The 141524-nt window shown below is 40.7% G+C and overlaps 3 protein-coding genes across 5 annotated transcripts; 2 read left to right on the plus strand and 1 right to left on the minus strand.

The window, feature by feature from the left end:
• The first annotated feature begins 7421 nt into the window (after positions 1-7421).
• MANBA (mannosidase beta) lies at positions 7422-57904 on the plus strand. Its single transcript, XM_086464083.1, has 17 exons — positions 7422-7721; positions 16569-16663; positions 17149-17254; positions 19185-19355; positions 21976-22099; positions 24514-24689; positions 28218-28328; positions 35955-36106; positions 37239-37356; positions 40200-40286; positions 40868-41035; positions 43691-43909; positions 45241-45405; positions 47178-47322; positions 53238-53380; positions 55181-55438; positions 57544-57904. Exons 1-17 carry the CDS (start codon positions 7422-7424, stop codon positions 57766-57768), a joined length of 2763 nt encoding a protein of 920 aa, XP_086320209.1. The 3' UTR covers positions 57769-57904.
• Positions 57905-61027: 3123 nt separating this feature from the next.
• On the plus strand, positions 61028-69483 carry LOC147415657 (uncharacterized). 2 transcript variants are annotated; one of them, XM_086464616.1, is made up of 5 exons: positions 61028-61190; positions 63749-63841; positions 66467-66565; positions 68268-68406; positions 68859-69483. In XM_086464616.1, exons 1-4 carry the CDS (start codon positions 61148-61150, stop codon positions 68402-68404), a joined length of 372 nt encoding a protein of 123 aa, XP_086320742.1. In that variant the 5' UTR covers positions 61028-61147; the 3' UTR covers positions 68405-68406; positions 68859-69483. The 2 variants fall into 2 exon arrangements, with proteins under 2 accessions (XP_086320742.1, XP_086320744.1); XM_086464618.1 differs by having other exon boundaries at positions 68862-69483.
• On the minus strand, positions 67029-121452 carry NFKB1 (nuclear factor kappa B subunit 1). 2 transcript variants are annotated; one of them, XM_009950871.2, is made up of 24 exons: positions 121428-121452; positions 114659-114711; positions 113420-113504; positions 105841-105881; positions 103175-103273; positions 95342-95490; positions 93656-93819; positions 92709-92867; positions 90569-90673; positions 88578-88669; positions 87862-88000; positions 85277-85399; positions 84159-84248; positions 83059-83247; positions 80296-80437; positions 76867-76981; positions 74586-74787; positions 73204-73373; positions 72248-72350; positions 71260-71384; positions 70339-70405; positions 69838-70010; positions 69523-69700; positions 67029-67926 (listed from the first exon to the last, which is right to left on the minus strand). In XM_009950871.2, the coding sequence occupies exons 1-24, from the start codon at positions 121450-121452 to the stop codon at positions 67739-67741; spliced, it is 2976 nt and encodes a 991-aa protein (XP_009949173.2). In that variant the 3' UTR covers positions 67029-67738. The 2 variants fall into 2 exon arrangements, with proteins under 2 accessions (XP_009949173.2, XP_086320741.1); XM_086464615.1 differs by lacking the exon at positions 121428-121452 and adding an exon at positions 83991-83993 and having other exon boundaries at positions 114659-114703.
• Positions 121453-141524: the final 20072 nt, after the last annotated feature.

Consider the following 141524-nt stretch of genomic DNA (forward strand, 5'->3'; position numbering starts at 1 on the left):
TAGATTAGGTGAAGATCTCTGCACTTGCTGAAACAGTTTCTGAGGATTCCAGGCAGTGATTTCTTGTGGGTTTTGGATCCTTGCTTACAGTCTGACGTTGCCTTTGTGCTTATCTGCAGTCCTAGTGCTGAGAAACAGCTCTTCCATGGAGCTGTGACACTTGCAGCAGCTATCAGATGTATAGGCAATAATTTCAGCAACAGGTTATTTGGATTGGCTGGGCTGGGAATTTAGCTGTAAACAAAATGAGTGTGAGTAGTATCTTAACGTAGCCACTCCCTGAAGAGGTTGGGGCCCTTCTTTCACCAAGGACTGAGCTGAAAAGACAAAAGTTCTTTTCAGGTTCCTGAGCCTCTTTATTATGTTTCTAGCCATAAAACTATTGCCTGCTTTCCCTGCTTCCAGTGCAAGTCTCAAAATACTAAAGTTTTGACTGGTACCAAACCAAGAAATTTTTAGTCAGTGTGAGAGTATAACAAGACACAAGGAAATGGAATGAAGCTGTGTCAGGGGAAGTTCAGATTGGGCATTAGGAAAAGGTTCTTCACTGAAAATATGATCAGTCACTGGAATAGGCTCCCTAGAGAAGTGGTCACAGCACCCAGCCTGTCAGAGTTCAAGGAGCATCTGGATGACGCTCTTAGTGATATGGTTTAGTTTTAGGTAGTCCTGCAAGGAGCAGGGAGTTGGATTTGATGATCCTCATGGGACCTTTCCAACTTCAGATACTGTGATCCTTCTAGTACTCCCTGTTCTCTTTGTTTGCTGCAGTTATCTTTCCTTTTTGTTACAATGAGAATACAACACATAATGCTTTTTTTTTTACAGATATGAAGTAGTATTTTTAGTGCTGCTTATGTACTATGTCATTTGGAGGGGCGGGGGGAAATAGAGCCCATATTAAAGTATATCTGCTTGATGAATGTGCATGAGTCAGTTTCTGCAGCTCTTACTCCTGAGACGTTTGTACAGTGCAGTGAGCAATTGGTACATAGCATCCTGGACTGCATGAGGATGTAGTTCCATTGCATAAGGGGTTTGCACTGGAATCATTCAGACAAGTGGAGATTTTTTTGTATGCAAGGCAGGCTCTTGCTGTATGCTGTTGCATAAATGGGGCTTGAGTTGATTCAGTGGGGGCTTCATTGATTAAGAATTCTGGCAATTCTTCTAGGGGCTGAAATAATCATTAATCTTTCAAGAGGGGAAAAAAGTTTCTTGACTACCAGTGGTTTTCAGTAAAGTTATTTTGAATATTCCCTGTGGCTTGCATTAGGGTCACTTTTGCAGAAATGCATGGACAGCGTTTGTCCTAGTGCTGCAGCCAGGTGCATTACCCTCACTAACGGTTTGAGAAACAGGGGTCCTGACCTGCCCCAGTGGTTTGTCTGGTGGCTGAGCTAGGAAAAGAAATGCAGCTCCCAGCTGTTTTGGCAAGTCCAAATCCACTTAAGTTTATTCATTCAATTTATCAGCTATAAATTTTTGTGGACATTCTCATATAACACTCACCTGCATGGAAGACATTCATTAAAACAGTAGCTGGCTGTATGTTTCATATGTAGCATAACGTCTTTGGTATGTCCTACGTTCAGGTGCAACGCCAAGGGAAGCACACCATGTTGGTAAGACTTGGTGAAGCCTCTCAAACTTCTGTCATGGGAGAAACTGTTACCTGTAATATCCATGTTTTGAAGGATTTAATTTTAGGTGTTTAGGGACGAGTCATACATTGCATTGTGGTCACAGATGACTGTCTAGTTTTAGACCTTTAAGAGAGGCTAAGCAAGCTGTTTTGTAATGTTCCCATATGTACTACTGGTTTTCCTGTAATCAGTCTTTATTCTAGGTATGTTTTAAGTTTTACTGTGAGTTCATGGGGAGCTTGGGCAGCATCATGCCTAGTCTTAAGACAGTGACTTTGCTGCTCATGAGACAAAGGGTAAATGACGATGGTCGGTGTTACATAATCTTATAAATAGATGAGGTTTATTTCAAAATTGTTAGTAAATGGAAGAGAATAAAAGCTATGGGAATTCCACCTTCTAAAGAACTTGTCTTTAGAAATCTGGTCATGCTGGCTTTTAAGGTCCTTGTGCTTTTTTTTTTTTTTGTCTGCGCTATGGAAGTTGGTGACTTGAAACCTAAATCCTGTGGTTTGAGCCCCTCTCAAAACAAGATGTTATGTAGAGGTATAAATACAGGCTTTTGCCCTGGCATACCTGATGAAGTTTAGGGTATACTCTGCCTGCCTTTCTGCTTATGCAATTTTGAAATTATTACCTAGTTCTTGCTTTTCCCCCTCCATACAGCATTTACATGTAGCTTCCCTTCTACATACTTATTTTCAATTACTCGTAATTGTAAGTGTTGAGTAATTTTGTTGGCTGAGGAAATACCCTTGCAATGACCTACAGACTTTACAATAATTATGGAAGAAACTTTAGGCCTACCACTTAGATTGTCATTTTGTATTTTGCTCGTGATAACCTAGTACAACGTTCTCTTCCAGTGATGTATTAATAGTGTCCTCATCTAAAAGCAATGTTTACTTACTTCCTCATTTTATTTTTAACATCCTTTTTGGATGGAATTCAAGATAAATACAGCATAATGCCTGAATTGTGTTGTTTCTGTCTGTCCTTTACAAATCCATAGCTGGAGGGCTCTGCGTACTGTATCGCCTTTACGCCAGCCCAGAGAGTTACTATTTTGCATAGCAGCTCTGTTTTGCCGAGGCACTCATGAAACAGAGGACAGGCGTTATGTTGGGGAGCTGTATGGCTTTCCTGCAGATGGGCTGTACTGTCTGAAGGCATTCACAGTCATGCAAACACCAGTCCAGTTTTACACAAGTATTTATCCAACATGTCTGCATCGATACTGCTGCATCTATGCACAACTCCCCAAAGCAGATGATCCTTCGGTTGTTTTGCATCGTTGACAAGTGGTCTGTGGTGGTGGTATCTGCAGTGGTCTATGTTTAGCAAAGGAGATTGCAAGCCCCAGCATGGGCTGGTGTGAACACAAGTCCTATTTTGCTTTGGAGGTGGTAACCTTCAAGCAGAAGAATGGTACAGGGTGGACAGGTGGGGGCAGTAATATCTTAAAGTACTGCAGCAAAATCTGAGAACCTGTTTGTTTAAAACCTTTGCATGAACTCATTGAACATGAATTTGAAAGAGAAAACGGCAGCAGCCTGTTGTGATGATAGAGATTGCATAGCAGTTGGAAACAAAAGCCTTCTGGATTAACAGAGCAGAATTTGGGCAGCTTCAATGGAACTACTCTGAATTTATTCTAAGAGAGCTGAAGGCATGGTTTTGCCTTTAGCTTTTTGTCTTAGTTCATAAAGAATATCCGCTTGCAGTATCGTAAAGTAAGAATTGTAGTAACCTCGTAAATTTGTGACACTTCAGAAAGAAACTGAAAATGGTACAGAGTAAAAGAAAGCCACACAAGATCCTGCTTTGTGTCTTAAGACTTTAAAAGATAAACCCACAGCTTTTAAGACTCCTGTATCTTTAAACAGTAAAAACGTTATTTGTTTAAAAATACCCTCAAACAAACAAAAAACAAACCCTAAAACTAGGACATGAAAATGAGACATGATTTAACTTAATTATAAGCCTTGAACAAGGAAACAGCATGTTCTCAGAATACTTAATTACAGCATTGTTTTTAGGTTGAGGGGTTTTTTTTGTGTGTGTGTTGCTCCAGTCAGTCTTCAGCAGAAAGAATAAAAGGCAAAGAAAACACGGAAGTACAGTAAACATCTTGAAATGCAGTTTCCTTCTTACTGGGAAGATACCACATGACTTGCTGAAAAAAGTTTATTTAAAAAAAAAAAAAGCCAGCTTGCAGTTGTTCTTTGGTAGCATTAAAACTTCTCTGTAAACCTGCTTCTTGAGAAATGATATCCTACAAGGTCTCTCAAGCAGCATTACAGTGTTTAAATGCTTTTAGTGTTGTATGAGTGAATTTAAGGAAAATGCACTGAACTGTTTGATTGTCCTGAAAGCATTACTCATGGGCAGATGAGGGCAGAAACAGAACAAAGCTTTCTGTTACTTAATGTACTGTGATTTTACAGTCTGCACTTTTAAAGGTGAGAAGATATATTGACTGAATTCTACAACGTGCAAAGCCGGTTGGGGTAACTCAGTCTTCTACAATGATAGTCTTTTTGTTTTGCCAGTCTCACTAAAAGATGGCTGGGAGTTGAACTGAAATGGGACTTGCATTTTAGTTAGTCAATACATTGAATGTAGGTTACTCAGTCTTAAAAATCATAGAATGGCTTAGGTTGGAAGGAACCCTAGAGATCATCTAATCCAAGCTCCCTGCCATGGGCAGGGGCACCTCTTAACTAGACCAGGTTGCTCAAGGCCTCATCTAACCTGGCCTTGAACACCTCCAGGGGAGGGGGCATCCACAACCTCTCTGGGCAACATGTTCCAGAGTCTCACCACCCTCATACTGAAGAACTTCTTCCTCAGATCTAGTCTAAACCTAATCTCCTTCAGTTTAAAACTATTTCCTTTTGTCCTGTTGCTGGACACTCTTGTAAAAAGTCCCTCACCAGCCTTCCTGTAGGTTCCCTTCAGGTATTGGAAGGCCGCTATAAGGTCTCCCCGGAGTTTTCTCTTCTCCAGGCTGAACAATCTCAGTGTCCTCAGCCTGTCCTTATAGCAGAGGTGCTCCAGCCCCTGGATCATCTTTGTGGCCCTCCTCTGGACTCGTTCCAACAGACCTACTAAAAATAAACACAGAGTAGCTGTTCTAACAGCTAAATTTCTGCACAGACTTCTGCTGCCAAACAGAATGGGTCCCAGCCATCCCTTTTTGAAGTTAGTAGCAGAGATTTTTTTTCAGAGTGACAAAAAGATCACTACTGTTTCTCTCCTTGGATCAGTATTTCTCAGAACTGTGCCTGCCCTGTGCTCTCATGGGTGAAAAAATCACCTGTGGTTATACTGTGTACTTTTTCTTTATATGGTAGATGAATGAAGGGCTGGCATTTTTATGTTGCATTGAAACGATGGTTGTCAGCTCAAAAGGATTTTGACCAAAAATATAAAGGCATGTTGACCACGTTTCAGTAATGTTTTAAAGATGTATCTAGGGTGGATTCTTATGGTGTGCTGAATTTGGTGTGTGAAAGCCAGGAGCTAAAACAAAACTCTGGTATCAGTATTCTTCTTGTCTGCAGTTCACTTTTGCATTCTGTGCTGCATACCATCAGCAGCAGCACATTTTTGTGTCAGTCACGCTTTATTCTTATGTGATTTGGTGTACGAATTGTGTACATGTTGTTAAAGTAATTAACTCTTTAGCATCCCGAGGTGCTTTATGTATTCTTTCCTCCTCTAATTTTACAATCTATAATTGTAGACAATAAGAAAACATAAGGACAGAAATGGAAAAAATGAATACAGTCCTGCAGTTAATTGGGGTTTCTTTGAGTGCTATTGGTTGGTTGCATTTCTAAGCAGAATCATGTGTATGTACCTACATGTAGTTAGTAGTTTGCTTTCTTTGTATGTACAGTGACCTGACTGTTCTGTTAAAAGAAAAAAAAAAAAATACATAGAGTAACAGGAAGATAAGTGACACTACTGGTAGCATTACTTCTTTAAAGGAATTTGCAAGATTTTCTGGGTTTTTTAAGCATATTTCACCTTCTCCCTTAAGTGTATTCCGAGATAGATAGCAAATTACTTGCTTGACCAAGATTCTGATCTGGTTTATAATGAAGTAAAAATTACACAAATCCAAATGGAACATTCATTTAATCAACTATACTTTAAGCATAAACAACAAAAAACACACCCCACCCCCAACAAAAAAATTCCCAAACCCAAAACCCACCCCAAAATACTACAAACCATAGGCTAAGGTCATGGAGTGGCTGCTGAAATGAGCATTTTCAATTTCATGTTGATTAAAGTCATTTGTATCCCAAGAAAAGCAAACCAGTGCTTTCTAATCTGCTCACAGCTGAGCAGGCATGCAGGGAATCTAGTCTTGGAAGTTCTTAGATACTCCTGTGTTCTGTGCTGTTACAACCTTCAGAAGGTACGTGGAGCTAGTCACTCTTGCAATTGCAAGTGTCTTCAAAGTCTAAGCACTTTTCTATATTGTGAAATGAGATTCAGTGGATTGCACCTGCGGTATGGCTTCAGCTGGAGGAAGAGCTCGGTGAAGTGCAACCATGCTATGGTGTGAAACCTCTCCAGTTTGTAGAGGTCATCTAGGCCCCTCTGCACCAAGGTTCAGTGGAAACGGTGCATGAAGTAGGGCAGCTGGCTACCCCTACAAGAGTAGCTTAGGCTGCTGCCCGACTTCCACTCCTTCCACTGAGCCACTTCAGAACTTGTTTTAATTACTGGTTTTGGGCTGTGAATGAAGGGGTTAAGCTAGCGAGGGCACGTGGGGAAAGCTACAGTGGGGTTTGGAAACCATACTTCAGGTGGTTTCTTGGGAGCTGCCCCTTCTGCTTCTTTGCAGATGAACATACTCAATTTTTAAAAACAAAATCCGCAGTGACAGTGCTAGCACTGCTTTATTAGAAACTGGAGTACTTTTTTTTTTTTTTTTTTTGAGATGTTCATGACGCTTGTTCCTGTTTTATACGCCTCTGCAATTTTATGAGAAAAAGGAGGTGGAAGTCCAAGGCCATATAAAATCTTATGACTTCAGGGAGCCAATACTGAAAGTACCTGTTGCAGTGTTGTCACAGCTCTTCCTCATTCCTCCCACTCCACTGCAGTTTTCTAGAGATCTAAGTAAATTTGCTACATCTGGACGATTTGTAAGGTTATACTGCTGCTATCACCCGCGTCCCCCTGTGCCGCCTCTTGGAGAAAACAAACCAAACACACTTTTTTTCTTTCTTCCTTCTGCCCTTAACGCCTCTGGCCTTCTCGACGAGCCTTCCTGTCCTCACGTTGTACCGGCTGGCTGGGACAGCCGCTTGGACTGGGGGTTGTGCAGGCGCCCATCGCCGCTTCGGCCGGGGAGGGGGCGGGGAAGCGGTCGCGACTCCCCCGCTTGCTGTCAGGGGTGCCCAACGCGGGCCGCGCTCCGACGCCCGCAGCGGGGGAAAAGCCGCTCCCCAGCTCACTGGAAATCCTCCGAGGAGCCGCGCTGGCCAGGCCTCAGCAGCGCCATCTTTCCTTCCCGCCCCTACAGCGCGATCGTTGAGCGGCCGCTGGGCCCCGAGCAGCCGTTAACGGGCGGCGGCAGAATATGCGCGCGCGCGCGCCCGCCCCGCCCCCAACGGCCGCGAACGGCCCGACGCGCCGCCCCAGCCCTCTGAGGACGTGGCTGCGTCGCCGGCGGCCGCAGGCACTGGTTGTTCCCCCCCCCCCCCCCCCCGTCTGTCCGTCCGTCGTCCCGCAGCCGCGTCTCCGCGGGCTATGGCGGCGAGGCGTCCGCGGCGCGGGGCCGCCGTTCCACCCGGGGCGCCCGCTGGCTCCTGCCGGCCGCCATGCCGGCTGCCTGAGGGGCGGGCGGGTGCCGGCGCCATGGGCCGAGCTGCGCTGCTGCTGCTGCTGGTGGCGGCTGCGGGCCGCGCCGGCGTCTCGGCCGCCGTCGGCCCGGAGGTGCACAGCCTGCGGGGGAGCTGGCGGCTGGGCAACGGGAACCGCTCGGTGGTGCTCCGAGGCGAAGTGCCGGGCTGCGTGCACACCGCCCTGCACCGCCGGGGCCTCATCCAGGTACGGTAGGCAGCCGCGCCGGCACAGCTCGCCCGCCTCCCCCTCGCCCTCGGCGGCGCCCCGGCGGCGGGGCCGTGCCTAGGGCACGGTGGGGAGAGCCAGGCAGGGTGCTGCGGTGCGCTGGCGACCGAGGAGAAGCCTCGTACCCGCCGTGCCCCTCCGAAGTGGGCAGCCCGCCACAAAGGAAAAGAAACCAGCTCCCCCCAGCCCCCCGTGCGAGATCTCCGGAAGCATGGTTAGAGGCAACCCTCTCGCCCCCCCAAAACACAGCTCTGCCCCAGGAGCTGCCTCAGCCGCTGCAGGCTCTGCTGGCGTTGCTGGCAATGTAGCCAGGCTGCGTTTCCTTAGCCCTTCCGGTGGCAAAGTGTTGGCTGGCTGCAGTATCCTCAGGTGTATAAGTGGAGGTTATCCACGGTGGAGCAGTGCTGAATTGGGCCAGGGACACAAACACAAGCCCGTGCTCTGCAGTGTGTCAAATTCTGTGGCTTTGACATGGAACCAAGGTGCTGACACCAGATAGCTACAGTATCATCACAGCATGTAAGTCATGTTTGCCTACAATATTACCTCAAAAGAACGAAAAGCTGAACCCAGCCCGTTAAAGTTTGACTTGCTGATGCAAGAAGTCTGGGTATTTCAAGCATTTCAGGCCATTAAAAATCCCTTTTAACACTTGCAGAGCACATCAGAACAGCTGACATTGTATACTCCCATACTGCCTAAGGGACGTATATTCTGAAGCATGAGTATAAAACTCTTACATTTGAAAGGCTAGTTCCTGCCTTGACACTTTTAAGAAGCTTTGCTGCTTACGTGTACTATTGCCTCATTTAGATTTATGAAAACGTAGTGACCACTTTCAGGGACAAATGATCAAAACTGCAGTTGTGGATTGGTAGCAAAGTACCCTGATAACAGCATAAACTGCTTGTCACTCAGACCTGGCAAAACATGGCACTAACTGGGTCATTGGTAAGATGCCTTTTTGAAAGGAAGTATGTGGAAAGTTGTAATATGTACCTGGAACAAGGAAAAGATACAGAACGTAGTGAAGTTAATAAAGTCATCTATAAAACTGATAAATACACTTTTGTACTAGGAAACACGAAGTATTGCCACACGTCTATCAGACATAGCTATGTATTTATTGTGGGCCCAATGTTGTATTTCTTGTACAGCATTTATTTAAAAATACATTCTGGATGCAGGTATTTTCTATTCTTTAATTTTTATTCTTTAGATTATCCTGCTCTGCTCTGACTAAAGTTATAGAGGTATAAGGAGAAAGTGACGCCACTTCAGGCAGGATAATTTTAGCATTATTCTGTGTCGGCATAGGTTGGGAATCCCAGTACTAATGATAGATTCCAAAGAGTGTCATTGCCAGATAAAAGAAATAGTCGACATTGGGAAAGTAAATACACTAAGAAGGGATAAGCTGAGCTGTGATGGTCTGTGGTTTCAACATCTGCGTGCTAAGTGATGTGAGATTTTGAACATGTACAATTAGGGTTTTAAAATGGCTTTTCTAAAGTTTTAAAAAGTGCAGTGGGCAGGTAGGCTATATATAGAGGATCAATGAAGAGAACTGTGCCAGTTTCTCCCGTGCAAAAGTTCATAAGATAAACTGAACATCTCAGATGTTCAGCTGTGCTGGGAGGTGTTGCTGTAAGAAGTGTGAATAATCATTCAGGAGAAACTGTGACCAATGCACTGACTCACGCATGCAAGATAATGACGTAATGAAAGACTCACATTTAACTACTCACATTAAGTACTCTTATGAAGTGAGAAAGTATGATTGCTAATTTAGCTGCATTGCTGTAAACTGACTTATAATTTTAGTCATTTTAAGCAGCACTATGATATTTGGAAATGAGGCTGCGATCATGAATGCTCATGTGCCTGGGCAGAATCCCAAGCCTGCACAGAGGCGTGAAAGCTTAGTCAGACTCCTGGCCAGCAACAGCCCTTCTAATAGGGTTCTAATGGGTCTTGCTAATAGGTAGATGGGTGCTTGGCTAATTAAATCGCTGACGGTTGGTAGTGGACACTTGTTTACGTGAGTACAAGTATGAACTTGATCCAAACACGTGCTGATATGGCCGGGTATGAACCCGCTGTAGTCTGGAAACTGTTGCTAATTTGGTGGTGTTAGAATTAGTGTGCTCTGTCAAGGAGCTGTTAACCAAAATACTTCACTAGTGTGGTTGCTTGACCTCTGGACAGGATCTAGCTGGCACTGGCTAGTTCTAAGCTCAGAATGAGCTAACTTGTTTCTATGTATATATGCGTTCAGGTAAATTAAGATCAATTTAAGCCCAGTTTTACTCAGTTTAGCAAAGCCCAGTTTACAGAAAGAAGCGTTCGCACAAATATTTGCACCAGGATAACTGAATTGTTTTAAAATCACATTTTTGTTTAAAAGATAGAATGGAGAGCATACCAAAATGTGTGAGCAGCCTTAGCAGCTTTCAGATCTATCATGGATAGCATTACATGTAATCAGTCCCTGCTGCCATAGTTGTAGCATTCTGCAAAGTGGCAAACCTGGGTTGTTTGGAGGGAGTCAGTGACATAATTTGTTGTTGCAATTGCGTGGCTTCATGCTGCAAAGTGTGGCTCAGCTGTTTGTCCTGAGGTTTCTTCATTGTGGTGAAAATGCTTATGACCAAATGTTTTCAAATGCAGCCGCCTAAAATGATATTCCTGTATTCCTATTTATACAAAAGCATGCACACAGCCTGAATTTGAGAGGCATAGGGCACTGGTTGTTCTGTTTCTTCAGTGCTCATTATCTCTGGAAGTCAGCCCTTTTTGGGGTTGTGTCAAGTGTAGAATTAGGAGTTTTATTATAGTTGCCTTAACACAAAAGCTTTGGTCTTGAGTGTTTTTTTCGTTTGCCCCTTTGTTCTTTGCTGAGGAGCGTAGGATTTTTATTCATCCTACTGAAAATGTCACTAGACCGGCAATCCTTACATACTGCTTGAAACCAAAAGCGAAGATTGGTCTGAAAAGCTGTACCAGGAAATAGGAGAACAAAGCTAGTGGGAATGAAATTGCTCTGGATAGCAAGACCCATATGTTCAGCGACCTAGTGCAATCTGCACGCTCTTTCTCTGTGTGATTTGCAAATGGCAAACAGCACTGCATCCTTTGCTTCTGTATCCTTGTGAATTTTTGTGGGTTAGCACCCAAACCAGAAATTTAAAACAAAATTTGAGTGGGCCTACTCCAACAATATAGCTTAGTGGGCATCTCACAAATGAGAGGAAGGAGGACAGCAAGAATAAGCTGCCAGATATGAAGCCTGCAAAATGTGGCTTAGATTGCAAGAGTAGGCTGCAAGCAACTTATCAGCGTGTGATTCATTTCAAATTTAGGTCGATGCACAAACTGGTTTTGCCCAGGGATGCTGTAGTTGATTGCATGTCTGTAGTCTTACTTTAATCTGCTGTGCAGGCCATATATTTGAATTGAAAGACATCTCTCTGATGCTGAGGCTTCGTTACTCATCTGTCTGGATCCTCTTAGCATTCGTTCTAGAGATGTCGTTACTTTTTGGCTTATAAAATATACATTGGATGAACATGTCTTTCTGAATGCACCAAATACACATATCCTAGAAAATGCTCTTGGGTAAGATACTTTTGAGTTTTCTACTGAAGTATTATTTTCATCTATGTTCAACCAGCATGGTTCAGATGCTGGCTAAAAGCTCTAAGGCCAGGAGATAGCAACAGAGTATGCGTTCAGCTGGGCTGCTTTAATATCGTTTCATTAGGACTGCGTAGCTCTTACTACTATTTAGATGTAAAATTTAAAAAAGACATGAGAAATGCACATAAACAATAGTAATAGTCACTTGAATAAAACTAGTGCAAAGCTCGGGTGTAAGTGCAGACATGTGACAAACTTACAGCGAATCTATTGCTAACCCTTCGTCTCTGGAAAAAGATGATTTTGCAGAAACCATTTTGTCTGAAGAGTTCGGTTTTAACTACTGTCAGCGTAGTATTTTCTTCCAGGCAGAGTTCTGATAAGCAATCTGTGTCAGCAGGTAACTTGTGCATTAAATCTTTGTGCTAGAAATAGTCATTCTCTAGCATGTACTGTCCAAGTACTGCATGATGCCGTTTCTCTGGCAGGTGACTCCTATAAAATTTCAGTTGGGGTGAATATGGCTATTGTAGCCGGATTTTCTCATCTGCCAGCCGTTTGCATTCGCACAGAAAGGCTGTTTTGTCTTATTAGCTGTCACTTTGATTGGTAAAGAACTATTAGGGGGGGTCTGCAACAGTGATGCTAATACAGGGGCTGGATAACACTGCAGTTTCTGCCCCGGTATACAACAAGGGCTTGCACTTGCACACAGAAGGTTAGAGTGGTGTTGGTCATACTTAGATATTAAAATATATTAGAAGAGACAGAAACTTATGTATCTCAAATGATATTTCTGCAGTTCTGTAAAGCAGTGTGTATTCCTTGTAACTTGTTCTGCATTTGTATAAAATATGCTGTTGCATATTTTCTGACACTTCATTGTAACTTAGATTTTTTCAGAGCAAGCCAGGTAACAATTGCATTGGGTATTGTATGGTTCTAACAGGTTAAATGCCACTCATTGATGAAAGGATTGATTAATAGAAATATATTATTTTCCATTAAAACATTTGTGCTCTGCTGAGTTGCGTGAACATATATGGAAGCGTTCAAAAGCCTTAGTGAAACTTAGGATGAATATTGAAGGGCACTGAAGTTTATCTTTTCAAAGCTTGTGAAGTTGAAATAGATAAAAGGTATGGTAGCCTGTTAAATACAGCAGAGTACTGTGGGAATATTAAGCAATGGGTATTAGCATCTTGTTAATTGACTCTTTAGTAGTATTTGACTCAGTGTTCAGCTATAACACATCTGGAGCATAAGGTGACATTCAGTTTACTGCTTTATTAGAGTAACTACTGAAAATTAATTGCTTCCAGATGAACTTCCAAAACTCCTGTTCCAAGAATACGATCCATTCATCACTACTGTTAGTTCAGCTTGACTTCAAGCTGTAAATATGTGAAACTGGGCTTGCTGAAAGTTGTATAAATGTCCTGACTGCTATCACTTGGGATATCAAGGAGTTTGTGGATATAGGTATCTTAATTATTTAGCTTCCAGTCTGAAGTTGGCAACAGCAAAATCATTAAACTGTAAATCATGAAGCATCACTTGCAAGTTTTATTTTGGTTATCTGTTATATCAGCAGGATTTTCTTATGGTGTACATTATAAAATATCAGCAGACGTGATTTATGAGAGAAAAGCATGCAAGGCAGTTTCAAATTAGATCGTAACAAAAGTAGGATAAGGCAAAGGAATCTGTTTTTTGTTCCCTCTATTACGTTTCATTTTATTGCACCCTGATCTTCCACCTGGATCCAGCTGTCTCTGCCTAGTGTCATTCAGGCGTTTGCCGTGCTCCCCTGAACTCCTGGCTGCATGGGGTCCTGAAGCTGGCCCTTGGTGGGGCCAGGGCGTGCCTGGCACAGCTCGCGCACTTGGACTTTGAGCCTCACTTCTGATGTGTTCATATCTCATCGATTTCCTGCTTAACAGGAGAAGCTCTTAGCTTATATGACTGTAGCTTTTCAATATCCCCTTACAATCATTGCAAGGAGGAGTTTCCATCTAGAAGCTTGGCAGTGCCTTCGATTTAGTGTTGCCAGCGCTTTTGAAGTCCTGCTGATGTCCTGTTAGCCCAACTGGAAACTGCTTCCTTTTGATGCTCTGTAGGTGATTTGCTGCTTGCTTACAGCATTGAAGTTGGGAGCAGAGAACAAACAGGCAGGGAAATTGAGTGGTTCAGGATTTTTCCCCAAATTGCAGGGAGCAGGAAAATGCAAGGCTGTCATGTTTGGTGGGATCTAAAAGTAGCTGTAGTTGAATCCACCCCTCTATGACTTGCTTCCAGGAACATGCTGAGCTAATGAATGTGAAGTATATTTAATACACGTGCAGTTTATTTCCTGCCATCTTCCAAATTCTCCCAGTGTCTGTAAGAGATTTAAATTTTTCTTTTTTCATCCAGTTTTCTGAAATAAGCCTTTAATTTTAATATGAGCTGATTTAATGTGTGATGAAATTCTGTTTCAGATAAATCCAAATGATTTTACTTCTGTAGGCACATCTTCCAGCACTCAAAACAGTTGCATTTAGTAATGAAAACGTCAATAATCTTGCAGGTGTATTGCAGAAGTCATTTTCCTTTTTTTTACAAGACTTTGTTGTGGTCATGCATTTTTCCTAACTTTGAGAATCGCCTTAAAAGCATTGCTTGAACATTGCCACACGACTGATTTTACAACAAGCAATATTTCTCATGCTTAAAACGACTAACCAGCATTAGCATTTAACAGCTTTTCTGTGTGATATATAAGCTGTTTTACTAGTTATGTAGCAATTATGTAGCAATGCTATCAGTAAGGTGTGAAGTTTTATATAAAGGTACATGGAACTAGGAGCTTCCCATCTAAAAAGGTGGATGCCTGTGAAGAAGAATAGTATTCATAAGTAAGAGTCAGAAGGGGCTAATTAGCACCTTCTATGACATGTATTTTACCAGTCAATGTATTTCTTGAAGCTTGAAGGCTTTAGACTAGTACAGAAGAAGAAAGCCCCTTCAGAAAGAAGGATGTGCAGTACACTCTGAGGAGATTTAAACGAGCAGCTCTGTAAACTGCTGTAAGAGCCCATCTGATGATGTAATTTCTGCCACTGATGAAACACAACCAGTTTTGTGTTCTCCAGACATCAGGTCTTTCTTCATTAACATCTCCGTGTTCATGCTTTCATGGAGAAACAGTGCAAGGTTTCTTTTATGCAGGGTCTTGATCTTTGATGAGGCACTGATGTCAATTGTTTGCCAACTAACCAAATTGGTTTTGGCTTTACAGTCTGCTGTTGCTCGTGCATTTACAACTTGCTTCTTATGCCTTTTGTTAAGTATTTCACACATGCAAGTGACAATGGTTGAAATTTAACATGCATGTTTTCCAAAGCATAACCTAAAATAAAATAGTAAATTATGTTAAAACAAGACAATTGTTAAAAAGGTGCTTTTTAAGAATATACTGTAGGTTTTCATGGTCTCTGACATTTGATGCTTGCCTTTCATTGTCTCAGTGCAGTAATCTTAATGGAGTTTCTTTCATAAGCCTAAATTCTGCATTTTAATATGCATTTATTAGCCTTAAATTTTGCATCTTAATAAAAGTCTGAGATATATTCCCCAAGCATTTTGCATATAAAAGTAATGGTATGGTTATCTTAAAATTCAGTAATTGTTCTGATAAGCTCATGATGGCTTGGCTTTTAGAGAATACACTGTATTACCAATACAGAGGTCACAGTTTTACTGAGGTAACAAGACCTTTCCTTCTTGACTCTTATTCCCTTGTAGTAAGAAATTTGATTGATCAGGCATAGCATGTAGAGGCAAGGTGACATCTTTTCTTCTGTGTGGGCACAAGGAATGATGTTTATATTGCTGTGGGACTCCAGAAGAGATTATGCTCTGAGGACAGTCGCTTAGACATTATAATTTTGCTCTGCTATGTAAATACGTTTGGGTTTATATTACAGAGCCTGACCCTATTAGTTGTAAAACAAATATGAGATATGAAACAATGTTTTTCAAAAGATTTCAAATCCAGCAACGTCATTAGTATCTATACTGACTCCTGAAATGGGGAGAAAAAATGAGCTTCAGCAAGAACAAAAAAAAAAAAAAAGCTGGGCAGATTTTCTTCAGTGTGAATCTGGATATTCGGTTCATTAGCTGCGCTGGTACTGTAGAAGACTTGTGTCAAAGGGAACCTTAATGCAGCTACGCTCTCTTAGCTGGGTTTGAGTCATGTAGTCCATAAGAGATTGTTCTTTGTTTTGGGAAAGTGGTTTAGTTGTGCTGCTGCTGAAGAGGACTGAACTGAGCTGTCAGTCACTGACCCAGATACCTGCACTCTGAACCATCTGACATGGGGATGTAACACTGTACCTTTCTGCTGGCTTTGTATGAGGTGCAAGGCGGTGTGTTGTCCTGATTCCTTCGGCCTAGAGTGACCCACCATGAGGTAATAAATACAGCATGAAGCCAAAAAGGTCAAGGACATAGCTGAGACCAACTGTGCCTTTATTCTTCCTGGGTAGTGTGGCTAAAGGGAAAAGAACACATTCGGTATATATGCAGCATTATTCTCAAAAGTAGTTATTTAATTTTATTCAACAAACTAAATTGTGTTGCTTCTCCTTCTTATCTTTCTCTCTCCCTCCAAATATAACAATTTCATTTAGCCTTACTACATCAAGACTAGTTGATGAGAAAAAAATGGAGTATTTGCAACTATTTTAAACTGTAGAGATTTGTTCACTGCTGTCCCTAGAGGCCTAAAATGCTGTTTCTTTGCTTCTTAAAATCCTATTAGCCTTACTTTCTCCATCATTATGAAGGTGATCGTGTTTCTGTTCCTCTCTTTAAGTCACAAGCTGTCTTGATTCTTTTTCATTTCCAGCCCAGTCATTTCTATGTAAAAACAAATCCTGCTACCTCTAGTTTGAGTATGAATGATTATAGCAAACAGGTTTTGACCTATATAAGTGAAGTCAAATATTGCCAAAGCTTTGCTTTGACATCTTATTTCAAAGGTGAAAAGGAATATCAGGACTAACTCCCTAAGGTGGATTTTGCATTTGCAGACTGTCTGAAATAAGAAGTGCTCATCTAATGGATACTATGATGTATTTCATGGAGTAACACCATTATGAAATAAGTCTTGTAATTTTCTTTTTGTTGGTCTGTTATTAGGATCCATACTATAGGTTTAATGACGTGATGTACAGATGGATCTCACTGGATAACTGGACTTACAGCAGGACATTCAAAACTCCATTTGACATCAGGTATGCAGTAAAGATATGTCTAAAGTAGATCTGTGCCATCTTTCATGCAGAATTGCTGGTTAATACAGCAACTCAAAATCCACTTAATACTTTTTTATCTCATAAAACAAATTATGCAATAATGTGCAGCTGCAAAGCTGTTGCTAAAGAACATTTCAGTAGTTGTTTTTTCCTATCTGTTTTTAATTGTTAAAAATTACTTATGAATTGCCAACTAAGGAAAAATAATACTTAGGCTAATTGGAAGCTAACCCATCTGATATCTGGTGCGTATGTGAACATGCTGTGTTGCAGACTTGAGTCACTTAAGCTCTCATCTTATTTTGAGTATTTAAAGTTATAATGTAGCCACAGTAAGTCAAATATTTTTGGAGGTACTGCTGCTAAGGATAATGGTGACATACATTTTTATATTGTCTTATCTCCTGTGTGTTGTTAACTCTAGTTATTCTAACAGTTTTTAATGCATATGTTATCTTCTGTAGAAAGTGGCAGAAAGTGAATTTGGTTTTTGAGGGAGTAGATACAGTAGCACAGATCCTGATGAACAATATCACTCTCGGGAGAACAGACAACATGTTCAACAGATATGTAAGTAATGAGTTTATTTCTGAAAGTGCTTCTGTTTCTTCTTCAAAGCCCTTTTGTGCTGAGCACTTTCAGTGCATTCAAGTACATGTAAAAATAGGTCCTTGGACGCAGAAAGTGTTGACCTGAGGACTGCATGTGTAATCAGATAACTGTTAGAAAGAGAAGGGTACTTACCTTTTCAGTAGCAGCAGGGGCAGGTCTAGAGGTGAATGTGTCTTGTTCTAAATGAGTGGACCCATGCAAGAGGATCGATTTAGCTAATAGTATAAGTCTTGCTCCTTGAGATCTGTCACAGCTCCAAGAAAACGTAAGCTTAAATCTGTTATATTAGCTGTAAATCTGCTTACTAATTGGTATTAGAATGGTTTACATGTGAATACTGAAATGAAAATGCACGTGTTGTAAAGCCTTTGTAAGTGTTTCCATGCCTTTTTTTATATAGGGGTTTTGATTTTTAATATTGGGCTTTTGACAACATTGTCTTGAATTTTTGAGCTTAGCCTATGTCAGCATGAGAGTACTCATCATGGAATGATCTTGAGAGTGGCAAAAACATTCAAACTAATTTTATGGCTTTAAAGTATAAAATTATTCTGGGTACTAGCATAAGGGACAATCCTTGCTCTTCTCTGAAAAGAATTGAAAAAGGAAAAGTTAAAGGAAGAATGTGATTGGAATAACTGAATTACAAAGGAAATCTGATGTCTTTATATCTCAGTGTTTACCATTCTGGCAGGTTTTATTGCAGAGGTACTGGCCTGAGACATGAGAGCTAGATTCTGCCACCTGGGTCTGTGTGACTTGTGATAAATCACTTAGTTTCTCTGTGACTTAATTTTACCATCAGTGAAATAAGAAAATTCATAGAACTTTGATGAAATTGTAATTATTTACTATTTGGAGAGTATCTAAAGGATTGGCAGTAGCAAGCTCTGTAGAACTGGGAAGTGATATTATTTTGCCCTTATTTCTGCAACTTCATTCTGTCTCAGATTTTAACAGTTAATGAAATGGCCTTTACTGTAAAACCAGAGTGTACTGTGTTAGATTGAGTCTAGGATTACTGTGACCCAGACTTCTGCTTTGTTCACCTATTCCACATGGCAATGGCGTCTGCAGGAAGGACTCTGTGAAGGCTCTGTATGGGGGATGCTGTTTGCTTTGTAATTTTCTGCTGCATGCTACAGACGTAAGTGATGCTAGCCGGGCTGCTCACAAGTTGGAAAAAATTGCCAAGACTTGGCTGGTCGCAAATGAACATTGTGAAGAAGAAATGGATATTAGTGATTGGAACCATGTTATCTTGATAGCGCAGGAAAATGCTGAAACTGAACGTTTATCCCTCTATCCAGCCACACTGAAGGGGATTTTGTGACCCATTGAAGAAGCCCCAAAAGGCTTCATTTGGTGCTGGCATAGAATGTGTATCTGTACCTTTTGGGGATGAAAGTGCAGGTGGGATGAAATACAGCTTTGCAGCATTCACGCAAAAGGCAGCTCAGTGCTTTGCGGTAGATAAGCTGGCAGCACAGCGTGAGTTGGAAGGACTCCTGTATAGACCAGCTTTCCAAGTTGGAACAAGGTGTCTTTCTAAAGATGCAGATGAGGTCTGAATTAGGCAGGAGGATGAAGGTTCTCCTGCCATCCTTACCCTTCCAGCACTTCTGTGTAGCCTGCAATAGGGGCTTAGTGTGAGGAGAATGGTTTGCCCAGAAACATCTGCTTGTACCTGCAATGTTACTGTGTATTTTCTTTTTTCAGCTTAAGGAGTAGTTTTTCTTTTCCTTCAAAACCAGATCCTGTTGAGACTGTAAGTCAAATGCCGTTGAATAATATATGTATGGTATTAAAATCCCAATGTAACAGTGATTATAAATCTCATAAATAAATGTCAGCACTGTAATGATTTTGTTCTGTTTTTTTGACCTAGAGCTTTGATATTACCAGCGTGATCAAGGAGGTCAATTTTGTTGAAGTCCGTTTCTTATCAGCCGTTTCGTATGCAGCAGAGCAGAGCAGATGTCACAAAGCATACGGCATACCCCCGGCGTGCCCTCCACCTGTGCAGAAAGGAGAGTGCCATGCTAATTTCGTCAGAAAGGTAGGGGCAGAATTGTCTGTCTCTGGCTTCAGGCTTGGAAAGAAGAATGCACCGCGTGGTGTCCTTACAGATGTATTCTGAAACCTGCAATGTCATTTTATAAGTAGGGCATATTTTTCATTGCAGCTTCCTTCTCCTGTCCCCCTAGAAACCTGTAATCTAGCATGTCAATAATACAAGAGGCATAAGAAGGCCAGGCTTCGTATCTAGGTGATAAGAATGTTTAAAAGGCTGTTTTCGTCAAGGAGTCAGCAAGGAGACTTGCTGCTAAGAGAGCAGGATAGCATGGGAAGTATGTAATCATTGCATTTTGATCCACTGGGTGGGTTTAGCAATGTATGCTGACAATAGAGTTCACTGTTGCAAATACCAGTGTATATTGCCAAGGCTGTAAAAATCTCAGCCAAGCAGCTTTGTGAGTGTTTGCTGTTGCTCATGTGCTGTGCTATTTATACTGGGCAGCTCTGGCATGTCCCGAGAAGTGTTATTTAACAGAGAACCTGTTCTCATCTTATTACGGTGTTGTGAAGTGTGACTTTTAAGTACATATTCGGTGAAAACAACAATGTAATATACCATGAATGAAGCTCAGAAACTCTGATTTAAGACATGGCTTCATTGCTGTTAAAACTTACTCAAGCCAAACTATCATTTAAGTAGCATCTCATATATTTCTGATAGCTTTGCAGCAGCTAGAGAAAATGGCTGGGTGATCTTATTTTGGAATTTGGGTTGTTTTGCATGTTTGTCTCCACTTAAATGCCTTTCTTGTTAATAATTTTTATCTGTCCTATAAAGTCCTTTTAGACCCCCCTCAAAAAAATGACTGCAATCCTGTTAATCTAAACCTGGATGTGATTTCCTTTAAAATTTGTTAATGGAAAGGTGGACTCCTTGTTGTCCTGGGAAGATCCTTCAGGATTAAGATGTCTTTTTTACTACTTGCTGCTACTTTTACTTTCACTACATTTTAGAAAGTTGATTAATTCTTCTGAGTCCAATGTATTTCTTAGAAATCAGTGCAGGGAGGAGCTTGGAAGGAAGAAGGCACTTAAACAGCTGTAGCCGTATTTATAGAGCAAAAATGGCCAAGAATGATTTTGTGCTTTACTGAACTACACCTTTAAAGTTGTAGAAAGTATCTCAGTGCTTTTCCTCAAAGGAGTTGTTTGATTCTACTTGGAAGCTGCTCCAGACATTTCCAGAAACATTTTTAGTTCCAAGTATAGGCAACAACAGCAGCGATGTCACATTTAAAAGTGAACAAACATACTAGGACATTGCTAAAGTAAGCTGGCTGCTTACCATCTTAAAGTAATGGAGAGCTGTTTACACGTTTGAGGTTCAGTATTCAGTGCAGTAAATGTATATAAATCTTAACAGGAATTTGTGGCAAAACACAAACCTTTCACTGGTAATGTACTTCAGTGATACAAGTGTATTGTTCTTATGACATACTATTTCTGTTGCAGTCTCTGCAATATTATTAGTGAAATCTGACAATCTGTCAGTGATTCATTTGTTTGTTTTTTATAAAGGGAAAATTACTTTCAGTCTGACTTGTTTTCTAAGAATGTGTTGTCCCTGTTTTTACACTTGAAATAGGTATGGCCCTTGCTTCCTGGAAGGCTTTTTTGCAACTTGATAGGTAGGCAAGCTGACTCCAGCGATGCAAAGGATAGGCGAGACTTGTGCAATGTGGTTTGCCAAAATTAGTATGCCTCCGCTGTAAGTTATTAGTCTCTAAATTTAGAACTGTAGGTCACTGTACAAGACTTTAAGGAGATCTGTTGTATTTGCTTTGGGGGCTGGGGCTGTGTGAAGCTTGGAGGACAGCTGAATAGATGTCTTCAAGGAATTTGTTAACTAGAGGTCTGACCAGGTTTGAAAACGGCTAAAGAGAAAGCAGTGTAGGTACTTCTCTGCCTGACCAGCATTTTAGAATTCTGACAGTTATTTTGATGTTAGGACCCGAACTAAGCTATTTCTCAACCATGTTTTTGTTCCCTTTGTTTTTGTATGAGAGAACCATAAAAAGGGGAGAAACAGTGAACATGACTGAACTACACAAATGCACCACACATATGCATCTCTTTCCATGTACTAGTCTGTGGTGTTAGAACAAAAACCAGGATAAAGTATTTTAGATATACCCACAATTTTTAATTTGATATTGTCCTTTCAGAATACTTCAACATTTGCAACCATCAGTTTTCTGCTTACTGTTTCTTTTAGGTAGACAATTAAATACTGACATTACAAACTAAGACAATTCAGAGCTAAATTGAGAGTAACCTGCTGGCTTGTTTTTTTGATCTTTACTGAGTTTTTTGTAAGTGGTGGGCTAGGTGGTGTTTTGCTCTCTTGCTAATATAAAATTTTGCTATACATGGATGTTTAATACAAGATTTTTTTTATATACAATATAGGTAGTAGCAGCAGAGTTCTGGTAAAGAAATAAACGAAAAAATACTGTAGGCTCTTCTGGGTTTATGGAAATTGGAAAAATTCTTTCGGTGCATGGCGATATTTTATTTCTAGATAGCAAGTAATATTTATTTCTGGCACAGCATCAGTGTCTGTGGGAAAAATAGGCAATTGTAACCATTCTGTATTCCAGGAGCAGTGTTCATTTAGTTGGGACTGGGGCCCTTCTTTTCCCACTCAAGGAATCTGGAAAGATGTTAGGATTGAGGCCTTTAACCTTTATCACCTAATTTACTTTTCTTTGACTTCTTTCTTTGGTAAGTCATGTTACTACTTTTTATTGTTGTTGCACCTTTGGAATACAAACCATTTTATTGTTAAACTCAATTAACTGTCATTTTAGGAAAGGTTGTATTGTTCTATTATGACTTTGCGTGTAGTTCTTACCACAGCACACCCTTTTAGGTCTTGAAACAGTACTTCAGTACAGACAATAGTGATTAAAAACGTTAGAATTCAGAATCTTTTTTCCCTTGAAGATCCCCAAATAACTGCAGAAATGTATGTAGTATAGCTGAGGTTAGCCCCTGTTCTCCTGTTTTGAAAAATTTCTTTTTTATTGGCATGTGTTTTCACCAAGACTCCCAATAAATGTCTTCCTTTTGTCTCGCCTCCATTTAAAACAAAGGCAAAGCTGCTATGGGAATTTAGTTTTCTGTTGAGAAGACAAATGCAGTGAGCAGAGTTTGAAGAGCGCTGAGTTTTCAGGACACAACATGAAGTCTGGGAGAGAAAAGCAGCCGTGCTATACAAGGATAATTTGTTAAGGCTGCAATTTGAGAGGATAGCCTCCTGCATTCCTGCTACCAAACTTACCGAACTGGTTTCTTCCCTTGACGTGGTCTTTCATTTTCCTCTGCTTTGTGCTGAAGATCGTTGCAGCTGAGCACAAGTAGTTAATTTTCTGTTGAAACTTTCTGTAAACCGTAATATGCCCCACTGTAGACCACCCACAAGCTTTCTTTCACTGCCGGTTGAGCCCAGTCTTCAGAGGAGTAAAGGCTAGCACGTGAGTCCTCTGCTTTGGGTTGAATTTCAGCCCTTGGGAATCAAGTTGTTGTGTATGAATAAAAGAGGAAGACGTCACTCCCTGGCTGCTATTAAAGCTTCCTGAAATAGCTGCAGGTCTTAGCTAGAATTAACGTGACTGGAATTTCCATGGAAAGCCCCAGCACAGACTCTGTGTGCTCTCTAAAATTTAGTTACATTAAAAATCTTTTCTGGTCCCTCCCACATTCCCACAACTCCACCTTCTGGTAGGTAAAGTCTTACTATCTGGATAAGCAGAGAGCACAAACCTCTTTCATTCGGCAGAGTGTGGTCTGGAACCAGAGACAGAACTTACTAGTATTCAAACCTAACAATTTGAAAAATAAAGAGTAAATTAACAACTTTAATTTGAGCTGCCTATGCAGTTGCTCATATTGCTCATCAGATTTAGCATCATAGCCTTTTCACCCTCGAGTCTGTAAAAGATTCATCATTCTTGGTTTCTGTGCATAGACCCCACACATCATGCAGTTAAGAGTAGGCTGGAATTTCTATATGCCCTTGGAGGGGAGGGGAAACGAACTGTAATGGCTTGTGGGCGGGGTGCTTTTTTAACCCCTTCAACATTCCTGAATATTGGTCTTCCCTGGGTAATGCTGGGGTGTAGTATAAACTTGGGAACACATTCATTGTACAAAAGACTGAAAATCACACCAGGGCTGTATGTAATTCTTTGCTTTTGGAGGGAGCTGTCTCTCCTGGAGGAAAGAGAGCTAGAATATGTACATGAAAAGAGAAAGTAAAGGATTAGTAGTTTGTGTATACAAAATGTGTCTTAGTTCTAGTTTTTCTTGTTTTCTGTTTTATTTGCTTTTGCTTATGTGTTAATCTGTAATATTTGAAGTATAGTATTAACCAGGCTATGTTGTAGATAGGTAATTTAATTGCTGAAGTTAATGGGAAATTTATGCATTAATCTTGAGTACCCTTGACCCTGGCTTGCCTTATTCAGTAAGTTCTGTAAAGAAGAGGACCATCTGAGGTAAACTGTAGAGAGATCTCAGGGAAGTCATTAACTTGTTTCCTCCACCACACTTTGGTGGCAGAAGGGCCATAAAGATAAAGCCTGTCAAGTCTAGACACAATGGGCCCAATTCATCCCCAGTGTAGCTCCATTCATTTTGTCTAGTGACTCTGGGATGAATTCAGCTCGTTTTCTGTTAATACTGGTTTTGTTTCATCGACAAAAGTGATTGTACTGCCTTGTGATTACGATCTTTCCCAAAGAGTACCATGTTCATACGAGTGCTGACTAAAAGCAAATATAGTGTCTATGGGAGTCGTTGGGAAAAAAATCCTTCCTAATGAAATGGCTGGTGTCATGGTCGCTGACTTTCATACAGAACTCTGAAAAACCCCTGAATGGCTTTCAAATGAAAAAAAAAGAGAGAGTTATAAAATATAAATCATATTGCATAGTTCTCTTCAGAGTCGGCAAATGGAAACACAGATATCAAATGCAACAAAAAGATTAACTTTGTAGGTCTGGTTCAAACAGAGCCTGAAAATTGTTAAATTTAATCTGAGGTCTTTGAATTGTTTCTTTGATGAGAGATCATGTTAACTAATAGGTATATAATCACAATTCCTAAATTACTTTTTCTTCTCCCCCTTCACTTAGTAAAGAGTGCTCAGCAGTGGAGTCTTGAAATCGAGTCTATTTTTGATGTAGTCAGCTCCAAGCCAATTGCAGGTCTTGTGACTGTGAATATTCCCAAATTGCAAACGCAGCAAACATTCAGTGTGAAGCTTCAACCTGGAGAAGGCAGCATTGTGCTGCTTGTAAACATCAACAAGGTAAGGAGGTATGTGTGGAACCCTAGGCAATTGCAGAATGTTTTCCCTGTTTTCCAGTGTGTCTTGCTGCCTCCATGCCCATTTTAGGCCTTCCCCCACTTCCTTAGTGTGTTCCTAACTTTAACAACTGTTCTGTACCCCTTACAGGATAGATCAGTTCTTTTCTTCTCTAAAAATTCAGGTCTGTGGGGCTACATAGCTCAAAAGGCAATGAAGCCTTTTCCTTACTGCAAAACTGAAAAGATCACATCATCACTGGCCACTGTTAAATGAGCTATTTAGGGAGATAACCTTTGGGTACCCTGTGTCACTTCACTTAACTAGCAGTATGTATCTTGTCTCCCATGCTATTGTTTACTGGACTGTTTGGGAGTAGAATATACTGCTATATGCATGGTTTTGCCAGGAAAGAGAGGAAACATTCCTCAAACCTATATTCTTTCAGGTAAATAAAAGCAAAAGAGCCCCATAAAGAACTTGTCTGGCAGTAAGGTTGGTGGAAATTTTGTGGAGTAGTACTTCGTTATGTTGGCTTGTAGTCCCTTGGGTAGACAAACTCAGGAGGAATTTTAGAGAGGTAAAGGATACTTTAATGAGGAGAGAACTCAATTGAAAACCAATGAATTTGGCATACACCCCAGTGATGAAAGAGGAACGAATTGGTCTCTTTACCTTCAGATGGTGTTGGGAAACTATCTGGTATAATTCAGACTTAATTCACCAACATTATTTAACTTCTATAGAATTTGTTTTATTTGGGTGTTTTTTAGAAACTGTTGAGTTTTATCACACAGGTGTAATTAAGAAAAGATATATAGGCTTGAGAGCTGCAGAAAATCAGTGTGTCTGTTCTAGCTGACAGATAGGTAGGTGTCTTGCTCTCTTGGTTTGGCTGGGACAGAATTGTAAGCTAGCCATGCTAGGCAGGCTGTAAGCAGTTTCAAGTCAGCCAGGGCAGCTGACCTGAGTTAGCTACAGGTGTAGCCCACACCATAATGTCATGGTCATTATAAAGGGAGGTGGTTTGCTGAGGAAAGAGAGCTCCTGTGGGGTTCCTGATGGGGTTCCTCCTCTGGCTTCTACTGAGTACTGCTCTCTGGTTGTCTGTGATGACTGGCATTCGTTTGGCTGAGTACAACTCTGTATATCTCTGTTGGTATTGGTGCTGTTTCATTAAGTCTGTTTCACTTCTACTCACGGGTTTGCTCTCCTTTTCCTGATTCCCCTCCCTGGCTGGTGAGGGGTTGTCAGGTGATAAAAGCAGCTGTTACAGTTTAGCCCCAGGTACAGGCAAAACGTAGACACTTGAATTAAGCAGTGAGCTCAGTGTGGCAAAAAGAAGCATTAAATTTGTCTTGGCTTCTTGCTCAGAGAGCAGGGCCCTAGTAGAGCTGACTGTGCAGAGCTGAACCTGACAGTGGCAGACCCAGGCCAGCGGGCAGGGTGGGAGCCCTGGCGGGCGCAGTGGCAGCGGCAGCTGATGGTGTTCTCCACTGGAGCCAACAGCGTAATGGGAGCTGCTGTCTGCTTCGCTGCCACAGGGCACAGTTAGATTTGTGGGCAAGTGATGTGCTGTGAGCAGGAATTTGGGGCTTCTGACAGTTCTGGCAGTTAATAGCATTTGAGAGTCTGCCCTCAAACCTTTGTGTATTTTACTGGCTTGACTTATTTTCTCTATTGCTGTGTAACTCTGCATTTGTTTCCCCAGTTTGGATGTGTTACGCATGTATTCTCAAATTCTCTAGTTTGAGTGGAGAAAGAGCATGTGTTAAAGGCAAGCAGGGTACTTATGTTCTAGTATGCACACTCAGCCACTTGCAGACTTGTGTGCTTTGTTTTATTTTGACACTAAAGCATAAAAGCATACGATTTTTGTTACTGTTGTCATCTGACATTCAAGTTGCATGAGCAGTTACACATACAGTTTCATTTAAAACAATTAGTCTGTGCTTAGCCTTTTCAGGGATTACATTAAGCAGGCACTGCAACGTGAAACTTCAAAAATTATTTATTTCATTGCCCCGTCCCCAGCCTCAGAAGAAATCTGTTAGTGGAGTATGACTGCAAGTTTGTGAGGAAGTACTACTTACTTCAGAGCAGAGGCGACAGTGTTTTATTATTCTTTGTACACAAAAGGATTTGCTGTGTGAACTGACATCAGCTGATTTTACAAGAAGCCCTGCAATGTGTTCTCATGTATCAGTGAGCCTATGGAACCCTTGCTCTGCACAACAGACTTGTGTGGAGCATGCTAAATAGTGAGACTACCAGAAATTTATTTCTAGTTGAGAGTTTATTGCAGATTATGTTGCAAAGTCAGTAGGTGTTTGAGTGGCACATATCACCCGAGATGATACACAGTCTTCCTGCAATTCCACACAAAGTGCTGTGTTGCTAACGTGACAACATTTTGCTTATCAGCTAATGGTGAGCGTGGGGATGACATCATTAGTGGCCAATGAGACACTCCAGCCGTACCAGGCAGCTGCGAACACTCCCTTGTTGTTGAGGCGCACGCTGATTTTGTGCTTCCATTTGTATCTGTGCAACACAGATTAGTACTTCTGCACAAGCAGTTATGATAATTCTGTATCAGGGAAGCTAAAATGTTAGTAGATAAATTCATGATTGTGTCCAAGTATGGCTGCAGCAAAACATGTTGTTGGGCTGCTCTCTGGCCTCATTTTATTTGAAAAGATTGAGGCACTCCTTACATGACTCTATTCAGTGCTGATCCCTCCATTGTTTGGTTGCATGCATTATTGCTTTCTTTCTACAGTTTTGTGTTGTGCACTCAACTGGCAAATGTTGGCAATAGGATTGAGCAGCAGAAGTAGGCTACTGGAATGAAGATATAAATATTCCTCTGTGACTAGAAAAATGAGAAAATTAAATCATTCTGTCATCCTAGAGGTAGGGTTTTTTATGTTTGTAGAAATTATGGAGTCCTAATGACATGATTAGGAAGCATAGAGAAAAAGCAGAAAACACTGAAAAGAAAAAATGGGACTTATAACTTGATTTAAAAGCTTGACATAAGTGAAGCAGTCAGTTTGGTCAGCGTATTATCAAAGTCACAACTGAAAAGTGTCACCTCTGTATATCGAATATATGTGATTGGTAAAAGGGTCAAAGAGAGGAGGGGTGGTGTGACACAGAGGCTGGTTAACAATGTCTGCTCCTGACACATATATTTGAGTTTCAAAGAAATGTTCTGTCAGTGTACCTACCTGAGGGGTAGCAGCTAGACATGCATGTGTATGCGTGCTTGTAGCCTATCGTGGACACAAGATGAAGTGATAGTCTGAACTTCAGTGGAAGAAGTGGTACTTCTCTTTAGATAATTTTCACCTCAGAACTGCAGCTGGAGGGATCTCAGTTACCATGGCTCAGCTGAAGCACATAAACTCATTAGACTTGTGGCAATTCACTCAAAGATGTCTGTGCCCCTAGGTGCACGTTATGCCTCTTTATACACATTGCTCTGACTTTCTCTCTTGTACTTTCTCTCTTGTACTCTCTCTCAAGAGTTCTACAGTGGAGGCTTGGTGGCCAAATGGACATGGAAAGCAAACTGGATACAACATGACTACAACTTTCATCATGGAGGCGGGATACCAGATTGAGAAATTTTCAAAGGTGAGCCCTTCAGCCTGATTACAGCTGGCATTGCACTGCCACTGTTAGGACATCTGCTCTGCATAGCAGGTATCTAGAGCTCTTAAATATTTTGCTGGATTGTAATATACATGTGAAAATGCTAATGAGAAACAAGGTTTTTTAATGTCACAATGTATGTTTACCTGTTTTCTGGTTGCCTTAGCTTGTACAGGCACCTTTACTTGCATTCAGACTGGAAGATGGCTTACAGTTATTTGGAAACCTCAGAAAGCAAAAGACATTTATTTCTTAAATCTTCTATCTTATGAAAAAAAGCACTTTTGAACTTGATATATCATGTTTTGTATCATGCACTGAAAAACCCTTTTAGATTTCTATAGATTATGTGAAGGTTTATTACTGAGATTTTTCTTTTTAATTCAATTAAAAAAAAATTGTGGGATAGACACATTGCTACAAAGCTAACATATTAATTTATTAGAATGTGATAGATGTGCTTCAGGTTTAAGAAGAGGTAACATCTTAAGTACGATCATAAAAGTAATCATAGAATGGTTTGGGTTGGAAGCAACCTTAAAGATCATCTAGTGCCAACACTCCCACCATGGGCAGGGACACCTTCCACTAGACCAGGTTGCCCAAAGCCCCATCCAACTTTGCCTTGAGCAATTCCAGGAGTGGGGCATCCACAACTTCTCTGGGCAACCTGTTCCAGTGCCTCACCACCCTCAGGGTGAATAAGTTCTTCCTTACATGTAATTTAAATCTACCCTCTTTCAGTTTAAACCCATTACCCCTTATTGTATTGCTACGTGCGTTTTTACAAAGTGCCTCTCCAGCTTTTTTGGAGTCCTCCTTTAGGTACTGGAAGGCCTCTATAAGGTCTCCCTGGAGCCTTCTCTTCTCCAGGCTGAACAACCTCAGCTCTCTCAGCCTGTCCTCATAGGAGAGGTGCTCCAGCCCCCTGATCATCTTTGTGGCCCTACTCTGGACTCGGCCCAACAGGTCCGTGTCTTTCTTACATTGGTGGCCCCACGGCTGAATGCAGTACTACAGGTGAGGTCTCACCAGAACAGAGTAGGTGGGAAGAATTGCCTCCCTTGACCTGCTGGCCACGCTTCTTTTGATACAGGCCAGGTATGGTTGGCTTTCTGGGCTGCAAATGCACATTGCCAGGTCATGTTGAGCTTCTTGTCAACCATTGTCAACCCTCAAATCCTCCTCCCCAGGACTGCTCTCAGTCCACTCATTGCCCAGCCTGTATTTGTGCTTGGGATTGCCCCGACCTAGGTGCAGGACCTTGCACTTGGCATTGTTAAACTTCAAGAGATTTGCATGGGCCCACCTCTCCAGCCTGTCAAGGTCCCTCTGGATGGCATCCCTTCCCTCCAGTGTGTTGACCTCACCACACGGCTTGGTGTTGTCAGCAAACTTGCTGAGGGTGCATTCAATCCCGCTGTCCATGCTGCTGACAAAGATATTAAACAGCACCAGTCCCAATACTGACCCCTGAGGAATACCAGTCATCACTGGTCTCTACTTGGACATCGAGCCATTGACCACCACTCTTTGACTGTGACCATTCAACCAATTTCTTATCCACTGAGTGGTCCGTCTGTCAAATTTACAGACAAGGATGTCACACAGGACAGTGTCAAATGCTTTGCACAAGTCCAGGTAGATGACATCTGTTGCTCTTTCCTTATCCACCAATGCTGTAACCCCATTGTAGAAAGCCATTAAATCTGTCAGGCATGATTTGCCCTTAGTGAAGCCGTGTTGGCTGTCACCAATCACCTCCTTATTTTCCATGTGCCCTAGCATAGTTTCCAGGAGGATCTACTCCATGATCATGCCAGGCACAGAGCTGAGGCTGACTGGCCTGTAATTTTTTCAGCTTTTCCTTTTTTCCCTTTTTAAAAATGGAAGTTATGTTTCCCCTTTTCCAGTCAGTGGGTACTCTGCTGGACTGCCATGACTTCTCAAATATGATGGATAGTGGCTTAACCACTTCATCCACTACTTCCCTCAAAGAGCCATGGGTGCATCTCATCAGGTCCCATGGACCTGTGCACCTTCAACTTCCTTAGATGGTCTCAAACCTGATCTTCTCCTATAGTGGGTGGTTCTTCATTCTCCCAGTCCCTGCCTTTGCCTTCTGTGACTTGAGCAGTGTGGCTGGAGCGCTTGCCGGTAAAGACTGAGGCAAAAAAATTGTTGAGTACCTCAGCCTTCTCTGTATCCCAGGTAACTGGGCCTCTCATTTCCCTCTGGAGAGGGCCCACAATTATCCCTCATCTTCCTTTTATCACTGATGTACCTATAGAAGGTTTTTTGCCCTTGATATCCTTGGCCAGGTTTGATTCTATCAATGGGGGCTTTAGCTTTCTTAACCTGATCCCTGGCTGCCCAGCACTTTCTCTGTATCCCTCCCAGGCTACCTGTCCTTGCTTCCACCCTCTTTAGAGGGTGTAATATTCGGGGATATTCGCATAAGGGTTCCTGCAACACACTGACTCTATAATTATCTGTTTGGTTTTTACTAAGAAGCCTAGACAAGGTAATTTTCAGTTGTCCGTTGGAAAAATAAAAAATCATAGAAATTAGACTGGGCTCCTTATGCCATTAACATGTGGAAACAAGCAATAAATGTACATATTTATTAGGTTCTTCTGGTGTGTATTCACTAAAAAATAGTCTGGTCACCAGGTATCTAAACCTGCTATTTGCTGCAACTTTTGTTTAAGTGAAAAATCCTATGAAAAGCAGTAGCTTCTGGGGTCCTAGTCTTTATAGGGCTAGTTTGATTATGAAGAATAATCAAATAAATAGTTTGATTATTATGAATAATAATTGTTTGCTATTATTAGTGATTTAATTTTGAAACAATTAAAAACCCCACACCAAATAAACATGGCATATTATGCTTGGAAAGACTGGTTGTAGGAAATAAGGCTATAAAGACTGTAAAAAGGAAAATTCTGTTGTTACTGTGTGAAAACTGCACCATGCTAGAAAAGCTAATTGATTCCGCTTGGGTGGTTGCATCAGGATATTTCACAGAACCCTGTGGCATATGATCATAAGGACTTAATGGTCTACAAAAGATATTCTTTTTCTCCCCTTAAGGAGTAAGAGGGGGAAAGAAGCAAATTCACAACATAGTGGGCATTATAAATTAACCAGCATATGAAGCCTTTACAGATTTGTTGTGTAATGTCTGGTTTTTCTTCATGTGTTCTGTGAAGCTTTGTCTTGGTTTCTGACAGACACACGCACCCACCCACCCCACCACCCCCTGCCCCAAGCTGTATGAGTGAAAAAAGGCTCCATATGCAGTTTTTTCATGTTGTAGCACAATTTGCTCTTATGTCAGCAGGACTCAATAGCAACATTCATATGGCTTAATAAGAACTTTGAGTAGTTCAGGAGATACAGTCATGGATAAATGTTCCTGAAACTTGTCATTCTGTTGTCCACCTAGTGGTGTATTCAGGTGGAATACATTTCCCACTCCTCTTTTTAAAAAGAGAAAAAACCCCAGGGGTGCAACATTTCACAAGCAGTTTGTCTCCATACAAGTATCTACATAACTTTGGACAGGTGAAAACTAAAGGGCAAGAACTGTATATGTGAGAAAACACAGCTTGGTCTTATGTCAGATTCGGCTATCCTTTGCTTGAACTATTCTCTGGTTTCTCTAGAGTAATCTCCAAAACATTAACTAATCTTTTGGGAACGTTTCTGAGTAGCCTCCCAGTATGTACTTGTGGGAGCTCTATAGAGCTCTAGCCAGGTGTGCTGGGAACCTCTTTGGCTGAGGGAAGTAACTACTCACTCCTGTTGAGAGTAGCAGAAAACAAAAACTGCTGCAAATGCACATTTGCACAAAAACAGAATCAAGCCAACATCCAGGACAGGGTTGGTTTTGTTTTTGTTTTGTTCTTCTATTTGAATACTTTGGTTTAGAGTTTGTTTCTCAGGATAATGTGGAAGAAAGTCATAGCCAGAAACTATCTCAATGAAATTGGTTTTCTTGAGGGAGGGTCTACCCACTCCTGTTAGTTATTGGTAAGTTGCTTTTCTTCTTGCCATGCCTGCATCAAGGAATTTATTACTTCTTTCATTGTCTCATGAGTTATTTGTTTGCTTTTCAATTCTGTTTCCCCATCTTTCTGTATGCTTATTTCTTCAACACTGTAATGAGAGGTTTTTATTTCATGAGGCTATTTTAGTTCTTGGAAGATCTTAACCTCTAGCTGTCTTTCCCTCCTTCCTTCTACACCCTCTTTTTTCCCCCCAGGCCTTTTAGCATGACTTCCAGAAGTCTTTTCTTTTGTCTCTGTAGTTTTCATGCTGCGTGCTAATTTGTTAGGTCACTGGGGCGTTCTGTGATACTATTTCAGCTCTAGGCATCTTCATCCCTGTTACTTTTGCTACTGCTACATCTGGGAATGCCAAATGCGATCCACAGGTCACTTGACTGGGTACAAAGCCTTTGTATGTGTCTTAAAAGATAGAGATCTGTTTCTTAATTGTGCACAGAATTGTGCTGTGGTGGCTAGAGAACCTCTTCTGTGTGCTCCAAGACTAGGAGAAATGTTCAATCCTCAAGCAGCAGGGTCTATCAGACAGATTTCAACGTGGCTGTGGTCTCGGTAGCCAGAAAGGCATGTAACCAAGCATGCCAGATGCTAGTTGTCTCCCCTTGCCCTTCTTTTACCCCATAAGGCCGAAGAAAGCTGCTGTAGGAACAGGAAGAGGTGCTATGTTACTGGGTGGGCCCCTGGGGAGCAATGGAGTGGGAATACAAAGGCACTGAACCCTGGAGGCCTGAGAATGTGAGATGGGGCTGAGGAGCTTTTCCTCTTGCTCCTGCTGTATGGGTGGTCCTGGCTGTGTGTTTCTGCCTCTGATTTGGCCAATTGCACGAGTTCCACTTGAGCGTGAGTAAAGCAATATCATATTACTTCTGTTAGTAATAGAAATACTCCATTACAAATGCACTCTGAGACAGTCCCAACCTGCCTGATGACATCCATTAAAAGGACCTCCCAAATACTTTGAAAGCCCCATCTATAAATCCTATTCCGTTTTCTGCCACAAAAGAGAGCTACAAAATTGAATTCCCTGGAGGAAGGTCAGAACCCTTGCCAGCCTAGTACTCGTAAAGTAGTTTTTCTAGCCTTCAGTAGTCAGAGTAACCATAAAAGTTGTATGAAATATTAGTTATTTTCTTAATTCAACTTCTTGCATTAAAATAAATCTACAAAATTGTAGGAATTGGTCCTAAGGCTGGGTTCATTAAGCAGGTCTATATTCAACCAACCCAGTGTGCAACGGGATCACAGTAGAAAAAAGGCAGTGTACACTGTCCTCAGCACGTGTATGTGCACAGAGGTATTGGACAGGGAGTCTCAGTGGTCTGACTTTGTAGTTTTCTCTAGCTGGGAGTTTCTTTAGTGGTATGGATGCTGTGCCTCACTTGCCACTAATTCACTGTTGCCCTTGGGGCAAGTTGTCTTGTAACCCCAAGTTTGCTGCAGAACTTGGGGCAGGTCCCATTTTTTTAATTCATTCACAGAGTGGTAGGGGTTGGAAGGGACCCCTGGAGATGATCTAGTCTAACCTACCTCCTAAAGAGGTTTGCCTGCAACAGGTTGCACAGGATCGTGTCCAGGAGAGTTTTGAATATCTCCAGAGAAGGAGACTCCACAACCTCTCTGGGCAGCCTGTTCCAGTGCTCTGTCACCCTCAAACTAGAGAAGTTTTTCCTCATATTCAGGTGGAACTTCCAGTTTGTGCCTGTTGCCCCTTGTCCTGTTGCTGGGCACCACTGACAAGAGTCTGGCCCCATCCTCTTGTCATCTGCCCCTTAGATACTTATAAGCATTGGTAAGGTCCTCTCAGTCTTCTCCAGGCTAAACAGACTCAGGTCTCTCAGCCAGTTCGGTTGTTTTGTTTTGGTCATTTGCCATGACGCAGAGGGATTTAGTTTGAGGTCAGTGATCTGTGGCCTCCACTCATGCATCTAGTTTGTCATGTGCATTGTCTCTGTTCAGGTGTTTAATAATTGTCCAGTTGACTAAGAAGCACCAAAGATGAAGGAAAATGAGCAGTGATTTTCTTTTTCTCTGCCACTAGAAATAATTTTCTGTCTGTATGATTTTTCATTAGCTGAAAGTTTAAAAAACAGTCCCACAGTGGGATCAGTGATTTCCCATTAGAACTTCAACCTTGTCTGGTGTGTAAAATAAAGAATTACGTTTTATCTCAAAGACAGGTTAACTAGGTTAATTTTAGCCTGATTTACTGATAGATGCTTGTCTCAACTGTAGCTTGTGGCAGAGAGAGAGAACAGGCTGTACTCTACAGGCTGACCTTTTGGAAAGGTATAGCAAATAGTCATCTGAGGGAGAAGTGGTTGCTATCTTAGGGGTACTCTAGAAAAAATGAGGTTCGTGACCCAACCTTGTGGCTTGATGTGAAGTTGGCTGAAATTTGCTATTGGCTTTCTTTCACTTTATTTAATTTCCCAATTATCTCCTTATAACAATGAGCAACAGGTACCAGAAAGAAAAAGAGTTAGCACAAGAGCCTAACATGGTAGCTGATCCACATCTGCCCTGTGGCAGGTGGGGAAGACATGCCTACAAATAAGGGGTCAGTGCAAAGTAGTATCACAGTCAACTGACTGCCCTCTCATGACTGTGGAATTGACTGTGTTTGTGTCAGTGCAAGCAGGACCCTCCTCAGAGCAGCATTGTTGCTTTGGCTGAAGTGAAGTCCCAGAAAATGCTCAGAATGATTTCTTGAGAACTTTTTTTCTACCTGCAGTGGGCAGGAGGAATGTTTTCATGTTTCAGTGTCTGTGGTACACAATACCAGATATGAGGCTGAAAGAACAGATGTAAAAGTTTGGTTTCTGTTTGAGATGTGCTTTTATCTGGAATGACCTCTAATACCTTACACAGAGTCAGTGGTTATTTAGCTGAACTGGTCTCTCTGAAGCCTTATTGCTGATCATGCTGTTCAAACACAGCTGCCATGGCCAGAAGGCACTTCACTTCCAACCGGCATTTGTGTTTGCTTGCCTATCTTTTTCTTTTTAATTGCTACACCTATTAAAAAGGCATCGCTTCAGGGCAGCAAATGAAGAAGATTTTGCCTTTACTGGATGAACCTAAGGCTAGGCATTCAGACACAAGACTTACAGCTGAGCTGCTGCAGTCTCCTCCTATAAGGAGAAAATTGCAGATTAAATGGTGTGTCTGATCTAATGCAACTGCTATATTCCTCTTGCTGGTCCTTAGCTGGACTTTTGACTGAATTCTGCAGCAAGCAAACATGCACCTGTCTCTTACACAGATACATGTGTGCACATGCATGCTTGTTTATGCATGCTTTCTATCTCTCTTGATATGATAGCATCTTTAAAAAGTGAACAGGTTTAACAGAAGGATTATTTTTAGCCCTGTTACAGTGTCTTTTAATCAAGCAGGAATTTAGAGATGAGACCACGTCTTTTGACTCTCACAAATTCTAAGCTGTTAGTGTTCAGTTGAATCCATTTTGTAATGGTTTTCTTTATTTTGTTTTAATTTATTTTTGTCTGCTTTGAATCTAAGTTTCATGTGTTCACAGGCCTATTTTCGGACAGTAGAACTTGTCCAGGAGCCTATTCCTGGCTCACCAGGTCTGAGTTTCTACTTCAGAATCAATGGCCGACCCATTTTCATTAAGGGCTCGAACTGGATTCCAGCAGATTCTTTCCAGGACAGAGTGACCTATGACACGTAAGCCATATTTGATGTTCTCTAAGGAGAAAGGATCATGTTTTCCTGCTCCTGATTCTCTATCCATGCTCTGTCAAAGGGCAGCATTAGCAAGTGGAACTGCTTTCGAGGTAGGACACTGATTGTTGTGGGTTGGAGGCCTCAGAATTAGGACTTAATGAACAATGATTTGAGTGATGTTCAAGGCATGTAAGTGCAATAACTGATGGGAAGGTGGTTGTTTGCTGTCCACAAGTTTCTGGCCTTTTGGGTATTTTTGGGGAAGATCCTCAGGCTGCCTGATCCTCTTGCCTGGAACACATTCGTTGGTACTCAGAAGTAGTATGCTTCATCTGTGTCCTAACCCATCTCATATAGGGAGACACAAGTGCATAGCAGCCTCTCTCCCTTTTCCTCCATCTGCTCCGAGCTTCTTGGATTTCAATGACACAGCACTGCAGAGATGCAGGTGGGGTGGGGGCTACACTGTACTTTGTCTAAGCTTTGCTCTGAGTAGTTGGGGAACCAGGATAATGGGGCATGCTGCAGTGTGCGTTCATGTGCAATTTGGAGGCTGCCAGCATGATTAAGGAAAAAATTAATGGAGCCCAAATCCCTTAAAATGAGATTCAGAGTCTCAGTCTTTTTTCTCCCCCTCTCATTCCCTGCTTCTTGCTATGCGCTGTGGAACTCAGTAAGAGAATATAGATTTCTGAACATGTTTAAAAGAGGATTTGAATTCAAGTGATTGATATTTAAAGCAAGTAATATCTAAGGAAAAAAGAACAACCTGATTAATAAAATATAGTATTTCTAAATCTGGTCCTGCCAATCGTTCTGTAAAAGTACTTACTTGAATGTGTCACTTCATCTATTTCGTAAGTGTTAACAGGACCAAGTAACTTTTTCTGCACAAAAAAATTGCTTTTTGAGAGCTCTGTCCAGACATGCAGGCTTTCAAAGTATCAAAATAGTCTCGTTTCTGTCAGAGTTGTAAGTCTTAGATTGCTTGCTAATGATGAATGTTTGGGGATGTGGGTTGTTGTTTCGTTGGGGTTTTTTTTGGTTTTTTTTTTTTTTTCTATAACCTTAGAAACTCCTGAATGATACAATTTCACAAAATTTATACAAATCTTCTTTTTGTATTTGACAGATTATGGCTACTCTTGAAGTCTGCAGCAGATGCTAACATGAATGCACTTCGGGTTTGGGGAGGAGGAGTATATGAACAAGATGAATTTTATGATATTTGCGATGAAATAGGAATAATGGTAAAAACACAAACACAGAACAGTTATTTTAAAACTGACAAGAACTTGTAAATAAAAATCCATTCTAAATGAACAAAATAAGAAAATTAATCATAAATTCTAGCCGTCTTTCCAAAGGACGTGGTAGAGTACCAACCTGAGAAGTCAGATCAACTGGCTTAATTTGAATAGTTCCTGATTACTGAGGCTGTCTGAAACTGGAAGTTTTATTTTGGAGACTTTATATTAGAACCCCAGCTTGTATTTTGTCTTCTAACTAAGGCTCCAACTCTGTTCTTCACTCATCCCTACTTTCCTTCCCAGGCCAGAATCTCCTCTTCTCCTCCGCTTCCTTTTCTCCCTACTGTCTATTTCACCACCTTGTCTTACATTTCCCAAAATCAGAGCAACAGGACCGTGGCTTTAACTTTCTGTGATCTAGCTCTTTTCAGACCAAGACTCTCGTCTTTACACACTGTACCTCTCTCCCAGTTCTACATTTCCTGCTGTGTTGGGAAAGAATGAGAGAAGACATGAATGGCTGAAGGACTGGTACTAGTGACGTCAGTTAATGCAGGAAGAGGTTTACACTGCAATGATGAGCATGATAGAAGAACTTTTGTGGACTGTAGGCATCAACAGGGACTTGCAGCACTTAGTCAAATAGTTATGAAACCAGTAGTGTATGGGAGGGGGGTTATTCACAGGATCAAATAATATTTTTTTTCAGCAGCAGCCAGACTGTGGGGCCCTGTAGCTGTGTTTAGGGCTTACATGTGTGAGAACAGCCCTGCTGAAGAATCTGAATGCTTGAGTATATGCCCCAGATTGAGAGCAAAGGCCTTGCAGTCTAACATCAATGAGGATTTAAGGCTTGCTGTATTTAAGTTTTGAGCTTTCAGCCACCTCGGAGTTATCAAAACACTGAAGGTGGTAGTCATGCTTTTCTCTGCTGTGGAAATGGATTTTATTTCTTTTAAAAGTAATTTCTCCTTTATAGCAATAGCGGAAAAGGTTTGGGGGGGGGGGGGGGCATTGATTCAAACTTTTAAAATAAAAATATTTTACTTGGCCTCAAGTGGAGAAAGGAAGGCCTTATCCACAGGGCCATTTTGAACAAGCTATAATTGAGTATAAATGTAGCTGTAAGGAGAACACCTGCTGCAAACACTGGTAATCCTAGATGAGTACCTCTGATTATATGAGCTTGGAGGCACATGTTAATAAGTTTTGATGAAATAGTGACTAGATGAGTGAAGACCAAGTTGCATCTGGTATTAAAATCCAAAGACGTATGTTTGTGGTCTTACTCTACAGTGTAAAAAGCTGGGAAACAGAATTGATACCTTGCTGCCTTCTGCTGTGTGTGCTTGGAAAAAAAAAAGTGATGTCTATTTTAGTCATCTGAATGAGTGCCCTGATTTTCAGGGCTTCTGAGCACTTACAGTTCTTTCGTTTTTGACACTAGGCACCCAAGTAGGCCACTTAGATCTGTGCCTGCATAGTGCTCAATGCAAGATTTAGATCTTATTTAGCAGCCAAAATAGCAAGTAGATGCAGAAAGTCAGACTCTTATTCTGGAGCGTGTGCTGCTGGGGGCTATTTGTTTTATTTCTTCTGATGGCTTGCGAAGGCTTAAAAGTGCATTAGAGTCAAACTGTGTTTAAGGAAAAACAGTGATAGTTCGTTGAGGGAAAGAGCTGAAGTTTCTTTCAATAGAGAGTTTTGACTCTACAAAGTCACTGAAGGATTCTGAGTGATTCTTCAGCAATGGCTTTGCTTTTTTTGTGCAGTGCTAGGGATGCAACAATTATTAATGGATCCATTACTTCCCACTGTCCTGTTCCCTATCTTCAATTTTCTTGGGGAATGTATGCTGAAAAGAGTCATGGAAAAGCTTTTTTTCCCTGCAAGGAGAATGCAATTGTATGAGGAGCTGGTCTGGCTCTATCTGTTGTTTTTGTGGTATGGTGTTCAGAAAAGTGTAGTCTCCTACAGGCTCCTTTGGGTTAATGTGCTCCTTCAAGAGATCTTTCCATTTACATTTGAGATAGTCTATCAGGAGTCTCAAAGTTACAGCAATTTAAAAAACAGAACAGGTAAAACAAGAAACCTTACCCATGTCATTGGGCTTCTTCCATTCCCCTTTTTTGTAATTCTCCTCCTTCAAGGTACAAATGGAGTTCATTGTTGAATTGAAAGGCTTACTGTTCTGTAGTGGTATCTACCCGATCTTTCTTTGAAGAGAAAGTTGACTATGTTAGAGGATCTAGTTTCTTTCTGCCCCTCTTACTGGGTAAGATTTGATCTTTTTGAGATCAGTTTGCACATTTGGCATGGAAGTGTTTTGTTAAGTAGTACACTTTAACATCTGTTAAGTGTGCTTGATACCATGTCAGAAGAATTCCTGTCTCTTTTTAATAAGTAATGGGGATTTGGTGTTACACCTGCAAAGTGCTAAATACAAAATTGTTCTGTTAAGCTGGAGATTGACCAATGTTCACATTTGAGCAGTGAGTGGGTTCTAATTATTCTATTCAGACTTACTGAACTCCATCTACTGAGAAATATTCCACTCATCGGTGAAGGCTGTCAGGATCTGAGTCCTAAGGGTAAATATTTTGTAACTCTGATATTGAGGAAAACCACAGTGGAGTATGCACATACCGAACCCCATGGAGGATGTGATTGTTTTTCTTGTACTTTCCAAGAATGACAAATAATTTAATTCTTTTTGAGATAAATAACTTCTGTCTAAACAAAGGATTGTGCATCCAAATAACCATATATTTTTTCAAGTATGTAAAATGATTTGCTAACAGATTTTTTTTGTGTGTATGTGTTTTCTTTCCTTTTCCCTATAGATTTGGCAAGATTTTATGTTTGCGTGTGCACTATATCCAACTGACCAGAATTTTTTGGAATCCGTAAAAGCAGAAGTTTCTCATCAGGTATTTTGTCCGTGTGTCAAAGCTCTATTTCCCATTACCTATTTTTGATTGATTAACTGTATACGTTAGCTTACTAAAAATGCTTATTTGGAAGTGTTTGTTAGTGTACCTTTATGTAGCAGACACAAAATGTCACCTTGCTAAATCTTCTTTAACTTAACTTGCAGAAGTAGGCAGTCAAGCAGAGGTACAGGCCTTCCTCATGTTCAAACTGCTGCCTTCTCAAGGATGTTTAAGAGCATTCACTGAGAGTGAGCTCTAATTATTGCAACATGCCTTAGTACGGAATTTACCCTTCACATGTGGCTGAGTAGATGAGGATGGAGGCACACGTGCATATGGTGGATATATGTCAGCATATTAAAAGTTTGCCACTCTGAGAGTGTATATTGCGAAAGTTTGAGCCTAGTGGAGAGCTGAGGGAATAGTGAACAGTGCGGATAAAAATGGGAATTGTAGGCTCCGCATATGTAATATGCATATGAACTTGTAATTCAAGTAGTAATGAAGTGATTTTTTTTAAAACTGTTATTAAGAGAAGTAATTTTGCTTGACTTCTGAAACTGTAAGTTGTATTTCAGGTAAGGCGTTTAAAATCCCATCCATCAATTATTCTGTGGAGTGGTAACAATGAAAATGAAGCAGCAATTGCAAGCAACTGGTTCTCCATACCTTATGCTGAAAGAGAAGTCTATATCAAAGACTACGTGACGCTTTATGTGAAGAACATCCGAGAAATAGTTCTCACTGTAAGTAAATTCAAGAAACTGTAAGGAGGTATGGCTTGGCAAAAAATTTAATGTTTGCAATTTTGAGCAACTTGGGATGACCTTTTTTTTTTTTTTTTTAAAAAAGAAAATCGTTTTAGGAAAAGAAAAACACCACATTATTGAGGAATTGCACTTTCCAAGCTCTTGTAAAGAGCTCTCTAAACTCAATGGTTATCTTCCAAGTAAAACAAACCAAAAAATTACTTAAATCTTTTAACACTTGGTGATATGTAAAGGAAGACCTGAAAAATGTAGTGGATCTTGCTTCTTTTTTCCTTCCTGTTGTTCGTACCTCCAGAAATGCCTTCACTTGAGTGGACAAAAATCAACTCACTCATTAATTAATTAATCTAGATGATCAGATTTCCTTTATCCTGATTTCGTGGAAGGATACTGTAAGAAGGGTTTAACAACCCACAGGCCTTTTAATAGCAGTTGAAGAAATTCATAAAGATGTGCTCTTCTAGTGTTTGACATAAGTTTTTTTGCTTAAGCAGGTAAAACAAAGCTGTGCTAAACATTGCCCTCATGCTGTGTAGTCATTATATTGTGTGTTTTTGAAAAACAGACTAATGATATTTTACAGTATATGAAGGCAGAATAAAATATTTTGAGGTAAGACTTAAACCGTCAGCATGCAGACCACAAGCACCTGGAATCTGTGATGAAGTCTACTGTGATTTGGCACTACTCATTTTGCACAGCTTTTGAGGTTTTATTTCTCTTCCTAGAAGTATTGCAGTTCTTTATTTAATGGAATGTGCTTTGAACTAACTTTCATGTGTATATGTAGAGTGAAATTGTTTTAAAAGTCCCAAATTGTTGTCACATAACTGTATAGGGATTAACAAACAATGCTTGAACCACAGGTGAGTGTTCTAAACTCCGATTAGCTAAGAGACAAAGAGTTGCGAGAGTGTTGTCCAATTAGAACTTCCTTCTTCAACAAGAGTATCAGTTTTTAACCTAAACATGCTAGGTAGCCTTTTCCTATATCCTTTGTATAGTATGATTTTACTGACTTCAGGATATGATAATTTTAGTCTAATCTCTGTCCTTTTCAGGATGAGATAGATTTCAAGTTATGAGACTCATGACCTGAAGTTTCTCTTTGCTAAGACACGCAATCAGTGTGTAGGTGACAGCAATATTATTGCTTGTTATTGGAGGCTACTGGCATTGTCAGAGTAGTTGTATTCTGAGAATTTACAATACCTTTCTACTGGAAAAGTGGAGATGTGAGGAAAGAATAAAAATGAGTCCAGATCTGAAAGAACCTGCTGAAAATGATCCTGCTCTTGAGGGCAGTTATGCATTCTAAATGGTAATGGTATCTTATATTCCTGCTTAACATCTCGATTCTAGATTTCTATATTTCAGTTAGTTTTTTTGGAACCAAGTTGTTTGTAAAGGCATGCTGTGGTGGTTCTGTGATTAGCTATATGAGTTGGATGGCCAGTGCATGTGCTGCAAAGTGAGGTGCTCTGGCTTGATGCTGTTCTTTAGTTACAGTTCACTTGTGAAGCGTTGCTGTCCAGGATGGACCATCTTTTGTTTTAAACCATTAGAATAACTATTTTGAATGCCAGAAGGAACCATACAGTGAAATGATTTCAGGTCCTCTGTAATACAAGCCAGCTGAGAAAACATGTAACTACTAGCAGTATTGGACTGTATAACTAAAAGACTTCTATGTTTGAGCTAAAGACGTTCAGGGAATCCAGGATGTCCTGTAGTAAATTGTTTCAGTTAATTATTAGTCACTCATGTCAAAAAAAAAAAAAAAAAAAAAGGATGGGGAACAGTACTATTTTTTAAAATGAAGCACCTGTGCAAGTGCCTTGCTGTATTGTAGCCAATTGCTGTAACTTGTGACTAGTAACCATCTCAGGCCTCTATCTTACTACAAATAGGGTGCTAAATGAATTACACCTGCAAATGGATTCCTTCAGTACTTTGTAGGGTACTGCTAAAAGATTTAGCATACTAAATCTACTGAGGCTATAAATAAAGGCAGCTCTGAACAATTTGAAGTGTAACCCTTCTTATAGTCTCATCTATCTTAATGTTCAGAGCCAGACAAAATGACGATAACCTGCAATGCTACTGTCTAAGCATTAGTAGCAGAATACCTTGCCTTTGTTAGGACTCAATTTAGGTGACTACTTAATAAGAAAGAGGAAAATCATGGCCTTATTCCTGCAAAAACACTGCAAAAGTAATGATTTTTCCATAAAGAAGTCACAGTAGTCAAATATTAATGTTCCTTGAGTTTATTTTTCACGAGGCACACTTTAAATAGCTTTCATTAAGAATTCAGAAGCACATAAAGATAGAAAATCTCTTGATGTGAGGAGAGAATCCCTTAGAACAGCAGAGCAAGCAATATCATGCCCAGCTGTCCTCCAAGAACATAAATAAGAAGCTACTTAAGCAAGTAAAGATGATGAGTGTTGTGACACAAAGGGGAATGTTTCCTAGGTGGTGACTCAGAAATTTGGAAAAGGCATGTTCTCCCCTCCACCTCCTTTTCAAAATGTGGTCTATGTATTCAGATGATAAAAGGCAATCATTCTGTGAGAGGGTTGTGGTTTTGTTTTGTTGGTTTATTTTTGTTTTTTTTTTAAATCCCAGGAAGATAAGAGTCGTCCTTTTATTGCATCCAGTCCCACCAATGGCTTGGAATCAGTTAAAGAAGGTTGGCTCTCCCAGAATCCTTATGATACCCATTATGGTGACACTCATTTTTATAACTACATCAGTGACTGCTGGAACTGGACAGTGTATCCTAAAACTCGTTTTGCTTCGGAATATGGATTTCAATCCTGGCCTTCCTTCAGTACAATCGAAAAGGTAAGCCCAGGCTTCCACACCTTGCTGTCCTCTTTGCTCTCGTTTAGTGAGGGCAATGAGTCTCTTCCCAACAAACTACAGCATCTAAGCTGTAGTTGGGATAATACGTTGTTAGGTGTGGTATGGCACAGGTGGGATAGAAGTGTGTGCTCGTGTGGAGGCAGGGGATGAAACGGGACTGTTTCCTTCCTCAGTGTTCAATATATTTACCTTGATGTTGCAAGGGGAACCAAGTTTAGATGAGAGACTATTACGAGACTATGAATTTTAATAGTAATTCTATTTTATCTATACCTTAATAGTAATTGCCTAACATCTGTCTCCTTTTGCTGTGTCTAAGGATATGTGTTCATTTAGAAACAGAAGAAACATGACAAATGCTATGAATTGTGCAAATGCTATGAATTGTGCCGAATTCTAAAATGTTATAATTTTTACCAGCTTCTATTACTTAAATAATTTGTTTCTTTATGTATTGCCTATAAGAGGATTTGGTTTTGTCTCCTGTTAAATTTAGATATTCTATGTTTTATCTTATTTATCCAGTTGGAGCAGAGACGTATCATGCTGTTTGTCCATTTATTCAGAGAGAGATGAATATCATGTTGATACTCATACATGCAACTAAAAGAAGTTCAGAATGTTCTTTTTGAGTTTGCTGGGCAAAGTATGTTATCTGAGACATAATCAGTACATTTATCCATATTAATAACAATGAAAGTTATTCAATCCGGCCTAAAAAGGAACAAATTTAAATAAAAAGATTTTTATAGAGACTGTAATTGCAACAAAAGCTTGACAATAATAACTGTATGAGCTATGCTGCATTGTTGTCCTTAGTTGAAAAAAACTGTTTCATGATAACTTGTTTTCAGAGGCAGGTTTTAAAAATATACACATTATTAGAATTTATAGCCCTAAAAACTTCTGTAACTTTTATGCCTAAATATGTTTGGCTAGAGTACATTCTTCCATCTTAATCTAGGTGTTTCTGATATACTTTAATGCAAGCAAACCTCTGAGGTCCCTTGGCCAAACTGAACCTTAGGACAAATAAGCTAAATGCCATTGAGCCAAAAGTTGCTCTTCTGGGTTCAACAGTAATGTCTGTTTTCACTTATTTGTACAAGGAATATACTAAGCAAAGGGTGTTCTTGATTCAAAATCTTTGCTTGACTGCATGAGGCACTATAGAAATATATTACCACTTTTAAAGGGTTTGGATGATGTCAGCAGGCTGTAATGGATATCCTTTCCCGACTACCCTGTCAGTCATTAAATGCACACTTTGCCTTTTCATTCTGATCTCTTAGTTTTGTGTTTTTTAAAAGGTTTCCTCTGCTGAGGACTGGTCCTACATGAGCAATTTTTCTCTCCATCGACAACACCATGAAAATGGCAACGATCAGATGCTTCAACAGATTGGGCAACATTTCAAGCTTCCTCAGAGCACAGACCCCATAAAGAAGTTCAAAGATATGATTTACCTCACTCAGGTAACAGTGATGTCTTCAATATAACTAGCTGCCAATACTTGTTCCATTAGATACTGTCAGTTAAAACTGGGCCTATTCGGTTAGGTAATGTTCAGTCATACAGAAAGTTTCTGCACTGAAACACTGGAGAGTGCAGTTTAATTTGGAACTAGCTTGTCTCTTCTTTATTGGAAAGAGAATCCAGTTTTCATCATAGAAAGGCTGGAATACTTCTTGGGTAAATTCCCAGAAACTGGCTTACCTGGGAGAAAGTCTGGCTGTGCATGCTACCTTGTTCCCTGTCCACAGCTCGGCCCACTCAAGAAGCTGGCTGGGGATGCAGGGATGTGCTGACCTTCCTTGGTACACAATGATGCCTAGTAGTACACTGTTACTCCCTGTTCCAGGGTGGTTATGTTTTGCTCTTCATGTGGCCCCTGTAGGCTTGCTGCTTTGGTTTTTGCCACAAGGAATACAGGAGCTTTTGAAATAGGATTGTTTATAGACAATGCAGTTCTCTATGAATGAGTTTATTACTAGGTTTTATTCTGTTAGAGACTCAAATATCAGTATTTTGGAGAATTTTTTTTTTTTCAAATCAGTAGGTTATATTTTGCTCTTCATCTGTAGTAGTTTACCTTATGCATCTTTCTTTCTTTGTGATTTCTATTTGTGACTTTTAAATGATGTTAAGTGACTTTTTAATGGTATTAGGCATGTTGAAAGTCCTGTTACTTTTTGTTGTATTTAAAAATTTCAGAAACACTCTTGATGGAAATACCTGCACATTCACTACGTTTTTAATGTTTGAGAGCTGCTGTCAGCAAGTTTTATATAAACACAAAACAGCTGGAGAACTTTAGGCACCAATGACAAGAGAAAAAGGATAGATGTTGCTGCGAAATTGAACCAGGGGTAAAACTTTTGCAGTGAGGTCCTGACTCAAAAAGCTATGAGAGTTTCTGCAGAGTTAAGTCTGTCATGGCCTTATTAACAGGCTAAACAACTTAAAAAATACCAAATTAATGACAGCAAAAAGGATAGGGAGAGTAAACTTGGCTGAAGTCATTAACTAGAAGTGTTATTCTTTAGGACAGCTCAAAAGGTAAAGATAACTTTTTCCTTTATTTTGAGACTTTCTTTTAATACCTTCCCAGCCTAGTAATACACTTTGTGAAGAAAATAACAGGCCCTTTGGCTTCTGTTGAGAATTTGTCCAATGAAAAATTCTGAAAAGTGTTTTTTAAATATGAGGTGGGGAAGGAGAGAAGTGGCAGTGGAGGTGAAAAAAGGTTGCTCTTCTGGTGCACAATTTTGCCTTTATGCTGGAAATGTATGTTATACATTCAGAGTATAAGGATGTGGACGTGATAGTAATGTATAGTGGAAGTAGTGCAGCATAACATTATTTTGCAACTCGTGGGTTTTTTTACATTAATTTAAAAAAAAATATTTATTTAAAATGTATTTTTCTTTCCCTTGTCTTCCATTTGCATTTCAAAGAGCCTGTTGCCCAGTGATCTTCACTGTCTGGAAGGCAAGAAGTGGCCTCTCCAGAGTTTCTCTAAAAATACTGCTTGTAAAGCTATTGGGAGCTGCTAGGAATAGATCTCCTTCAAGCAGAGGCCCACTGCACTGCAGGTGTATACTCCTGAAGGCTCAAGTTTAAAGTCATGTGCTGTTACAGTGAAGCCTATGTTGTATGTTAATATATGCACACATGCTTTGAAAAGAAAGTAAAATACAAAATACAATGCACCAAAAATATTTTTTGTGTGTGTTTTTCGACCAAGGTGATGCAGGCTCAGTGTGTAAAGACAGAAACTGAATTCTATCGTTTTAGTCAAAGTGAAATAATCAAGGGAGAAGGACACACAATGGGAGCTCTGTACTGGCAACTCAATGACATTTGGCAGGCACCTTCATGGGCTTCCTTGGGTAAGTTTTGTGACAGTCTGGTAAAAAGCACCAACTATCAGTCTTGTTTTGTTTTCTTCATCTGCAGGTATCAGAATAAGAAGTACGGTTCTGCTCTCTCTCTTGCACAACTTTGCAAACTTTGAAGATGTTTCTGTCCATCCTTAAGAAATGCTTTCCAGAAAAGTGTTCTTTAGGATCATCGTAATAGTCTGTGGAAGAGGGTAAAGAACAAAGCAATTCTTTTCCTGTGGAAGTTTTGCTGTTTAAGTTCAGATTTAGCAGCCACCAACTCTTACCCCTGTTTTAGCAAGGTTTAGTTGAGAGAAGTTAAAATTGTATATAATTCCTAACTTCTTAAAAATATATTTGTTTAAGCAGTATTCTCATTTCTCCCAAGGAAATAATATCATTGAAGCCAGACAAAGCTGCCTGTTAGGAAGCAGTGATGGTTAAGATTGAGGGCACAACGCCCTTGTGAGGTAAACTTCCAGTTACCCTTGCTTTTCTTATATAGAGCTGGGTCTTCCTGAAACTGTGTGATATATCACCCAGGTTTTTCCAGAGAAATTTTGTGGGGTTTTGCAAGTTTAATTTTTTTAAAATTAGAAAGATAAATTCTTTTAAAATTGGAGACTTCTTAGAAATTCCATTTCCGAAAAGACCTGTGCTAGAAATCCCTAATTATATTTATTGTCTCAGTTGTACGGATGCATGTGTGTACCCAGCCACCTCGGGTGAGAATTGTCAGAGGGAGCTAGTGGAATAGGAGGGTAAGAAGGAGCATGCATGTATAATTATGCTTTCCATAATCTCAGCAAATTTGGTTGATTTTTGTTCCCCCTGCCTGCCATAGTGAAATGATCAAAACCTCTCCCTTCAGGAGGCAGTAGGGCACTGTCAAAAAAACTGCAGAACTTTTATCCTGTTCTGAGCAGGATGAGATTTAGTATGTAAATGCTAGGCAGCTAGGTTTCTTCTGTAATGAGTTGAGGGAGAGATGGTTTTCTCCAGTGTGTGATTCATTGTGTCCTTAGCTGTCTAATAAGTGGGATGAATTATCTTCTCCATGCTGAATTTGATTTTCATAGAACTTCATATGACATCTCTCACCCAGCATATCTTGTGAGAAGCTCTTTATAGGGGAAGATGACTAGCTGAGATTTGGTGTCTGATTTAGTGTCAGGTGAGGTGAATTGCTCCTTATGACTAAATTATTCTGCTACTATGCTATTTATGCGCATATCTCCTTATAGATTATATTTTTTTCCTATTAGAACACAAAAATGGAGTAAACTGATAAGTCACTTAGGCAATGAGAAATAGGGAAAGAATGTGTGGTATGAGGGAAGTGGTGTTTCATGTTCTGAACGTTTTGTCTAGAAGTCATTTTGAAATGGAGCAGCTGTTCTATGGCAGCTGTATAGGACTTGGGTAGATTCTTTTTCAATTTTAGTTATGTCTCACGTATTCTGTTTTTGAAAATCTTTAAGAATTTCATGTGTGAAGAAATATGAGTAAACCAGAAAAAGCTAAGAGTTAGCGTGAAGTTCTCGGTCTGTCCTTCGAATAGAATGCCATTTAGCCTTGCTTTTAAAAACCAAATTAGCGCACCCCATTCTCTCCCTCTTTCTCTGGGAAATGTTTGTCCTTCTTCTCCCCGTCTTTATTTTTTTCTTCTTTATTCATCCAAGCAAACTAACTGCAACCAACAAAGGAAAACAAACCAGTAGAAGAAACAGGCTATTTTATTTAAATGTTGAGGCAGCAGTTCAACTATAATGATCACCTTTCTGGCCTTCCTAGGATTGTATTAGGAAATGGAACATCCCATTGTTCATTCTTATGATTTTGGCAATGGCTGATGCTCTTAGGCTTTAAGTGCCTCAAGAGAAAAAGATGCTTGGAAAAATCTCTCTTTGTAAAGACAGGTGTACTGATCGATGAAGTGAACGTGGAGACCATAAATGCCTTTTTAAGTACAGAGCTGATGTCATTGTAGAAAAATATATCAAATACTTGAATTATTCATATGTTGTTGAAGTTAGTTTACAGAGAAGAAGCTTAGCAGAGATACAGCTGTCCCTTTGTTTTGTTCTGTTCCCTCAGTGGAATGAGGAAGGGTTTAATATTCATTTAATTAGGCAGTGGGATTTTTGAAATGCTAATGGCTGAAATTATGCAAAACTTCAGAGAAATTAGTTTTATTTGCACTTCAAAAACACATTTCTGCATCTTATTAGATGGCACAGTAGTATCACCAATGAGTGCTTCTTATTTAAATCTGTTATTTCAGAGATCCATGGAGGGGCTTACATAATTTCCTGTACAAAGCGGAAGGGTTTCTTCATGAAGTGGGGAGGGAAGAAGGTAGCAAATGTTTCTCCTTTTAACTTGGCTTTAAGATGTTTGCTTGGAATTGAATGAAAGCACAGCACAGCACTCCTGTCATAGTACTTCTGCCTTCAGTTCAGAGTTCAACAGCTTTTGCCACAACTGGGTTTTGATTGTTAGCGCCTAGTTGCGGAGCAGGTTGTGCCGTGTTGAATGCTTTAGCATCTATGCAGTGTGTTTTGGTGAAGAGCGCTGCGATACACATGGCAATTTACCTCACTCCCAGACAAGTGTCACCTTGAGGTATCCAACTCAGTTGTTGTGAGCTTCCCTTGAACAGATAACTGGCTTTTATTGCAGGCTCAATATTTTGAGCCCCTGGTGAGCTGAAACCGCAGGCTATTATGGAGAATAATAGATCTGAATTCATGAGAATGAGGCGAGGAAAGAACAAGCAGCATGTTTCTCAGGTTGCATTTAATGGTGTGAAGTGATTAATTTAAAATCCATGCCGTGGAGAACTGTTTGTTCTCACTCCCAGCACCAGTGTAGAAAGCTTCAGGGAAGAGTCAGAAAAAAGGATACTGAGGTCTCATTACAAACCTAATTTTAGTTTCCTGTTTTGAAGTTTGATACCGCAGACAGTAACAGACCCCAGGTTACTATCAGGAAAAAAATGGGGAACTTGGATTTCTTGAAGAATTCATTTAAATGTAGGGGGAGCTGGTGAAAACCGCCCCAGGGCTGTTTTAAATAACTTTTGACGCTTGCCTTTGGGCATGCATGTCTGTAACAGGAAAGTTTAAGCCCTGAGATTTCTCACGATAACGACCTGATCTCCAGTTTTCTTACGTTCATTTTTAGGTCAGGGTGGGTATTTTATGTGCAACTTGCCTATTTTTAAATAAAAAAATGTGACTCTGGTCTTAAGGAAATCAAGACAACAGATGAACTGAAGAATGTGGCTTTTTTTTTACCAATGAGTTTCAGTTTTCTATACTATCTGAAGTTACTTTGACAATTGTATTATCAAGCTCCTGTTGCTGGAAAAGTTACCTTTGGAAGACCCTTCCTGTGTGAAACTGCTCCAGCAGTTGAGCTTTGGTTCCTCAAAATGACTCTGGATTTTCTGGGAAGGGAAATATCAACCTTAAAAAAGCTGATCTGAGGTAAGCAGGCTAGTGATATTTTCAAACATCCCAAAACAACAGCTGTAGTAGTTGAACCCAAGAATGAGTTTTGAAATGGTACAAACTTTTAAGTGTGTGGTTTGTTTGCTTTTGTTGGTTAGTTGGGGTTTTTTGTTTGTTTGCTTTTTCCTCCAGAATTGTAGTGCCAAGTTTAGTCTGAGTTGTTTTCTCTACTGCGTAGGTTTCTTGATGATCTCTGTATCTGCTGCCTAGGTAGAAAACCTTCTCCCTTTCCCTCCAGTGACCACTGCAATGTGGTTACATAATCCAGTTGGAAATCGAAGCACAGCAGAAACTGACGGTGGGGCCCTTTCAAAGAGAAATGGGATTTTATATTACACTAAGTAACAAACTGCTCTACTTCAATTGCATTATTCATTTCCATATTTAAGGCAGTTGAAGCCTAGATTTTCATCATGTAAATTAAGCTGAGGAAAAAATTCAAGTCAGCAAGCACTGAAACCTCAGCCCATGCGGGATAACTCGTCTGAGCTCCTGGTGGCCTCTGTCTGAGGCCTGCAGTGAGCAGCATCTATTGCATGACAATTGAAATTCCTGAGAGTCTTGTGGCAGTCCTGAGGGCTTCAGGGAGTTCAGCCCCTCCCAAAGCCTGAGGTTAGGTACTTGTGCCCATTTCTCATTCAAGGCCTGTTGTTTCTATTTTTTAGGTCAGATGCTGCCCTGCAGTTTAACCTGTTTCAGATAATCCATTCCCAATCCAAATCTCTCATCTTCTCAAGTCTTATGGTCCTGAAAAGTTATTTGTTAGCACTCCCTTGTTTTGTCAGAGTTCTCCTTTAGGCCACCACCGTTTTCCGCCAAGAATTGTCCTTGGAATACAAGAATGTGGCTTTGATCATATACTGAACAGCACCAACAGGCTGAGTATGTTCATCAGTTTATCAATAGGCTGTTTTGAAAAAACTCTGCAGCTTCTCATGAAGTTTTCTTTCAGACTTCATCTCTTCGGTTTGCTTCAAGGCTGTTAACTAGAATGCCGGTAGTGTTTCGTTGACAAGTCTCATCTCATAGCACAGATGAATCTTGTATGGGTTTTCCAGGGAGGTATAAGCTTTTCTTGCCTGTTCTCCAAGCTAGGTGGTTGTGAGCTTGTTGAAAACAAGATGATGTGCAAGATGCTAAGCTGGAGCTCATGCACTTTGCGCTTCACAAAGTTCATTTCAGGGATTGCCAGGGTTTAGCTCTTTCACATGTCTGTGGAGTATGGGCAGAGCATGTTCAGGTCTGCCTCCGAAAGCCACAAACACACCCTTTAAAAACTACGTCACTCTGGCTGAAGTCCTCAATTATGAAATAATTGAAAATGCTAAGAGCTTTGTACAAGCATCAAAACACAGAGAGGTAATTAGTTACCACAGAAACATATTACTGGAAATATTTTTCAGCATCCCTGAACTTTAAACCTGTTGCATAAAACAGAGAGCCAGAAACAAGTATGAAACCGGTATCTAACTTTTCTTTCCTTATGAGATGATGCTGCCGACTTGTTACTTCTTCTTAGTGCTGTTTCAATGACTAGATAATGGTTGAGCAAAGACAGAATTAAAATGCTGATAGTGGGTGCTAGATGGAAAATTAATAGAGAAAGAAATGGAAGCGGCTTCTTTCTCAACATGATTGTGCAGCAGTGTTGCATCTGGCAGAGTTGCATTTTTCTGAGAGGATGCAATGTTTGATGGCTTTTCCAGTTTGTTGATGGCAGACTATCAAAGTATTAAAAATTAATGATGTATTGCTTTCCATCAAACAGGCAACGCAAACGGTTTGGCATGTGTCTACTAAACCCTGTACAGAAAGTGTTGTGTCTAGGTCTTGACAAATTCATTTTGCCTAACTCAGAGCCGTCTTTGGTTTGAGAACTTGTTGTTTTTTGCCATCATTGCTATTGGTGCTCCTCTAAGGAAGAACTGAAAGAGGAGGACTGAAAAAGGGGGAAGAGAGCGCTTTGTATAAGCACCAAAAGTCAGATTATTGTCTCCTTACAGAGGTGGCAGTTTGTGGCAATGCCACCAATGCCCATGTGTTTGTCTGGATTCTCAACACAGATGCCCTAGATGCTTGCTTAGTATGTAGTACTCTTTGTTAATGTCACTTGTCTTTAAGGCTTTTTTTAATTGAGTAACAGCATAACAATGATAGGACCAGAACTTAAAATGTGACCTTACAGCAAAGCTCAAAAAAACCTTGAAAGATCATCAGATCCCTTCCAGAGCAGAGCCTTGGCTGGAAGAAAACAAGAGTAACTTCAGTTCTCTGTACCTGATAGAGGTGAAAAAGGGTGGAGAGGGATGTTGTTATTGCCATAGCAGGACCAGAGAGCACAGGAAGGGATTTTGTGCCAAGACCGTCTTGGGTTCACTCTGAATCTTTCTCCCTTTTAACCCTTTTCAGAGTATGGTGGCAAGTGGAAACTGCTTCATTATTTTGCCCAGAACTTCTTTTCACCACTGCTGCCTGTGGCCTATGAAGACAAAGGTGTGTTGCACATTTACGGTGTCTCAGATCTTCATGCGGACCACAAGCTGACTTTGAGGGTAAGTGACACCCCTCTTGCCACCCTTGTGTCCCTCCCACTTGAATGAGCTCATCTTTGTATAGTCAAGCTTCAGTAGGTCCCTGCTCAAACACAGTGAGGTGCAATTCTTCTCTTGACTCTTCTTAGGGGCAACGCTGTCCTCTATTATAGCAGTGTGTACTGCTTCATAGAACAAGGAATTAATTTGCTTCCTTATAGCCTGAAGGTATAGGCGTGAAATTAACTATTCTGTTGAAATCTTAAATGGATTGATGGTTAAATAGAACAAAGAGTGAAAAATGGTACCTCACTACTTAACAAAACCCGTCCCTGGATGTTAGAACTAGATTAACTGACTAAGTGGGGAGGGCAGTGTGGGGGTGTGGGGGGAGGAAGGAAGGATTGTACTATTGCTTGCCAGTACTTAAACTACACTGCTTTGGGAAAAAGAACTAGATTCTTTTCTGAAATATCAACAGAACATCTAGGTGTACATTAATAGCAAAGTCACCTATGCAGTGTCACCATGTTATGATTGATGCCTTAACTGTTTTCTGATAATGCAATAGAAATGTTAGGATTTCTTAGGCAGTATTTGGGCTGCTGAGTTGTCCTGTAGAACACAGTCTTGCTTTTCAATTTGTTACGTTTTATTGCTGTTTATCATATGGCAACCAGATCCCAGATGAATTTAGGGGCTATCTTGCACTACGAGATATAATTCCTGACATAAAGGGTATCCCATGTGAAAAGGCAGGGAAGGATAGATAAATAGACCTAGAGACCTGGAATGACTCACTCGTCATTTTGGAACCAGTAGCATAAATATGTCAATTCCTAGTTCACTACTCTGTCTAGCTGGCTGCCAGGAATTTTCAGATTTATTTGGTTACTTATATATAGAAATACATAGTATAGAAAATGGTTGCAATTTCTGGATAGTCAGTTCTTTAGAGTAGGACTGTGCTTAATGAAACTGTTACAGTAATTCAGACCAGAAATAAACAGGCTTAAATTCAGATTTTCTGATAATGTCAGAGGAGCATTGGCAGTAGGGTAGTTCTGATGAATACTGTGTTTTGCGCTTCAAGAGAATTTGGAACTTAATAGATTTGAAAGGAGTTAAGATCTGTTCCTGACTGCAGACCCCTGTTAAGGTCAAATGTAACCTGAATTGTATGAAGAGATAGAATGCTATAATTCTCATTAAGTGCCTATCTTCCAAATTATGCCTTTTTTTTTTGCCTTTTTTTTTAACATGAGAGTGCATTCATAATGCCTGTGTGATCTCTGTGAATGTGTATTTTACTGTATTAATATAATTTTCATAATCCCTTTTAAGATGATGCAGTTTGTGTCTGTTTAACAGCGATTGTGCAGAAGCTTTAGATTACCCTGTGGGGTTACATCAGATAACACTGAGCAATCTCAAGAAAATCCTTTGTTTGACTGTTTTTAATCAGGGAGGGGAGGAAAAAAGAGTCAACAAATTAGTCGCTCACTAATTCCCTTTCCCAGTACTCCCTTGGCAGGAATATGCAATCCCCTCCTCTCAAGGAGCCTGGAAAAAATAAAAAGCCTTGCAGAGCAACAACAGATCCAGACTGTTTGAAATGGACTTCTTAGGTTTATATAGTTAATTATTATGCCATATTAATTGTTTACATCTTCGTGGAGTTTCTTGCTAGGTGGAAATAAGCTGGTACTGTCAGGAGAACACCTCTTGCAATGGGCAGCAATCCAAAACCGAGGATGCTGGATTATTTTCACAGATGTAACTTTTCTTCTAAACTTTGTGCTCTCTCAACATGCTTGATAGGTCATTGTGCACGCCTGGAGTTCTTTGGAGCCGGTATGCACCCTTGCCAAAGACGGTGTGACTGTTAAAGCACAAAGTGCTGTCCCCATCTACAAGGAATCCATAAATGACTTACTGGAAAGATGCAAAAATTGTACCAGGAAAAGCTGCGTGATTACTTTCTGTCTTGTGGGAGAAGGCGGGCTCCAGAGTCCTATGAACCATCACTTACTTTCATCACTAAAGGATGCTGTAGGACTACAAAAGTCCCAGCTTAGTGTAAGCATCAGTCATGCTAAATTACTGTATTTGGTTTTGCTAATCTTACTGTTTTGAGTTGTTTGCCTGCTATGCAGTGTCCGATTCCACGTAATGTTCTTTCTCTTTAGCTGTTGCAATTCTAGCTTCCATGTCAAGTTCAAAAATCAGACTTTTTTTTTTTTTTTCTGTGAAGAAAAGCTTATATCTCCCTGGAAAACCCATATGCATATCTAAATATCACCGGTGGTGTGGTTTTGTTTTTGTTGTTTTGCTTTAAATAATGAAGTCTTAATTTCTTTTTTCTTTTGATTGTCTTTCACCTGACTGCTGCAGCATTGCTCCTTTTGTCCCTAGATAGAACTCTCGGATCAGCGTACCATCACTAGCATGCAATATTGCATGCTCCTTTCCTCCTTGTGAAAGTCCCAGCCCTCCAGCTAAGCATTCTGATTTGCATAATAGTGATTATTTCTTAATATCTGGCAAGTGTGTCAATCTTCTGAACAGGCACAAAAAGCATCAGTGTTGTATATCACTGTCATTTAGTCCATTTGTTGCTTTTCCATAGATTTCTTCCGCTCCTAGCAAGCGTGCTTTATAGAGAGAGAGCAAGCATGCTCTGTGTGTGTACACGCATTTTGTTAAGCCTCACTTCTTAGCATGTAAATCTTATTGCAAAATTCTTAATCAGCAGATTGGCAGGATGGGGACCTGTGTGTCCTCACATTTGGCTTCCAAACTGCACCTTTGCTCTTAAGAGGTAAACTAAACAAGAAGGGAATAGAGGCCTTTAATCTGTTTGAATCTGGACGAGCATAATTGCTTTACAAAGAGAAAATGGCCCAGATTTTCCCCTCTTATCTCTTTCATAGCAGTATGGTCTGCCTCCTGAGCGTACAAAAGAAAGAAATCAGCCTGGTTTTGTTTTTGTTTTTTTTTTCAGCTGATAGCACAATCTGGAGTCTGAGTCATGCTGGGTTTTTTTTTTGTGGATGACATCATCAATAATAAAAGCTCTGCAACTGGAGCATCATTGGGAAATTTCACTCCTTTTTCCCATGGCTCTGTTGTCTCTGCAGCGCTAACTAATAAGGATAGCTAGCAAGTGTAAATGTAAAGTGGTTATTTTAAGAAAGAATGTAGCTATGGTTTTAAAAATTATTCTGTTTTGTGAGAAGCCAGTGCTTCTATACATTGTTACTAATCAACTACTAGACTTTCCAATACATCGCCAATCCAACTGCGGCTCTTCACAGCATTGCTTTTAAAAAACTTAAAGACTCTTGTCTTTCTTCAGAAAACACAAAATGTAAAGGATGTGTGATTTTTCTTAAAAATGAATAGCATTTGCTGTCTTGTAAGTGGTACGTGGTTTTTGCACTTAATATAATTTGTCTGCTTTTTATATATGGTTAATTGGTATTTGAAAATGATGTAGAATAATATTTCATGATGTTGAATGGGGAGTGCTGCATGAAAATGCATCCTGGTTGTCGTTTTAAGCCTCTCTGGGATTAACTACTGATAGATCTTAATGTAAAACATTATAGCTTGTCCTGATATTTCATAACATAACTGCCTTGTAAATGTAGTGTGAGGACTTCACTGTCATGTTACACAGAATCGCAGTGCATTAAGATGAGGTGACCCTCTGTTTTACTGTGACTTTTACCGTTTTTTCCTTCTGTGTATTTCTATTACCGAGTAATCGGAAAGTCCAGCTACTTTAGTACCTGTGAATGTATGGGCCGAGTGAAGTATGTCGGTGAAAGGACAAATCACTTTCACTGCAGTAAGTGTAGGACACCAGCACTAAATATAAGTCAGATTTCCATTTATTTGGTTATCTTCATAAGATGATGGTAAAGTGATAACACTTCATGGTGTTTTTCCACAATCTGTAGTATTCTGTAGGAAGGCTATAATAACATTTTCAGTTTTTGCATGATTCTTATGTATGAATCTTGTTGGTTTGACCTTTTGTTCCAGAAGAGAATAGTAATTTTGATCAAATGTTGTTGTTCAGTCTATTTTACTGACATGCAGGTGTTTCCCAGTTTGGGTGTAGGTGGGTTATTCTTTAACATGTATATTTTAATTATTTATTTTTCTTTTTCTTCCAGGCCTCTGTATCCCAACGAGATGGCACTTATGTATTTGTTCTTCAGACCACTGCAATTGCTCCATTTGTTTCTCTGGATGTAGGGAGTATAAAAGGCAGATTTAGTGATAGTGGTTTCCTCATGACCGAAAAGAAGAAAGCAGTTGTGTTTTATCCTTGGGAACCTACAAGCATTGAAGAACTAGAAAAGTCACTGACCTTGACCTCTCTGGTGGATGTTGCCTGAGGATACTTAATTTCCTTCTAGATAAGGAGTGAAACTGAAAGAGGAAAAAAATTAGACTAATTTGACTAAAGTTGAAGCGATGTACAATTTGAGCTGACTGGAGAACATACTGTCTATTCCTGTCATGTGAATTTTAACTGCTGGTTCAATGTAATGATATCAACAGCAAAGCTTGCCTATAATATGTGTTGTGTATTGAAAGTAAGGCTTTCTCAGGTAATGGGAAAAATATATCCCGTGTATAAACTGGGAGGGGTGAGTCAGTGCAAGAGAGCTAGTCTTGAGTTTTCAAATTTGCGTGACATTGGAGCTATGAATTCATCCTAACTAAGGGGCAACACAAATATGCACCTCCAGACTATGGTTGTAAAAAATCCATGTATTTTCTAGTTTCACTATGCCATAAGTTGAAATTCATCTTAGGGTAACAGCAAGGTATGTTGGGGGGCATGGGGGAAGGGCAGGGAGTGGAGCTGGGACCATCTCCACAGGTATGCCCCCCACTTGGAGTGATTTGATCTTATCTGCAGCCAGATCAGGAGAGCACTAGTCCCACCCTTTCAGATCTATGGCTGTCACTCCTGTCAGGTGTCCTGCCTGCCTCCTGCAATGTAAGCTTCCAAATAGACATGAAACCTGGGTTGTCTAGTCAGACATCAGGCAGATCTGTTCCCCTTCTGAAAGAGGAATTGAGTAGGAGATTGTTTTCTTCTCTCTTCTCATGCAACCTTGAGAGCTCTGCGTCTAGCTCTGTCTCTTCCCAGAGGGCTGCAGGTGCAGTCAGAAACCTTTTGCTGCCGCATGGGATTCTGCATAATGTGGCATAGTATGAGATATGCCTGGCTGTGGGAAAAGGAACGGGGAGAAGAGTTGACCAAAGGTGCATAGAGAAAGGAGGCAGCATGGTGAAGACGTGGTCACGTGAGAGGACCACAGAGTCACAAGTGACTCTGTACATTTTCTCTAGTAGATGCATAGACATTGCTGCACTGCTGTTGTTACCTCCTGGCATTCCTCATGAGTGACCCTGTGCTTCACACTGATCCTCTTCTTTCCAACAACGGAAAACTTCAACATCTTAATTTCGCTTCTTTGTGTGTGGGTTCCCCATAGAGGACACAGTTGACTGATTATTAGATCTGGTGGCACACAACTCCTTAGTGTATACAAAGTAATGGTGCTTCACCTTCTATTCTCTTTCCAAGTAAGTTAGAATCATATAATCATAGTTTGGGTTGGAAGGGACCTTTAAAGGTACCCTCAGGTACTGGAAGGTCGCTATAAGGTCTCCCTGGAGCCCTCTCTTCTCCAGGCTGAACAACCTCCACATCTCTCAGCCTGTCTTCATAGAGGAGGTGCTCCAGCCCTCCTCTGGACCCAACAGGTCTATGTCTGTCTTTTACTGAGGACACAGTGCTCCAGGTGGTGTCTCACCACAAGAGAGTAGCAGGGGAGTTGTTTTTAAAATGTTTAGGTTTCCCATTGAAATGTCATCTCATTTTGGCATTTGATACAAAGGAAATAAGCTTGCTTCAGCACGAGGGGCTGCTGTAGCCTGTGGAGCTGAAAGCCTAAGGGTTTGGCTGTCAGGAAATCCAGGCCACTGAGCTGTGCTGTGGGTAGGTTACTAAACATTGGGCTTGGCTGTCAGATGTGGTTTGAAATGCAGCTGGGATCTTGCTGAGGGTCCACAAGGGTCCTCTCACAGTCCAAGCAAGTATTAATTTTCTTGCAAAGCACCTAGCAGAAATCGGCACTTTACAGTAGAAGGTGTTTGAAGAAGCTCTACTGGTGACGTCCACCTTCATCGTAGAAGCACCTTGTGCGTGGTGCTGGGGGTCTGGAGCACATGGGGAGAGTGGCTGTGTGTTCTGTTGGTCAGTTACAGAACTTGGAAGGGGGGGTTGTTTTCTTGCAGCGATCACAGTTTTAATGGGCAAAGAAAGAGACGAGCATATTGACGGATGCTTAGCGATCTCTGGTGCTTTTTGAATTGGATGTTAACCCAAACTGACATACTCTTGAGCAAGACGAAAAACTTAAAGATGAAAGGGAAATGATAAATGGAAGTTGCTTACAAATGCTTTATTATGTCACCAAAACTAACTGCAGTTGCACAGGAGGGCTTTTCCGATTCAAAACTCGTCCTAGTTGAAAGAAAACATGAAAGTAATCAAAATATGTATGTGTATATGCCAGTGTTTATAGGCTATCTAAAATAAATAGGGCAAATTATAGTAATGAATAAAACTTAACAGTTAGAAAATGCAGGTGTTGATAAAGGAATTTAAAAGTTATCTGAGAAGCATCCTGGGCCAACAATACAGGAAAAATCCTTCAGTCTTGGAATCGAAGTGGAATCAAAGAATCAACAGAGTCAGTATAAGGTAAGGATGGGAGAATGTGGAGAAAATATGGAATAAATGTGATTAATAAATATTGCTGTAGTTACGAAAATGGCAGGTTGGTTGATGTCTTACATTGATATAGAAATGTCTCTTCCAGCAACATCTAGATAGAATTTCAAAATGGCACTTAATAGTGTTAAATAAATACAACTTTGACAGAATTACTTGTTTCAAAGATAATCAAGAGGACTCCCTGAAGGTCGATGGTACTTGTTCTTAGTGCATCTCAGAATATGAGCGAAGTTTGAGGTGTAGAAAAAAGCATTTGGATTTCTAGAAGCCATAAACCATGGATTTGGATAACTGTGACCTTGTTTAGCCTGTCACGAGTTTTAGGCAAAATTATGAAAGTAATTATATGGTACATGATCAATAATTGATGAAGTGGCTACACAACTAATGCATAGCAGCACTGTTATGCAGAATAGCATTCTTTTATAATTTTTTTTTTCTTCAGTTATCAGATTGGCTTACAAAGGTTCAAACAACTTTTTAATTATAGTTATTTTTGAAGGTCAGAAGCTCCCTAAAGAGTGAGTCCATTCTTTCTCTCTGGAAAGCTTTAATTCAGCACTAGGTGCTGTTACGAAAGATTAGCAATTGCTTAAGCCAAATGCTTGAGCTCAAAACAGAATTTAATGGGGGAAGTTCACTTCCATTACTGTCTTAATATCCTTAATATGTTTGGTTTCCTGGTGTTGTAGTAGGTATGTATTTATAGATGCTATTCTCTCCTCCAAGCAGCAGTGGCTGTATTATGTACCTTGGTTAACCATTCCCCTTGGTACTTTTGCCGTCACATGCTGTGCTGTACGTGGTTGCATTGTTCTGCCTTTGGCTTAGGGCAAAGATAGCAACGCGACAGGGAAGAGATCTTCAGAGCACCCATCACTCCTATCCACACGCCTATCCATAGCCATCTCAGTGGTGTTGCAGCTACTCAGCAGCACCTGTATCGCCAGTTGTATCTGATGGGCTGGGGATCAGCAGCAGGAGCAGAAGGAAGAGTGTTTGGTAAGTGTCGTGGTGCTTGTCCTCAATGTCATTAATTATTACTGGTGGCATCAGTAGGGGGATATGGGCTTATCGGTATTCTTTCAGGGTGCTGTCTTGCAGTGTTTTGTTCAAGGGGTTTGCTTGTGCAGAAGGCCCTTCTGGCTCCCTCTGGGCTGTTCTCCACAGAGGGCAAAAGCAGCAGAGTTACCCTTAGCAGGAGCCGTGACAAATGCCCTTCCAGAACAGAACTTGAGAGCAGCTTTTGGAAGAAGGCAGTGTGGTATTGAGTACTTTGTTTTCCTAAAACCGATCTCTGGCAGAGATTTGGCTCTAAACCCATTCAGGAGCTGCAGAGACTATTTTGAGCTTTAGAGGGAACCTTTTTGTTGCTCCTTCCCACAAGGAAGACTTATTTTGGTCCGGTTTGAGCCCTTCCAAGGAAGCTTTTCCAAGTTCTTCTACACCTTTTCCAGGAAAGAAGCATGTGAATGTATCTAAAGTTCCTCTCTAAGTAAGTGTTTGTAGCTCTTTGTCAGTCTCTGCTGTTACCTACTGTTTGCATACCTTGGAGCCTGGATAATTTTTCTGCCTTAGAGGCACATCTGTCTTCAGTACTTTTACTTCTATTAGTCCCCTTTTGGTTTTAGAGATGTGTAGTAGAGACTACTTCAGTGACCTGTAGCAGTGTCAGGTGCAGAGGTACAGGCCAGTGAATTTCTTTTTCTCAGTAAAGGACAGTTTGATTTCTGTAGCTTACAAGCCAGCCTTTATGTTGTCAGAATCGCCCTTTTCTTTCTTACCCTCTGAGGGGTAAGTTGAGTCATCTGGGAATTTGTAGTTTGAATGTTTGAGGACATGGTCCAGTCAAAGAATGAGGTTTACATAACTCTGCTTTACAGGCAGATGTTACAAGATGGTGAAATGAAAGTCCCAATTTAGTTTAATTAGGGTGGTAAAACAAAATCTAAGTGAAAAATACAGAACCTTAAAATTACTTAGTTTTGTCCCTGACAACATTGAAGAAAGGCCATCTCACTGTAAGAAGCAGAGTCAGTAAAGACCTGTAAATGTCAGTTTTGATTATTAGTGTGCATTGTAGCCAAAATAGGTGTCTTTGATCCAGGCCACTACAGCAAAGGAAACGTGCTGCAGCATGAAGTGAAACAACACCCTGAGGACTAGTCAGGAGACAGGCGGTGAGTCTGGTTGCTTGCCAGGACCTGTTTTCGGGGGTCTGCTTTTGGAAGTTGATCTTGAGATTTCTTGACGAGCTCTCTGAGTGCAAAATGGTTCAGTATTGCTCGCCCTTTGTGTAGTTTTTTTACTTTGTGGCTGCCTCGGGACCTGGTTGACTCTATCGAGCAGAATGGCTGTGCCAGTAGGGACTTTACCCTTGTGTATTACAACCAGTGGCCTGCGGATCGAGCCAGGCTCTGTGGCCCAGTAAGGAGTTGGGTAATCCAGAACAGGAGCTCTAAATAAGAATGGTGCTGTCTGAGCTGGTGGGGAAGCGTGCTGTCATCAGATGCAGGAGCTGAAAGTTTTGATCCTTTTTCATGGTGGTGAAAAATCAAAACCTTAAATGCTGGTCTCTCCTACCTCTTTACAAAAATTGTGATCGCCCGGCTTGTGCCAGCATTGCAGCTTATCTCTTCTCTCGTAGCAGTCCTCCTTTGCCTGTTGTAAATAAGCTAGGTAGTAGTGCTCTGGTGTGCTGGCCCTGTGACTCTGTCTTACCAGCTAGCATGGGCTATACCAGGATTTAAGCATGTGGCGTTGCAGGCTTCAGCTCACTTCCCCAACAACTGTAAAGGAGCGATGGCGTGGGCCAGCCCTTGGGTAGTTTACTGTGAAAGGAGGAGTGGAAAGCTTGATCTCTTGTTAAAGAGTTGTTCCATGGTACTGATGGGATGTAGGAAGCTGTAGTTGGGGTGCCCAGCCCGATCACTGGTGAGGAGCTGAGGATACCAGAGCAGCTTGCATGTGTTTAGGACAGTGACGTGGTTTGTATATCTAGCCATCTGCTACCCATCTGGAAGTGCTCTGGCCACAGCTTTTGGGTTGTATTGTAGCCAGATGTAGAGTTTCTTACCTAGGATGCTGAAAACAAGAAGATACTGAGGTGATGCGCATCTGAAAGAGAAGTGAGGTATTAGTCATGCTCCTGTCTTTCTGGTGAATGTCATTGTACTGTCTAGCCCAGAGAGCATGATACTACTGTGTGCGTGCACATGAGCACACGCGTGTGCTGACTCAGCTGGAATGCTGGCAAGTGCCACTGCAGGGCACAAGTTAACTGATGTTAAGTCAGTCACAAGTGGTTTCCCCTGCAGTGTGTAACGAAGTCCACTGATCTGCTAGCGCTCGTCCATATCGTGAAAATAGAAAGGGTAAATGGATGGCTGAAAAATTTCTATAGCAGTTGCTTTTAAATGAGTCCATGGGGAAACATCTACAGGCTTTGAATAACATTCATGCCACAGCCTAGCTCCAAGCGGGGCATCAGCCTGCTTCGTAGCCCTGAATACAGAAAGGCAGCTCCCAGGCAATTAACTTGTGCTGTCTTTTGCTTGTAGCTGTAGGGATCTTTGAAGCCAGCAAAAGTTCAGACCACACCTGCTTCACCGTAAGTCGTGTGCTCCAGAAGAGCTGCAAGCTGTGGATGGTGGGTGAGTAGTGACCATTGCAGTCTGAGCTAACAAATGGATACCACCATTCCTGTCAGCTGGAGGGAGTGAGGAGGGTTGCTCTTTTTCCTTCAACACAGGAAAACAGAGTTTCACTTGCCCAGAAAAAGGCAGAAAAGACACTTCATACACCACCACATGCAGAAATTCTTCCTGCAGTCCACAAAACCTCTGAATGTGGTCTAGAACTTCCCGCTATCACATTGATTTCCAAGTTTGTAAATACATCCCAAGATGACACTAGAAACTTACTGCTGTGACAGCAAATCTAAAATCAGTAATCATTTTTGTCAAATATAGAGAAGACCTGTACTGTTGTCACAACTCACTTCTGTATTCCACAAGTTTCTGGTGTTTATTACTGCAGTACAATAGCAAAATAATGGAGCAAGCTCCAATTACTGTCAGTGCAGATTAAGTTCAGAATTATTTCAGATTTTGATCCTCACTGTAATTAACTTAAAATTTTACACTAAACATGGCTGAGGATGCCCAAAAGTTACACCTCTCTACATTCCAGGAAAAAAAAAAAAGCTTAATTAGATAACCTTTCTTAGTTTAATACTGATCCATTTTAATATTGCGTTTCCAGATAAATCTGTGCAGTCACTGTCAAAGCAACAGGAAGCGTGACTAGCACTCAGAAGGACAAACGCATGAAATCTGTTTTTAAGGATCAGTTTGAAGTTGTTGGTTGATGCTTTTTGACCATACCTCCAGCCTCCGGGCTTTACTTGCTAATGGAAATAGGCACCAGGCTTCCTGCAGTATGATGCACTGCCCTGGAAGAGCCTAGAGCACTTCTGTTCATCCAGCCACAGTGCAGAGATGCCCTGCTTTGAGTAAAAGCTTGACAGCTTACTGGGGAGGTTTTCACAGAACTTCCAGTGGAAATAACTTAACTCTGCTCTTGCTGTTTGTGCATGTATCCTTAAAAAAAAAAAATCCATTTTAGTCTTAACTTTTGAGAACTTTGAGTAACGTATTACCTCAGAGGTAACATGGAATAGAATGGGGACAATACTCTGTGCTACAAGGTGTAGTGAAGTCTACAGGCTAACTTACTGTGCTGAATGGAAACGTAAGACAGATACACCATTACTACCCTCTTTCTAGCAGTTAAGTGAGAGAGGTTTCTCTAAGTCAGTCAGGTGTAGACAAGAGCTCTCAGGTGGCAGATTCCTGGGTTCCTGCAGGACTATTTTGTAGTTTATTCCATCATCGCACTTGTGAAATAGGAGTAGTACTTCCTTTCTGGGCAAGGAGATGTAAGGATAAATAAATCTCTGGTGAGCAGATATGATGAGAAGACACGTAAATATATCATGATGGTTACCTGTTAGGAAGAATACATCTGCTTTAAATGTTTCGTTAAGACTTGTCTGCGTTGCTTACACTTGTCTCGTGCTAGGCCTGGTTCCTCTGTATGCTGCCTTCATCCTCCTGCCTGCAAGGAGCCTGGCCTTCTCCCAGGTGCCACCAGTACAAGACAGCATGTCCTATACAGGATGACCACCTACTAATAAGAAAAAACGTAAAGCAGAAAGAGTAAAGCTGTATGGTTTAGGATTTTCTTAATTGAGCTGAGGCAAACACCAGCTAAACTCCAGTGTTTGCTCTGCTTGATGAGAAGTCCGCAAGACGACACAAATGGCTCCTACTAGATGTTGTGCTGCTTCCTGTAGTGGCCCCTACACTACCTGGTGTGTTCTACCTCCTACTCTCACCTGGTTCTGACAAACTGCGTGGTATGCCTGCAACAGGTACTGAAGGTGCTAAGGGTTAATGCAGGTGGGAAAAGTTGTCCTATTACATGACTCAACTATAAAAACTTACTGTTCCTCTTTGAATTAATGAGAATACTTTTAAAGCAGTATCTTTCTATTTCTAAACAAAGAGGGGAAAAGAAAAAAAAAAAAGGACCAAAGCCTCTTTTGTTAAATAGCCTGAAACTGAGATGCTGCAAGGAAAGAAGCTGCCAGACTGCCATTTAAAGCACTTGAACACACAAGGCCTAGGGGGGGATGTCCTGCTGTTCACTGCATGATCATTATTCTGATGAACAGCTATTATGCAGCATTTGGTCATGAAATGCTTAAGGAAATACAGACCCCGCTGTCTTCTGGTGTTTTAAAAGCAGAGCTGGTCAGGATCAACAGCCAGGGTGCCCTGGTGACCTGCAGGATGGTAGAAACCTCAACAAAAGTCTGCCAGCCTTCTGAGTCATGCTGGAATTCTGTGCCAGCAGAAGGTGTGTCTGACTCAGAGAGCAGCTCTGCTAGGGCTCCAAAAGCTCCTCCACCCCCAGAACATGAGAACCTTTGCCTGTTTCTGTTACAGCTGGAACGCAAAGAGAATGCTGGAGAAGTGCAATAATTGAACAAAAGTCCATACACCTTTGACACTGCGTATGCACATACAACAACTGAAAGGCAGGCAGGCATTTCTACTATTCTGCATCTTGTTCCTCTGAAAGTGATTAACATACTCAGTAATTCAGCTGGATATAAAGTTATTTCGCACTTTTTTGCGTTACTCATTATTCATTACAGAACTACTGCTCTAAGCATAACAATTCTCAAGGTTTATCTCGATTCATTTCCTCAGGAGCAACACCCAGGTTACTGAAGACTGAGCTGAGTCAAGAGCACCACTGTTTATCTCCCTGTTTGTGCCAAGGAAACTGGCTACAAGTGAGTGACAATGGTATGATGCTGGTCTTTGCTTTTTCATCACAAAATCTGATGCCTGTTCTGTGTTCTTAGTGGGGCCGGCATCTGTAACAGTTAACATGAAACAAGAAGAAACACTGCTCAGGAACACAGGCGTCAGAGGAGTTTCTAGATAGCCCAAAGAAGAACTGTCTCATCATTTTGCTGAGATGCTAAATACTTCAGTGTAAACGATTCTCTGCTGCCCTCATTATGAGAAGAGAGCTAAAAGCGACCCTGAGTCAGAGGCTGTAGTTCTGCAGCACAGCTGCTCAGCAGTAGCTGATGCTCTGGTCTCCCACCACAAAAGACACCTCAGCTTTAAGAGGGGCAGCTTGTGACCCTTCATTTCAGTCCTTGGAAATCAGCGTGATCTTGTGTCAATACCTGAAACGCTCAATCTTCAGTAACTCTACATGAAAGATACATAAAAATTGCAGCAAATGTAGACAAAAGAATTCATTTTGGGTTTTTATTATAAAAGTAAAATAAAAATAAGCATTTAAAAAGCACATTTTTTTTTTTAAAGGAACAGATATAAAAAACCCTTATTTACAAATAGGAAAATGCCAAACTTGAAAAATTTTTTGATTAAGAGGCACCCATGTTAAGTTTAAATACATTATTTGAAATATACAAGATTCTTTTCTCTTAGGATTCTCTTTTCTCTTGGAGTTGTCATTGTTGTGATTAAAGTAATGATTTTTCTTTGCCAGCTATTTTATGATCTTTTTTCATGCAACTGTGCTGCAAAAATTATGAAGAGAGCAGCTAGAAACTGTGTCCCTTGGTTGCTCCGTGTGCCTTACCTCTTTTTATTAAATGAGTTGGTATTATGCATTAACAAGGAGTGACTTTCATCTACAAAAGAAAATCCTCACAACCCAGAAAAGCTGTCAGTCATTCACAGTGTCCAGTCCTGTGTATTAATGCGGCAGTAGAGGCCTGGTTATTGTGTGTGGCTTGTAAATAAGTAAAATTAACTGTATGTGAGGGAGGAAGCAATGGCTAGGAGCTGCATACTGAAGTCACCATCAGTTCAGGTTCGTGTGTGGTTCCTCCAGAGCCCTTTTGGTTGTGAATTCACTTCCCTCTGGCCAGGATGACACCGATGCAGTCTTAAATGTCACACTTGTTCCTGTAACTGCGTATTGCTAAATGACTACTGCTAGTTGGCTATATAATTGCTTTGCACTGAACTTTCATGTCCATAGCCCAGGGTCATTTTGCTAAGTGTTAGTGATGACTTGCTGTTCAGAGAGTCTGAGTAGGAAAAGCTCAGCTTGCGGAAGGAGGTCTCCACGCCACTGTCACACACGCTTTCGTTGTCTGGAAATCTGCTATTATAAAGCTCACCTGAGGGAGAGAGACAAGGGAAATACGTTATCATTTGTCTTGCTTCAGTAATGTCGCTTTCAGAAAAGCCTAAGGAATGCAAACCAATAGAGTTAAAGCTCTTCTATAGGCAAATAAGTCTAACTTCAGATATTATGATAGGAAAAGCTGTGCTGAATGGTTTCCATTGACCAAAGCATGTGATCTGCTGATGCTAATGCTGTCACCACACTAGTCAGGACTGCCTGAGTGTGGTAGTAGCAGGGCAAAAGGTTCTCTGGTTCTCAGATTCACAGACCCTGTGCAAACGTACAGCTCCAGGATGATGATCCTAAAACTTTCCCGTGTTATTTCACTTACAGATTTCTTTGAGACAGAATACTTGAACAATTTTCATCTAGTAAGTGAGCCTGAAATACCAGGAAGCCAGCAGCAGCTGTCATCTGTGCAAGAGCCACAAAAGGAGGGCCTGACTGCAAGGGAAGAGTATCTGAGTTGAAGGTATGATGACGTGGGCTCAGTGTGACCAGCACACCGGTTAGCACATTAGAGTTCAGTATTATTTTTCCGAACAACCATCTTAAAATAAATGACGTGATGCAGTCCATCTGTGTTGCACAGCAGCAGAACCCCTCTTTCTTACCCTTCAAGATGAAAGAGGTGGCATGTGTGAAGGTTCACTCCCTGACTGAACAAACAGTTTTCTATAGAGAGTAAATGGGCAGGATGGAGTTACAATGGTGTTTCTTTTTTTTTTTTTTTACTCCAGAAGTATCTACAGTATTTTCACCTAGGGTGTAAGTTACCACATGAGGGTGCTGGCAGCACTACTGGTGTTTGAACAGGGCACCAGAAAAAACAAAGGGTTGTGTTGCCTAACATGGCCAGGTGGTGACTGCACATACCCGCCGACTTAACTTACAGCCTTCTCACAACCTCTGTTTTTCTCTTAGTAGAGTCCTCTGCCCAAAACCACCGTAGGACCTCCATTGCTGAAGATGCTCAAAACTCAACAGGACATGACATGGGCAACCTCACGTGATGTTACATTGGCCCTGCTCTGAGGAGGCAGCTGGACAGCATGACTTGTAACCTGAGCCACCCCTGACTGCCTACAGACCACAGGGCCTTTTTGGAGTGCCACACATTGCGGAAGGAGAAATTTAATACCAAAGTCTTGCTGAGAAGTTTATGAACCCAAAACATTTTTGTTTATCCAGACATGGGAGGGGTAGCGGGGGAAATGTCAAAAGGTAATGGCACTTGTACAGGCCTGGGAGATCATTGCCTAGTTTAATCTTTTGAGACTTATCCCCAGTACATCCAAGGAGTTACCATCAGTAAATGGCAGATGTCTGGTTTTAGAAGAGGGAGGCAGTGTAATCACTGTAACACAGCGCTACTGATCAGATGGCCCGTTTTTCCCCTCTTCTAGGCCTAGCACATGTCTACGAGGAGATAATCGTGCTGCAGTAAACATGTTTCTGAAACAGGTAAGCAGTTCAGGCATTATGTGTAAGAAAGCATGCAACCTATCAGCAGTGAGGCAGGGTGTGGAGGGGGAGAACTGAAAAAACATCTTAAATAAAGCTCTTGATGATTTGTTGTCAATTTTACCTGTCTCTCCATTTGCAAAGGTGGGTGGTGACAATGCCGGAAGAGCTTTTGCTGTGTTGTCTTCCAGGTGAGATGGGCTTTGTGAGATGGATAGTGCTTTCTGAACGATTTCAATGGCTTCTGTGTGACCCATCTGTCTCAAAGCAGCGATCAACTCTTGAACTGTACCACCAGAAACCTAAGAGAGAAGACACCAGAAGGATGCTCCATCACACAGGCTGGCTAAAACCAAAGGGCTGCACTGTCTCACCGTGCAGAAGGACAATGTTCTCTACATGTCTCAGTGTTCTTTATAACTTGTTACAGCCCCATTACCTCATAGTTATCTAGCAGAGTTTTCGATGGGGAAGGGCTCAGCCTGAAGGCATTACTAAGTATGCCAAGACCCAGTTTTTGTGCTAAAGTGGACCAGTTTTTGCTTGGATCAGGCACTTCCAATAGTTTGTAAAGCTGCATCTTCGAACTTTCATTCAGCTCTCTCAAATGTCCTGGGGAACATAGGAACATGTTAGTTTATTATTTATCCAAATCATGCACCAATTAATTTCTAAGCAGAAACAGAGACAAATTAAAAAGTATTTTAGTGTCCATCAGTCCCATGTTTACTAATGTATTGCTGTAACACTGGAAACACTCCTCTGTGTGCTTGTGACCTCTTAACAGGATCATGCTCCTTCTGCGAATGAGTGGGTGGGAGGGTACCTTGCTCCCTCCCCACTCCCGTCACAAGCTATTGCAGGGCAATGTCTTGTACAAATACCCCTCCAGTACTCAGTTACTAGAGGGACAGGGGCAAGTCTTCTCTATAGAGGTTACCTTGTGTCAGTGCATCCTCCGAAACCACTGCTGACTCGTAGGGTTTGCCTGTGAGTATGTCGTACACCTAAGAGAACACGTTAAAGTCAGTATTTAGCAGAAACCTGGTTAGCGTCCATTACCTTGACAAGTCTCAGTTGTACTGTAATAAAGCCCTGATTCCATCTGTAAATGGGCAATTTTTTCTGTCCCAGACCAGTATGACTAAAGATACTGTAGAAGACCTGTGCAAAGCTTGAGGGAGAAACCTGGAGAATTAATCTCCTTTGCCCTTTAGCTATGTCATCTGGCAACTGTTTTCAAGATCAGAGGAAGTCTTTGCAGTAAATAAGCGGCAGTAGCACTGGTGAGTTATTGCCTGTCTGCAACTAGTAATTTAAAACAAAGCCTGGCTTAGATTTGTACCTAAGCCTAGTACCGCTCCCCAGCTCTTTGTGATTAGAGATGCTCACTGCTTGTGCCGTGCGCTCACAGCAAACCAACTGCGCATCATCAGCTATTAAAGCATGGACCGTGCAGCCTCGTCTCCGCTTGGGGAGGACACAAGTGTGTACCTTCCCTAAACACAAAGTCTGCAGTTCTGAAGAACATGCAGCAAAGAACCCACCAGAGAGAGTCTCTGAGTATGGGCTGCCCAACCAGCTGGACCCTTCTCCGTATTGAAGACTGTAGTGCAGCCATTTCAACAAGCGCCTGGTCATTCCTGTTCAGCAGTAATCTGTTAGGTGGAGCTTCTTCCAGTGCTATTTCATGCGGGTTTTTTGTGGCTGAATTAGTTTAACTTTTGGTGGCAAATTAGTAGCTTGTCACCCTTGAAATAATTGTGGATGCAATGAAATGAGTTGGCTGAGGGCTGAACTATTGTTTATTATTTAAAAAAAACAAACAAAACAACCAAAAGAAGAAAACCAGACCACAGACCTCGCTGTTGGCCGCCATATCCAGTGGTGTCGTTCCAGGCACAATCCCTTCATCATCATCTTCATCATCTTTCACCTCATCTAGATCAAACAATGGCTCAAAGTTCTCAACATGAGGATTTGCACCTGGAAAAGAAGTGTAAAAAAAAACTGCTAAGAAAAGGCTTCAAGTTGCTTTTCAACAGTATTTGAAAGTTGATGTGTTCCAAGTTCTGAATGGCAAATCTGCTAATTGAGCTACTCGAGCTAAATTACATTTTATATTAAGTCAGCATAACGTTAAATGCTGTCACATCTCTGTATAACGCTACTCTCCATTATAAAGAGGGGAAAAATGCCAAGCGGAGCGGTAGGGCCCGAAGAGTGAGCTTCCATTTTACCAACTGACTTCCCGTCCCATTCTTGGCTTGCACAGAGTGCAGCATGTGTGCGATGCTCCTTTTTATAGTGTCAGAGAAGTGTGGGTATTATTAAAAGACCAAGCACAGCACCAGAGCAATAGAAGGCTTGGATTTCTGTTTCAAAGACGAAATCAGGTCTAAATACAACTGAAAAAATGTTCCAGTAAATATTCAAAACTAACTCTTCCCCAGTGATACGAAAAAGGAGACACTAACAAGCTCCTGTTTCAGTGACCTATTTTTTTTTGTTTTTAAGGCAGTTCAACACTTATCCCAACTATGTAATGAGGTCTCTGCTGCTTCAGCTATAAAAAACTATAAAAGAAGTGCTCAAAAAATTTCCAAGAGTCCTCGAGATTTGTCTTGACTAACATAATTTGCTTTTTTAGCCATTAGATGGTGCTAAAGAGTAGCACAGCACCTGAAACGAGGCCTTATCCTGGGAAAAAACAAGCCTCCCTGCTTTTAACGCCTGATTTCTTCTGCTCATGAAACAAGTTAACTGGCACCTTTTCTGCTTGCAGCCTTCTAACCTGAACTGTGACTGAGAGAGAAAACTCTCCAGCAAATATTTATTTATTTCCATACCTGCTGCTGTGAGAACTGCTGCCAATTTTGTAGAGCCCCTTCCAGCTGCTATGTGAAGAGGAGTTGTCCCATCGTATGTAGTGCTGTCCACGTCTGCGTCACCCTAAGTTTTTATTGGATGACAAAAAGAAAAGTGCTACTTATCTATACAGTTCAGCTGCAGAGACACATGCCTGCATAGACACTGATACTGTGCAAGTAAGCACCACTCCACGCCTGTTTGCATAAAAACTCTAATCATTGTCTCCAAAGAAGAACTTAGAAAGGTAACTGCAACTGTCTGCATGCAGGAACAGGTGGTGGTTGTGCGCTCCAGTGTTACAGCAGGAGGCACAGCGGATAAACCCAAATAGGTCAGGTAGATACAAGCCACTGCATCCCCCGTAATAGCTCTGATTGTCTGCGGCACCTGGAGCCTGAACTGGTGTGCAGAGAGGCGGCCTGCCCTCCTGCTGCTCGTCAGGAGAGCTGGCAGGCTGGGGGCTCATCCCTGCACAGATACAGAGAAAAGCTACCGCGGCCAGCTGTGGGGGTGCAGAATTAAGCACACTAGGATCAAGGTGTTAGAGAGGTGAGGCAAATCCAGACAGATATACACAATTCTCCCCCATGCACATCTGTACACGCATTCCACTTCGTGCAGCCGAAGGGACTAACTTGGTCACGAGAAGTTTTACTGGCTGCCACGATTACTCAGTGCAAGTTAAACACAGCGTATGCGGGCAGGTCAGGGTCACACACTGTCAATTCCTCAACTTGGGCAAAAGGTTCACCAGCAGTGCTGAACAAGCAATGATGAGTAACATTAGCAATAATTCTGCCATTATACTGCTTTAAGTAACCAAGTCAAACAGGAAAAAACCCCTTACTGCTGTTCCTCTGAGGCACTCAAGGATTTTCAAGAGTTTTAAAGTATGTAAGTGAAATGACCTGGGAGAAAGAAATTATGCCCTTACCTCGAGCAAAAGGCAGCCTGCCAAAGGGATGTTCTCTTGTTCAACAGCTAAATGCAAGGCAGTTCGCCCAGATTTTTGTTCCTGAGCATTGATGTTAACTCCAGCAGCAATTAGTTGTTTGAGGCACGACATGCTATTTGCCATCACCACCATGTGAATTGCACTGAGACCTACACAAAACAACACCCCCCCCAAAAAAAATAATGTGCATTAATTATTTGAAAAGTACAGAAATGTCAGAGTAATGAGTTTTGAAGTGGCTGTATCTATGAGAATTGTAAGATGAGTGAGTTACTGTAGTCATCTGAGCAGAAGTGACTTATTTTGCCTGCCTATACACTACAAGACGGTATTAATAAAAGTTGTCTTTGTGCATAAATTGGAACTAGTTGTGTTACTGATGGTGAGTCAAAGCCATGCACGAAGGAAAACAAAAAATCAGCAAATTACAAGGTGGAACAGAAGGCAGGAACTAAAGAGCTCACCTAGAGCACCTCCTTGCCTGAAAGAAGAGCAGCCTTAAAAAGGAAATCCGCATCTCGGTACTAAACAAGTAGGTACCCTGTGCTGGCCCCATCTACTACGGAGCATCTCTGCTATAAGCAGTCTGGGGAATAATTGGTATCTTTTGGTATCCTCCTCCTGTAAGGTCACGCTGCCCTATCACCTCAAGATTACCTGCACCAACTCAAAAGGAGAGTAATAAAGCCTTGTATGTAAAAACCAAGCAAACATACACCAATCCCAAAGCTACCAACCACCCCCCCCCGCACCCCCCCAGAGGAACTTAACATAGTTTTTTTGACTCCCACAATGACGTTTTTAGGTCAGCCGTTTTTACAATCTATTAGAGCAGAAGTACCAAATTCAAACGACCTGTGCCACTGAAAAATGGGAGAATTGTGTCTTCGTGGCTATTTTATAGGCTCCAATTCTGTATGGTCACAAAATACCAGACATGAAACTTGACACTGGTCCAGGAATTATTTTTAAGGGGATTTTGTTCACTAAAGAGGAGGCAAAACCACTTTATTCTGGGGGGATTTTTTTTAAAAAACAGTGGTTGCATAAGGTATCTCAGAAGGAACACAGTGCTTGAAGTTTAGTAGGATTAAAGAGAATATACAGTAGCAAAAGTTCAAATCCATACTGTGTCACGTGGCCATTGCCAACCTTTATGTTCTGTACTACCAGAAAACCTACAGGTCTGTGTTCTCTTGTTGGTGATGGCAGGCATATAAAAGCCAAGGCCAGCGTATGCATAATGGGGAAAGATGCTATTTCCAAGGTCTGTATCTGCCTGTGTAGAAACACTGTGTTGGCAGAACTGAGGTGTGCTTGTCCAGTAGTAAGTGTAAAACACGGCCATTATCTTTCCATACCTTCACCATTGCAAAGGTCGACCATTGGAGAGATCTTCTTATGCTTGAGGAGTAGACTCAAAATCTTGTCATCTCCTTCAGCAGCAGCTAAGTGTAAGACAGAATTACCATGGCGATCCAGAAGGCTGACATCTGCTCCAGCCTTCAGCAAGTTTTCTACCACCTCTGCCTGCTTTGTGATTACTGCCAGGTGCAAGGGAGTCTAGAAGTGAGAGAGGCAAGCCATGAGAAGAAAAGCAACAGCTACATCACTTCTGCAGAAATCTCTTAAACCCATAAAAGCTCCCAGTGTGAGAGGACGTTACTCTGCTTCAAAGCTAACAAATTAAAAGCTTGCGCATGTGTACGTTTTTTTTCTGCTGCATACTACAAACAGGGTTTCTACTTACTGGAAATAAAAGCTGCCTTGCCAGTGTCAGCAGTTGGACTTTGGGGGGAACAAAGCCGTTGCCTACTCTATAAGCCAGGGCACTGACCAGGCTATTGGAGCGTTGCGGTGCAAGGGACTTGGGAAATGAGATAATCCCTGTGCCGCCCAGACACTGTAACCCTGCTTCCAGCTGCCCCGGAGCCAAGCTCATGCCACAGAGGGAGCACATGCACTTTCCAGGGCCTGCTCAAATCTGCCTTTGGCACTGAACTATGCTCTAGTTTTGCTTCTGAATAGGAGGGTTTGCAGCCGCGGGCTTAGAATTTCCTTATCCCTCAAAATGACTGCACAGAGAAGAAGAAAATCCTGCTGTTCTGTGCATCTGGCAGAACAACTGTGCATGTCCACAGCGTGTGCCTGGCTAGCTGATGCTGTTTGCACATTCTCCAGTTCTGTGCAAAGACACCTGCAGCACCAAGAGGCTCTCAGGCGAAGAGATTTCAAGTATTTCCACAGGTTGACTACATACTGCATTCTTGACAGTCTTGCCAGTGCACAGCATCATGCAGAACATACTCAGAAATGTGTGTATTTAAACAGTAAGCATTCCAGGAAGGGTTGGGAAATAATATTTCCACCACTAATAACCTTGCAATAAAAATTGCGCAAGATTCCACCTCCATATCATTATCCTTATATTAACAGAGGACTATAAAAAAGACTAATTCCAGCTCTGTACAAGAAGCTTGTTTGTCAATAGGTTTGTCAACATATTTGCAATCAATTACTGAATCTATAAGGTACATGTAGGATTCAGCTTTCTGAATATCTATCTGTACAGAAGTAAAATTCCAGCCCAAGCCTACAGTCCCTCCCACCACTGGCTTAAGTAGAAGGTAGGAATAGCTGTAGAGGTCCTGGGTAGAGATTTATTTCTTGTGTGGAGCACAGCTTTGCTTCCCATTTCTATTAATCAGAGGGCACAGAATTCAACTCAGAATCTTCTGCTTGCTTTCACCAGCCTCCGCATTTCAAACTTGCTTTATATGAAAATAAAAATGAAATGCAAAAGAGAACAAAAAAGTCAAAATAAACTCTCTGGGACTATCTGTGCAGAATAAAACCCTACCTTTACTGTTCACAGCAAAAGAAACGACACAAACGTCAACAGTGCTGCCATGTAATGGCAAGCTGGCCACCTTAGGGACAACCAAATGGTGTTGAAGAGAGATTCTTTTCCAGGCAGGTTTCCACAGCTCTTTTTAAAGCCTGTCCGAGTTACAACACAAAAAGCTCAGATTCTGTCACAGACGAAGGTGAGGAGACAGAACTGTGCCAGGCAGTTAAGAGTCCTTTTCCTGCTCGGTAGAAGACACAGGGATGGGCTTCTTTTTGGTTTGCTATAATGTGAATCTAGAAATGAAAGGGCAACCTCGGTGCTCATGTGATGGGCACAAATACCATCTGGGCTATAGAAAGGGCATAGTTTGTTACAGTTTCCACATGCCTACAGATAACTGATGATGCAGCAACTGACTCATGATCCCGAGTGATCCTATGTTAGAAAGGTCAAGAGAGCCCAGAGCTGGCACGCTGTAACCCATACTGCTGGTTCAGTAACAGAGAAGCCAAATAATAAAAGACACAAACCGGAAAGTTGAGTATTTTTGGCCTGTTCTATGATTAACCCATGGTTAACGCTTCTGTTAACATCAAGAGAAGTTATGAACTGAAAACAGTGAAAACATGCTCTTGCGCCTCCACCACCGTACAATATGCCATTGTGCTTCTAAACAAGTTTGCTGCGCTCATTCCAACCAACAGAAGAAAACCAAGACAGACAGTAAATTGTGCAGTTTCTTTTTCGCTGGCTGAACCATCAACAGCTCTTATAGCACCACAACTGCCCACCTGATAAAGGTCGTTTCTCATGTTAATGATGTCATTATAATTCAAATCCGGCATCACTTCCAAGAGGTTTTTCACAAGCTCAGTATGAAGGTGGATAATTGCTAAATGAAGGACACTGAAACAAACAAAAACCAGATTAACAAATTCACACTATTTTCAGATTTATTAAAAAAATGTTAAGGCTTTTCGGTAGAACTGATTGAATTCTAACTGATAGAAGCACTTGACCTTTAGAGGTCATGATTTCAACACTAAGGATCAGCACCTAAAATGAATCCCAACATTAGAAAAAGCTAGTCAGAAGGTAGCTGAATTTAACCCTTCAGTCACAAAAGCATACACAGGATGGCTTTTGCTGGTTCTGAGCATAACTTAACTACTAGTCTAATAAATACAAACTTTGTAGCACAAAGTAATTGTTTCAAAACTTATTGAAATCCTCAGGTTCTTTGCTGGTTTGGTTTTTTTCATGTTTTGAATTGTGCAGCACATGAACACCTCTTACTGTTGAAACTTTCCTTCAGAATTTCCACAGGTGCCTCTGCCACCAAAGCAGATTTTCCCTTTGGGGCTTCCCCAGACCTGTGGGTTTTTCTCGTCTTCGTTTTCAAAAAGAAAAACCACTAAGGACTCAGGCCTAGTGACTAACAGCCACAGGATTTGCAGCAGTGGCCAGAGATGTCATGCCAAAGGAAAAACCTTTTCTGGGACTTGAGTGACTCCACAGAGTGAGACGCTTCACCGCTTCTACTGGGGTTAATGCAACGGCCTTTCCCGTGCTCTTTTCCAGAGCCACGTCCTTCACCACCAGCCAGAGCGGCTGTACTTGCAGCAGAACACCAGGAGAAAAGCAGGTTGTGAATCCCATCGCCCCTCTCCAAGTGAGCTCCATTGGTCTTGTTCCCTTGAGACTTCATTTCAAAGTCACGCCCTTTGTTTTGAAACAGACCTTGCCAAGCTCTCCCTTAACAGATGCTGGGCAACTTCTAGACTCACCTCTTTAGCATATTGCTGCTGACACACAACATCAACACAGGACACGTGGTGTGTGTGTTTTGTTGCCCCAGAAATACCCGAATATACTCAGATCTACACTTTCATCAGAAAAATAAAAAGCAGCTCCTTGCCATTTGGGGCATAGAGTCATCTTGAAATTGAGACCGAGAACACTCAAAACCAGAAGATATTTTTTAAAGGGAAAAAATATGATTTCTAAACCAACCAAACTTATACTTGAAGGGCCTGTTTTATTGGTTCTGGACACTGCCACAGGCAGCACCATAGCACTTTCCCTCCTTCAACTCTCCTGTGCTGTTCAAACAGTCCCACCACCACCACAGAACAGCTGTTCCTCTGCTCTCTGGTAGATGCTTCTTACTACGCCCTATCATGCTGACATTTTATTTCCATATCTTACTTCAGAAACAAATTTGCTCTTCTACTGCCTTTAGTTCTCTTTCCTGTAGCAAGTATTTTAATTTTACCCTGCCACTAGATGTGATGCTGCAAAGACATGCCATGTAGATGGTGAAAGTCCAGCAATTCCATTCCTTAAACAGTCCTACATCAAAAAAAAAGCATTTCAGCACCGCTGTGGAGGCAGAGGGCCATAACAACCCCGCCAGGCTTCGGGAGCGCGGTGGTACTGGTATAAATGCAGTAACAGGCAGTATCACTGAGTGCCAGCTGTAAATATGCACTAATCACACTGTTCACCTATTTTCTCTCAGAGCCATAAAACAGAACACAGAGCCACAATTAAAGGTATTCTCACTCCCTATGTACTACTTTGATGAAAGATGAGCAAAATTGTTGACAGCAACATTTCTTTAGAGGCTTAAGCAAAAATTTTTACTTTTGCCATGTAATTTTAATGGCTGCAGTGAAAATTAGGAAAACTGATATATGAGTTTTGACTTCTTTCTTTTTTTTTTAACAGCTCCTGCAAGACAGCTGGAAAACAGCCACCAAAACTTTGTTTTGTTAAAAAGCTGCAGAGTAATTTAAATGTATCACATGCTCACAGACTAAAATCCGTCCCAGGAGAAAGATGACATGAGCTTGACCCTCACACAACTTGCAGGCACTTCTTGATTCAGGAAGAAACCAACTATTTACCATCATTCTGAAAAGTATTCTGGCTTTGTTGAAATGCCCTACAAGTCCAAATCTGAGGGGCACCTTACCGGTATTTCAATGCAGGTCGTACTTGCTCAGTACTCCTAATACTCCTCCACCCCACACTTTTTTTTTTTAAAAAAAAAAACAACACAGAAGCTATATTGCCCAAAGTGCTAGCAGATTTTGTTGCTAACTCCTGCCTCATTGCAGAAGGACACCAGGAGAAAAATACCTCAAAGCAGGTATTAGGTTGCCAACTGGAAAGCAAAGCAAGTGATGTAGCTATCTCTGATTTTGCAGTCCTTTAATCTGAGACCTATTTTCACTGAAAGTTGAGTCTCACAGGGTAACCGAACAGCGGGACAGCACGTCTCAGTCACTTGTAATTTTCCATCTAGATGGACGCCTTAAGGCTTCTATGGCTTCTACTATACAAAGTACTGCAATTTAAGGAAACATAAGTGATTGCACAGGGCCTGCCAGCTAAAAGTGAGGATATGATAATGCCACTTGCTTATGCAAGAGATTATTTTTGCCTGTGTTCAGAGCCACTGCCACTGAATTTGCTTTTAAATTTGCTTTTAAGTAACTACTAATTATGAGTTCCTCACTGTATGCACTCACTGAGTCCCACAGAATCTGCACAGCTGCAGAGGAACAAAATGGATTTCTACTCCAGCTCACATTACCGACGGACTGACAAGCAAGTATCAGCAGCCAAGCCCGCCACAGACATACGTGCAATCTCTTGGAAGACAACAGTACAGTACAGATGTAAGAAAGAGCAAAATACCATCCTCTAGGAAGAGCTTGGTGACAACGGAAAAAAAGCAGCATGGACCCTCCAGCTAGTGTTTCTAGTCTCCTGGTACATCTGTAACTTCAAGCTTCCTAGGAAAACTTAAGTACCGGCAAGGAATAAAAAGCAAGGCACTCTCCTTCAGCACAAAGCTGAGGATCCCCATCAACTGTGTACCATCACCATGCAAGCACAGCACTTCACGCTCAGTCAAGATTTTAAGTAAAAACAGGCAAACAAACTCACAACAAGCTCAACATACCCTCAATGACCAGATCACCTTCTGACAGGTGCTACTGACCTTTGTAGTACGACTTTTCTGCAAATGCAACAAAGAAGTCTAAATCGCAGCTGTGCCTCTGACAAACAGCACAAAGGAGAACAGTATTTATTTGATCAGAGCAGTGCTGCAATCCATGATCAGCACCCGCAGGGGACGGAACAAACTGGCTACACCATTCTGCCATCACAAATACAACTTTCAACCCAGGAAGTACAGGCCAACTTACTTGTCCCCGTTATCATCCTGGACAACAGTGAGATGGCGCTGAACAGCCAACAGCATCTTCACATCTCCAGTTACAGCATAATCAAAGAGAGCGTTGCAGTGACGCTTGGCAAGCTGCATGGCCTTCTCCAGGAACAGACTGTCTGCAACACAAAGTTTTGTCTTTTGTCAGTTCAGTTGTCTTCCTTGCAACGTCACCTTCTTTCGACAGGTAGTCGTGCTGCCAAAGAAATACGAAGCGCAGACCACCAAGCCCTACTTACTAATTCACTGAGACAGTTAGCTAATTACCCCTCAGAGGTAAGGACAGAGGGAATGAGTCCCTTGGAAGAAAAACTAGGTGCACGCTGAGCATTCAGGCACCAGGAATCCTGAGAACAGTTGAACCCTGGAAGCTACCTTCAGTTTTAGTGGCACCGAATTAATTGCATTGATGCGCACTTGTGTGTAATGCAACAAAAGCAGCAGGAACTTTGATTTGCTTAGATACAAGAGACATCTGAGGACTCTTGTCCATAGAGCACTTCAAAGAACCTACCATGCAGTTCTGAATATTTAGACTTGAGGAAACTGAGGCACAAGAAGCCTAAGTGACCTGCCAAACATTGCACAGAACCTCACAGAAGTTATAGAATAAACGCAGGGCTTTGTGCCTCCTCTCCAACTCCAATCACGCAGTCTCTCCTGCTTTACAGCAGCAGCACAGAGAGTCTGTTCACCTGTTTAAAACATTCCAGTGTTTACAATGCCTAATTTGTAGTATCCTGATTTTAGATTTACAAAATGTACAACCACTGGGATTTCAAAAAGCAGAATTTGTCATGGTGGGGAGGCAAAAGGGAGAAAGTGGAGGAAAGAAACTAATTTCTGCAAAAAAGCCACTCTAGCTGCTCTGTCAATACCTTTGCAGTCCTGTATCAGCAAGAAACTAGTGAAAATGAAACAGATGAACCTCCAAACCAGAGTCATCATTCTGGGAAGCAGTATCAACCGAAACCAGCCTGTATTTTGAACAGTTTCATGCTTCTACAAAACCTTGTAAGGTTAAAAATTACTAAAAGCAAACAAGTAAAACAGACTTTGTCATTTAAAGCACACATAGGGAGAGACTACCCAGGATTTCCAGCTACACAAACGCAGGCATTTAGACTGGGTCAGATGTGTATCCCTGGTGAACAAGAATACATCATTTCTGTAAGCAAAGACTTACTCAGCTACCCATGAAGCTTATTGTTCTAGCCAATACATCACTGTGGTTCCTACACTATATACCCAGGCCAATACATTTGTATTTGCTGTTTACCTCTTAACACTAAATAATAGAATGAAATAGATGTTATCTTCAGGACACATACCCAGGGTAAAGGGTGTTAAGCAATGCAATCTTTTCTCCCTATAGACATTTCCAAAGACAACTGGATGCTGAACCTCCCTGGTCTCCCATATCAAGCACACAGAAGAGATATCCTTCAAAATACGATAAGACAGCATCTTTTAGTCTGATACCCACATGTTCTAACCTGCAGTAGTGATTTCAAGGAGCCTGTTCTTCTGCATCTATTCCTCCATATGATCTGGAGCTCGAAATTGCCTCTTTTCATGCCATTATAACAGATAAAGAAAAGAAAGAGTCAACTTCCTGCCTACAATGTTCATTACTCGGAAACTAGGTCAACAATTCAGGCCCCTCCTTGCAGACTGCTAAATGGACATTATTATTTCTTTACGTATCAGCAAAAGACTTTGCTCTGTCGATCAGTCATGGGATTTATCACAACCAGAACTGCAAAGAAGCAAGTTCTTCAGCTTTTCTCAGGAGCACCATCTCTTTCTCAGAACACAAGCAGCTACACCTTGGAGGTTTTCACAACTGCAATGCATCTACTACACGACTTTGGTTTCCCAAGCCAATAGCAAGGGTCACAGAGGGCTGATACACACAAGATAATGTGCCTTCTCCCTGACCAAGGGAACAACCAAAGTTGTCTAGATCATATTGCACTTGTTAAAAGCCGAGAACAAAAAATTCCCTCTTGCTCAACTACCATGTCTCTAGTCCAACTGCTGTTTTTCTTTAATTTTGCAAGAAGCATGATTACTTAATCCTTTAGAAAAAGTGACCATCAACTCTTCTAAAAACAATCCAGGAAAAGGACACCTTACTGTAACCACTTCTACTGACTACTCTTGCCTTCCTCCCCTTTTGTTTGACGTCCGAAACTCTGATAATACCCAACTGTGTATTTTACTGTGTATTTGTATGGGAACAGATACATTTACATTTTAAATTCAAACCTTTAACACCACTTTGCACGCAATTTAACAATAGAATTGCAGGGAAGAACTACTGCAACAATCACACCAACATCCATTTACTCATCCATTAAAGCCTATCAAACATCAAAAGCCAAGTCAACTGCTGAACTGTATTCCATGTACCTTCACTGCTTTCAGTGTTCCCCATCCAGGTTTATTATAAAGCAGTGCTAAATGCGCCCAGCAGGCTAAGCTATCTCTTCTCCTTGCATGACAAGCAGAAGCTCAGTTGCTCAGTGGCAGTAGAAAGGTAGAAGATTATCTACAGAATTATGTCTGGGGAAGGACCTTAGATTTGGGGTAATGGAATCTCTCCTGTTTCCTCCAGGAGACATTATCACATTTTGAAAACAGCAAGCAGACGTTTATGGAGTTTCCAGGCCTTTAACACCAGCTTTGCCCATACTGTAGTTTGTTCTACCCTAAATACATTTACTTCTGCACTTACCCTGCCACCTGCAATCTGCTTCATTTACTTCAGTTTTACAGGAAGACGCATCCTCCTCCTCATTGTCACCAGAGGTTCTGCCCTCACTCCTCTCCATAGTTTCCACTTTCACATCATGTTTCATGGCCCATTTGTCGCTTTGTTTACCAGAGCTCTTCCCATCTTGTTCAGCTGTGCTATTTGATAGTCCTTCAAACAAAAATGAGTATCATTAGTGTCCAGTACTATTGCTTTTTTATGCAAGTGATAAAGCTCAACTAGCTAATACCAAACCCTAAAGATCTCAATACAAAAATTTACTTTGACATTGGTGTTATCATTAAATGCTCACAAATCACAATACCCCAGATGCATATGGACAGACACAGCAAAGCAACTTGCTCTGAAGTAATGTTATGTTTCTGATAGCCTCTGCTTGAAAGATAAACTTCCGTATATAACAACAGATACACCTCTCCTTTTGTGGTACAAGAATGCAAGTCCCAAGTATTCCCAGGAAATCTAGCAGAATTATTCAGATTTACTTTTGTTTTTCTGACAGTGATTCATCCCTGAGACTTTGGAAATAACTACAGAGTATTCAACATGTAGATTCGAAATGACTTTTCTATTTTAGGAAGCCAAGAATACCCTTATTATTAACTTAATCTTTTCCACTGACTTTTATGTCATTTCTCTGGGCTACTGTGTAGTCCCAGACTGCGGCAACAAAGGAAGATACCTTTCCTCTGGTCCAGTCCTTGGGTCACCTGCAATCAGCACGTTCAAGCAAGTGAAAGGGCTGCTGCTTGAAACATACACTGAATAAAGAAGCACAGGGGTTTTGGTGACTGCTCCTCAGGAGTCAGCAGTAAAAAGGAACGTGCACACAGCTTTTAAGGTAGACTTGGAGAGAATAAAAGAGAAGCAGGGCAGTATAATCTACACAAAACCCTCTGCTGCCAGAGGTTCTAGAAACAGACTGATTCTAGGGGGAAAAAAAATAGCCCTCCCCAGCACACTTGGCTAGACCTGCAAGACACTTCAGCTTATACTGTAGAAGAAACTAAAGATGGTCCAACTCAATTCAACTGTTGCAAGAACGACATTTTTACTGTTACCATGCTTCATTCCAGCATTGGACTTTGTTGTGCCAGGGTGGAAATGCATCCCTCCAAAAGCAGAGTATCCATATGAAGGATAACTGAACCCTAAAGAAAGGGAAAAAAATTAAGGATTAGTAGAATTACAGTTTAAAGCAATGAAAACAACATCTGGAAGAACACCGACCCTAAAGAACTGCAATTTTGTTTTCTACATACCTTGTGCTTTTTAAAATAAATTTCCCAGGCTGAAGGTGAACTCTCCCCCACTCCTTCAAAAACCCAGAGAAATGCTAGATGGTTGGCTAGTGACAGCCTCTGCCAACATCCATTAAGACCACACAAATGTAACATCACTAGCACGCTTCATCTAAAACTCAACTGACACTTCACAACCTACCTCTACGCTTTCGAATCTTTGCGACTACAACAGGTCTGTATTCTGGTGTTATGTGACAGATGTGCTGCTAAGCTGCTGCACATGTAACGATTTAAAAACGGCTGCTCTGTCCCCTCTATAAGAACAGGGTTGCAAAGGTATTGTGGTTCAGATGACATTGGCTGATCTGCGGGTTTGTAATGCTCTGCTTCAAGAATCAAAGCAATGCTCTTATGAACCTGCACCTCAGACATGCTCTGGCTTCACCAGATAGAGCACAGTAGAAAATTTACTAAATACTAACAGGGTTAATTTGCCAAATTCCACTCCTGGTCCCATAAATAGTAAAAAAACGGTTTAATTTTAAGCACGAAAGATGGCACTTATCTGAGCTGTCTCATGAATTTCAGTGCCTTCGAGGCCCTAGGAAGCTCAAAGCTGAAGTACAATGGATTCCTGACTCAGACTCCCTCAACTAGAAAGGTGTTACCTGTGACTGAAAGCTTCATGGAAGAGGAAAAAAGAAAAAGTCAACAGGAGCCTTACATCCAAGTAGGAAGGCAAAGGAGCTGATGAAGTATTTAGAAAACAAGCAGATGCTTGACTGAAAGGTGTAACACTGGTACAAAGACAGGAGAGTCAGGTCTTATCTACCTAGGAGGAGACGAAATCCTCATCACATTTTAAAAATCAGAATAAACATGTGTCCTGCTCTCAACGAACGCCTTCCCCTCTTTGCCCAAACCTGCTGTCTTACCAGAGCCAGCACCACCACCTCCCCCTCCATACATGCTGCCGCCTCCTGCGCCGCTGCCTCCCCCATAGCCATCCGAGAAGTTTGGCATGAGCTTCTGTCGCTTCCTCTGCACTTCTTCTTTATCTGCGTTAGAAGGAACAGGCGGGACAAGGAGTCACTCTCACAGGTGGTCACGCACAGAACAGGATGTGCATATGGACAGCATTACTAGAGTTTACTAGTTTACAAAGGAAAATGCAGACTGCTCTAGAAGAGAGAACTCTCTTCAAGCTCCAAGTAACAGAACAACTGTGTATGGAACGGAGCACTGCGAATTCCTGTGAGAAACAAGCTAGTGCCAGGTCCCCAGCCAGATCAACAGCGTTGCTCGGGCCCACGTGGTCCCCTCAGTTACGTCAGGTGCCTTGTGCTCAGCTGGGAATGAAATGTGCAGAGATGTCTTAGGAGGCTCAGAGTTTCCTTCAAAACAGTCTCACGTACTCAGAGCCCAGGAAGTCAGCGGTTCCAAAATTCCTCTATATTTAAGCCAAGTCATAAACCAGTGCAAGTGCCCTGAACCACAAACCTGTTCAAGAAAATTTGCCTTTGGGGAATATAAGCATAGGCTCTTCTACAAAGCAAACCTACTTCAGAAATGGACCCTTATCAAAGGGCCAGCAAATCACAAGGCACTTTGATTTTCAACAGTGCAGAGTACCTGCAGTGCCCTCTGAACTTTTGTGTAAGGGTAAGGATGGCAAGAAATGGTGAAAACAATGTTTGCTTGAAATTATTTACTTAAATTTCAAGAAAAGCCACCAGAATAGAGATAGCTTATTTTCAGGCAGGACAGAATACTGTCAAACCATGCTGGGCAGCAGCAGGGAAAAAGTCTGAACATTTTACAATGTAAGTACAAAATAACACTTAGACCCCCTGGAAAGCAAAACACAAAGCTTTAAAAGAAGTATCCCAGTGACTGGGGAAAGTGAAAATGTCATGACAAGAGCTACAAAAATAGGGATACAAACATTACAGGGGTTAAAATCCAGTAGAAGTGTTGAGGAAAGCACAAAATATGCTTCCTTCATTAAACAATCTAGTAGTTTTCAACAGCCATATAACAAAAAGAAATTTCATGCACAGGCACATCAGTCAGTGTATCAAATGAGATAGCTGAATACATGAAACAGTATACTGAAAAGAACAAGTGCATTATTTCCAGGCACACATGATCTGTAAGTAGGTATGCATGCACCAGGCATACTCACACTGACGAGGAGAGAAAACTCTAGAGAGCAATCTAGTCAGAGAAACAAACAAAAAAATCCACATACACGTGTCTTAAGTTTGTGTGAACACTTGCATAAGAGAAAAACACAGTCCCTAAATGGTAATTCCATGACTAGGTTGTGTAGGGGATCCAAAACTACACATAACAATACTGAATTATTTTTACTCCATTAAGAGGCACATAGAAGAGGTTTGCTTCAAATCTGGCAACTTTGCTCTGCAGTTGTACACTTCACTTTCCATAAAACTTGCGCAAGATATTCCTGAAATCATTACAGATACAAAATCCTCTAGCAACTCTGGAAGCTTTTATGAACGTGTGCTCTGTGCTGTTTTGTTATAATAAGGTGTAAAGTAGATTCACTTGGACATCAACCACCACCCCTCTCTCCTCAACTGTCCTTACCCCTGATGCACACATATTTTAGAGAGTTTGACAGGGCATTAATTTCAACATGGCTCTAAGTTACGGACAGAAAATGTGCAAGATTAGGACCTAATAGTGTAACCCGCAGGCAGGTAAACTCTTAAGCGGAAAGATTATTGTCTTAGTACAATGAAACACCAATTCTGACTTAGGCCTCAAGGCATTTCCATATCATTAAGGTTATGGATATTTAAAACCATGATTGCTGCTGCCATTCATGTCAAACATTTCAAACGCAGACTTTAAAGGGCACAGATCTGCTAGCTAAACTTCTTTTCACTAACAACTTGGGTCTGATGCCAACTATTCTACTTCTGCTAAGTGACTAACATTTTAATACAAGAGACTGAAACGGCACTTTCCCTGCGCTCAGCAGCCTCTTGGGCTTACTGAACTAGTACAGGCAACTGGAAAATTCAAAAACATCAGTGAAATTTTGAGGCATGATGGTAAAAAGAGAGAACCACAAAATACATACTTTTTCCACCAGATACTAACCAGTCTTTGGTTGAAGGTTTCGTCTGAAAGTACTGACAGTAAAATGTCCTCAGATACTATTTTGCAGAAACTCAGAGCAAGAGAGTGCCATCTACTGTATGGACAGGCATGCGTGCATGTAGGAAACTTGCAGGGAGTAAGCCTCACTAGGAAAATACTCACGGATTTACTGCCTACCAGCCTAATGAAAAACCTACAGACCCATTACAGAGCTACCACTTTTCAGTTCTGCACAAAACAAGGAGGCAAATAACCTACTTTCTAAAAATAACAAGTAAAAAAAAAAATTAAAAATTTTCCTTGTCCAGCCAGCCCTATCTTATTAAAAGCATTCCCAGGGACCCTGCAGTTTCTGTTTCTAATATATAAAACAGGTTTAATGAATTACCTTTGATTTCTGGATAGTAGAGAAAAGGCTTTGGTTCGCTTGTTTCTAGATCAGATTTCCGACGCAGTTGTACAAATACAGATGCTGGCTTTGTGATATTGACATCTCGATACTTGGGTGTTTTGAACACAATAGCAAACTGTGAGGGAAGCAATGATAAGCACATCTATCATGGAGCATGGGTTTTGACAACTCTGCTTTTACATTTGCATTATTTTGTAGCATTTGGTTCACGGCTTGGGAGGCAAAAAGTCTTAGCAAAAGGCTGCTACAACAATAAACTTCCATTTTCATTTTCAGTTGCACTTTCGTGTTCAAGCTCTAAAGCCTTTTGGGAAAGGCAGAACTGCCACCACCACACCATGTATGTTAGTACTGCATTGTTTGTCCTCTCATCATTTAGCACCTATCCTGTGGCTTTGCCAGTGTGTTCACAGGAGCTTGGACAGCTTTTTATACATCCTATCCCAATCTACACTGGGGCATGTTAAAGCAATGGGTGTATCTCCCAGTTTCCTCACACTGTATTCCTACCCTGCCTAGTTACCCAGTGTATGTCTTTAAAGAACAGTTAAGATTGCATTATTATTAGAAAGTAATCACAAAAGAGGGTAGTATGGGATAGAATGCTTTCACCTAATTTACTAACGGTATTATAATCCTAGTTTATGGAGATGAGAAAATCATTAACAAATGACAAATGCTTTGTTACTTACCTGTCTATGTACATCTGTAGGAGAAAAGTCTCCAAAGCCTTCCCACATACCTCCATTCTCATCCTCTTCATAGAAACGTATTTGAATATCATCTGTAAAGAGTAAAAGAAAAATGTCTTTGGGACATTTGTGCCTTTGTTTGACCTTTGGGATGCTTGTGCATTTGTTTAACCTTTGGCCAAGTTTATTTCAGATAAAAATCAACACGGTTACGTTTTGGCTGGATAACATTACATGAATAATAAACAAATTATCTTTATCCATTTTATGAAAACATCGTAAATAACCCATTTTTTACATCAATTTTAGATCAACCTAATTCTAATTACTTCCCTGAAGTCACTCTCTATTTACTGAGCAGTAAAAGGAGAACTAGGTTCACTACCTCTTCCTATTCGAGGGCTACAAAACATTCCAGAGGAGCTTTATTTGGAACAAACATGTAGGGAGGGGAGAACTTGAAGCATGAAACGTAGAAACCACCCTCTCTCCTCCAGCAGTTTCAGTTCAAAAAACTGTAGCAAAACCTGAAGTGCCACAGTTCAAGTTCCGCTTGCTGCTGGCAGAGTGCCACTTTGGAGCTGTGGCTCAGAGAGACGGTAAGGGTGTGAGCAAGCAGTGAACCCTCACCCCCCCCAAACACAGCACGGGCCAGAAACAAGAGACTTGGCTTCTGCTCCACTAAACAAATTTCCTTGAGTTCTCTTTGTATTTATTTATTTATATTTTTGGGAGAAGCTGGGAAATATCACACTAGCTTATTTCTTCCCCAGCACCTCTGGCAAAAGAAAAAAAAAACAAAACAAAACAAAACCGAGAAAAAGCCTATTTTCTCTCGGGGTGACTGACGCAGAACAGGCTTTTGGAGGAGACAGACTGCTTCCTCTGATCCACCACCTGCCAGTCTCAAGACTGTGAACCACCACTTCTAGTCCTGCTGTCCTGCACGCTCAAGTTCCTTCAGGCAGGAGGTTTCTGAGAGCAATGAGGTCAGGGGAAACCCCGATCTGGCTGAGGGGAAACCCCACCTCAGGGCTTCCACTGAGTCAGACGTTTATTTATTTATTTTGTGCACAACAATTACGTTTCATCTCAGCCCTTCTGACAGCACAGGGTATACACACTACCGAAGGGAAACAGTTTTTCCAAAGCCCTCTCTCTTTCCTAAGTGGTAGAAGAACACTTGCAAGAAAGAGAGGTGGAAAAGGACAGCCTGTATTAACAGAAAACATCAGCATGATTTTAACAACACGTGCAGGGACTGATTCCAAACAGGTGAGAACAGGGCACCTGCTCCAGCATGCAATCTATGCCAGGGAGTCCCAGGTACTACCTATAGCTGAAAAATGCAATGGATTTCCCTCACTTCCATTTTTTTTCTTTTTAGTTCAGTCCAAATACTACAGCCAACCACACTAACCATTATCTTCCTATCCAAAAACAAAGCATTCAAATCCACACTGCCCAATCCTGACACACGCATAGGCATGAGCAGAAATTACCAAAATGAGTCTGAGAGAAGTATTTGTTTACACCTAATAAACTCTTACCATTAGCATATACATAAAAACGAAGTTACTAGCAGCGGTGCTGAACACATTCAGCTCCCGTTGGTGGTTAGTAGAGAATCCTCATACTTACTTTTTATAATCAGGAACTTAACAATAAATCAGAAACTTCAGAACAATTCAGAGCAGGTGTCAGTTACTGGAGTCAAACACCCAGGACCCACCATCCACAAAAAACTGAGAACATGGGTAAAGGCAGAAATTTGAGAAGAACACGTGAAGGCAACGCAAGCTGAATTTGCTTTGCAACAGGCTGTTTTGATTTATTCATTTTCTGGACTGCTGGCCTGACTTCCAGAAGGGCTGAGCGCTTACAAATCCTGCCACGCTATCGGAGCAGGACAATACTAAGGCAGCACAGCAGGCTTCATGTGTACTCCCGATGAACACCCTGGTGTGCCTTACAATGCTCAGGACTCTTACCTTTCTGAACCTTGTCACAGAGAAGGTAAATCTCTTCCCCTCCTGTTACGCACCCTGCTGTTCTGTCCATTCTTACGATTTTTAAGTTGGAGGCATTAGGAGCTTCTATTGAAAGGAAAGATTAAAAAAAACCGTTTACCTTCATAACAGTGTTAAATTTCAAAAACAACCCCAAGCACAACACACAGAAATGCAAGTCTCCAGTACTCCCTACCTAAATTTGTTTGGGTTTGTTTTGGTTGTGTTTTTTTGGGTTTGTTTTGGTTTGGTTTTTTTGGGGTTTTTTTTGTTTGTGTTTTTTTTTTAAATCATGAATAAATCAACAGTTTTTCATCTGCAAGACATAATCTTGCATCCTTTAAGCTTTGACTAAACGGTGAACTATAAAATAAGGCCCTGGCTGTTCCAGCACAAATACTGCACGAGTGAAGTAGCACAGCAGTGAATTGCACGTAGCACACTGTGCCAGCACTAACTTTATGACAAGTGAAATTACAAGAGGACGTCATCTTTTTCTTCCTTGCTTTCTTGACAGCGTGACACTCTTTGAGAGCTGTTCCCTGTATCTCACTATTTGAATGCAACATGCAACACCGCTTTATGCTGTGGCTTACTTGAAAGCATTGTCAGTCCTTGGCCAACATACTGGACTGTGATAAAAAACGCCCACCTCCATGGATCTTAGTAGAGGCATCAGTGGATACCTATTGGTCCTCAAGTCAGAACTATCGCCTGATAAGTAAAAGCAGCTGTGATAGACAGTTACGCTACCATAAGTTGTGTCTGCTCTGTGGAAGAGGCTTGAATGGTGCCAGTGAATAGTATTAGAGAAAAAAAAAACAAACAAAAAATGCAAAAAAAATCTTTCAGAATTAACAACCAAGAATTCACCTGGGGAGCTCAGAAACTAGTAACTGACATCTGTGTAACAACTTAAAACAGCAGAAACAGGCATACAAAATTTCCCCTCTATTTGTCTCCTTAGTTGGAGTCAAAGTTTTCATGGTCCGATTCAGAAGGACAGGATAACTTCATATGTATGGCTTGATACATGCTCAACCTCTGTTGATGCTTTGTCCTCCTCCTCCTCCTCCTCTTTGCTTTACCAATACTCTGTATCATTATGCAGGTGTGAAATAGAGTAATGAAAACAAACGGAATCTGTAATTGTTTCTAATGAAAATCAAGATTCCTTAAAGATACTGCTTGGTAAATCACCTCAGCCTTCAGATGAAAAGGCTGTATTTTCTCATCCAGAAAATGCAGGTCATGTGCGCCACAACAAGAGCAGACATCACTTTTTTTTTTTTTCACTCAGTGAATCTATGCAAAATGGCTGTGCTACATCACTACAATCCCCAATTAATAGCAAGCAACAGACTACATTAGAACAGTTGCATTTAATACTTTTCCATCTAGACTTTGTCCTTAAAAAGCAACAATATAGACACGACTGTTGCACAAAAGAAAAAAAAAGGTACTTTTCCTGAGTCATTACAGAATGACTATCAGGAACATGGTAATCCACAGCTACAGGGAGGAAAACTCAAGGCAGCAGAAAGGGTTCAGGTAAGATAAGTAAGTCTAATCAAAAAGCCCAAGGGAAGAGATTCACTTAGAAGAGACAAATAGAGGGATGTAACAGAAACATAAAAAATACTGATGGCTCTAAAGGAAATGGATTGAGAACTCCGGCTGTTAGTCTCACAAAACAAGGACAAACAGATGTACAGAAAACTGAAAGGTGTCAAATTCTCAACAAAGGTTGAAGTAAAGTAAATTTTTCCTCACATTTTGTATGACAAGGCTTTGTCACAGAAAGCAACCAAAAAACCTGCAAAATTCAAGCCCTTATGAATATAACAAGAATTTACAAAATCTTCTTAAGAAAAGCGACAGGATTAAACACGCCAACAACAAAATAAAACCTTCCTTTATGGTTTACATCACTATCTATTAAAAAACAGAATGATATCATGTGTTCATGGATGGACACAGGCCAAATTATCCATGAGCTGCCTGTCATTGATCAACAGGCAACCAGCAGATAAGTCTACATATAGCAATAGCTACATATCATTTTTGTATGTACAAAAGCTTGCTCCTTATTAGAAAAGTAATTAAAGCCAAATATACTTACTGCTGTCATATATTGCATCTGATATGACAGGATCAAGTTTCCGTGTGAAACTACCATTACTATCAGGGAGAAAGGCTGTAAACATAAGACGCACCACACTGAGATCCATTTCTTTAGTCTGCTGTACTGCTGCCTGACGAATAATTTCTCTTTCTCGTTCTGGAAGCGATAAGTAGACAGATGAATTAACACAAGGGGTAGGGAACCCATAACAAAAGAGAGAGCATTTTCCAAACGTTACTATCTGTCAGAAGGCACCAATAGCAAATGTTCTCCTTTTCATTTAGTATCCATTGGCTTCTCTCTTTTTAAGCAGAGAGGAGCAACTATTCACCATACACTGCATTCATCTTGCAGTTTGTGCATCAGATATTATTTAAGATAAGGTATATAATTAAGAGACATACATAAAATGACTATTTTCTGCTCTCAATTTATAAATGTTGTGAAAAGGACAAAGGCTGCCACTACAGACATGTGAATGCCTAGTATTAGAGCGATAAAGAGAAGGCTGGCCCCTCCATACCGTGCCTGAAAGCAATGTAGACCACAGGTTTTACAGGGATATGGGTGAAATGAAGCTGAATGAAACAGTATTCTCAAAAGAAGGTCCTGAGTTAATTAAGGATATTGTGTCTTGCAGCAATACTGCAAAATGACTGTATTTATCAGTTTAACAAGCAGGATAAGAGCAATGAAATATAGATGCAGAGGTGGGTACAGGCAGCTACGGGAGGAAGTTGCTCCATTCTCATGTGCGTGTTGCCAGCAAAGACTCTTTCTTTCAGGTTCTCTAAACACAGCAACAACAGACCACCTCTCAAAGCACATAGCCATCGGCTGTTTTCCTACCCAAGGCCTTTTTCTGGATAAGAATCTGTGTTTTCAGAAGCTAAACCTGTTTTTAGTAAAAGATCTATTAAAACCAGGCCATCATTTCTACATACCAGTTAGCTGTCTGTCTCCACATCCTTCTGCCTGCAGATAGCCAAGTTCAGGATGCACCAGGAGTCCTGGGTTGTACCCCTTCTTGCAAGCATCTATCATGCGTGCTTCCAGAGTTTCAAACACCTTCTTCTTTGTGACATGAAGTATTCCAAGATTTGCAAACCTGCCAAATTTGATCAAGCGAAGTATTTTCTTAATGCCAAACCTTCAGCAGGTGGTCTCTCTCTTACCAGAGGCAGCTACGCAACTGAAGTCAACGGAAGGACTCTACAGGCTTACTTAGGCACTATCAATTCTTGAGGGCAAATTTTCCAGTAAGAAAAATTCAGCCAAGCTTACAAAACATGCAAAATGTGAACCGTTATACAGCAGCAATCATATGGGTGCACTGGATTTTCCCAAGGCATGAGTAGTAATCTATTTGGTTTCAGACTTACACTGTGGAAGCAACTTACAAAACATTTGAAAATCCGTTTGTCACGCTTTGTTTGCTCTGTCTTGGCAATGACATTAATATGTCATTCTCTATGGCTGTTATGCACAGCAACTGCTCAGAATAAGCTCCATCAGTTCAAGATTATTTGGAGAGCAAGCTAAGAAACTAAAAATAGTGCAACGTTTTCCAAAGGAAATGTTGGAAGCAAGGCTCTGGACATACAGCAAGACACTTCAGCCTATCTGAATGAAGTCTTCCATAATACAAGATCTGCTTTCGTAAAAATCTGCTGGCACATTTAAAAATCAATTAGATCTGGAAGTATGAAAACAAGACAATAACTCAATTTTCATGTGGGTCAACTGAGGATAGGAAAGCTGTTTCTAAACGTCTGATGAAAAACAAGACAGGTTAGGAAATGAGCCAAACTTCTCAAGATGAAAAGGAGCATTTCAAATAAAGCTATTTAAATTGTTGTGCTTGGTAAAGTTAGTGCACTGGGCTTGGACATCAAAAGTTACAGTTTAAAAGAATCTCTCTCTCCAAGCCTTCTCAGGTTTTTACACTTCATCTTCTTCACCAACAAAGACATTCTTGAGATCACAGAACTAAAACTCACAGCCAGCATGAAACCTGATCTAAGCCTGAAAACAGACAGTAGCCTCAGCTCCACTTACTGATACAAACAATTATTCTTTTAAATTAAGCAAGAAGAGACCAACTACAATTTCACTACAATCTTACTGCTTTAAACTTTAAAAATTTGACTCATTTAGTATTTTCATGTTTATACGTGTCTTGCATTAATTTAAAATTTACTAACCCTATTTTCTTAACACTTTTCACTATATTCCTATTGGCAGATTTCAGCAAAAGTAAAATATTGATCAAAATGGTAAAAAAGCTTTTCTTCAGTAATTTTTAACAGTCCTTTCTCTTTGACTTACATTTTAAAGAATGAGCTTACAATACAAATTTGGACCGCACACCAAGAGATTAAAACTCTACAAATTCTGAGTGAAAGTTATTTGCTTAAACCTATTTAGCTTGCTCAGAGCAAATTCTACAAAGGTAAAGGGAAACCCCATTTATTTTTCTATTTAAGAAACAAAAAAACCACAGATCAGAGCATGAAGACTAGTGCTCCACTTAGCTGCCTCTTAGTAGTATATTTGTACTGCTTCTTACAGTTTTTATACTTGATTCTCTCTGTCTTAGCCCAGCTTTACAAATGAGTTGACGGACTTACCCTACAACCATATCTTTAGGTCCTGCATTAACCGTGCACACGCCGTCTTCACAAAATTTACCAACCAAGCTGTGAGCATGTAAGTGGACGTATTTCCCATTAGTAACTAACTGGACAATTACTTTTGCAGGTCCAACATAATTGCAGATCTGTAAATAAATATTAAAAAATGTGCGATAGTTTTTTTTCTTAAGGGAACAAGTAATGATTCCAGTTGAGTATTTTCTGTTGGCTAAGTACAATCCAACTTACGCAGGAGCAATCTGTATGCATTTCTTCATGAAATACAAATGACAAAACAACTGTATCAGACCATCACAGAGAAAAGCCAACACTTTTTTTTTTTTTTTAATTAAACTTGACATACAAATAGGAGAAGTAATGATCAAAGAAGTTCAGAAATAAAACAAAGCTAAAGGAAAGCAACCTTCTGTTTCCCAAATCATGAATCTCAGTTTTACATTCTGGCCAGTTACTCCACACTAGTCTCCTTAAACTTCAATCAGTACATTTAATTCACAATAAACACTGTTACATGTTAAGAAATACACCAAAAATGTATGTATTTTAACAAAAACCCTCGCACTATTTTGCCCAATTAGAAAACTTAAAAAATTTATTTTTAAGTATTATGATTGTTTTAAAACATCTTGGCCTCATTATAAACTACTCTTTAGGTAGAGATTTTAAAGTCAATTAATTCTATATTCACAGGTATTTTTGTTTGTTCAATATGCTACATCAAAACATATTACCCAGTCCAGTAAATCCTTCCCTTAACTGTAGATGAGGAGCAGGTCCAGGAGGGCCACGAAAACGATCAGGGGGCTGCAGCACCTCCCCTATGAGGACAGGCTGAGAGAGTTGGGGTGGCTCTGCCTGGAGAAGGCTCCAAGGAGACCTTATTACAGCCTTCCAGTATTTAAAGGGGCCCTGCAGGAAAGGTGGGGGCAGTCTTTTTGGCAGGGCCTGCTGTGATAGGACAAGGGGTAATCTTTTTAAACTAAAAGAGTGTAGATTTAGACCAGATATAAGAAAGACTTTTTTTTACAATGAGGGTGGTGAAACAGTGGAACAGGTTGCCCAGAGAAGTGGCAGAAGCCCCATCCGTGGAAACAGTGGATGGGGCTCTGAGCAACCTGCTCTAGCCAAAGATGTCCCTGCTCACTGCTGGGGGTTGGACCAGACGAACTTTAAAGGTCCCTTCCAGCCCAAACTGTTCTGCGATTCTGGGATATATGATAAATCCCCACCTAAGACTTTACAGGACTGGAACTATGATAAATTGGGTGCCTTAGTACAGCCAGCTCTGGAGGACTACAAAGCTTTTTTTCCCTGTTACAGTTTCTAATCACCACACATTTTTTAATAGCTTTAAAAAATGTGATGTCAAGTAATGCCTCAAAAACAAACCTAAAATTACTAATAACATACTGCATTGGTAAGTTATTTGCTTTACATATATCATTTAGAACTTTATTTTCTTTCCTCACAAGTAATACTTAAGGCAGTTATCAGTTACACACCACTTTCAAAATATGCTGAATATAAAATTACCCCACTTTTTTAAAAAAAGCAAACATTACCTTCCTTTCCAATTCACTTAATTAACCCTTTTATCAATGTTGGGGTTTTTTTCCCCTCCTCCTCTAATTTTTCTTCTGATTTGCCTCAGGCAAAGTTCTTTGTATTACAGCAGCTTATAGATCTAATCAACCAAGGTATTAAAGGATCATGATAAACATTAAAGTGATGAATCAGTGATGAACTGAATACTTAAGGTTATATTGTTGATAAAATGCTGATAACCAGGGATTGCCACAATTTCACCACATTACTAAGTCCTGCTAACTTCCTTCACTCCAGTTAACCCCTCTCTTGAACCCATGCCATCACAGCTGAAACACTCTGCATACATACAACGCGTGCCCCTCCCGTCTTCCTATTCACTGCTAAAAGCAAAAAAAATCCCAACTATGAAAAAGCTGTTCCAGGAGGAACAGGTGTGCAAAAAGTCCTCTCACTACTCACCGCCTGCTCGTTAGCTGTATAATACTCTATTAATGTGCATTTTACAAGTGGCAGTTTCTAAAGTACAAAACATGGGGTACTCATGCTTCCCTCCGGTTTCCAAATTGTAATCCCTCCTGGACTGAAAGATCACTGCTTCACCACTTCCACCATCTACTAGCAGGGAGAAAATGCAGGGATCCCTATGTAACTTTCACAAAGTCATCTGAAAATAAAAACGATTGCATTTGGTGCTGCATGTCACCACCACAACCACAAGTAACTTTTCAAGAGGGTGGCTTTTAAGAAATTATTTTCATTTATCCCTCACTAAACAAGCCTTTCCCTGCTATAAAGTTCCCAGCACATCTACAGCGTTATATTCATTATGAGTAACTTGCATGCTCTAGTATCACATCAGAAAAAGTTCAAGACAATCCTTCATCAGCTGTAGAAACCACAGTGAAACTGTAGGTAGGACTGCCGCACGTCAAGGACTTTCCAGCCTCTGAAAGCAGAACATGTAACTGCAGCGGTAACCAGATTGCAATCTCGCCCTGTTACTCAGCTCAGCATGATCTTTGTAGTCTCTCTCAGGGGAAAAACAAAAGAATTCTTAAAACGTAATATGTTATGTAGGTCATAAGGCAAGAAAGGACTATTTTATGTCATCTAGACTGATGTCCTATGCTGCAAAGGCTACAGACTGCCCCTGAACTATTTCCTACCTATATTTCTTATAGACAGACTTTCCTACTTGATTTTGAGACATCCAGGTTATACCTCAGTTCCCAGCAAAATAGCCTCAGTTGTTAATATCTTATGTACCACAAATGAAGTCTGACAAAAGTTTTCAGTGTCTTTGAATCACTGACGCTTCAATTTCAGAATAACTTAAAATTTATTCTGGCACTAAGATATACAAACTACTATCACCTTTTATTTAAGAACTTAAAAAATACTGTCAAAGGCATTAAAAGGTAGATAGTGTATTACAGTGCTGAATATCTACAGAAACCTAAGGATTACGGTGGTGACACAAAAACACCTACCCAACGTAAGAGGGAGACAGCATGTACGTGCTGCACTGCTCAAAATCAGAGCTGTGATCTGAAAAAATAGCTACTGAACTTGAAATTAAAGATAGGGGAGAAAAAAGAGAATAAGGAGTTCCTGGGAAGAGCATAGCTGTAATACTTGATTACATCCTGTACTGAAGCAGCATTCAATTGATCTAATCTGATAAAGTCAAAATGCTGCAGGCTCACATTTATCTGCTCTTTCTGTTTGAGAGAGATTTGTCTGAGAGATTAAAAGGACCCTGTGAACTTGAAATCGAGGCAATTTCAAAACAAGAGCTGAAAGTTTTTTCAGTTATTTCACATCCTCCTGCAATCCAGACCCCAGCCAATTTTTTATAGTTTCTGAAACTTAAAAAAAACTTTATAGAAACGTTTTTCCTACTGCAAAGATGGTTTTTCCAGCTACTCTTACAAGCAAGAAGTGAAACCAACTGGTCAATGACAGAAAGCAAATGATGGAAAAGATCATGTCAAACCTACAAAGTCAGCAGCTACAAAAATACCTATTTCTATTTCTAATCATTTTTTTAATAGCAACTATAGCCCTAATCCTGCCTAACCTTCACAGTGTGACTAGTGCTGGCCTCAATACGCACGTACAAAAAGCGTTCCACAGATGAGGCATCACTCACTCTTAATAAACAGTACGTTTTAACTAAGCAGCATCATTATTTTTTTTTCAGTTGCTAGTGAAGTATTCCAGATGTGGTACGAATAGTTTAGGCAGCTGAATACCTACTGAGAGGTCTAAGAATAAGCAATGTAAAGTAATTTAAGCCAATGGGAGCTGAAGGTCTGATCCTCTGAATGTGAGGTCACTCCCATGCCAAAAATATGGGGTTAGGTGCTCTGCTTCAGGAGCCCAACTGAAGGGACTCAGTGCCCCATATTCAGCCAAATCGACCGTAACAGTAAAAAGCACAAATCTCACTGAACTTAGTTTTGGCTGAATTTGGTCCAGTACAAGTTTTTAAGAGGGGTAAATATTTAAAACAAAAAGTCTGTTCATTCTTGTCTCACGTTTATTCCTTAATTCAGCTGTTAAACAAATTTTTAACTTGTAATCAGCAACCTATATGATTTAATTCCTATGGGGAGAAAAAAGCAAATATGCTGCTGCTTTCTTCACCAAAAAGGCTCATCAACAAAGTAACTTGACTTGTTTTCTATAAACTCCCCTCCTGAACTTGAACTATGTGCTGAAACCCCAGATTTCAATAAGAACGCTTATCTCCAAACTGAGGTATAATTTAGGATAGCCCCAGGATATGACTGGATGGGCAGTTCTCCTGTTTGGGTGCCGGGGTTCAGCAGCCCCTTAACTGGCAGGCAGCTTCCATTTGCAAGCTGAACTGCACAATGTCCAAACTCTTCGGCAGAGAAAAGGTGCTCGCTAGCTCGGGCACACCTCTGAGCAGCCCGTTACTTAGTCTCTAGGCTGGAGCCGATTTACATCCAGCTCACAGAGAATACACAACTCGAGTTTGCAGCCACCCATGGAGATTTGCCCCCAAGGAGATGAAAATTCAGGACACTTCCTTCACACCACTGTTTTCAGCAAATTCTTTTCACACCCAAAACTGGATCAAGTACTTCAGTGTAAAACATGAATATGCCTACACTAACATCAGGACATGCAAGATCAGAACACACATAATATGTGAGTAAATGTGTAAGAAGGCCAGTGGAAATTTTCTGCACAAGTTTTCTCAATGTTTTTCAAATTCATAAATCCAAGCAAATTATGAATAAAAAAATTAGATAGTCAAGTAAGCTGGTGATAATACTAGACAATCCAGTTTTAGTCTTTCTTCTTATACTATTGATAGGTTTTTTTTTTCCCCTGGACAAAAAGCTAATGATGAGTAAGCAGCTCAGGAGCCTTGATTTCAACTGTTCTAGATAGTAAAATTTTCCAGTATTGTGTTACTTATACTAAAGAGACGAAAATGAAATTTAAATGAAGAATTTTAGATAGCTTTCTACTGTAATCATGAAACTTGTCATGAAACGTAACCTAATTATAACATGCTCAGTATCTACAACGTCTCTGCTCTCCATAACTACATGCAAAGTTGCAGAAGATCCTCTGAAAATGTGAAATATTTTGTACACGATATCAGGATTACTGTAGCAAAGACAGGGTTAAACAAAGGAATATAATACCATAAACCATACAGATAAATTAATTCTATTTTTGATACTACAGAAAAATACTACTGTTACCAGTAGTTATCAGACAAAGGGAGTCATAACCATGGTGTTAAAACAAGAAGTTTTAAATCAATTACACCTTGCTGGCCAGTGCAGATTTGTAAGTATAAAGACTGGCATTGCAGAAATGCTACGCTAACTCCTGCCCTACACCATCTTCTAATATACTATACAGGAGGTGGTTAAATACGTAATCAACTATCAAAGCACCCTGCTTAGAGATGCAGCAAAGTCTTCAGTACTGCAGCCTTTAAATGACAGATACATCTTGACGTGTTCCAGCTGAGCTACAAGTTAGGGACTGGGTACGGGAAGAAAAAAACCTAAAAAAAACCAGGGTGAACAGCCCACGTTATGCAAGAGGTTACATCAATGTGTTTTCTTTTGGCCTTCAATCCATAATCCTACAAAAAGCAAGTAGGGAGACTCCAATGCTTTTTTTGTGCACCGAAGATGTCTATTTTCAGGACATCCCATGGTAGCTACTGGTAAATTATACCAGCTTTCCATGCAGAGTTGGCCAAGCAGAAGAGAGATCTCAATGTGAGCTGCACTAACCACACCATGGCCAAGGTTTAAAGATGTGTCACAAAGCCTCCTTTTTACAGTACGGCCGAAGCTCACGCTACTGTCCTTTCACAGCACTGTGATCAACTAATGGAGGTTTTATGGTGAAAGCCTTGGCACAAGAGTAAAAAAAAAAAAAAAAACCAAACCAAAAAACCTAAACCAAAACAAAAAAATCCCAACGCAACAAAAAAATAGCAATCTTCAATTGTGCTCACCTCAGTTACGACAAGGTGAGCAGCCTTTGACAAAACACAGAAGAGACTTACAGGAAAAGGTGTGAAACGCTTCTGTCTTTACTGGCACCACTTGAATCAAGAACAGGCACTAACAAGCAACGGCCTTGAGGAATTTACTTGTTGTGTTCCCTTGCCAGCCTCTCCCAGCAGGTGTTGCCATGTGGGGATTTGTACTAGAAAAAACCCAGATGCACACCGTAGGACGGGAGGGAGGGAGGGAGGGAGGGAGGGGAAGGGACACATGTGTGTGGGGAAGATTTAGATGAAATTAAAATCTGATGATCAATGAAAACAGAAGGTTTGATGGAAAGCCAAAGAACATTTTGCTTTCTAGTTTGCTCATGAAGAAATTCCATTTCCTGTGTAACTCCTCATTGCACATCTCCTTGTCATGCTATTGTGTGACCCACTGCACCTTTATAAAGTATCATTTGTTATCGATACAGACTGGATTGGAATCTAAAGATCTGTGTCAATTGAGGCAAATTATTTTACAGCTGAACATACCAGTGAAATGTCATTCATTGGTTCATCATTATTGTCACAACAGGAAAGGGAAAAGCAAGCAGATCCTTTGCCTGGGCTAGTAATTTTTCATAGGAGTTTTGCAAGGCTGTATGAAATCAGCTTTCCCAGCCTCTTCTCAATTCGCAAGACTAACACCCTAGGCTATCTCAGCCAATGCTCATTATTTTCCATTGAGTCACACTCATACTGATTCATTACAGAGATGCAACTGTTCCAAACTCCAGCCTTTCTCAAGAACTGCAGAAGAACTACATGCATACTGTGGAGAAAGCTGAGGAGTGGCATACACCAAGACAGGCTGATTGCTGCCACTCTTCCCTCCCCTTCTCTCCTTTAAGGAGAGATTAAGAGATAACACAAGAATTACAATACATTAACCCTGCTGCTCATGAGACAACCCCTAGTGCAATAGTTCAAAGAGGTAACACCATACAAAGACTAAGGCTTTCACAAAGTTAAAAAAATACTGGAAAGACACAGTGTATCTTGCCCCACTTCCACGGAAAAAGAACTTGCTGCAAGAACCACAGGCAAAGACAGTTCTTCTCTAATCCTAGAATGATTAATCACCACTGTTATAATCTTCATATTGTGCTAGCACAGAATGTTTCTTTGATTAACATCTTTGAATTTTTTCCAGGGGAAAAAAAAGCTCCAAAAACTGTACAGTGAACACCTGAAGATACTGCTGCTCCTATTAAAATGAGAAGTTTTCCATTGACTTTAACGAAATTAAGCCCTTAAGAACTGAGTATCCTAGGGATACTCAGTAAGGAGTAACATAAACAGAAAAAGAAGGAAAACTCAGTAAATAGCATCTTAGAGTGAAGTGGAAGAACTGACCAGACTCATGCTTTTCAGTATGCTAGAATGGGAGTAATTGAGCAGCTCAGGCCTTGCTTCATGCTAAACTACACCTTAAGGAAGAGCTCCATTAGTCTGCACAAGGGCAGTGAGGTGGTAGGTGCAAGAAAGCCTACTGCTCAACTGCTCCAGATAAATGCAGTGCCAAAATAACTCCACAAATCTGAAGACAGCTTCCTTTTCAAAATAACTTTGAAAGCTGTGATTAAAATGCAGTCAGTCCTGAGTAATTTCACACAAATTTACGTTGATATGCAGTAAGGTCTTATACACATACATGTATAAGACGCTTCCATTTAGTTTGCAAAATTAATTATTTATGTACTTACTTTGACCTGAGGGTATGATTTTTTGTTCTTTTCACTAGAAGCACCAGGAAGTCCACCATGTGAAGGCCCTTCACAAACGTATCGGAAACGAAAGCCCCTCTGTGGAAATAAAGGAAAAGAAACTTGAAAGCTGTTTAGAAACAATACTAAAAAAAAAAAAAAAGCACATGCACATGTGAGTGCATGCGCACAAACATACACACAAACAAGACTTGGCCAAACAGCCCACAAGCAGAAAAGTTACAACTGTTCATCCCTGAAATGCTGCCTGAGTGCTGGTTAACAAAGCATCACTGAACTGTAGCCCTGGAGAAACTGTTCTATTCTCACTCTTACACACAGCAGCAACCTGCAATTTTTCTTTTCGTAAGAGAAGATATTTTGAAGCAGATATATACTTTCAAAACAAAATAAAAATTAAAACATAGAGAATGCAAAAGCACATACTGTCTCCCATGACTGTCGCTAGGCAGAGAGAACTGAAGTCAACAATAAAGTTAGTCCAAAGCACCATAAAGAAAACAACACAGATGAAACAGAAATGCTTCTTCCTTCTGGGAAGAGCATATGACAGCTGTATCTCCAAGCAGAGTCCAGAAACAGCACAAAAGCTTCAGGGGAACTTTCAGTGGCTGGGTTTTCATCTCAGTTATATAAATAGATGTCTGAATATACTTTATGGAACTGCAGGATATTAGCAACCACTCTAGAGTACAGCTGTCCATTTATTCCATTTTTATTTATAGGAAATAACATCCCCTTTACAGGGTAATCTGTAAGGCACAGAAGATGCAACTCTTAAGCCAATATATTTAGTAACTCTAACTCTACTTAACAATATCATTTCATGTGGCCCCAACTTTGAACACTTTCAGATATACTCCCCAGTCCTACAATTTCTGGCAAAATCCCCATCTTATACAGGGCTCCGAGTGTCTGTCCAACCAGCACCAGTCAGTGTTGTATCATTCAGCAAGAATCATTCGGCTTCTTTCTAATAGTAGACAATTCTGAATTCAAAGTCTGTATTAGCTGACAGTGAACAACACAGTTAAATTACTTTGTAATCATTAGCTTCAACACCTATCTCACTAAAGCCTTTTCAGTTTAAGAACTTGTCTCCCAGGCAAATGTAATTCATCCTTAAGTACATATTTGCCTTCCTACAGTGAACTGAGTGACCGAGTGCATTGCAAGTGAAGTGCCCAGCTATGATGAGCTTGAACTCAAGCTGTCCAAAAGGCAAAGCAAGCTCTGCAGTCATGACGCGTAAGATGACCCAGTCTCTCTTCACCTCTGTGCTTTCGATCCAACAGATCCAGCAGTCACCTGTGTGGCCTTCCCCAGCCTTTTGCCCTCGCTATCCGAGCTATGTTTTCACACAAATAGTCCTACTCCCCCAAGCTGTCTCTTTGCTCCAAAAATGATTACAAGCACAGCGTTCTGCTGATGAATCACCCTCATCACCCTATTACAAACCATCACCCATCTTGCCTCATGGGTGCTCCACTACAGGAGCTGCTTGCTGAGAAGTCATGCATGGCAACAATGGTTTCTCCTTAGGTACTGCAACTGTAGGCTCCACCATGCAAAGACATAGCCTGATTTGTGATGAACTAAACAACCAAGGAATAGGCAGAGCATTCTTCCAAGAGTTCACCATGCACTGCTGTTTCACCTATGACCACGAAGCGTCCCTATTCCTCGAGGCACGCTCAAGCACAACAGTGCCTTTGGTATGCGGCTGAAACAAATGTTCTCTACCGACTCCCACCAGGAAGGCTGGATTGCGGCATGCTTTTGCACAAGACCACCCAGAGGAGGGGACAGCTTTTAGTCACCCTCTTCTTTCCTTTATTTAACAGCTCCATGAGGTAGGATTTTACATAACTGACTGGAAGAGGCAGGAAAGGTGTCTCCATACTGTAAAAGCTTCAGGAGGAATACTTGCAATTGCTGATGCCACCAGCTAAAGGGGAACAATACTCAGGCACACTTCAGGGCGATCTTCACCCAGCAATTACTTTGTACATCAGTTGCATGAAAACTAACCAGTGCATTGGGATGACTGTCAGAGGAGCATAACTGAGTGTCTGCTACAGAGTCACAAAAAAAGCTACATTCAAGTATTTATCTTCATTTTTCTGCGGTTATTCAAAACAGCCAACTGTGACGAAAAGAATCCCAAAGGACAACAGAATTTCTTTATGATGACAAAACACAAGTCAAAAGTTCCTGTAACTTAGGAACAGAATTAAATATTTTTAGTTTTTCTTTCATATGTTTCAAGAAGCATGAAACAAATTCTAAAAATCTTCCACATTTGGTCTTATTAATTACATTTCAAAATACTGGAGTACTCTAAGAGTCAATTCTAAGATGAAGAGTCTGTATTTCGAAAGACATCTTTTTAAAACCCTCAGGTTTCTTTTGTGTTATGACACTTCCAAGGTGACGCAAAGATGAAAACAGAACAAAACAGGAAATGATTTAACTACAAAAGTGAGAGGAAAAACTGCTCATCATTAAGTGCCACATTTGTTATGAGGGTTCAACCTGTTCAATACTAGATTTCTTTTTTCTCATCTTAAGACATAATTTTATTCAAAGCTGAATATAGTGACATAGCTACCTTGAAGATTTTCAAAATGTAATGCTGTTCTTACCTGTTTTGGCTGTTCTATGATTTGAAGATATGGTCCATCTGCTAACATAAAAGAAAGAAAAGTCATAATAGAAATTATAATTCTCTCACTAAGACACAGGAGTTGCACGAGTAAAATTAGTGTCCTTGAATGTCTTGAGATAAAATTTTTGAAAGCACCTAAGCATCTTCAGAACTTAAATGTTCATAAGTAATTTAATCATCTGTCAGTCTGTAATTTCCAACATTCCCTAAGACCAGTGGAGTAAGAAGGGAAGGATTAACTTAATATTAATTTTAGCTCAGAGGGCCTAAATGGGCAACTCTGATCACTCAGCTAAGACTCAAGGGTGAGTAAGAACAGGATCCTCCCCTTGCCACTGACAAGTAGCCTGGCCTTCCCGAGCTAAGGTTAACTTTTGTATTTAAACCCCTTGGGCTCTAAAGACTATACTCACAAGCTTTCGGCCCTAGGGCTTTCTACTGAATAGGTGCTTTTGAAAGTCTAGAGACAGCCAATGGGAAGCTCTGAGGTATGGGAATATAGGAGGAATTTAAGCTGTTTCAACATGCCCTAACAGTCAGAACTGCTTTAAAAAAAAAAAACCCTGGAATTGAGGAGACTAAACAATTTACATTCTTTTAATAATTTCAGATATACTTTTAAATATACTGTTCTGCTATGCCTCTAGAAACACTAAACACATTAATTTGAGCACAGACTCAGACTCTATGATGAGATCCATCTTTTGAGTATGATGCCAATACAAACGATTATGCTCTACTAAAATTCTATTTGTGTCTTTCAAAGAAGGCTTCCTTAAACAACTTTCAGTCTTGCACCACTCCCTGAACAGTGGCTAACTGCATACCATAAACCTCATTCAAAATTCACCAGTTTAAATAGCCTTTGAGCAGGCCCTAAATCCAATGAAAACTCAGTGCCACCAGAGTTAAGAATCCATCACCTGATCAAAGCTGAGCTCCAACTCTGACCATTTAAATTGTTTACATCGAGAAGGAAAGCTCTCTAGGTGGATGGCTGTGAAATACCTCTTAAAATGGAAGCCACTTCTGAGTCTGAAAACAACAGGTATTATTTCTTCCCTGCCTCTTGCTAAACAGAGAGGATGATTTGGATTTTAATGTTAAAAATTCAACTGTTATCAAAGCAGATCCCAAATGACAGCTTCACTGTCAATACCTATACAATATTTTGCCAGCCACATTCGTGTTGGAATTATGTATCATTGCTTATACTCTATTAAAGGTATTAAAGCTAAGGAATCAAGCAAGCTCACTGGGACATGTGAAACTTCCAAAGCAGACAAGCCACAGCTATGTGGCAGAGTCTGCAAGCATGTAAAGCACATCGTGCCCTGCCGACACCCAGGTGTTATCTGGATGCATCCTTCTCAGTTCCCCAATACAACTCCACTTTAATCAAACAGACCTTCATGTCTTTAGCCAGTACAGGTCTTAACTGAACAGGCTTCTCTCAAAACAAAAGTTTTGATAAATATGCTAACAGATGGAATTAGTATTTTGCTGTTGAAGCCAGCTGACTCAGCAACTGAATTAGCATCATGCCAAAATTACATTGCAAATGCCAGTCACAACAATTTCACATGCAAAAATAATTTATTTCCCAAGTCCAACACACTTCCCGTGAAAAAGCAAACAGTGCTATAATTAAAATCTTGAAGTCATGCAAACAATTGCCTTGACCTTATACACATCATCTTACATTAGAAAGCATGAAAAACAGTTTGGACTTTAAGACGTAGAGTGATACTTAGCTTTGGTGTGGTTTTTGTCTGTAACATGGAGCCAAGATGAGTTGAGTTGGGTTTAAGCATTATAGCAGCACTTACGACCTCTGTTCACCTCTAACCCTCCTCATGCTTTAGCCATCTAAAATCTTATACTTTAACAATCCAAGGCCTTGTATTTTCTGGGCACTGACAGAAATAATACACCTAAAATACGACTGCATAGTTCAACTTTCAAGCAAACCTCCAGGGCAGGATCTGCCAAGTAATTGTTCTTCGGCTGTTCACTCCTTAGGAATTCATTTTCAAGGCACATACGTTACGTTAGTATCAGCACAAAGCACAAAATAACTACTGCTTTCTCTTAAACATTAGCCAAAAAAGGAAGAGCTCTTTTATTCAACAGCTAAGTGGCTGTGGCAGTCTACCAGGATGCAGCAGACCCAGGTACCAACTTTTCCTCAGCATAAGGAAATTCAAACTCCTAAGAGGGATATACAGCATATTGGCATATTGGAAAGCTCAAGGGGAATTCTTTGTACTGCTGAAATGTTTTCACCTTGCACAGCACTTGTGAAAACTTGGGAAAATTGAAAACTTAGGACTGTGGTTCTTATGCCTCCTTGGAAAAAAAAGTTTATAAAAAGCATACAAATATACTGATACAAAAAAAAAAAAAATCAAAGTATCTTACACACTAATACTAGGAAAGTACAAAAAAGGTGTAGTGTAAATGTACAAGTGCAAATTATACATCTGTTAGAATTAATCCAGATTATATAAATCATATACCAATGTATTCAAACCAAGGTTTTCTGAGGTCTTATTTTAACCTTTGAGTTTTGTGACTAAACATTTTCTTTCTCATGATGACTAAGTAATTCTCTGGTATAGCATCTGAACGAGATAACAGTAACAATACAGAGAAGGCACTCTTAATGCAAGGCACTTAATTACATCTGAAACGCTATTTAAAAATAAAGCAGCAATATTCAAGGTAACTTCCAAGCATAAATGGCATATTATTTTGACTACAAAAAGGGTTTTACTTAGTGAAAGGTCTCATACAGCTGTCTTCTAAACTCTGGATACTTCCCCGAAGTACATTAGCCAGACAGCCTAACATTGGCTCTGTGTGGTTCCTTCTTTCTCTCTCTCTCTCTCTCTCTCTCTCTCTCTCTCTCATCCATCTCCCATGTGGAAAAGCAGAGATGTTTAGTGTTTACACAGGGAAGGTTTTAATATTCCATTTCTATTAGTAAGCATGTCCGGTCTAAGCAGACAGAGAGCAGGAATCTGAAGATGTGTAACTTGTAAGAGGAACTAACAATGACGAGATTTGTGACAACCTTTTGCACCTCTGTTCTAGGATGGAAAGTTGTTTTCTTCAAGTTCTTGTTTAATGAGTAACCCTCTTTTAAGTGTTAAACAACCACAAGAAGGAAAGCTACTTAATGCATAGCTTAAGTTCTACTTCTGCCCTACAGAGAGGCTGAAGCAGCATACAGTCATACAGCTGGCCTCTACACAGGAATGACACCCACAGTTGCCAAGAGCCAAGTTTTGACATGAGCACTCCTCACGATTTGCCTGGCACTGCCACACTCAGGAGGGCTAAGAACTGCTACTAACTCATGCAGACCTCCAGCCTGGAGGGGGTTTGGTGCAGACTGCCACGTACTGGGTATGCTTCAGTGCTTCCTTTTCTGCCTTCTCGCCTCGGTTGCCACAGACTGACTTGCATCCCACTGCCTCCCCTCCAGCCTGAGTCACAGTCCCACTTCCCCACGTCTTCTTCAACTGCTACATTTCTTCATTTTCCTTCCTGCCTGAGTCAGAGGCCCTCCTGTATCTTGACACTCCCACCACTTAGATTCTTTCTTCCTCTTGACAGGCCTCACCCTGCACACACACTTCCCAAAGGAGCACCCATCTTAGGCTCCCTTCTCAGTTCCTTCTCCTCATCAGAGCAAAGTCAAGAAAAAAGGGGTCTGTGAGGTTGGTGATATCCCTGCAAGCCTGGCAGCACCATAGGACTAGTGGGGTCTTTTTCCTAACAGTTTACCTAGTACCTGAAGCCATTCAATGTAACCTGCAAAGCTGGTCACGTCCCCCTCTCACCTCCTCTCTGTTGGTGGGTCCACCAGAACGGGCATCTCGCCCTTGTAATTGTGTGCTGTGGACATGGATGAAAACGCTCATAGCCTCTAGGTTTTGACTTTTAAATCCAATACCAGCCCTTTTGTGTCCATCCTGGCAGAGGTACCTTGCTGCTAAAAGCTCAGACTCTAGATCTATTGTCTTATCCTTCCTGAAAGCCTACCATTGCATTTGAATACCCTCCTCCTCAGGGATCCACCCACACAGGAACACTCTCCTGCATCTCAGCTCTGCAGTGTTCTAAGCATAATGTTTAAAGTAAGCAGCACACAGGCTTTGCTTAACCTCTCTCTTCCCTCAGTTCACTTTTCAAAATACAAACCTGGAAGATCTACAAAAAGCACCAGAAGCACTATGCAAGGGAAAATGAACGCTCATCTGATTTTTGGTGATCGTCAGGCTTCCTTGAATCTCTAACATTACGTCTCTCTGAAAAAGTATGAAACAAGGTTTTTTTAAGTGCCTTCTTTTTCCCTCTATGCCCTTCTCCTTTCTCAACAGCAAGCATCAGAGAGGGCTGGGCAGAGGAGGTTAAAGAAATACCAGAAAACTGTAATTTTAGCAGCCTTCAGGTTCAGCTGCTGATGGTCCTACTTCAACTTCACAGGCTTAAAAATGTAACACCTTAATGCCAACAGCTAGTTAGACCAGAGCCCTTAAATCCCCAAACAATTAACCAGTTCCCTAAACTACCTCTAACTGGCACACAGATTGCTACATTACATGGTTGTAGATGGCCTTGTATAATCAGAAGGAAGTGAGAAACACTCAAAATTATAAAATGCTTTGCTCAGAGCTCTGCCCATTTGTTCTCCAGTTTAAGGCATCCCTTTGTCCCTCCACTACACGGTGGTCACCATACTGATGTGTATCTGCTTTCACACTGCCTAAATACGTGCCATGGATACTGTCGAGAATGCCACTGAGGATTAGTACCTAACTCTCAATGGCAGGATACTTCCCAACAAGCCAAAGAAGAGGCTGTCTTTGTGACATACTGCCTTTGCTGCTTCTGCTGTTTTAAACACACAGCTCAGTCCTACAGTTTGCACTGTTAAGCCACTTGTTACAAACACATCCTTTTGTCACCAAAGGCACACAGAGCCTACTTCTCTTTCTAGATTTAGACGTGAATGTAGTACTTGAACCACGTAACTATCTACTACAGCTTGAGCCAAAATAACCAAGCGTAACACTTACTTAAAAATGACAGATATGAGATAGAGCGAGCAGATGCGTAAGCACCATCAACCTCATTGAGAAAATTCTCTCATCCATCTCAAACGTTTTCTACTGTTACTGTAAATATTAACAGCAGAACATCTGTCATCAGAAAGTCCCCAAATTCCCCAGCTACTTGTTGATTTAGCTACGCTGGCATGATATGGCAATCCACAGTTATATATTAAACTTGCCTGCCAATGTAGTAAGTCTGACATTGTGCGTTTACGAATGCACAGATTGGAAGATGTCGGCACCACACCAAATAACGAAGAACAACTGATGTCTTCGGTTCTTTCTGTTTAAATCATCCAACTATCCTACAGAAAAATCCTTTTTACAACACTTATTTCACCCTTTCCATCTCTCAGCTGGAAGTATTTTTGCTGTGTAGAAAGAAATCATTAGTTCCTGCTTGGAAACAACTAAAGCATAATATATAAATTATCATATTATAATATTATATATCATAACTGAAGAGCTAGTCCATAGTAACAACGCAACATAGTTTCAAGCAGGGGAGGCAGTAAGCATTACAGTGATACTATTCAAGAAACAAAATCACTATAGCATCATCAGATGCCATTGAAATGATCAACTTTTTCTAAAACTTATGATTAACTTTTTGGTTGTGATAACCCAAAATCCATGATCCTTTATGAAGTCTGATTCTGTACACAGGGGACTTGCCACCTATAGTGCAGCAGTAGATAAGAGCAGCGCCACTTAAAAAAAAAAAAAAAAAAAAAAAGCCTTTTCTAAGCAATTTTGCAAATTAAGTACAGAGCTAGATTTAGCCCAGTAAGTTTCCTGTGACTGCAGAACTCAGTGAATTCCTGACTCCCCCACATGGTTTTAAAAACAGCTGTCTTCTAGTTGAGACAGGACATAAGATATCTGAAAATCAGTTTCATATATCTGAATAAATTGTAAAGTCTGTCATGAGCAGTACAGAGTAAGCTTAAAATGTACGCGTAAAAGAGATCATTATGAGGAAATCAAAATTCCAATAACCTTACTTGTTCCACAGAAACTCTGGGAGAACAGTGAAAAAAACCCTTGGTATACAACGCACAAGCTCTTTAATCTCACACAGATGAATCTTACTGAACAATTTTATCTGCCTTAATAAAAATGCACTGCAAACAAACGATTGCAACATTAATTTGCTGGATACTCGTCCATATTTGTCAAGAGCTTTGCTCATCAGAACATTTTATCTTGAAACAAAATTATCTGTACCATATGTGTTTCTTGATCTTTCCTCACTACTATTGAGTCAAGAAAACTGAAGTATGGTTTAAACCAGGAAACACTGAAACAGAAAGCATGCCTTAATTCTTATTTTAAAATCAGCATTTATTGTTACTTTAGGGTGGAATTTTACCTATGAAGTAAAATGCTGACTGCTTACTGCAGTTTACCCTTCACACCTTCACTGGTGTCAAGGGTATCAAATGTTGTGAACAAAAGTGATTCACATTTTCGACAAAAGAAAGCAATCTGCAGATTGCCAGTCACAGAGTCAAACAGATCAACAACAGAAAGCTTTCCTGTTAAAAAACATTAATAGCAGTATTAGACATACATTATTTGAGATATATATTGAAAAAAACCTCATATGCTTAAGTAAATTTTTAGTCCCTTCCTCCTTTTGTATCAGTTACTCTAATAAAATAAGCAGGAGAAACAGAGTCTTCTAAATTCAAGCAAGAAGTAATACTCAAAGAAATTTAATAGGAAAAACCAAGCAGTTAATACTGGCTGCAATATAACACACTTCTATTCCTGTTCTGGAACCATTCTGGAAGAATTGTGTATCAGACCTTTGCAGAATATGACTTGCTTATCTTCAGCAGTTGCTTGCAAAATTTGACTCTGAACTTTCAAACTAGTGTTATTATTCAGGAAATTGTCAAGTACTTTTAATACCAGACTGCCACTTTACAGGAAACAGAGAAGTCACCAAGAAGGGAAAACAGATTCAAATGGCACAGGAAGTTGAATATACTCTACATTTTATTAGTGAAAAACAAGCACTTTAAGAACTATTACAACAAATGAAACAATGACACACTCTGCAAACTGGCAATACAAACATGTAGGTCACTAAAGATGCAAATTTAGAAAAAAACTCACAAAATAATTTATAAAAATTATTACTGAGGTCGCTCAAAGCTCTTTGGTCACTCAAATCATTTAACCAATTGAAACTTCCAGTTTCTGTACAAGCCGAAAGAAAATCAGATTTGCCTCACTGTTGAAAGTTTCATGAGGGTGAGAAAGAGATGCATAAGGGTGTAATAAAAAGTCTAGTTGATAACTTTGGGATCTAGTATTATGAAATACAGGAGTGTAAACAACAAAGCCTTTGAAAAGAACTTCACAAAAAAACAAACTGGAAGAAAGAGCAGGACAATGGCACAATCAAATAGCAACGGTTCCTACCTGTTCGTAGTGGTAAGTCTGAAGTGATGTAATTTGTATTACTAAACAATGCATTCATTCCCATCAGCTGATCCATTGCAAACATCTATATTGAAAGAAAATATACTCTTCATTACTACATATATACATAATTTCATAAAGCATCTATCAGCAAAGAATTTCAAACTTCTCTGCAAATATTAAGTCTGCAAACACCCTAGTGCAGTATGCAAACATTTTATATCTATTTATTTCTGCTGGCAACAGCAGCGCAGGCAAAGCTGGTAGTACTGACCAAGTTTCACCAGTATCATGAGACCACGCTGAGCTCAGCACAGTTCTTAAGCATGCATTTTGCTTACGTGCACTAACAGCTATATATTCAAGAGAGCTTACACAGTAAACTCTGAAAATCTGACCATAGATGTCTTGCCCAAGGCCTTGTTGCAAACCTGTAGTTTTCATTTCCATTTCTGTCACTAAAACCCACCAGACTACATTCCTTATGTAAATATACTTACAAGCTCTAATACAAGAAAACAGTATACCCAGGTTAAAGTTTTAGGGTTTTGGTGGTTTTTTTTTTTTAAACGCTTGACATGTCTTAATTCCCTGTAATTGTTGTCGGGTATAAATCTATCTTCTTCCAAAGTGGAGCAAGCATAAAGGAGAAAATAGTTTCTTTCGGGAAATTAAGGTGAGGAGAAATGATCTGTTCTTCACTTAAATTTTTCACTCAAGCACCATGGTCACGATTCCAATGAATCATGAAATAATCTAATGAGATCAGGAAGAGCTAGGCCTACTGATCTGTGTGAGCAAAGGAATATCTTAGTCATCAACGTAAATGCAAATTTCATAAAGATATTATAAGAAGGGGCCTTCCAGGGCATAAGGGGCTTTATTTTCAGATAAAGTCCAATGTCCACCCTAGAAGAAATTTCAGAGCAAGTGTCACAGGCAGATAGGACATAAAAATCAGGATTTTTTCCATTGCTTCTTTCAGCAGCCTAGCTTCCCTTTTCAGTTCAGCCATTTCATCAGTGGCAAGGCACTTTACAGGTCACATAAACACCTTAGAGAAAACAGGGTTTCAAAATAGGTTTCCCTATTTCCCTGAATGTTTCCCCAAACCCAATTTCTGCCAATAGCTAGAATGCTTTTGTATCTCCATGTTGTTAAGCCTAGGAAAGGACAATATGAGAGGAAGCCAAAACAGGAAAGAATATAGGGATATTGAAAATACACAAATCCACTTACTTGGGGATCAGGCACTCCCATAATATAGGGATCTTCTCCTGCCATTTTAAGTCCTGAAACACAAAAACATGATCAGAACTCTCAATATTTTCAATGTACAGCAATACAGAAACTTGAAAAATGTTAAGAGTTAAAGTCCCATCTCTGACCCCTCTTCCTTTACTCACAATAATGACTTCTAAAACACTCTTAAAATCCCTCAGGATTTGCAAGGGGCAGGCTAAGGACAGGCTAGGCTACAGCTAGGATTTTCCATTCCCTGCTCCCAAGCAACTAAAAATTATATTCTAAGTTCTGAAGTCAAACTCTATTAAAATCAGGAATTAATTTGTTTCTGTCTTTGCTCTGACTATTCCGCTACAAAGTTTCGCAAAAGCAGGGCTCTGCACCTTTACACAATAAAATGACTTCTGAGCATTCGTGAATGAACCCTAATAGTTTTCTTGTGAAGTATTACTAAATGAAAGATAAAGATACCCAAGAAAGAACATCAAGATTTTTTTCTTTAAACAGAAACAGGAGTCAAACACTGGCTAATTTTGGACACCTTGTTTCCAGAGGTCCACAAGTGCTTGCACCCACAACAACTCAGGGCTGACAATGACCATTTTGGATGTGCAACATACCTAACCCTCTCTCACAGGTCTACGTGTAAAAATGCTGGACGCTAGGAAAGTTTAGCCTGGCTTAGTTTTCCTGGGCCCAGTAGCAAGCCAGAGCCTGGAAATTTTCTTATGAATTTATTAGGTCTATTATAAAAATCAGTATTATTTCCTTTCCTGTAGATGTTATTGAAAGAATTACCATTTCACTTACGCTGATGTTACTGAAAAGGGCTCTCCAAGAGAGTATCTGAAAATAACTGCAGTGACTATTCAAAGAGACTCATGTCTGCATGCAAGCAGACACTTTAAATAAGGTTAATAACTAATAGACGATAGAAACATGTCACCGGCTCTCATATTCCACCACAATGAACATGAGCCATGTTTTCCAGCAAAGTGAACTGTGAAAACCTACTGCCCTATGAAAGAGTGACAAGTGATCAGTAAACCAGTAAAGAAAAAGTGAGTCACTGAGTACCTTCTACAGGAACTAGAAAGGCAGATATCAAAAAGCAAACTGGAATACTCAGGTACTTCACTTTAATGGAGGCTCAACTCAGCCTGTTAACAAGCTCCAAAGAAATCATATAGCCACTTGTCCCACAGAGGTAGAAAACGTTAGAAAATTTAAAAAGGAGGAATAGGAGACACTTAATACCCAGATGACTTCCAGAAAAGCAGACTATGAGGATAAGATTATTTTTTAACCTAGAAAATAAAAGTACTCACCTGTTCATAATTCAATTTTAGAGAGAAATATTTACTGGGTTATATTTATTTGTTGTATTTGAGCAAGTATCAAATAACTGGTCATAAGATTTCAGCAAAAAAATGAGTAACAGAAATAACAAACAGCCAGTCACCACCTAATACATCAGGATTTCACCAATAACAAATACCAGTCAATCACATTATCTCACAGGCACATTCTGCAAAGCATTATTTTAATCAATAATTTGCTATTATCAATCTTTATGGAAAAAAAAGTCAATATACAAGGCATAACAAAACCTTCAGCATACAAGAAACTTTACAAAGAGGTTTTGATATTCTGTTCCATAGAAAGAATATAACCCTCACCACCAATTGACAAGTTACTGAAATCACTGAAATAACTGTAATATAGTTTTTGGCAAACACTTTCCAGTATAAGGTGTAAATATAACAGAAAACAATCTGAAGACCTCAACAGCAGCATTTTTTAGGAAGCATCAGAAAATATCCACCCTGCTGATGCACACTGATTAGGTAACGGAACGCAAATGCCAGATTTCTTCTGTGTAAACAGAATAAAAACTGGTCCTAAAAGCCTTGTTTTGTGTTCTCTCATAGTTAATCACTTACTATTTCATGAGTGATATATGCAAAACTGTGTTCCAAAATATCTAAAGTACCCAGGTAAGATGGTAAATACACTTGTTCAGAAAAAAATGATTGAGGAGCTAATATATTCACAGAATCACAGACTGGCAGGAATTGGAAGGGACCTCTGGAGATCAGGAAGGGACCTCTGGAGATCAAATATGAATAGCATCTGCCCACTTGTCTGTTTGCTAAATGTATACTTCCTTGCAAAACTTTCAAACAAAGCATTTCACAGCTTTGTCTATAAGCCCAATAGGATAAATTTAACAGCATGTTATATCGTCTTTGCCCTATTCTCATTTTTCACATTGCATCACTCTTCACTCCAGCAGGACTCTGTGGGAGAAGGGCAGTTCTCACAGCTGCTATGCCTCCTGGTCACATTTACAGTTCTACAATACATGACTTCAACAAAGTGGAAAAGTACCACAGAGGCAGTATTTCTGAAAATTTTAAAATCTTTTTAATTTAAAGTACTTTGATATAAAAATTACAATCCATACAGAAATAAAACTTAGGTCTATCTAAATCAGTCCTTCAGTTTAATCTGACCAAAATTGTTATTTCTGACTTTTTGGCTGATGCAATGAACAATGTCATGACAGCAAAACAGTAGTCATTAAAGACGAACGTTACACTCAGAAGCAGGAAGGCAACTACCCACATACTAACCAGTTGCTGTTGGTATGTACTACTGAATTTCTAACCAGGTATTAAACACAATCTCTCCCGCACCAAAAGCACAGGTGTCTCTTACTTGAGACCTTCTGTGCTCAGCAGGCAGCTGCAATGCTGGGGGGAGAGGTTTATTATAAAGACAGGATGATTTAGACATGCAAACATATGCCTTTGTGTATGTAAGCTGACACTTGATTGCATTTTCAGGGCCTAGACAAAAATTAACCCAGCAGTTTAAAATGACCCCTCTAAATGACTGAAGACACTCTCAGCTTCATTACATGTTTTGTCACCTTTCAAAGTCAATCAAGTGACAAAAATGTTCTGTGAGCCCTACCTCCAAAACAGAATTTGTTTCCTTAGGATTTATTTAGTTAACAAAACCCTAAGCCTCCTCTTCTTACAAGAAAACTGGGGCAAATCCAGGGAGCCAATAACATGACTAAAAACCAAAACACACGTGCAGAAAAACAGATCCTAGCATTAACTGTATGGCTTTTAATTGGCCTCTTCCTTTATTGCTTGCATTTCTAAGCACCTTTCCTACATACATTAAATGGCAAGATTAGCATCTACCATGAGTAGCTTTGTTCATTCTCTCCTTACATGAGCTATATTTTGGGGTACAGATTGTTTTTACCCAAGCTGTATTTGCCACTACATGCACCTTAGAGAAGTTAAGTCAAAACCACGTCTCTCTCATTTGAAGACGACTGGGATTAAAATTGTTTTGCGTATGTTTCTGTTACCATATATGCCTGCTTCCCACATTAACTCTGAATCCCACAAACTGTACTGCAAACTTGCACCTACAATTTAAAAAAAAAATACCCCCACACTTGCAGACCACAATCAACCACGACAGTCTCCACCCTGGAAATCGTCTGAAGTCTTTCATATAACGGGGCACAGGAAACTAAATATTTCAACTCACAGTATATTTTAGTGTGAAAATTCAAAGGTGTCTAGGAGTCATTTAGCTCCTAGTGCAATGGGAAAATGTAAAATCCAGCTAAACTTGTCCAAAAACCACACAGCTGTGCCTGCTGAGAGACTGTAAGCGTGTATGCGTGTGCATATGCATATGAGTGCAGTATTTCTTTCTGCCCACAGCGGGTCAATTGCCATTGTGAAAAAAAGGTTAAAAAAAGGAGAAAAGAGAAAAAAAACTAGGAAAAAAATATATATACATAGACACATATGGAAGATAGTGGGTCTGCACTAACCAACCAAGCAAACACAACAGCAGTCACTTTGCATCACTACTCCTCCTTAAAAAACCAAACAATACCAGGTACAAGTAGGCACAGCTGGAAGACCACGAGTTCATTTATTGTATTCTGAATATTTGTTTTAAAGCTTCAAAAGGATCAGGCATTTAAAATGGAAGTAACACAATTAACGTAGAAACGTTCTCATCCACAAAAAGAATTCTTATTTCTGTTTATCTTGATCATTTGATTTCCGATTTCTCTCCTGCTGTTCTCCCAACACACATTGTATTTAACTACCTTTTAAAAACAAAGATAGGTTTCTCTAACCGACTTTTTTTAGCTCCTTGATTTTTTGGAGTCCAGGTCCTTCCCTCTACTGTGCTTCAACTTTCCAGCCTGACTTTTAAAAATGAGGTAAACATTTTCCTCCGATACCAGTATCCAATCCAATACCTACAAACAGGGAATGGGACTTCTTTCTACTATCTTTCTACAGACAAGCATAACCTGACACAAATTTCATCATCTATGAGGAATCAAGCTTTAATATTTTATTCAAATACTATTAGTCCAGTTATTTCTGAAAACATTTACAGACTTCTCACCCAGCAGCTGCACGCCTTTTAAAAAACCAAGACTTCAAACTTCATTCTTTTTCTTTCTAGCTTTGTTCTCATACTGGCCTGGCTAAAAACCTGAACAGTCTATATACACTAACAAATTAGGAAGACTTGTTATTCCTCCAAGCAGGAGACGAACTCATTCAAATATTACCCTAATTAGCTGAACAATGTCCCCCGTACCAAAAAATTTGGGGCTTTAGTGCCCCAAATCTATCTATCCATGTTTTAAAGTGCACCAATGCACTGACTGGTGAAGCTAACATTTCACATAGGACCAGAGGAAAAAAAAAAACAAACAACAAACCAGAACATGACATATTCTTCCTTTCCCAAACCTTCAAAGAAAGACACAGTAAGAAGGTCTCTACTTTTAATTTATGTTCTTTGAATATAAATGCATTTCTAAAAATCAATTTGGAGAGATGAAAGATGAACAGTATGACCAACTTCTCTACCCACAAAGACCTGCCTCATCATAAAAGAGCGTGATGCCTGGTGGAAATTCTTACCAGCCACCCAACTCTCAAACTTTCTGTACTTTGAGGCCACCAAACAAAATAAAAGCATAAAAATTGATGTGACAGGATCATTATATCATCAGAAAATGAATGCAAAAGACTAGCATCAGGGTATCTGCCTGCTGTTGTGTTTTAAAATAATCGACTCATCTTTTCTAAAACCTGTCCACTATTTTTTAATCAATTCAGTATAAAGACTGAGTTCAGGGCAGATTTAATATTTTACAGAAGAAGGTTTGGTTACAGCACAGAGCAGTTTAACAGGATGGAAATTAAGGCATATTCTGTAAAAGGTACACTGAATATATGTACGTTAGTGAATCATGATCTTTATTACCCAGAGTTCATCATACTTGTGAATTGGAATTGTCTGATAGTTCAAATAAATTTCTATGTTGAAGAACATCCATCTCTTACTTTGTGAGATGTTTTACATCAACCTGTTCTCAACTTTCAAGGCTGGGATTCAGAAAGCAAGCTTCTGAAAGAACTACTACACTTCAGCTAACTTGATATACTGAAAGCACAGTTCTTCCTGCAAGTTTTCTAGCAGAGTGGGTTTTTTTCTTTTTAACTTGGCTTTCATTGAAATTCACCTGTTAAAAATAAACTTCTTTAACTGGATACTGAATGAAAGTCATGAAATACATTGTGATTGTGCTCCTAGCCCGTTTTGTGTTTGTCTAGGGGTTTTTTTTGCTTATTAGAGAGGAATAAGGATAAAAGAGAGGCAAATATATTGGTGTTTTATATATTATATTGTAAGTAAATTTTTGCTACATCAGGGCTATAAAACATGGCAGCCTATTTGATTGCAGAGAACTACGTTTTTAGAAACAGCATCAAGTTTTCTGAAATCCTGTAGCAGCTAAGAAATACTGAGATAGAAACAGTAACTGTTGCACCGTACAGCCTCTACAATGTGTTTTACCTGGTACTGTTTACTTCTTTTAGCGGCAACTACCCATCCCTGAGCCTCTCTTTTGTATCCTCTGCAAAACATAATCTGCATCTGCATAGACACAATTATTTTAGAGATCAGCATTTCCCAAATGGAGATGCTGGGAAATGTATTGTGCAACAGACCTGCGAGTTGCTGGTCAGGGCTGGAAGCAGGACAAGAACTGCTGAGATGATTTTGGCTAGAGGACAGAGGACGCTGTTCTGACAGAACAGAGATTCTGATCCAAGACGTTTAGTCTCAAGCCTTGATCACTGCAGTGCCTTCAAAGTCAGGATGCTGCTCCTTCAACGCCTGGCCTTTTCACCCTAGCTCTGGCCACCTCCTCTCAACTTCATCCAGCACTTCATTTCCCTTGTAACCCAGTTATTTTTCCAAAAATACCTGGAGCACAGCTCCACTGCAAAAACCTTTGGTGCACAATATATTCTTAAAGAGTACCGGGAAGGAAAAACGCAAGTTTGAGAATTGCTGTTTTCTACCTCTGCACAAAATAGCAGGCCATACATATACACAGGCTTAGGTCTCCTGATGCTTCAGAGGACACACAAGTTGGGTCACAAACCTGCAGCAGTCACATGCACAACCCTTAGTTTAAGCCGTGCATGACTTTCTAACCACTTCAATTCTCTAAGGCTGAATAAAAGATGCTTTTCTTAAGAATAATAAATCCCATTTTTATTAAAAGCAATGTTAACACCAGTGGGAATATTGTACAGACAGGAATCCAAACAGTTTCTGGCATTTTGACCTGCTTAAAGCAGGTCTACACAACTAAACTCTACCAGCTGTTAGCTACCAGCACCTTGTACTTCCATTACTGTTGCCATCAACAAAGCTGCTGTAGAAGAAAATTTTCTGGAGAAGGGAAGAGACATCGCTCTCCCAAACACTAACCAAGCAAAATCTTAACACAGCAAAAAGGTTTTACCAATGGTTATTTTATTTACATTCTTCTCAATCACTCATTTTGATGGCATCTATTTTAATAAATTATACTGTTTCTGAAGTGCTCAGGCAAAATTTTTGTGCTGAGACAAATAGTTATCATTTAGATGAACACTGTCCTGATGCAAAGTCTGGAAAAACTGGGAAAATGTGAGCTACAATTACACATGCGTTTTTCTTTTTAAAATAAAAGTAAAAGATGTGCTACAGACAGCAAATCTCTGAATTATTCAAAATAAGACATGACAAAATATACAAAGTAAATGGAACTAAAATATTAAGGGAATATCATGCACACTTTCACGCATATTACTGGCACAGATCTCTTTAGTACAAACAGGAAAGAAAACATTTTAAAAACTATGAGAAGTGATTGCTAACTCGTTCAAACCGAGCAGGAGCTAACATTTCTTTGAAGGGATTTTAACTTAGTAATGAAGCAGACTTGAAATCTGAAGTTTGCCTTTAAATGTTGAAAGTTTACTATTATTTCTTCTCCCATCTATGACTTCAATACCTTGGGGGTGTAGGGGCTGTTTTAAGGAAACTGTATTCTCAGTATAAAACTCAACAACACTCAATTTCCACAAAAGCCGCATACAGAAGCTTTATTTTTTACTTTCCTTCAACTATTACAAAGATGTGTAATCTGTGAATAAAGATTTTAGTATAATTTCTCAGTATACAGGTGAGAAAAGGTTTGTGCAGAGAGGCATTTTTATCAAAGACACTACTTTCCTCTGCAGACTTTTTCTCACCTGTAGACTGCTGCAGCTGCAATAACACTACATAACCCTAAATGACACTGTTTGTTTTTCTAATATAACAACACAAATTGCCTCCTCTTGTTATTAATTAAGGCTGCTTATTATTTCCTGTTGGGTGGGACCTGGGAGTTCTGGCTGTGTATTTTTAAAATTAAAAAACTGCTTAAGTTAAAATTGTCAAATATTTTCAGTCATGAGCAGATGCATTATTGGACAACAGTATAAAAACTACAAAGCATTTAGGAAATGAAATCAATCAGAAGTGTGATGCTCTGAATCAGAGTTGCTGGATGCAGAATTATTGTAGGAAATCTAGATTCAAATTTATTACACTAGGTAAGTACTAAGTTCGAAGCAAAATTCATAGCATGAGGAAATTCACTTGGCAAAGATTAACTAGACTACCTGGATGGTTGCTTTACTAAGTATCTTTACAAACAGAATTTTCCTGTGTTTTATGCCTTTCCCAAGTGTCAAAGCAGTGAACTAATACAACAAAGAGGAAACACTAAGATGCCATAAACACAGAAACTGTTGTCCCAGGATATTGTTAGAATAAAGTCAGAATGTTTTTGCTAAAACATATTCAAAGCAACTTAAACCAAAGGAATAAACAGTATTCAAATATATGGCAAACATACTCTGGTATATGTATAATGCTAAGTATATGTAAAAACACTAAGGTTCAACACAGTAAAACAACTCTAGTAACTACACTGTATTTTACCCACATTGGGTGATAATACTACTTGAACTAACCCGAATATCATGTTAACATGCTGTTACTTTTTCCTACAGAGTAAAAAGAATCACTGACTGTTCTTTAGGAATAGTTCTAGTCCATGCAAAGTTGTTAATCAAAGTGAAATTTTAACTTAAAAAGCTGTTAAATAACCATTCTGTAAGACTTAAGTGTAATGAATCATCAATATTCAACAGCAAACCTTTTTCCTTTTTGAAGGGGAAAGAACAGCATTTCTGAGAAGACAAGTAACAAGCAAATTGAAGATTTCAGAAGTCCAGTTCACATAAGGTTTGCTGTATCAGCAGGTACTTTCACACAGGTTCTGGTGTCTTACTGAAACACAGTCCCTAATTTCACAAACAGCACCAGCAGCGGAAGAGTGATCAGAAAATACCAAGGGCTGTTACCACTACAAACACAAAAGTGATGTAAGGGATTCTCAGTGTCCTTTTGGTTTCAAACAGCAACTTAAAATGTAACATGACAGAAACAGTCAGTTAAATACCAGTAAGTGGAATCAAGTAGGTAGAACTGAGTACAGCACCATTAGAGTTATACCCTAGTTTCAAATCTACACGTGTGAAGTGGTTACTAGGGCTTCTTTTTCTGGTGTTTGGAAAGAAACAGCAAAACTCCTGCAGCCCCGATTTTCTACAGTAACCTCCGACACACCAAAATCCACTTAGACTAAACTGAAGTGACCCAAATAAACTCCGCTTACTTTGGTTTTATTTCATTTGTGTGTTAAAATCTGTCTGTGTTTAAACAGACAGAAATATGATTTTTGAAAGAAACAAACAAAAAAACAAACAAAAAAACAAACAAAAAAATCCCAACACCACACAGCCACACAACTCAGACCTTGATCTGTTGACACCAGTACAGTTTGCTTGGAGGATGCAATGAAATGGAGAGGTATTACAGTTCAGCTAATTCTGCATTTTAAATGAAGAAAAAAAAATAGGGCACTGCTTTTCAAAAGAACATGAAAGTTGAAAGGGCAAAAAAAATGTTAGTAGCTGTAGCAATAGTAGCTTCCTCCCCACATGTGGTCTGTCAACTCCACCTAAATCCTAAACAAAGGATTTTACCTTGAGACTAGAATAATTTGAAACATCTTTTAAGGCCTCACTTCTGAAACTGTCAACATGCTTCAGCAAAGTACATAAGTTTAATTTAAAGCACTGAAGAAGACTCACTGAATCATTTCTATGCTCAAAATTAGATGCAAACTTAGTGCCTGACTGACCTAAGGGCACAGTTAATGACAACTGTAATTATGATCTTATCAATGTAGAACTTCATAAAAGCTTCACAGCTTATTTAAAGGACATCAAATTACAACTTCCACTTCTAAAATACCTGTGTCAGAGCTAAAAGTGATTAAGACCAGGAATTTCTTTTTCATTATTTGCCTGTAACATTTTCTCCTCTTTGTTTTATAATAGCTGTGTTATTTTGTGTCTGAGAACCAAAGAAAAGCTATCAACATGTTGGAAATTTTTTTTTTTAAACTACCTTTAGAGTTCATTAGTTGCTTAGGGAAATCAGTAACAATTTTCTTAAAAGACTAATACTTTTGAATTTAGAGTTGGCAAACATTTACGGCACTGAAAGGTGAGAAGATTTTAGCAAGTACACTTTGAAGCGACCTATGAAAACACAGAGTAATTAAACAGAATCCCTGAAGACCACAGAATTTTCTCGTTGCTAACTACATCAGAAAGCCAACTGTAAGTTAGTAAAAAATGTATTGTCTTTCACTGTATCTTTGTAACTTCGAAACAACATTTACTTTGTATGCACTTAACTATTGAGGAAGACTTGAACTTTGTAGTCAGCACAGAGCACCCTTGATAGTAAAGACTCAGGCCTTCAGTCTCGGTTCCCGTCCTTCCAGATTCAGCAATGATAAGCATGATAATGTTAATTCCTATCTGCATTTATTTCTGAAGTCTGCGTGTATTCATGAAACAGTGGCACGGAAAGACTTTGGGAAAAGGCAATGATGAAAAGGAGGAGTATTGTTTTCAAGAAAACTCAAAAAAACTATTAGTTAGCAAACTTGCATCAGTGACATTTATTTGTAGGCATCCACTACTGAATTCACATAATGCCACCTCAACGAAAACAGTAAATTTAAATTTATTATTAAAATTTATTTTCAAAGTCAAATACATACTAACTGAGAAATGAATTGCTGTTTTTCAATAAATTCAGCAGGAAATTTTCAAATGTGCATATAAATGAAATAACACTATCTGCTTTCCACCCTCTCACCCTCTCCTAAGACTCCCTTGTTTTCTCTCCTAATACACCTTTTTTTTTCCCAGCAAACTTCTCTGATTTTAAAATATATACCAAAAAAACATTTCCAAGGTGCTGACTGAACTAGGCGAATACAGGAACAAAGTTTATCTGCTACAACATTATTTTTTAAAAACACACAACATGACACAAAGTGATACAAAGCCATTCTCAGTTTTACAACCTTAACTCTACTCAAAGTGTATTCATCATTTGCATGAGACAACAATTTCATTTCTTGATAACTCTGCCACTGATTGACCTTTCTTTAAAAAAAAGGACAAAGGGTGGAAAGAAAAAGGCTTTTTCCCTTCCATTTAATATTTCAGATTAAACTATTTAAGAGATCTTGCACATATTTCAGCCCTGAGTTTCCTTGAAATCTCCACACTCTGTGGCAAATCCTGACAGTAATATTTCAGCATAACTGTCAGTTAAATTCTTGAGCCACGGAAGTTTACAGAACAGAGGATCTGCCTCCGGACAGTACAGCTGCTTTTTCCTCTTTCATTTTCTCAATTAAACTGTAATCGTTTCTGTAGATTACAAAACACTGCAGACAGGATGACATCTTTGAATGACGTCTTGGCTAATGCTTTCCTAGAACAGGCAGCTACATTCTCTTCTGAAAGAGTAAAAACACTTTGACTGAAATACTATTTCAAAAGTTGATACTTCACAGTACATAGCACAGTGACTCTGGTTGTCAATAAAACCAAAGTGCTATACTTTCAGCCCTGTTTTGTGGGCTTGACAGCAGTGGTGTAGCACCTTACAGCATGTAAGGCACAAGGTGGTGTGGCAGAGAATTCATCCACTTAGTACTAATTTTCTCTGTGAACAGAATAAATGAAAAGAGGACTTCTGAAGCACAAAACATGTCAAATATGATCAGCACTTTAAAGCCATTTAAAAAAATAATATGTATTTTCTTTAAAATGTTATTCTTTAGCAAAGATTTTGGGCATTTTAAAACAGGAAGTTGAAATGCAGCAAATGATCCCTTGCCTACAAAGCCTTATTCTGCAAATGCTGACAGGCACTCATATTTCCTTACTCGAACGAAATTACATAGCAGTGCACTGCATTATGATAATGGCCAAATAACACATACCTCATCTACGGTTCAGAAATAATACTCCATTATGCTCACATAAGTCAATAGTGCTTCTTCATCAAAGTTACCATTAAATCAGGAAGTGTCAATCGGTAATAGCCATGATGAACAGCTGAACATTCTTGTTTTTAAGGTCAAACGTAACAATAATCAGTCTAATAACATTCCTTGCCACGGTGAGAACTTTAAAAACCTCCCTACTTACTACCTTTGAAAGTAGCCTTTATTTATACTATTCGTGACACTTCGCAAGCCCCACCCCAGCCAAGGACACCAAAAGTCGCCGGGAGCAAACCTGTGTTTGCGGGGTCACCGCCCGTTTCTTCAGGGCCAGCCGGGACTGCCCAGCAGCCGACAGGCCGAGCCGTGCCTCAGGTGACGCACCTATGTCCCCCCCCGAAACCCACACCGTAAGGAGCAGCACCGCCTCCGCCCGCACGCACCCACTACACGGTCAGCAGAAACTGGGCTTTCAATTTTTTCCCTTGACAGTCGTTCGCAGCCACCCCTTCCCAGGAAGCCCCCAGCAAGAAACCTTACCACGTGCTTAAAAAAAAAAAAAAAAAAAAAAAAAAGTAGTAAATGACGGAAGAGGCGTGAGGCGGTTCGCGCGCTAACACGGTGCAGTTTTTCAAACCCGCCGCAGAAAGGAAAGCGAGGCGGCAATCGCCCTTTTCAGAAACTCCGCGCTGGGAAGAAGGGGGTTTCCGTCTCCCGGGGTCACCCCCGCCGGCAGGGCCGGCACCGGCACGACCCACAGCCCTCGCCACCGCCCGAGTCCCGCCACACGGCACCGGCCGCTGTCGCCGGTCGCCTGCCTTCCCCTCTCGCTCGCCGCAGCCGTCCTGGCGAGCGCAAACCCCGCCGCAACCGCTCCCGGCCCTGCGGCGCTCGGAGATCCCCGCCCGGGCCGAGGGCACAGGCCAGCGGCTGGCCCGGGGGACACGCTTCCCGTCGCAAACCTCCCCTACGGGGGGGGCCGCCACGCTCCCTCCTGCAGCGCTTCCCCCCGCCCGGCCCGAGCAGGGAGCAGCTGCCCGCTCTCGCTCCGCAGCGGTGCGGGACGGAGGAAGCGCAGACAGCGGCACACTGGCACCGACGCAAAGGCAGGGCAGAAAGGCGGCAGCGAGCGGCAGGTTAGGGGTTGCCTGGGGCTCACCCGGGGCAGGGCAGGGCTGGTGGCGCCTCCTCGTCGCCGTCGTCGTTGTCGTCTGCCGCTGCCGGGTCCCAGCCGGCCGTCCCTCAGCGCCGCGCCATCTAACCGGCGTGACGCCGCCGGCGCCGCCTGCGCCCCGGCTCCGCGCGGACTTTCCCCCTCCCGCCCGCCCGCCCCACCGCGGGCCCGCTGGCGAGGGCAGCCGAGCGGCACCGGCCTGCGCGGCCGCCGCTTGCGTAGCCTCCGCCCCCGCCCGCCCCTGCCCCCCGGCCCGCCGCACTTCCTGGCTGGAAATTCCCGCTGACGCTCCGGCAGCGCAAACGGCCGGGCGGGAGGGGAGAGGCGGGGCGGGAGGCAGTTGAGGGGCACAGGGGGAGCAGGCGGCAGTTGGCGGGCCGGGAGAAGGGGCGCCTGTGCGGCCCCGCCCGACCCCGCGCGGCTGAGGAGAAGCCCACCGCCGGCGGGCGAAGGGCAGCGCGGAACCGGGGATGGGCCTGCCGCCCACCCGCTGGCGACGAAGTCCTTTTGCCAGGGACAGGCCTTCCCGCCAGGAGGAGGCCGGGTGAATACGTGAGCCTTTTCATCCCAGGGGAATCGCCGCCGCCGCCGCGAGAAGAATCCTGGCGTTGTCCGTGTTGCTTGGCCCTCAGCGACGTTCTCAACGCTTGTGTGGAATCAGGCCCGACCTGGTGGCTGCCAGCGCTTTCTTGTTGGTTGACCCCTAAAACGTTTTGAAGGGAAGAGAGACCATGCATAGAGTGAGCTTAAACTCACTTGCATAGCGCCTGGCTGGTGGCTGGCTGTCCCGGGCGCTTTGTAAAAGGAAGTTTACCGATTGACTGCCACCTGATGCCTGGAAACAGCCCTGAGCACGGAGCACAGGCTAAACAGCACCTTTTTTTCTGTGGATTTGTTGAGGTTCTGGCAGAGCAGACTCATAGATTGTTGACTTCTGTTGAATAGTGCCAACCATCAACAATACGTTGGTGGTCTTAATACTGAAATCCAAGTTTGTAGTACAGTAACCGAGGCTGAAGGAAGTCCATTAGTGCTACATTTAATTGGCACAAATATGAAACATCTAAGTTTAACATCTTTATGCCGAGTCTTAAAAAATCGCGTTTGCGAAGGGTGAAGAGCATCTCAAGTCAGCAGCCGGCGTGGCTCACCTGGTGTGTGTTAGCCCAGAAAGTCAACAGCACACCTGAAAAGTACCTGTGGGGGACTTTGTTGTGCCAAGGCCACAGGAGGTGGAACTTAGTGCTAATTATTTATCTCAGAGTTGCATGAGATTAACAAAGATCATAATTTATAAGAAGGATTAAAAATATCCCTATAAATAAATGATATTACTATTGCTTCTTGTATTTGAGCAAGGAACTGTAATTAGAGCAAAAATGGATTCAAAAGAAATAGGATCAAATCATAAGCCACCTGTTGACTGGAAGAAGAAGAAAGTGGGATTTTACCGGAGACCTATTACAGCCTTAAAGACGCTGTGTAGATTGTCCAGTCATGTCATAGAGGGAGACTGTGCTGCTGAACACCTCCAGTCTATCTAGATGGTAGCCGATTTCTTTCCTGGAAAGGGAGTACATTCACATGTTATGCTTTGTGCCCCATCTCTGGCTTTGAACAGAGATGTACTCATTTTAAATTGGTGCTGAGACTGTGAAAGAGAGCTGGGAAATGCGAAGGGTTTTCTCTGTCTCTCAATAAGAGAACTGAAATCTCATACAGGTTACACATACATATGTATGAAGAGACAGTCATTTCCTTTATTTGGAGTGCTGCTCATGCTCTGATGCAGTTCTAAAAATGCATTCCCCCATTCTCTTCTCAATCCAAATTGCGCATGACTCAGCATTTCTGAGTAAAGCATGATTTTCCTTGTTAAATGGGGCTACTTTCTGGACACTCAGGACCCAATATCAATCTTTTCTATGGAATCAAGTGCACTGAAGAAAGCAGAGCGAGTGAGAAGAGAATCAGGCCCCAAAGTCCTTCAAGAAGGAAGTCCAGATGCGTTTAAAATGCAACAAGTTTCAAAATAAGATTTGTTAGAAAGGAAAGGTGCCATGTCACAGCTAGTCAAAGGCATGCTCACAGGGCAAAACCTGTATGAACAAGTACCAGGAAATCAGACAAGGTGGAAAAGTTCCAGAATTTACAGAGACTTACCTGGTGGATTTATTTTAAAAGGACACATTATTGAGTACTCAGGCTCAGCTTTCTCTGTGAAATCCTAATCAGCTTCCACAAGCATCTGGGTTTTAAAAGAACATCCTTTTCTCATTTATATTTAAATAATAAATTTATCTTTCTTATAACTTAACAACATAACATAAATGTGATTTCTACTGGAACCCCCAATGGTATCAGGCTGTAAGCCTACAGTTGGTAATATTATCTTCGCAGGACACTAGATAAATGAGCTGCTTTAAAGCATGGTATTCTCACCTGAAGCACCAAATGAACAATTCTTTCTCTAATCCTGTTCCCTACCACTAGGGAAATTAGGCAGATAGTATAGACTCAGGTCTGAGTGGTTTGCAGTGATAAAGTGGTGCCTCTTTCCTGGATAACACAGGTTTGTGCTATTACTGTCAAGATACTTCAGCACCTGGGCAATGTCAGCTCACAAGAGAAGAGTAGGTGGTTAAAGCTGAATCCAAAGCGGCAAATGCTTGTGTTGTTGAGCTGAGAGAGACGCTGTGAAATGTTTCTAGCCATGTTACAGTCTCTGGTATCAGAGGTAAGGCTTTCTGGCTGTACACTTTCCCAGGCTGTTTCACTTTAGTAAGGTTGTGTACATTAAGTTTCCTGAGATGTAAATGCCATCTAGGAGTTGCATCTGTTCTCTGCTGGGTTTGCTCTTGGAGCACAGATTCCTTTCAAAGGTCAGAAAGCTTTGGCCTTAGCACTTTTTGGTCTTGTAACTAATACTGTTTCTCCTCAGTAACAAAGTGTTGTTTCTGATAATTAAGTTTTATTTCTCCAGGGATGTCTGAAAACAGGTAAAGGTATAAGACTGGCAGAGATTTTTAAAATAATCACTCTTCACTTTAATTGGTATGCCTGAATTGGAGAAAAAAAAAAACAAGTTGAAGTTTCCTACTTTAATTTATCTCTGTTTCCGAGGCATTTATTGGAATTGGGACGTAGTAGCTTTGGTACTAAAGCAGGAAGAATAGATGAGGAAAAGTCTAAAATAGCTACTGAGAGATACTTCCTCCTAAAGCTTTCAGCAGCCTGGCTCTGTTGGCCTGCTAGGCTGTGCTATGCAAATCTCTTTCTGGGTAATCTATTACGTCTTTATAATCCAGAAGTTCTAACTTAAAAAACTGGTTTGCCTTGTGTAGTAGCCAGTGATTGTCTTACACACACTCCAGTCCTCACAGAGGTTATCAATATTTAGCCAACATTTGCTCTTGGCTTTGCCATTATCTCCTGTAACTTGAATCCACCAGGAACATAACAAGACACATGCCTAAAAAAAATTTCCTATTTTTGAGGCAGTGTCATCATTCTGAGACAGAATATATATCAAGCTCTAATGAAGTAGATGGTAGAAACTGTATAGAAAAAAATCTCTGAATAGCCAAAGTACACATGCAAAGCCAACCAATTTCAACTGTGGTTGGAACAGGGTCTAGAGTTCAGTGATGCTGCTGAATCCCTATGTTGCAGCATCCATGAGAAGTATTTTCTGTCATCTTTGCTATTTTCTAGTGGATGATGAGCTGGCCTCAGTTCGTTATGGATTTCATCAGCACTCAGATGGACACAGCAACACCCTGCAAAACTCAGAACAGTGTGATCTCTCCTGTAGCTATGCAGGTCACATCCCAAATGTGCCTTTCGCTTGCTTCCTGCAGAACCACAAGTCAGATAATGGGACCTCATATTACCTCCAAAGTGGCTCAGACCCCTAACTATGCTAAAAGACTAGATTTCTAGTGGCTTGGGTAGAAGTGCCAGAGCTTAAGCAGAAGATTTCAGTAATGAATAGCTGCTGGGGGGGAAAAAGTAGATTTATTAGACTTAAATAAGAGAACCAAGAGGCTGTAGACATGACAGATGTGTATAATTAGTAGAGAAAGGGAAATCTTTGGAGAGAGCTAGAAGTAAAAAAGAAAAGGAAGATCAAAGAATTATAAAAAAATACAGAAGTGATCATGAAACCTTGACTCTGGTATTCGTAAGGTAAGCACCAATCTGAACAGGAGTGTGAGCAAACCTGTATTTCTATGTGATGGTTGACTTTTGTGTGCGAGATACAGGTAGAGGTAAATAACAGGTTAGCTCAGCCCCACGTTCCAAGTGGGGAGAAGGTCTGAATGGATGGAAGGGAGTTTATCAGGTTGCCTTTTCTATACTTTCTCTTCCAGAGTCCTATAGTTTGCTTGCATTAATAACTGCTAGATACAGTTATGAGTCTACTTTTATCTCTTCTTCCAGAAAGTAAGCCCGCCAATTAATTTAGAAAATAAATCTATGCATAAACGTTCACATTGGGTGTTACGATAACAACTTTAGCTCTGCCATCATCTACTTTGTTTTCATGTATGACTGCTCAACACTTGGTCTTATAGCTATGATAGAGTATAGGGTATTGCTTACTTAAAGATGTGAGAAGAACCAAGCAGAGAAGGCAATGTTATGTATATAATTTTTGGAACACTTAGCCTAGCCTCCCCTCAGTTTGTCTGTGTAATGCCAGGCCTCCTGCCTGCCTTCATTTTACACTGAGAGATGGCAAGGAGCACTTCACAGCAAACCTCTTGGTTACACTGAAAATGGTGGTTTATGTATTCTGTGAACTTGCTTCAAGGTAGCTGCTCTTGATGGAGAGCTGCCCAGCGCACTGTGGGACGTCGTTAGTTGATAAGCTCGCCTGGGCCTTTAAGCCACTTCCTGCATAAGGTACAGGCTGCTCCAAAAGTGTTGTCTAGGCTGGTCCTACTTACCAGTCCAGGCTTAGAAGTTGAGCTGTGTGATAGTGTTCAACAGTATGTACATGTATTATCAGAATATATTTTAATATATTCATATATATCAGAATATATTTATATACCTCTATATAAGATTATGTTTGTAGAAACTACTTTCCAGGACCATTAGTGGTATGTAGCACTGTAATAATGTGAAGGACATGCACTTTAGAGCCAAAAGCAAATTGCTACAGCAAGTAGAGTCACAGTTAAGAGTTCTGGTTTCTGGTAATAAATCTAACAATCCACCAGTCAGTTCTTCAGAATCTAGACCTACAGACTGTGAGTCATTCACTCTTCTATCACAGCCGCTGAAGGCAGAGGGATGGTTTTTTGCCATTTGAGTTCAGTGACAGGTTCTTACCAGTCCACTGCATTCACTCCCTTCTCTTCCCACCTATCGTCCCTGTGTTGTGATTAATGCTGCATTAACGTCGGTATTTCTTACGCGAGTTGGTTGGTTTCTCTTCATAGTCTTTCGCATATCTGAACGACACGTACTTCTAACTTTTATCTGATTACACCCATCGGAACTCAGTTCAGGGACCCAATTATTTTCCCAAAAGATGTAAGTTCTTCCCATTACATGACTGCAGCTTTAGAGCCTCAACAATGTTTCACCCAGTTAGCTAATGCAAACAAGAGCAGCTGTTTGATTCTTGTCTTTGACACTTGGTTTTGTTAATGGTCGCTTTTGTTAAATATATGCTCAGTTCAATTTATGAGGGCATTTTGGGTCAGGTATGCTGAACAGGGCCGATGTTAACACTGTAGAGAAAGCAAATTTTTGTTAACTTGGTTTTATATTACTGCTATTGTATACTGTATCAGCTCTTTCAGGCCCCAGTAGAGGAAAAAATTTCCAGACAGCTAAGCACTGTACAAATATGTAGGGAAGAGCTTTCCTCTGCCACAGAACCTTCAACACCTAAGTATATAATGGAAGACAGATTATGGAAGCACAAAGTGGCACTCTTGTTGCTGTTGGAACTCATGCAATGATTCATTTAAGTCTTCTGCTTAACTGTTGGTAGAAGTTAAGTTCTGATTTCCTGAACTGTTTCTGTTGCAAGTTTTAAGCCTTTAACGTAATACATGACATTCTTCTTAAAACTGCGGTCCTGGAATCTCTGGATATGTGGCTAGTTTTCTCTCAGATTTTGATGAAAACTTAACATTTATGTTTAAGAACCCCAGAAGTGTTGATGTTCAAAAGGTATCTTTTAAATTGATGTGACTCTCCTCAGGCAAATCCTGTGGGTTTAGGGAACTTTATGATGGGGGGTTAACAGCAGTGAGTGGTGAGCTAAGGCCAATCACTAGTGTAATGGATCAGGCATTCTGAAAATACACAATTATAAAAGAATATTTGGAGGGCACTATGAAAGGCAAGTTGTCTCATGGATTTGGTTTTGTAAAAGCTTGTGTTCTCAAACTTTGCTCCAGAGCTGTGAGGGCTAGAAACTCTTTTCAGGAAACTATTCTGTATATAAAGCTGCAACATCAGAAACAGTACAGGTGCTATCAAGGTTGTGATAAGATGCAGCAGGCTGATGAAAAGCAAGAGAGATGCCGTAACAAGTAAGAGCACTGCGACAGAGCAGGGTTTCAGGAAAAGAGAGGAATCTCAGTGTGTTTTCTACTCTACGCAAGAAAAGCAATGAGTGATAATAGTGGAGGAAGCAGAGTGTTCCCCTTATTCTAGTTTCTTTCTCAGTTCCCCTCTTGATTTACTGATTGGAAGCTGAAGCCTGGGTGATAACGGGACAGAGTCTTTTATTCTTTCTCTACCCTATGTAAGACTGTGGTGCAGAGGCTTTTAAGCTATAAATAAATGTCCTAGCACCAAAGCCAGAACTGGTATGAGCATGCAATTCTGCTGTCTTGGGTGCTGTTGTGCTTACATGGCCTGCCTTGCTTTCAAGGCTAAGGATCCCACACAGTGCTGTAACACGTTAGGTACATGTACTTGTACAGGCTCAGGGTCTCTGCACTGCTGAGCCTGACCTGAAAGTGCACATGACTTTTCTCACCTGAGGGTAGGGAAATGGAATTGCAAAGTCTTCAAATGTTGCTGTTTACCTAGACATCCAAATAAGAATATGAGACTACTGTTTAAGCCCTTGGGTGTGTTTACAACAGCTCTTCCCAGCTTTGAGCATTGTGCTGCCAACAACTGGCTGCACCCAAAGACACTCCCTTAGATAGCATAGTGAGAACTCAGTGCTGCTTGTATTCAAATCAACAGCAAACTCTTGGTGACCTACCTGGTTGCAGGGCTGGCAGCTGAGGGAGGATCCCTGCCTTCTCTACAGACTTGGAAAGTGTTCTCACAGTGGGCTCGTATGGTTGTATAAGGCTGGGCAGCATCTGCAAAACCGTTCAAGTATTTTCTTGAAGCAAACTTAACTTTGCAAGCTGTATATTGGTCTGTGAGAAGGTAAGGTGGGTGTTGTGGTGACTTTATGAATGCTTCTGGGTAGGTCCAGCTGAGTCTGCTGGAGTTCTGATGGAAGTCTAGACAGGTTAGAATGATGCTTTTGTGACAAAAATCCTATTTTTATTCTAAGGATACAGAACAAAAGCCCATAGAAATGAAGATTTAAAATATGAATGTTAGGATGAAACTGAAACACTGAGAATCTCGTTTTCCCCACAGTTCTTATCATTAGATAGATGAATATGCCCACACTTTCACTTACGATCTGTATGTGTCAAACTCGGACAATTCATATGGCCGTGGAGCCCACTGCGTCTTGCTCCATCCCATGGGAATACTTGGAGGAGGTGGTTGTGACATTAGAAGAAACTCATCTGTCGTTGGACGATACTACAGGACCTGCCTGACTAGAAAAGTTGGACATGCTGGTGTAGTACTTGCTATTATCAAAACATGTGCCCCCGTTGGCTCCAGTTGCACATGTGGGTGTTTTTAGTACTTCTGCAATCAGACTTCAGTGTCCAAGTCAAGCACCTAGAAAATGAGGAGCACTGACTACTTGTGAAAAGTTTGTTTTAAGTGATGTGACTAGCATCACACAGGAACCTTGGCACAGAAGAGGAGACATTACAGCTGACTTGGTCAGGATTAAGGATATAATCCTGTCTCTTCCAGCAGCTACCTGCTTGTCTCTTATAATCGGCACATCTTTTGCCAGGAAATTCATGGAGGCCCTATGGAATGCAGTCTGTTTAACATGCAGCTCTTCTCTAGATCAGCCCCATCCTAACAAGTCAGCTTGACACAGATGCCCTGGAGTGGCAACTTGCATACAAAGCAAAGAAATTTTGTGAAAGTTATAAACTGAAAATAATCTCTTCTTATTAAGAAGCTCTCATCAATAGATTATTAGTGCTAGTAATATAATGAGCACCATTCATAATATAAAGACAAACTTGTAGTTAGAGCAGAAGTCTGGGAATGTGGGTTCTCTATGTCAACTTCCAGTGTAACTTCAGAGAAGACAAACTGTCACCATTTGTGTTAAAGGCTGGAGAAAGAGTGGGAAGAGCTAAAATAAGGGTAATAGCCAGTGACTAATTCTTGTTTAGTATTGCATGTAACCCTTAAATTATTTTCCACTTTGCACACAAATGAGCAGCATGTCAAGCAAACAAATCTCCAAATCCTGGTTTTGCTGACTTGGATAACAAAACACTCTTATTTTGATCCTCCACTGACATGCAGTAGTGTGGTTTTTCTGCTTGCAAGAAACACCTGTGGTGTCAAGCATTAAAACTGAATAGCTATGACAAGTCAGCCTCCTGATCTGTGAATAGTTTCACTAAGCTGTGCCTCTTAGAAGAGTGGCTTTAAAAACCTTGAAAGTGTCTTAAATAAACTTGAAACTGGAAGAGACAGAGCCAGATTTGATCAAAGTATGTATGACTCATCTTCCACTTTTTATCAATATTTTGTGTGACATACACATAAGCAGCATCTCTAGCTGAAAAATACTGGCTCCCTGAAAATGGAGCTAGTGCTTCCCACTATAAAAGATGCTCTGTGTATGAACAGCACAGGTTGAAACAGAAATGCTGAGCAGCAAGGTAAACCTGGACTACTGTGGTATAAAACTCTTGGTGCCTTTTATCATAATGACGCTACACAAAATGTCCAGCCCCGCCAACTTTCATCCAGTATGACCTGAAACTGTCAGGCACCATTGCATCTTAGTCATTTATTAGTTCTTTGATGTCACTGAAATTGAAGGCCTCTCCTCACCCTTTTTAGAAAAAAAAAAATAAAATTTCTGTAGTCATTGATGGTCTCTCTCCCCAATGTGAGGTAGACGCATGATTCCTTACTTGTCGTAAATTACTGTAAAGTCATCAAAAAATCAAGTATTAGTGCAAATAAGGACGCTGTCATCTCAAACTGTCAGGACTCTTGTGGTTTCCTGAGGATTCCAGCAGTGTTTCTCAGACTGTGATTCATGTCTTTAACAGAACAGGTCAGAGATTTCAGTGGAGAAGCCTGATCACATGCAGTGCATGCCCAGACCTGTTAGTTTTTTACCCAGGAGCCAAAACCAACCACAAGTGTTTCTGTTTCATCACCTTACCCCTTAACAGAAAAAACAGCTATTGAGATTTTATGATGTTTGTTATTAAGTTCTCTTAATAGCTATGCAAATTGCCTCTCTTTCCATGCACATATAAAAGCCATATCATAATGAAAAAAACTAAAAAATCAGTTCTGACTCCTCCTAACTCCTGTGTGTCCTTCTGTGCCGACTGCTATAAAGGCCTGAGCTAGACTCTGTTTAGAAAACGGGCAATTGACAGAATACTTTGCCATTCTCACTAGCCGTTTCTAGCAAGGAAACTCCCCTTAATCTTGGGTTCTAAATCTTTTCCACTTGAGCTTGCATGGAAACACTTGAAAGATACATTAAAGAACAGACACAATGGAAATAAAAGAGGAGTGGTGCACACAGAAACGTCACATCTAATTGATGGAGACCACCCAAAACTTAGTCCTGCCCTGAAATCCAAAGAAGAAATAGACATACTCTGTTTTTAACATTTAGCTTAAAAGGCATTTGACAATTTGAACAATCTCCAAGGTTTCCAGATTTGGTAATGTTCACATGTCAGACATATGTTAGGCAAGTACTTCTGAGCTGTGAACAGCAGCTCTGGAATCTCCAGACTTTCTGAAATAGATCTAAAAAAACCTAGGCAGCATGTCAGACTTCCTACATCAATCTAAACTTGTTTAATGAAGACCAGAGGGGAAAAAAATACAGAGGAAATTCTGAGTAAATGGAGTCAATATTTATCAGTGTCTGTCTTGGCTGCCCAAGAAAGGAGACAAACTTGACACAGAACAAACAAAAAAAGCCCCAGCGGTTTTCCATCTAATCCATCACACTAAACACGAACACACAGACAACTGGGTATAGTACTGCGCTTGCTAATGCATGAAGGTTTTCCACAGTAGAACTAAGTGCCAGAGAATTATAGTATAAACAGAAGGTCATAGAGCTAAAGAAATTACTCTTAAAATAACAGCTTTCTAAGCATTAAATAGGTTAGCAGAGAGAAGAAACACTATGCTTGCGTGTACTAGTAAAGGCATATTGGCACTCAAGTCACCTGATGAAGATCTCATCACCTGGTAGAAGGCTACTTCAGTTGTATGACAGTGAGCCTGAAGAGCCTTAACAGGAGTTGAAAATCTAGTTTTCTCTGGCTGCTACAGTGTATGGTTTACCAGGAAAACAGTAATAACGGAAAACATCCTGGGTTTTTTTATTATGTATGGGTTATCTGAGACACTTGACAGGGTGAGTTGTGCTTGTTTTTAGGGGCTGTGCTCCTTTTTTTTTCTCCCTCAAGAGCTGTGAATGCCTTTTTTTTTTTCCGAGAAAAAGTGTGGTGTGATGAGAACTTTTGCAAAGCCTTTTTGTTTCTCATGTACTCTGTGATTCTGTAGGAAGGAATGTATTTAAGCTCCTGAGGGGTTTAGGGCTAGGCTCTGTGAAGAGAATTTCAGAAAGAAATTGTGAACTTGGTTCGTAGAAGAGATTGTACGCTGAGTGTTTTTAGGCTGTGTCTCAACAGCGTTCACCAGAAGTGAAGAACTGATGACAAGCACAGCAAGCTTGTGTCCAGGGAAAGCCCCAGCCTGGAAAGTGAGTAAAGCCATTGAACTAAGTGAGCCTACAGCATATTTGGTGATAGAAGGAGCAATGTGGTGCAGACTGATGTGATATTTTGCTTGTTGGGGCAAACAGATAACTGACTTTGAGAATCTGGAAAAGACTATATTGTGAAGAGTCTGTAGGGTGCAAAGGTAGCAGTCTTGTTTCCAGCTATGTGGACAGGCTTTTGAGAAATGCTAGAGAGGAACTGACTCCTGTGGTAAAACGGGTAACAATGACACAGGGAGGTTCTGCAGTCAAATTTAGGCTGTGATGTAGAAAACCAGAAAGCAGAACCTCCATACATCATTTTCTGAAATGTGCTTAATACTACATGCAGTGCCAGTCAGATTTGCGGGGCTAACTTCAATATCCAGCTGAGGAAATGACATCAGAAGGAAAGTTCAAGAGTTATTGGGAAGTGGCCACATAAAAAAGTGAGAGGTTATAGCCAGTGCATGCCACACCATGCCTAAGGATCCTGCTCCTCCAATTGCTTCAACTGAGGACCTGCCCAAAGTCTTCCTCACCACAGAAACCAATATGCCAGAGGCTAACGGATTTTTATCTCTCATTTGCTGTGGGGTCAGGACACTGTAGGATGTGATCCACCATCTACAAATTGGGCTGTAGCCAGACTTGTGCCACTGTGTTTCTTCCATGAGTTTATACAGAGAGACTCCTAAACTCTTACTTTAGGAAGATGAAGGCCACAGAGTTGTTCCTTTATAGATTGTCCAAGTAAAAGCATCTCTTTTCATTGATCTGAAATGGCAGTGGTTGCTGCTGTAGTATTAGAGCTACATAAGTTAGGCTGCAACTGTCAACCTTGCTGTGCTTTGACCTCATCTTCTGTTTGACAGGGGAGGACTAACTCAAAAGGTGATTGTGAGGCTTTTTTATTTTGACTTTTATTTATTGTAGGGATGAGTAACATAAGGCAGGTGGTGGTGGTGGGGTGGGGAGAGGAAGAGCCATGGGCAAATCAACACTGTCTCCAGCCCAAACTCTAATCAGTTTCACTGAACAAGGTTTGGGAATACATGTAGAACAAGGAAAATAAAACAAGGTATCACTGCTCGTTTGGTGAACAGTGACTTGGAGGAATAAAAGATGGTATGTAGATGAAGATAGTCATGGTGCATTTGGGTAAGGTACAGGTGTTGGTACACAAAATAAGGCTATACAGCCTACCTGAATGCTGACATTCTTGTCTCTGAGTCTGATATCACAACCATAATGCTCTTTTTGTATATATATATAAATAAAACTACACGTATAAAAATTTGCACCTTAACTGTATTAAACTGATTGAGTAACTTAGAAAGGATTTAATTTAAATTTAGGTTGTTCTTACTAGCTCCAGCCCTGTGGCAATGAGGCTAAACCTGGACAACTAGGAAGAGAATCAACCCTGCTATTTTTAGTGTCCTCACCAGTACTATCCAGGTTTTACCGCTAATCTGGGTTTCTCACTGCCTTCACCCTGAATATGGAATCACAATCCATAAAACTAAATTTCATGGGTTTAAGTGATTTTTTTTTTTTTTAATGCCAATTTTAGCTCTTGCCACTTGACCAATATTAAAAAAAAAAAAAAGTAGAATGATGTACTTTTAAAGGAAAACTGTACGGTATTGCTTTTAGATATCAAAACAAGCCTGTGTAACTATTAAAAAGCTAACCATAATTATGTTCTGAAGAAATTGCAACACATCTCCCTCCCCTCCCTCCAGCATGCCCTGAAGAGCATTAACTATCCTCTTAGACCCAGAACACCATCTAGTTCCTGGGGAGGGGGGAATCTGTGGAAATGAGAACATTTTTGCATCCTAGAATTTGGACAACCAGAGGGGGAATGGTTCTTTTTTTCTCTTGATTCTGACTGTCCTCCCACCACTTATTTCACAAGAAAGGAAGAAAGATTATTTTTTGCCCCCCCCCCCTTTTTTTTTTAACAGCTGAAAGTGTTTGCAAGAGGGAACCAGGAAAAATAAATAACTGTAGAGCTACTGCCACCTGCAGTCTTCCTGAAAAAATGCCGGCTTCGGTAAAAGTACAAACGTAGTAATAACCGAGTCTTAAATGTCCACCCAGAGAACACTGCGCTATAGTGCAAATGATTTAAAGTACATTTAGGATTCACCTAAGGATCCTGAAAAGCATTTCTGAAGGAGATCTTAATCGGGTCCTGTTTGCCTAGCCTTCATGGTGTGATAGTTGATTTTTCTTGCAAATACTGATGATTGACACCCTAAAAAACCCTCATGTTCTTTTCCCCATGTTATGCAGTGAACCACTTTAATAGACACCAAATGTACAGAGGAATGAGCTACTGCTGATACTGCAGCGATGAATGCTGTTGCACCAGCTGAGCAGAGGTGAGGTGTGTCCCAAGAAGTAGGAGGGTTCCAAAATGCTTGCAAAGGGATCATGGTCAGCTCTACGGTAGCTGGTCTTCCTGACACTGGGGAAGCAAAAAGTTAAAGCAAGAGATGAACCGGAAGTAGAGAACTAATAGATCATGCAAACAAAAACTGCAAAGAGTGGGAATTTAAATCTGTACTCTTTGTCAAGTGCCTTGTTGCTGCCAGTGAAGAACAGAGGTTTTTTGTCTTCTGCCTCCTCCCCATCCTTTTCCAGTGGATGTCAGCCAGTTTTCAAAGTGTTTAGTCTCAAAAAAGTCAGGAAATAGCATCTCTTTTGGGAAACTGTCACT

Source organism: Leptosomus discolor, chromosome 4 (genome assembly GCF_034619465.1).
Source record: "Leptosomus discolor isolate bLepDis1 chromosome 4, bLepDis1.hap2, whole genome shotgun sequence".
Lineage (NCBI taxonomy): Eukaryota > Metazoa > Chordata > Aves > Leptosomiformes > Leptosomidae > Leptosomus > Leptosomus discolor.

Excerpts from the sequence above, each read along its gene's own strand:
- MANBA (XM_086464083.1), top strand. The coding sequence starts at position 7,422 with ATGGCGGCGAGGCGTCCGCGGCGCGGGGCCGCCGTTCCACCCGGGGCG. Across the intron at positions 37,357-40,199 it reads GCGATGAAATAGGAATAATG|ATTTGGCAAGATTTTATGTT; the intron begins GTAAAAACACAA and ends TTTTCCCTATAG. Across the intron at positions 55,439-57,543 it reads TACAAAAGTCCCAGCTTAGT|GCCTCTGTATCCCAACGAGA; the intron begins GTAAGCATCAGT and ends TTTTTCTTCCAG.
- LOC147415657 (XM_086464616.1), top strand. The coding sequence starts at position 61,148 with ATGGGCTGGGGATCAGCAGCAGGAGCAGAAGGAAGAGTGTTTG. Across the intron at positions 61,191-63,748 it reads AGCAGAAGGAAGAGTGTTTG|CTGTAGGGATCTTTGAAGCC; the intron begins GTAAGTGTCGTG and ends TTTTGCTTGTAG. Across the intron at positions 63,842-66,466 it reads CTGCAAGCTGTGGATGGTGG|GAGCAACACCCAGGTTACTG; the intron begins GTGAGTAGTGAC and ends TCATTTCCTCAG.
- NFKB1 (XM_009950871.2), bottom strand. The coding sequence starts at position 121,452 with ATGGCAACAGTAATGGAAGTACAAG. Across the intron at positions 88,670-90,568 it reads CTGTGACAAGGTTCAGAAAG|ATGATATTCAAATACGTTTC; the intron begins GTAAGAGTCCTG and ends TACTCTTTACAG. Across the intron at positions 69,701-69,837 it reads CTCTGCTAGATAACTATGAG|GTTTCTGGTGGTACAGTTCA; the intron begins GTAATGGGGCTG and ends CTTCTCTCTTAG.